Source organism: Plectropomus leopardus, chromosome 11 (genome assembly GCF_008729295.1).
Source record: "Plectropomus leopardus isolate mb chromosome 11, YSFRI_Pleo_2.0, whole genome shotgun sequence".
Lineage (NCBI taxonomy): Eukaryota > Metazoa > Chordata > Actinopteri > Perciformes > Serranidae > Plectropomus > Plectropomus leopardus.
In genome coordinates this window covers 27,194,838-27,339,016 of record NC_056473.1, presented here as the reverse complement: position 1 = coordinate 27,339,016, position 144,179 = coordinate 27,194,838, and the positions used below count along the sequence as shown (strand labels likewise).

The following is a 144,179-nucleotide window of genomic DNA, read 5'->3' as shown; positions in this document are numbered from 1 at the left end:
TACAAAAAACAAAATAACGTGGCAGCTGCCTGGAAGAGATCACCAGGGAGATGGCAGTTTTTGGAATAATAAATAAATAACCATCGCAAACAACAACTTAACATTAGGCCACTTACTGCTGGACATATTGTACGTCATTTCCAGTGTCACACTATAGATGTGTGTTTTATGTTTAAAAAGTAACATCACAAATGTAGGAAGACAGCAAGTAGACTACCTACCAATCTTTTAAGTAGTAATGTCTCCATTATGATCTCAAGTGCACAGCTAACAGCTACTTGGTCTGTTCACATGAAATGACAGAGTTACATATTTCATGGATTCAGTGTGAACAGTCCAGTGTCTGGCTTAATATCAAAGTAGTTTGAAAATTTTCACGCTGACCCAACCCTGGAGAATGCAAAATATGTGACATATGTGTCTTCGTACAATGTATATAGAAGAATATAATGACACATCATCAACATTGGGCCCTTTCTTACTGTATAAACTGAACTCCTGCAAAATGCAGCATTTCTGAAGCGTGTTATTCAAGCACGGTATTTCAAGGACGTTTTATTACTGCCGTTACAAGTGAATGTGTGTTACATTGAACATCATAACTAAATAAAAAGCAGGAAAAAATCTGAGTGAATGTGGGAGAAAGTTTTGTGTGAATAGCACAACAATTAAACTTTCAAACAAACACTGAGTCAAATATGTAATACAACTGTGAGGTATTCAGTTCCCCAGTCTACGGGCTGGTGTGGTTCGAACAAAAGCTGTGTGGGCCTACGGAGCCACATTGTCACCATGCAGGACGCTTGCTGTGTTTTCTCATCTGCCAGTCAGCTCCTGTTGATTACAGCTGGCTGCCAGGAAGAGGAGGATTAATCAGTGCTGTCAGATCACTATGCAGATCATCTGATCAGGCGCAGGAACACCCTCACTGACACACAATTTATGCCGAAAATGCACAGAAAAGCCATCTATTACAGCGCTAGATATGCCTCTTTGGGAAAGTTGCTTAACCTTCACAAAGTTGCCTTCTGTCGCCAAATGGTGTGTTGACTGAAGCTTAGACTGCAGAGCTATCTTTGTCTTGAAAGCACAGAACCATGTTTGCAGCAAAGAGTCCTTCTGGGACACGGTTCATTGTGAGTCAATTTAAATAATTTAAATGATTTGTGTTTAACTGAAGCGTTTGTTTTGTGTGTACAATTTTAAATGGTGATCCTAAAACCATGTGCAGTTATTATCTCAAACGCAAGGCTGGGTTACTGACAAAACAGGAAACCGCTGCACATCCCAAAGGGCCATAAAGGACCCCTGGAGGTCCAGAACTGTGTAGAAATGCTGTAGGGCTACTGATGTTTGACTGACACTGATTACTGGCTTATGAAACTGCTCTCTGGGATTTTAGCTGTTTGAGCTGGACCTGACAGCGTACAGAGAAATGCGTAACAGCCAAAAGGTCAGCCTGCATTGACTGATAACAGACATGATCTGCATCAACAACCCTGTCCACTAGAAATTACTTTATTTAATACAAATTTTGCTCAATACTTATTGAGGGGAACGAAGTCAATTGATGGTTCAGTGGCAATATTTTCTCATATGAGTAACAACACCTATTTTCAAGCTCATGGTGGCGCTTGAGGAAAAATCAGGGGATCATCAAAGTCAAAAGTATTTATTCTCTAGGGGACCACTAATGTCTATACGAAATGTCAACATATTTCAGCCTGGACCTCAGTGGTGGACCAACAGACAGACCGACCAACAAGCCATCCAACAGACCAACATCTCCATCTTTAGAACCATGCTGTTAATTTTACTGTCAGCCTATTCTTTTTTTCAACCAAACCCTCAAGGTAAAAAACAAAAAAAAACAAACTTCTTGCAACAACAGTTTGTTTTACACACATAATGTTATGACAATACTGCTCCCACCATTCCATTAATGTGTTATATCCCTCACGAAAACATTTCAATAACTATGGTCTGTGAAAAATGACATAATTGTTGTTTTCAGGCATCACAGAATAAAACCTCAAAAGCTATTTAGAGCAGCTACAAAAATGTAACAGCTGTAGATGACAATATTTGTCAATGGATGTTTTACAAGTCCCTTGCGTAAAATAATTTTTAATGCGTCCTGGCAATATGATCAAGCTATATGATTATACCATATTTTGTCACTCATTCATTCATTCATCAGCCATAACAGCTTATCCTCTCAAGGGTCACATGACCCAAGTCATGTGACCATTTTTCGGAAGAAAACACACTACACTAACCTGTATGTATCTATGAGCCTAGACTACATGGTGTTATTTCGACATGGCTGCTCCCCGTCCATAGATCTGTCTACAAATGAGGCGACCACCTAAGCAACGCTTCCTGCTATCACCGGCGCGCACATGCACAGGGTACCTGAATGGTCATGCAATATGCATTTTAAGGTGTATCAGTATGGATGGAGATTAGAGCTGCAACAGTGTTAAAATGCTCATATGGATGTGGATCATTTTTGTTTTAAGCCATCTTCAATTAAAACCTGCATGTCTTTGTCCTGTGGGAGAAGGGGGAGAACCCAGAGAAAACCCACATTGACACAAGCAGAACATGCAAACAGACAGTATTTAGTTAGATTAATATTGTTGCAGCGCTCCACTATGATCTGAAAGATGATTTTTCTTAATGGGTTATATTGGTCACACAAAATTAAGTGTATTATTTATCAGAGGATGCTAACACAAGGACCTCTGCTTCTCCAAACCACCATATCCATTATCCTGCCACATTTTCTCCCAACCCCTGCTAAATATGGAATATCATTTTTCTTGTTGAAGAAATGTCATGGGAGCATGCCTTTCCCATTCTCTGCCACTCCTGGCTTAATTAGAGTTCTGTAATTACTGGGACTGTAATTTCTGGGTTGAGGAGATGGGATGTGTAGTGTGGGTTGCAGAGGAAATCCTCTGAGTTTTCATGCAAAACAATACTAGATACTTTCTCCCCGATGCAATCATGTAGAAAGGCTCCCAGCAGTCTAATCTCTAAGTGAAGATAAATCGGGGTTGGTTTGTCCCATTATCTCGGCTTATTTTACCATTTTTAATCCATTTTAATCAATAAGGGTGCTGACATTTATAATAACTCAACAGTTTGACCTGCAGTACGCCTCCTGATCATAGAGTCAGGCCGTTATCTGCCAGAAACACAGGCACTTGGCCTGAATCCAGCCACGCAGCTGGGAACAGGTAGAACTATTTTTGATGCTTTATTTTAAGTGCCTAGAGAGGAGTAGGCCAACTCCGGCAAGATAAGCCGATTGTGTATTATGCTGTCGGGCTGACGATGATGCAATCTCAGGCAGTGAACTCTCCCTCTGTTTTTTTAATTTCCCTCCAGCATCTGTTTCTAAATGGGGGTTTTATCCTTTAAAGCTGAAGCTCGTTGTAACCTTCAGCTGTTTTATTCTTTTCTAAGTGCTAAGCAGGATAGCCAGAGGGAACAAACTGCTGCCAGGACACTGTACACTCTTCAATACAGGTAATTACCACTACAATCAGTTCAGCCCATTACTAACTCTGCACTTAATAGGAAGAGGGAGGAACTTCAGTGAAAACAACAGACTCACTATATCAAATGTCAGCTATTCAAACAAAGATGGTAGATGCATGTGGATTTACAAATCTGTGCCAATGCATGTTGCATGCATATCGTAATTACTGCTGGCATCGTATGTAGCAGACTCCATTTCAATCTAAATTATTCAAATCCAGCATTTTTTTCTTAGTAAGCTTGTGAATGCTTTCCACTAAGCTCTTTTCCCCACATCCCTTTTGCTGATTTAGATTTGAAAGCCCTCGCAGAAGTTGTCAATTTATAGTCAGATGCTTGAGTCCACTCGCTCTCTCACCCTCTCTGTCTGTCTCTCGCTCACTCGCTCTAAGTGTATTATGTGTTGACAGCTCTTTGAACTATAGGGTTTCATATTTGTGAGCTATTCAAGCAAGCTAAAAGTGATGTGGATCTACTTCACAGGGACAGAGAGAGAGAGAGAATGTGCTCTGACTGACTGGCTGACTGCGACTATGTCTGCAAATTGACAGGGGTTTTCCTATCCCTGCCATTAAGTTGTTTTTCTTTTCTTGTCTATTAATATGGGCAATTTGGAGTCCTCAAGTGTTTCCAAAGAAATTGAGCAAATTAACAGGGTGATTGCCAAACTGAGACCCACATATTTCAGATTTAAAAGGTTAATACTGTCTTTTTTAATTCCTTTTGCATTTTAGAATTCTTCAAAAGACTCTTCTACATTTTGACTGCTTATTATCCCCATCCATTTTGGCCCTTATGTTAAACATAAAACCCACAACGCTAATCACATTTTGCACATAGTTTAGCTTTGGTTATTGTTATAAAGGGGCAAAAAAAGTCATTGTGAATTCACATTCTTTATTTCCAGACTGGGTCCAAATCCAGATAAAACAAATGACAGTTCAGAAGATACTGCAATCACTTTTAAACAGAAAGCACATTTGTACTGAGCCATACATTTAGAAAGTGGATTGCTGTGGCCATTTGTCCATTTGGCAACTTCCCTCTGGCACTGGCTTCAAGGCTTGTCTGAAGTGTCAGGTAATCTCACTGTGTTCACTTCACCTCACTTTACTTGGAAGACATTTGTTTTGCCATATACTATAAGACAGACTGTAACTAGGACTGCACCATTATGATGCAGTTATTTTAAAAGATGTTGTGATTTGATTTGTTGCGGTTTAAGCGTGAATGCCAATTTTTGCATTCACTGTAAGAAATTGCTGCAAAAATACAGCGGAAATCTAACAATAAAATAAAGGGGTTTTTTTCCAAAGTACAATACAATACTGTAAATCTTGATAGTTATCATTAACAGCTTTGGTTAAAAAAAAATCAATATTGTGCATCCGTACTGTTAATGTTAAAGGCAGAGTACTACACTGTAAAGAATAACCAACTGTCACCAACTGCGATTGAGGTATGAAAATAAAATCCGAAACAATAACCTTTTGTGATGTGTAAAAAAGGTTGTCAAAATAAAGGGCTTTCACCACATAAATATTAATGGTAAATTTGTATTCCTGGGAATTGTGTAAAGGTGTTAGAAATATGAAGCTTTGTCCATGCAGAGATTCCCTCAAAGCCCCCCCTCCCGACTGTATGACGACATCTACAGTCAATGTCAGCAGTTCTCCTCCCATGCTGAGAACCTCAACAAGGCCCTGCCATGTCAAAATGTTCGAGGCAAACTCAGAGTCAGTCTTCTTCCAGCTTTTGAATTTTGCTTTTATAGGCACAGAAATCACACTCCTTGTGGTAAGAAGAACCTACATGTATTTAAAAAATGCATTTCCTGTCATCTAAACTTGTTGTGTTCCTTCTTTTAAAAAAACATAGGATACTAAGATCTTGCTGATGTTCTCAGATTTCTATGAGTTGCTTAAAGCGAGCAATGACTATAAAGCTGACTGGATTTACTGTAGACTCCACTCCACTCGACCCACAGCTACTATATGAGTCAGAGGACCGCTAACATTAATAAATGAGCATAGGGTCGACGAGCCATTAAAAAGTGCTTTGAAGCTCCATTTAAGAAAAGATGGTCCCATAACCTGCTCCATGTAATTTAAAAGAGAAATAGGCTGTGTCAGAGGACATTTATAGAAATTCATATAAATGTGGGTTTAGAAAATATTTGTCAGAATGAAGCAGTGGTTATTGTAATCACCGTCTCGAGCTATAATTTCACAAGAACACATGATCTATCCATCTATTTAATAGAGACAATAAGCAGAGAAGTGACAATGAACGCAGCACAGCGGACGTGAAAGTGGTAAGAAGTTTGTAAGAATCAGAGAAGTGGGAGCTGACGGCATTGTTTTTCTTGATGGCGTCTATTTATTTATTTATTTATTTATTTTCCCCTCACACACACTTTTGACAGATCTGACGCACTGAGACAGCACTCGGGAGAGGGATGGATGCTGACAAGGATATAGTTAATATATGCCGCATGGTGAAGTCAGAAGAAAAGAACAGTTAGGCCTCTAATCACACAGAAGTCAACACAAAGGCCCTTCACGGTGCAGCTCAAAGGGAAAATAAGGGAAACTCGGGTGGACGCAGAGAAGGGAGAGAAAAGACAAGAAAAGAAAAGAAAAGAAAAGCAGGGGATTGGAGAGCAGGGATAAAAGGAGAGGGGAGATGAAGTGATGTTCCATCTTTCAGGTCTTTGTCTCTAGCATCAGTGTCATCTACTTCCACAGCATGGCTCCAGGCTTTGCATATTTACATATTTATTTTATTTACATATCTATTTACATAATTACCATAATGAAAACCGTACTCTGCCAGCGCTTTGCGGTATACATATCTGCAATGAACCCATAGCTTCTGAACAGGCATTAAGTGCCTATAGGAGCATGTTTACATCTTCTTCTTTTTGTCCTCTCTCTGCCCCCACATAGCCTCACCTCCCGCAGCACCAGTATGAAAGGTGCAGGATGTATTACCACTGTGCACGTGTATGTGTGTGTGTAGATGACCTATTGTGCCCCTGCTGAAAGCCCCATACACCATAAGGACCACTCTGTCTGATCTCCCCCATCTGCTATCAAGACAGGTAATGTCTACACCTGAGGGAGAACTCTCTTTCTCCCTTTTTCTTTCTGTCTCCCTCAATCTGTCTCTCTCTAGTCTGTTTTACGAACACACAAACACACACACAGACGGACAACATGCACACAAGTGCTCACACATCACTGTGCCAGGATGCAGAGGGCTTGTTATTGAGACATCTGCCAGAGTACAGACTGACTGACATCAGTCATCCGGCTGTAACAGATGATGATGAGGAGCAAGGTCAACATTCCCTGTCCTGTCCTCTCGGACTCCGGACGGCCTTTGGCTCTACTTTGCTCTGATCTCTGAATTTACTCCAAAACAATGAAGTGCATGCTTGCTTGATACAGTGAGCTCAACTTTTTTTTTGTCTTGTCTTGGAGGTTAAATGGAGTTTTAAAATTGGTTACAGGGTGACTTGATTTTTTATTTGTGAGATTTTAACAAGCAGAGTACATGCTGACACATATGGCAGAGAGACAGCCGAGACCTTACCAAACAAAAAATAACAAAACTAGAATTACTGCTTTGTGGTTGTATACCGCGCTAACCTGTAAGGTCACAGTTACAGTTTTAAGATTATTTGTTGTGGCAATTTCCTTTTACTGACAGGACAGTTTAGAGATAAACAGAAAAGGTAGAAGAGAGAGAAGGGGAAATAACACACAGAAAAAGGCCACAGACCGGACTGGAACACGGGCCACTGCAGAGGCCTCAGCCATATGGGGCGCACACTCTACCAGATGAGCTAGAAGTCGCCCCGTGGTTACAGTTTGCATCCATATTTGTGAAAACACGGATGCTTCACACTAATCTTCCTTATGGCAGCAAATACGATCTATACAATCAACACACTTTCAAGTTGGGCATCCAAGATTAGTGTCCAATTCAAATTCAGTATCTTACCAAATATCTCCCTTTCTGTTCCTGAGATATGACGTTGACCTTTGACCTTTTGGATGTATAATGTCATCACTTAATCACTTTATTTTATTAGACATTTGTGTGAAATTTTGTCATAACTAAAGTATAAATTCTTGAATTATGGCCAAAACCATTTTAAACCACCAAATTCTAATGTGGACGTTTGTGCCAAATATGAAAAAAAAAATCTTGTGAAAAAAAATGTGTTCTTGAGATACTGCATTCATAAGAATAAAACCAGTGCAAGGACAGGGTGACCTTGACCTTTGACCACCAAAGTTTAATCAGTTTAACATTGAGACCAAGTGGAAATAGGTGCAAAATCTGAAGAAAAAATCTGAAGATATCACATTCACAAGATGGGATGGACCGGAAACAAAATGCCTCCAGCCACAGCTATCACCGGCACAGAGGCATAGGAACAGTGCAGTACTTCAGATAAACTATGGTCCATCGTCAGGCTATCTTAAAAATAAGTTAAAGTTTTGGTTGAGGGTTTAAGATGACTTGCAGGCCTTAAGATAATAGAAAATAGATTGTGTAATTGTTCTGAAAACACAAACAAACCGTTTTACCAGCAAATCAAAAGTAACAGACGCAAAGTCAAAGCAGCTTTTGTCACTTGTTGATGGAGCAATTATGACTCCATTGAAGCACTTCCAGAGCTGTGTTGTCTTGTTTTTGTGAGTACATGAGTGACATTCCTCTCTGGGAAGCGTGCCTCAAAGGGCATTTTTTAGAATCAAGTTAATACGGAGTTGAAATGTCATTTATCCAGCAAATTTCTCTTTGAGATCAGAAAATGCACTTAAAAAGCAGTCTCACGGCTTACATTTGAAAGAATGACTCTGCCTCTGGGAATGGGAAGTGGAGCTTTTTGATTATTAACGACATTCTGCTGTTAGTTACCGCGAGAACCAAGTTTCATTTGGATTTTCTACCTACGAGGCATGGCAACATTTTCTCCACAATCTTATCCGTCAAAGCAAATCAAATCTTAACAATAAATCCTTCTAAAAAGTGTAGCAGTTAGCGCAGGCACATAATGTGATTTCTGCTGTAGCATATAATCTCCAGGCAAACTCGGTGGACGTTCAAAGGTAAGGAGTGGTAAGCACTGTTTGTACCTGAGAATGTAAACAAAGCTTTCCGGTGTACACCGAGGTGGCTACAAATGTAAAGACATTGTCCTTGCGGTTGAAACTACTTGTTAAAGAAAAATTATTGAATGAAAGTGAAAATGTCAAGGTATCCCTTAGGAAAAGAATAATGTGTTGCATCACTGGTTCACATCTCAAATGCATTGAGAAGGAAACAAGAGAGCCTGAGGGGCAATGAGCACAGGAAGGGAGAAACATAATACACAACAGATTATAATTCAAAATGTGAAGGCATCTTTTTAACTGTTCAACAAGTGTCTGCGCCTCCATGCTCTCTCTCTCTCTCTCTCTCTCTCTCTCACTCTCTCTCTCTCTCTGCCCCTTTCTCTCTCTTTTTCCATCTCTCCATCCCTCCATCTCTGCCAAGGACACCATCCCTGCTGTTGTTACCATGGAGACAAGCCCAGAAGGGCTGTGGGCGAGACATGTGAGGGACTGTGGGTGACTGTGTGTGTGCGTGTGTGTGTGTGTGTGCGTGTGTGTGTGTGAGCATGTTTGTGCAAATCTTTGTCCTTGTTTGTTTTCTGGTGATTTTTTCAAGTTTCCCTCGTTTGTGTCCTTATTTGTTTTTTGTTTTGTTTTGTTTTTTATTAACGCAGTACACAGCATACGCTTGAGTGGTATTCGCACTACTTCCGTGACTACAAGTAAGGTACTGCAATATGTCGGTAGAGAGTAAGATGTCAGGGCTTATACTTCTATCCCAATCATATCATTAGCGTGATATAAATGGGTGAAAAAAAGGCTAATGAAATAAACTAAATCCACTTGGAATTGTGTGATATGTGCTGTTTGGTTAAGGCTCATATTTGCTGCTGTCCTTGGCATTCTGACGCACACAGTTGTGGATCAGCTTCATATTGTGCTGTAAGACTTCACACAATTTTGATTTATTTCCCAACAAGCAATGAAAGCCTCCAAGGGTATATATGTGTGTGTGATGTGAGGTGGGAGGTAATGCATGTGTTGACAGCAATAATTCACCCCATTTAGAGAATGAGAGAGTAGGAGAAAGTGTCATTTTCTTGCTCCAGCCACTCTCCCCACTAATGGTAATGTCTCACTTTCACCATTCTTGTCGAAAAAGCCTAATGGCCCAACATCAAAGTCCTCTTTCTCCTGCCAGAAAACAGAGGTCCATGGCAGTGATACATGTATTATGTGCGAGTTTGTGCGTAGCGTATTATCAGTTTCAACAGAATGTTGGATGAGGCCTAATTCAATGACAGATTTATGGAGCTGGCTGCAATGCATCATTTATTAATTTGCATGAGGTCTCCAGATTTCATTTAAGGTGCTGTGAACACAGGCAATCTGAAACCCAAGTATGTCAGTTAAAAGGAAACACAAAGGAAATTATTCTACTGATATAATCTAGCCCAACACAGCAAAACACAGCAGAGCAGAGCAACAAACATCTCTCCTCTTTTTGCCTCATTAATATTATAGAGAAAGTTGGTGCAGAAACGGGAGCCCCCTCCTCGCTGATGAATTGAGTGACGGTTGAAAGCTTAGAGCTCCGTCTCTACGTGAAATTAATTTAGTGAGGTGTCACTCAAACATCAAGAAACATGTGCCTCACACACAAACGCACATCACAACATCAGCAAAAGTCAGCGAATAAAACACAACATGATGAAATTCTTACAGTGGATGTAAGCTGAAGGTCTTCATGGACTTCATACTACAACACTGAAACACATTACATAAGAGGGGGCAGACTGGTGTGTTTACTTATAAATCTTACTATCAAGAACCTGCCTTCTGTCGTTCATATTGAGCCAAAAACCTGTTTATTATTGCACATCTAACACCTCCAGTTGGGGTCTTGTGAATGATGATTCACTGAAGCGGCTTGTATAAACATCTCATCACCTGTGATACAAACTAGTGGTGTAGCAGGCAATCAGCCCCACTGACTGATGTCTCTCCATTCCTTTCCACTTTATAAGCTTTGAATGACCTTGTTATTTCCCTCTCATTTCCTCCATCCTGCAATGAATAAAGTTTTCAAGGACCCCATGTTTACACTCTTGACATTATAATACCTGTTTTCCATTTAACTTTTGGGTTTCAGAATGTGCAAGAGACAGCAGGAATAGTCAGAAGGAGAGGGAGCAAAGTGCTAATAAGTGAGAAATAAAGACTAATATACTGTAGGTAATTACCCTCATTAAACAGCCATATATTCAGAAAGACGGGAGATCATTTTTATCGTGTGTGTTTGTGTGAGTGTGTGCACGCGCGTGTGTCTTTCTCCGTATGTGTATGCTTTATATTGCCTCAGCTCCAGCCCTCTGGCATTGATGGAGCATCATCATTATCACCTGGGCTGATGGTAAAGTGGCTCCTCGGCTAGACCCCGTCGACAGGCACTGTTTGGTGTCACACTCTGTGTGAATGTGTGTGTATGTGTGTGTGCCAGCGAATGTATTTTTGCTATTGCAGTTTCAGTAATTCCGCGGCCACACTAACATGGCTTTACTGGCAGGTCCCTTATGCAAACAAATGACCTCGGCTGGCAGGTTCAGTGAAGGGTGACGGTTGTATCTGGTTGCATCAGGTCGGGGAGTGATGGGCACGGCAGATTGAGTGGAGAAACGGTTTTCATTTCGCTTGCACTCAGACCCACCGCATGCCCCAATAAAAGCACACAGCGCCCAGGTCTGGCCTCAGACACTGTGACAACGGTTAGCTTGCTCAGTTCCTTTATACTTTTACTAATCAAGTATTAACTGTGTCCATGTGACTTTGGCTCAGGAACATTGTCGTCAACTTTTTGAAGGTCAGTTAAATAACAGGCTATTCTCTGCCTGTATCTAGGCAACAGTTCTGCATTGATAAAACAATCATAGTCAGGTTATCATGAGGACAGACAGAATAAAGGAAATTAATAGAATATTCACACTGATAAGGAAATATGTTTGTGATCTATAACATTAATATAGTGATAATCAATCCTTTATGAGTTTCTGCTATAACATGTAATATATTCAGTGAGGATAGTTCAATAGACGGAAAGGAACTGCCTGACATCGGAGAGAACCGTCAACTTGTTACACTCTGTTTCCATCTTCAGTCCGACATGGACTGACAGCATCCACTCTAACTGATTCCCGTAGAAGAGGGGGATTCCACTTTGCCTGATCAGTCACGATTGACCCATGTTTCTGCCTGAATCCAACATAATGTTAAATCCATATTTATGCGTATCCAAGTCAACATACCTGTTTTGCTTGAGTTTTAAGAGTGGAGCTGAGCAAAATAAAACAAACTATGATTTATATGTTAATTTGTAAAATTCAATCCCCGTTAGTTACTGAAAGGGTAGCAAATATTCTCACTGGGGTCCACACATAAATACACAAACATAACATACATAAACTCATTAACATTACCCTAAACCAAAACAATCATACGCAGCCAGCACACCCTAGATTACCCCTTACCCACCCCAAACCCTGTCAAATCTGATATGTTTTATCCAAGGGGTGATATCTGAAGCCAAATATAATAAAATAAAGAAAAGAAATATAAAAATAATAATAAAATTAAAACTAGAATTAAAGCTGCAAGCAGCAGTTAATGGGCCCTTGCACCTCCACGCACGCCAGGGGCTCTGGCGAGAAACCCATCCGTGCAGCAGTGAAACAGTATTTCCTACATGCAGTGCTGGAGCTGGAAATGTGTAAAGTTGCTTTATATAGTGTGTGTGTGTGTGTGTGTGTGTGTGTGTGTGACAGCCAGAGCAGAGCTACAGCAATGAGAGGTATCAAGAAGGGTAGGAGCCAGCCTGTGTGATGCTGTAAGTAGGGATGGGGATCAAGACCCAGTTCCAGTTGGTCCAATCCATCTGAATTGTTTGCCTCCATGCTTTCAATTCCTGTTATCAATGCTTGCATCTTTTTCTGACCTTTACACATTGCAAAAAAGGTACAGCACACTCGTGCTGCATGAAACTTGAAGGAGTCATGGTAGAGTGGAAGAAACAAACTAAACCATGGCTTCATTTACCAAAGACAGATAGTGCTGTTTATAATGTCTGTAAAAATGTAGTTTCATGTAAAGGTAGAAATACCAGCAATATGTGAAAAATGTTTCTACGTAACATGGACTTTAATTCCAGATATGTTTTGTAATTGAGACCCTACGAATAAATCCAACTGCTTCCCAATCGAGCAGGAGATCCGTTATCAGGGGTAAAAATCCGGTTATTATAACATTATAACATGTAGGCAGGCTCAGCAGATTTGTCTTTGACTAAGACAACCTAAATGAAAATGCATGCTTTAAAAATATTTTCTTTAAATGGCAGTTTAGATGATGATGATCTGAGTCACATGTATGCCTTTTTTTTTTTTTTTTTTTTTTTTTTTTTTTTTACTATTTCTACACTGTGTTCAGACTCCGAGACAATAAACATTAGCATTGACACTGAATGTATGTGTAAGCCTAATTTTTTCCACACAGAAAATTGATCAAGAATCAATAAGGGAATTGATGAAGAATCAGACAGATAAGCAGAGTCAACAGTGGCACTGGGATCATATAATCATATCAATTCCCATCCTTGTTGAGGTCATGTCAATAGCACTGTCTATCTTGTCTATAGCGCTAGCCATATTTCTTTTTTTTTTTTAACAAGAAACTGGGAAGAAATCGGTCAACTCAAACTCAGAGAGGAGAGATACAAAAATCTGAAACCAAACAAAAAAAGGAAGACATTTCTTTGTCACATTTCAACTTATTGCCTTCACTCTCAAATAATTTCCTCACGTCACAGAATGTGCGTATCCTGTGCTCTTGGTTTTACTGATATTGATTTTGTTTCAAAACACCAGCGCTCAAAACTCAGAAGTCAGTTCAAGATTGTAGAAAGTGAGTTTTGTTTTTAACTTAATGACAAGACATTCTGACATTATCAAACAGGATTTGTGAGGGTTTCATAAGCCCAAGAGGGTGGAGAATTTTCTCAACTCACTGAAGAGTAAAAAAATCCTTCATGTGAAGTAAAAACAGAAAACTCTGCACTGATATACAACTTCTTTTATACAGCACCATGAACACATACATTTGTAATGCGGAGTCGACCTTCTTTCTCTGGGTTACATCAGACTACAGTTCATCAGACAAGGTAAATAGCTTGGTAATCCTAGCCTTGTTTTGTTACAAACTAGAATTCATAACTCAATACCATACACCCACACATGAACACAAACATACAAAACCATCTCTCACACACACACACACACACACACACACACACACACACACACACACACAGAGTTTGTTCCATATTCACCATGAGCAACAGGTGTGACAACAGCCTGCGTGAACTCTGTGATTCTCCGCGTGGAGAGCGAGTAGGTGTTTGTGTTTTGATGATTAGTTGAGGATGAATACATGCCAACACATTAGGCCTCATGAAGCCAAAACACACACGCAGTTTTGCCAATGTCCCAAGAGGGGTTTAGCAACTTCTCACCTACACCCACCGCCGGTAAAGTAATTGCCTGAATAACATCTATCCACTGCCTCCCATTACACAATGAAGACAAGGCTGAGCCCTTTGATGAAAGTCTGTGTAAATAAAAAAGACACAACTTTGTGTTCTGAAAAATGCATTCTGTTGGCTGGAAAGTTTAATCACTGTACTCGGTTTAAGCAGATTAATGTCCACGGAAGCTTTAAAATTTTTTATAATTTTTTAGTTGTCAATAACAAAGATAGTTTTATACCAATGGTTGAAAAGGCGTACCCAAATTAGAAGACCTGACCCACTTGTGTCATGACAGTGGGCCTCATTCACAAACAGTGCACATGCACAAATCTGCGCTTAAATCTTGTGTGCAAATGTTTTGGTAAAAATCTGGGATTCAGCAATATTTTCTTACTTGTGTGCGTACAAATTTAGAACTGCCTCAGACCATGTGTACAAAAAAATTATAAAAGCCTGGCTGTCTTTGCAAATGTAAAATCAAACCCAAACTAAACTAAATTAAATTAAAGTTAATTCATAGCAAATTAAAGCTGCATTCATTAAAAAAAAGCTTTAACAGACAATATTTAGAACTGTTTATTTATTAATTTACTAATATGTGCACCTCAATCTTCTGTCTTTCATTCTCATCAATTGTTGTTATAATTAAAATATTCAACTGTAAAAAATGAGTGTCCCGGCCCTATCTTACGGTGGAGTAATTTGGGAATGTCCATGCTGACATTTAACAGTTTTGGTTTACATCATCTTTATTAAGTCTGCGTGTTTACTAATGATGGCTACCCCAAACAATTTGTAGTAACAAGATAACAAGATGTTAAACCAAGACAGTAGTAGATTGTAAAAGACGGACAGCAAAAATGGCTGAACGATGATGCCAAAGGCCAAGTGAACTGCATTCGTATTACTGACTCATTTAGTGGATTTGCAGTGGACACTAGAGAAATAGACCACAACAAGGGCCAAGAAAAGAGCTGAGAGTGAGAGAACAGTATTAGGTAGTAGGAGAGGAAAGAGCGAGTGACATACTGATGCCACTTGTTATTTGCAGGGCATGCTCATGTTCTAATGTCACTAAAAAAGAAGATTTAAGTTTAGGTCTGTTCATTAGCCTGCCTATCTGTTTTGCTGACAGTTTTTTGTATCACTGACATAACACTGATTTGACAAAGTTAAAAAAAAATTAGCAAGCTACTTTGCCCATTTTCTTGTAGCTTAGGTTGCTACATTTCTCCAGTGATAGCTTCAATGTAGTGAAACTTTGTTTTGATGAAGAGTAACTGTAATTTAGCTCACCCCAATACTGCTAAGAACCCCCATTCCAAGACATGCATATATATATATATATATATATACATACATATTTGTTACACTGTAGGGTTGCATCGGTAAGAATAATAAATAAATATAAATATTGCGGTTTCAGGGTGACGCAGAATAACTATTAGTAATCAGAATTACTCTTAAAGGAATGAAATCAGAAGGGTTAGTTTTGGTTTTATCCCTACAACTAACCATTTTTTAACAGAAGTATGTGTAAAACATCTCCCCTTTGAAAACAACTGGAATAAAGATGAGATTCTCTGTACAGTTGCTTTCTTTTTTATTATTGTAGATAAGGAAAGTAAAACGTATGATAATTGTCAGCTTTTATATTATGGTATACCTTGAAACAGGTACATCACTGCAACCCTATTACACTGTTTTCTTTTATACAAGGATAATTGAGAGACAGATGTGAGTTTCATTCATAGACTTCCTGGTAAAACCTGATGGATTTTTAGCATATAAACAATGAGTCAAGTAATGTATGGACAAGCTGTGCATCAATGGTAATTTCCCTATGTATTGACTATTTTAATGCCTCAGGTTTTGTTGTTTGATTTGACCTTTTTCTAACATATATGCATTTCCTTTTCCTTCCTGATTGGGTTTTGTTTAACCTACATGCAAAAAACTGGGTAGATAAATAGAAAAAAGGTCAATATAGTGACGTTTTTGCCAATTTAAAATCACATCAAAACCATAAGAATTAGTATTAAATTTCACAACAAAAAGAAAAACAAAACAGGTTTTACTGTGTTGTCCACCTTGTTTGCAAAAAACTAAGAAAGTACACATTGTCAATTGTCTCAATATATTAATTCACAAAATAGACATATAGTCGGGTTAAATTCGAAATCCCTGCTGTTAAAATAACTCTACAGAACCTGATGGGTTGTCTCTGAGGTATCCCATGTGGGTGCAGTGGGTCAGCGGAGCTGTCCCTTCAGCACCCACAGCCTGCCACTGTTCAGCACCATGGACAGCGATCCTGAGTGCCAAGCAATGCACATGACTGCAGAGAGCTTGGGAGCTGTTGAGTTCATTTCAAACTGACTCAGCGTCACCATTTCACAAAAATAAGCTCTGTAACACAGCATGTATAATGCATGTTGCCTGCTGAGGAAAGGGAACCGACACAGACAGACCTGACAGCCCCAGGGAGTCAAATGAGTGAAGGAGAAAAGTTGATTATAAGGCTCTTAACGACTCCGCTAATTACCATTGATGCTAATTAGCTGGAGCTCCAAGTTAACTGCACGGAGGGTAATCAGTGTCTGGAACGAGACAGAAGTTGGAGTCAAACTATCATCTCTCAACCCTTCATGGGGCACAGTAAGACGTTATGCACTATGCTGTTATGTCCCAGAAATGTTAGCGTGCTTTTCATGCTGGCATCTGACAGGCCCTCTAGATGACACTGAAAGTTTTAATTGTAAGACAGTCTTAGCAAAGCAGTGCAGCGACTTTGACAATTAGTGCAAAAGTTGTGCCATCTTCGTAATCAAGGATGCATATATAAAATGAATCGTCAACATCTGACCTTCATAGCAAAGGTTAGCGTGTTGGTTTCCTTCCCAATGTGCAATCATACTGATCAATGCACTATTTTTCCTTACACACAACAGCACACACGGACACACACACGTCCATTTAGCTTGACTTATTAGGTCTGTGACTGTTATTTTGTGCAGTAAATCCAGGTTTCTCCCGATGCTGAGATACCAGCTTAATCTTCTCCCAGGCTGTCAACACAACAACTGCTGGGTCTGATTTACTATGGTCAGCTTCAATTACCAACCCTGGGAGCCAAAGGTACTCCTCAGGGTCTGGATGGCCATACGTTTCAAGGACAATTATTTTTAATGAGACTCCCTCCAATCCATCTGCATGTGGGTCCAGGGACGCTTGACAAATCTGTCCTTCAGAGGGCCTCCTCCTCACTCTGATCTCTAGTTCCGCTTCATTTCCCCTGCCTGTCATGCTGTGTGTAGCGCGCTATCAGTATGTTTCACCTGGTGCGACGTCTCACCAGTGGGAAGATAGGCCGTGTGACTGATATGGTAGTATGGTATTTGTAGTTCTAAAAAATGAAGTCACTCTAATATAGTGTATAATGATGAATGAGGCTAAAAGAAGAAGACATATGGGGGGAAATGAAGGATTAACTTTTATCCGAGACATCTCCCAGTACGTGCAGAGTAAGTGCAGACATGAGTTACACAGGTGGCCCCAGTGCTTATTTCTGATCCCAGAAGTGTTACAAGGCTCTGATTTTAACAGATCAAAGATATTCTAAGCTCTCGGCATGGTGATGTTAAAAAGTGACACATCACAGGCCAAGACAGATTTTGACTTAAAATGGCTTTAATCGATATTTTTATTATTAACCGTGGATCAAACAGGGCACCCAGTAGCTCACCTGGTAAAGCAGGCGCCCATGTACAAAGGCTGTGTCCTTGCCAAAGCAGCCGCATGTCCACTTCCACCCTTGGACCTTGCTGCATGTCATCCCCTCTCTCTTTTCCCCTTTCACAATATAGCTGTATTGTTTAATACAGGCCAAAAAAGCCCCAAAATGAATCTTAAAACAGTGGATCAAAGGACTTCTTGCATGTGAGAGGGTTCACTTGATGAGGCCACAGACACCATTACCCAGATCTCTGACCGACAGGCAACGTAAGTGACTAACTGGTAAACATAGTGGAGCATTAAGCAGCCAAAGAGAAAGATATTTCCCCCACCTATTAGCAACCAAATCAGAGCTAAAAATAAAATACCAAATACTGGACTTGCATTTGCCAGGTCGCCAGAAACATGACTCCAAATTAATGCTAATGTTGCTCAGTAACTGTTAGAAGTGTGAATAAGCAACTCTTTAAAAAAGCGTTTGGGCTTCTGGCGTAACTCCACATACTACAAAGGTGTACTACGAGGGGAAATAACTCAAGAGGTCAAAGCTCTAGCAACACTTGTACTTTAAAACAGCTTTAATGTCCCAGCGGGTCCCGAAAAGCAGGTCAACTACAGGTCAACTTGGTTTGGGCCAAAAATGCACATCCATCGATCTGATCTGATCGATGGATGTAAACTTCACATATTGTTGCTGAGAAAGAAAAAAAAATAGAACTCATGAAGAGTGTCATCTGTTCTGTGTTCACGGACCTGCAAAAACCGCTTATTTCGATTAGAGAGAGGGTATTTGAGGGAATGATTTTTGTTAAAAAGGGAGACACATGCAGGATTAAAAAAAACACAAGGAGTTTGTTTGTTCACAGAATGTAGAAACAAAGAATGACTGTAACATTGCAAAATCTGTAGAGGAGCAGATTTAGCCATGCTGGTCACCATCCTTGTCTCTGAGCTGAAGAAACAGCTTGGCTTCATTAATCTGATCTATTTTCTCCACCAGGCTTTGATCCTCCGCTGTTACTGAGTGTAAATCTCCAAAGGGGCTTCAGCCCAAGGGGAGTAGCTCCCGCCGTGATTCCAAGCAGAGGTCCTGGTTGTGGGGTTATGGAAACGCAATGGGCCCGGTAGCCTGCTGCTTGTCCAGGCCTTTCATGTCCCATAGGGAACTAATGTCTACTGGAAGGCTATTCGATTTACCATCTTGACCTGCTGCAGGCAGTAATCATAATATGGGGTTCCTATGGGCGGTTGTGTGTTTGCATGCATAAGAGTTTGGGAGGGAAAAGTAAAAAGTGGGAAGCAAGAAGAGCAAGAGACAAAACAATAGCTATGATTTGTGGCATGTGCAACTGTGTGTGTCATATATGTGAGTGTTTGTGCTGACGACTTTCCGTCCTGAAGTCTTATCCATGTTTTATATCTATTGTTCTTGCTTCTATGACTCTGGCTGGAGGCTGTTGTGTGGCATTTGTTTACTGCCTCCACCTGTGTGTCTTGTGGTAATTAGATGCATTGCATGTGTCACACTGAGTTTTGTCTCCTGTTAAACTCTGTGACCAGATAGTGATTGAGTCGTAGCACTCTTTTATCTTCTCCTTGGTCCTCTGATGAAGAGTTCTCCCTGTGGGCCTAACACTCTGGCTTGATTCGTTGTGGTAAGAGGGCCTGTAATGTTGCTCTACACGGTAATCACTCAGAGCTGCTCCACATACACACCATCAGCACGCAGACACACAGCATTAATGGGAAGAATAGCAGCAGTAGGGGGGGAAAAAAATCAACTTTGCCAACATCCAAAGAACACAGCGTACAATGGATGAAAACCTCAATCTAAATAACAAATCAGCACTCACACTGCCCATGGCGATGATGGGGTCTGCCTTCTGCTGCCCTTTAAATTGCATAGATAGATCGAATATCGGAGCGAGTGAACTTGGTTACATAGAGTTTCTTTTTTTACCTCCAGCCATGCAGTGTGACTAACGCTGGCAAACAGGCAGACAGGCACAAGCTGAGTGTTTGATGCCCGTAAGAAGCAACGATGACTGTGAGGGCTGTAGGCAGCTGCACCTCACATACTGTTCATTTGGCCTACCGGCTCCAACGGTGTTGTTCTGTAACTGAACCTACACTGTGATCTCTCTAAAGGTGGGTGACGGCGATGCATCGATTTTGAAGTTCTGGGCTGATACTGATTCCGATGTTTAAAATAACAATTTGGCCAATAGCCGATACCAATGTTTTTATATTGTTGTTTATTCGTTTTTGTTGTTAGTTGTTCACCATTTTGTGCATGGAAACACAGAAATCTACATGATTAAAAATAACGGATCTATGTTAAAGTTATTAAGTCCTTTGTGAACACTGAACACATCATGAGAACATTATAATTTATCTTTGCCCAATGCTCATTTTTACTGAACAGAGCTTAAATGCATCATAATGTAACCGTTGCTACCTACAGTAAGCTGATAGTTGCAGCCACCGGAGTTTACGATTACTCGTTCTCCTACTGCCGATTTCAACATGGATTCAACATCATCAGGGATACAATAGAGTGCGCCCTCAAGCAAACGGTAATGACTTTAATGCGCCCATTTGTCCCAAAGGCGTCATGGGGAAGATCTCTCTTTGTCCCAAACACATTTTCTATTATCCCTTGAACGCCAGGACACCAGCTACTCCTAGCTATCTTATCAAACAACAGTGAGTGATCAGTGATTCTTGTTTCTACTCAGTATTTATGTTAGTGGCCATTAGTCTCGAGCCCTGCTTTTTAGCCTACGCCAAACTGATGTGACACAACAGTAAAAATATCCGCCATCAGCGATTGTTTTATTTGCAGATAGGCAGATGACAGTCGACAAGGTGAGTATCTGCCGACACCGATGTTCAGCCGATAAATCAGTGCACCCCTTGTGGGCGAGCTTACAGTGACCAGAGTTGAACAGAATAACTTTGTGCTGTGGATATATGCCTTAGAAGACGTGAATGCATAATGCAGGCCATACAGCATTGTGTGGGATTGCCCCACATACATTTTTAATGCCAACTCAAAAGATTGTTTTTCTCTTCTTTCTCTCTGTTTACTTAGATAACTGTGCTCTGCTCTCGCTTCATTCCTCAAGCATACATACAAAGAAACACAAATCACATTGGCAAAAAGGACAAATGCTAAAAAATTCTATACACTGGATGTCCCCTTAATCCAAATGCCATATTTGGCAAGCACAAATAATGTTTTTCAGTAAATATTTGGGCATAGTATGTCTGTAATCAGCAAGAAACACATAGAGCTTTAATATGAAGGGAATGAAAGAATTGCTTGCTAATTGTTTTAATTACTCATTTATCATTAGTGAGGCCAATTTTGTGCTTTTTCTTGTCCCGGCGGGTCTGCTGCTCCACTCTGCTAATACACAGCAGCTTGTTTGCCTGGTAGTGGATGAAAAATCCCTGTCCTCTGAGCATCTGTTCAGTACAGCAGGAATGTTGTATCTCCCCAATGCCCCAGACTACTTGTCTTCACAAAATACAACTTAGAGAGATGCGAGCAAAGCTACTGGCTAAAACCTCAACAGTGTAGTAGCCTGAGTGTAATGAATACAAACATTTAAATTGTTTACTCTATACAATGTATAAAAGCCACTTTCCAATTAAAGAAAGAACTCTTTTTGCACAGAGAAAATAATTTCTCTTTATCCTTCAGACTAAATGACAAATCTACTTATATAAACTCAGGTTTTAATAAATCCCATTATGTATTTTTATCTTTTTCTCCTGCATGGCTTGAGTCATTGCATATTGTGACTCAAGTTAATAAGCAGAGTATTTTAATCTCTCTGATACAGTCATTGTTGTTAAATAAAAACATGCACAGGGAGTAACATGCCCGCCATATTTTTTATCAAGAAAGGACAGTTTAATGGCCCCACTGTGACTGACAGAGCACACACCTGCAAACTGTCAGCATGGTTAAGGTGAGTGAGTTCAGCCCACAGAGCTCCATCAGAGGGCAAAAGCTGTGTGAAACTGTGCTTTGAGTGCTAAAGTGCCCTTTGTATCTGAAACCTTTATTCAGCCAGATTTGTCCTGTTTCATGGTTCACAGCCAAACACAAGGACTGACTGGTAAATTCTGGCCTCTCCTGTGGCCCAAATACACATATGATTAGATCAAGTGCTGCTCCTGTGTGCTGTGGGTAAATGTAACCGAGTACATTTATTCAAGTACTGCACTTAAGTACAAATTACAGGTGCTTCTACTATACTTGGTTATTTTCCATTTGTACTTGGACACCTCTACATCTTAAAAGGCAAATATTCTACTTTTAACTTCAGTTTATTTGTCTGACAACTAGGGATGCAAAATAATATCAACAAGTTGTCAGCAGATATTGGCTTCAAAATGAAATATCAGGATCGGCTAACACGCTGATTTCTGCTGGTATCACAAACAGGTATATTTTGAGGGGGTTTGGAGGTACATTTGTACATGTTCTCTTTGGTTACTGACAAAGAGAACATGTAAATATTAAATTTGTAGTCTTGAAGCAAACTGTTATCAAAAGTCTGACTTATCGAGACGAAACCAGGGACTGTTTCTGGTGAGCCTTCTTGCTCACTCCTAATTTTCTTCTTCTTCCAAACAAATGATTTGGTTGAACAAACAGCGATATAAACAAAATTGACATCTTCACACATACCCGGTGCAAACACACACATAAACTGTCTATGCCACAAGCACAGCTAAGATGTGGCCCACAGTCATGTGTCAATTATATAGTGACGTTATTACATAATTCTTAGCCAGTTTAATAGCAGGACATCTTCCCAGTACGCATCCCTAAGAACTGCGAGGAAATCCCTTTCAGCTGCAACTCCGTCCACCCCTCTCTGCTGCTCTCCACTCGTCTGCATATGGACAGTCTTACATGCTGACCTCACATTACACACTACAGCACACAGAAGCATCACTCCATTGAACTTGCCTGTTCGGGTTAGAAGCAGCAACCGTATCTAATTGTGTGTTCTCCTGTTGGTACAAAGCGAAGCCACTTTTGCTCCTGCTGCTCGTAGTGTGTGAAACCATTAGTGCTTCACTGACACAGGCGCAAAGTGTAGACCGGGCACCTCCACACTGACAACAAGCTCAGAGGCTGCAAAGTCCTGTGGTGCCAAGATATGTAGGCGTGCAACATCTGCTGTACATGAGACAATCCACAGTATTCAGCAATGTAATGTTAAGAATTGTGCCATTCACACATGCTGTTGCTCTCAGAAGCAATCCACTGATTTTTAGTGCCGTAACATAATAGACACACCTGGCTTGTGAATTCAGATCCAACCAGAGAATTCACCTGGAGTCGGTCCACCACTTTGGTCAGATTGTCATGATATTTTGTGCAGACATTGAAATAAGATTTCTCCCTTTCAAATAGGGAAAAACACTTATTATTAATGATCTGTCAACTAAGGTCATCTATCTGTCACAAAATAAAAAATATATATATTTCAATGTCTATATATATATATATATATATATATATATATATATCATCAACCATCACAACTTAATATGTAAGTGTATCAGTATTATAGAGCAAAGCATTTGTACAGTAGATTTCTCTTTATGAAGATTTAACATTGTGACATGTATTAAATAGTATTGTATCGGGGCCTACATTTATCATTTTGCCAATTTTCTGTATCTGCATTTTGTTTTTATGATCGCAGATAAAATTAATTAGTGATAAAGTGTGCGTATAACACTCTATCAACACCAGGGAAGGCAGTCCGCAATACATGCAAAGAAAGTGTCAGCATGGGAAGAAACTTTTACTTCTTAAAACCCCAGGGAGCTATTTTAATTGATTCATTTTTTATTTAAATCTTCACTTGACTTAATAAAACAAGGTTGCTGGGAACTTGCTGTACACGAAGTTGAAAGTTTCAGTTTTGATTAAACTTTGCTTAAGACATTTAAACAAAGTTTTGTTTTGGAATTTGTTATATTTCGAATTCTAAATTTTGACAGAAAGATTTTTATTGTAAATGCGTATCGGTTCCAAATTTTGCATAACGTTCTCATTAGGTACTAATAATAAGTATCGGTCCTGAAAAAGAAATATTGGTGTAGTATATCAAATAATATAATTTGCAATATTGTGCAGAGTTTTCATTTGTTATGGCATTTTAAAATATTTGATGAGATTTTTAAATATTTTTGTTTTAATATCTGACACGTTACTTTTCTATGTATCAGTGTTCCACTACTTTGACTAATCAAATGCAATTAAACACAAGTTATGCACAAGTCAATCTTGTATAAACTCTATGAAAATGCAATGTTATTAAGTTATTTTGATTTTCGTTTAAAAAGAAATGTTTTAGACAAGTCATTTAACTACCATTATCACGACTGATGTCTGATGACTTTGGCTCTTGATGCCCACACTTCAACAAAGATATAAAATAATAATTCTTTACATGGAGGCACTTTCCTGAAGAAGATTAATTATTGTCTTTCAAACAGCCAACACAATTCTTCAAGTTAAAGTGAGGGACGTTCACATTCTGTACAGACAAAAGATAAATACATCCAGTGTGTCATTTCCCAGACAAAACTGTTGACACACGTCCCCTGTGAAATGGCCCCTGAGAGTCTCTCTCTGTCAGTGTGTGCTATTGATAAGAGACTGCGTGTCCTGGCTGTCAATCATTCAATCAATTACAAGCAGGCTGGTTGCGTCAGGTCATAATTTAGCTGCAAGTTCATCAGCTGAAGAGATATCACATCATTTCATCACATCCTTTCATCAGCCAGGCAGCTTTTCAGATATACTGCTGCTGGGGATTCACCCCAGAAACCTCGGTTACACAGAGGGCCACCTGCTGAACACAAGTGGATCAAAGTCCAACGCTGCGGAGCAGATTGGAGATTTTTTTTTTTTCCAATCACATGGCAGCTAATCATGTATCAAAGGTACTGCAAAACAACTTTTTACAGCATCTGCTCAAAGTAATATAAAAAGTTATTTCTCCTTTCACCTCATTAAAATGTAACATTGACTACAAAACTACACAAGCAGAAAGTAAACTGTCATCTACAAATTAAAACCTGTTTAGAACCCAATTATGCTCCAAACAAAAAAAAATATTATAATGATAGATTTCTTCTCTAAATACACCCATAAATCATAAAACAAAACAATTAAATAAACTATAAGGATACTTTATGATGTATTTTTAAGAACCTAAAAAATCTTAGAGAATCTCAACACAGAAATCTCCTAAAGGTGAAAATGTCAATGAATGGTTTTAACAGACATTTTTTGGCCAAAGCAATGTGAAATTATTTATTTTCCATGAATAATTAACTCATATCAATGAATAAGTTGGTGCTTTAAAACACATTATACATTTTTTGTCTTCATTTGTCATTGTGACTCAATATATCATTTATTTCTGAATTATCTCCTGAAAATAGTACATGGAAAACCTCCAGGGATGACTTTCTGTATAAATAATTAATAATATAAAATAAAAGCATATTGTATCATTATAAACTCAAATCTGAGCAGTATGTCCCTATTTTAACAGTATTTATCCTATTCATTTTCCAGTGACATTCAGATCCAATGTCCATTCTGGACAGATATTTTGGAAAAATTCCTAAATAAAAGCTGTAAATATGTTATATGATATTTTGACATATATAAGCAATATCATATTTGATGTTTACTTTAAAAGCTGTTAAATCACAAATTATGAATTTTAACTGCATAAATAATAGACAGAAATGTGCCGTGCAACCCCTGCTTTCCACTCAGTCAGCAATGCTTGTTAAAAAAGGGGGCTTGGCTCCACTGCAGTCCACTTTAAATGATGTCAAACGCTGTGATTGGCTGACAGACATCCCATCAAATAAGTTGACAGTTATCATATATCAAGACACCCTAGAAAAGTCATATCCATTGGATTGCACGGATGATCTGAGCAGGTTAAGATAAAACATTAATGCATCTAAAAGAAGAGATTTTTACTTTCTTGCAGACACACACAAATCGGTAAATAAAGCTTATTTAGACTGAATAAGCAAATTGACAAGATGTGTGTCTGTATCCCGGTGGAGAGTGAGCTGGAGTCATCGAGCTGGATTAGCAGGTAAATATGTAAGTCATTGTTCGTCCTGAGGTTAGGGAGCGCTGGAGTCATATCAAGAGCTGTCACCAGCTGCCATAACATCACATTGAAATTCATGGAGACTGAGTCAGTCATAAATATGACACTGTAGGGATGCTCATGCATGCGCAGGCGAGCACATCAACAAACACACTAACAACACGCACTCGTAAACACACACACATCAGAGCAAACACCTACTTGCCTCCCAGTGGTCGGGATGTAAACGCATTAAGAACTCAGTGTGTGACGTGAGACAGAAGGAGAAGAGTGCCAGCTGACACAGGTGGCACAGAGCAGAGATACAAGTTATTACAGCCGATACAAAACCGCCGCTGAGGAGGGCTGCTAAGACAACAAATATGAGCGGCACGCTGGCACAGGGAACCAAAGACAGGAGGCGGAGATGGCTTGGAAGAGAGGGAGAGAGGGGAGCTAAACAATAAGCAAGAAGGGCATGAGAAAGGGATGAAGAAATAAACAAAGAGATGTGAAAGAGACTGTGCGTGTGTGTTTGTGTGTGTCTGTGTGTTTGTTTGTGATAGAGAGAGAGAGGGAGAGAGAAATCGAGGAGGGTGATGAGAAAAACAGTTTGGCTGGACTTAAAGGGGCGTGTTGGATTAGGACTGTCTACGAAGCCAGTTTTTAAAGGTTGCCCAGCATCACTTATTTTCTCACCTGCATCCAAATGATGGCACAGGCTCAAACATGCATCCACACATACACCTACAGGCACACACACACACACACACACACACTATGGACAGCACCCTCTGCAGCGAAAGTACGTGTATTCGTAAGAGAGACTTGTGCTCCACTGCACCTGTGGCAGGTTTCCAGTATTCAGAGGTAGATAAATGGTCTGCTCTTTTAGGCTGGCCTGCAATCTGACCACTCTGCTGTTTATGAGAGAGGGGAAGTGAGAAAGAGATGAGAGGGGTAGGGAGGTAAGAGAGGGGTGGAGGATGAATAGGGAAATGCACAGCGGATGATTTGTAACATGACTACCTTCTATTAATCTCCCCTAATGCACTTCTCCACTGCAGGGAGGGAGGAGCAGAGAGCAGTGGGAAAAGATGACAGAAGAGGAGAAAATTAGAGACAAGTCAGAAGCCTGATTTTACAGACAAACCCATGTAAAAACTGAGACAAACTGTATTTTCTATTCAGACAGGATGTGAAGTCACAGCCTCCCAGTTGGCAAATAAATGTGTCGACACATAAAGTGTTCAGCCGTGTTTTTCTGTCATCCATCTCACACAAGTCTGACCTTATAGATACTCGCCTATTTTAATCAATCCAGCTGTCTACACACAGGCTGTGCAACACTAAACACACACAAACGCAACAGGCCTACAAAGCGCATTTTTGTACTATAAGTCAGTTTTGCATGCAGAACTACAGTGACTGTGATTTGGATTACAATGTTCAGAGTTTTTTCACGACGGATTCATCAGTTATTACCACAGATTACTTCATCGGTGTGCTCTTACTTTGCGCTCACTTATATGTGCTCATCATCATTTAAGTTTCAAAGGTACACCGAGCAAAGCAGGGAAATATCAGATTTACCCCACAGGGACAAAAGGAAGTCTAAACCAGAAGGACATGGACACTGGGGTGTCAAACATGACTAACAACCTCAAACTACACTAATATTTAAAAAGGAAAAAAAAAAAAAGCAAACCCTCAATCAAAAAAAGTCCAGCTACAAAACATCAAAAACAAAGATGAACAGATGAACAGACCTCACCCAGCATTTAAGGCACATTTTCTTTGTACAACAATGTGTCTTAAGTAGAGCCCGACCGATATATCGCTTTAACTGATTTCTGATGTTTGATTTCTTCCAACATGTAAATATGCAGAGATCACAACAAAGCTGTTAGGCCTACTTAGGGACTGTTCTGTAGCTGTGGTGCTTCCTGAAATTTGGGGAATGTCCCACTGTATAGTTTAACTATAACTCAAAGAGAGTCCTCCTCCACTCTCCTCTGTCCCCACTGAGAGGAGTTTTAGCACAATAGGGAACATTTATGAGGACAAGAGGAGCTCCCTGGCAGGTGTAAATGCTGAGAAGCTGCTTCTTGTTTTACAACCTGCCCCTAATTGACTGGCAGTATTAAAATACTCAGCAATTGACTGATACTGAATAGTGCTGATGTTTATTTGATTGTAGTTGTTCTTTATTTAAATGGTAAGCAAAGACCATACAGGACTGATGTGTATTTAATTTCATAGTTGTTTGAATGGTCAGCAAAGACTGATGCTGAACACATACAGTACAGTTTATTTTAGTCTTATTTATTCTTTATTTTTGTTTGTGTGTAATGTTCAATGAGTAAATTGTTAAACAAAAGTCTGTTTAAGAAAGCAGCCTTCTGAGTACTTTTGCATAATCATATCTGTGCAAAAACAGTGGACAATCCACACAGAAATGATCTATTTTCCAAAATTCACTATATCAGTGGCCATATCGGTAATCAGTTATTTTTTCCACAATAAAATCGTTATCAGTCTCAAAATCCTGTATAGGTCAGGCTCTAGTCTTAAGAGACCATGTACTGAGTTTAGACCACAAAAATGGGGACTTTTCGGTTCGTTATTCAAGATAGCTACCAAGAAGGTTTAAAAGCGAAATTATGACAACCTGCTAACAAAAATAAGTGCATAACATTTAAATTACAGTGGGCAGGATTGAGAGGCATAACTCATAACTATGTTTTCATTGTCTTATCACCTTCAGTTAAAAAAAATAATACAATGCAATATATCACAATATGTTATCACAATACTCAGCATATCAAAAAATATTTAAAATCACATAAATATTGTATACCGACTTCACTATCATCATAATATTGTTTTGTATGTACCTCTTGTGATTTCCAACAGAGTATGCCACTAAATCCAACACCAAACCTTTAATTCAGCCTCATTATTATAACTATATCGTCTTTAAAATAAATGACCCCAGGAAAAGTTGTTTATAAAAATATAAACTCCTAATACTTATCTGGTAGTTTAGTTTAAATTTCTAAAGAGGCAAACTTTTTCCCCTAATACAATTACGAAGCCTTAACTCCACCCAGTAGGAAAATAAATGGGCCAAATATTAGTAATCTTATTGATTGGCAACAGGTCATGCAAAAAAAAACAAAAAACATCACATCTCAATCCCAAATCTCTGTCAATGTAATTTTCCTTCAACACTCACAGTTACACCTCGCAGTAGATTTTCTATTGTTTTAACTAAGGCACAAACTACTGACCTGAATTGCCTTGTCATTAAACCTCTGATGTACCTAAAATATCGCACAGAAATTTGATAAGAAACAGTGCAGGCCTGTATGTGACAGAAGTGTGGTGGGACAATACAGTCCTCCTCCCCCAAACAGTGTAAAGACAAACAAAAACATGACACTTACAGATCTGCTTCGGTCCTGCAGAGAAGGCCCGGTGCTTGAAGAAAAGGAGCAGGCAGCAAGGAGGGCTGGAAACTCAAAACTTTTTCGGTCACCACTGACGCTATCTGACTTTATAGCAGGTCAACAGTCCGACACATATGTCCATTAGATGTGTCCAGGCAGCTTTCTCTATCTGGCCTTGAATCCAGCTCGGGTCCACCTTCACTGTGGTTCAGTTTATCTGCTGCTCACACGAGCCAACTTCGCAAAAACCTCCGGCTGATACAGCAAATACACTCCATTAGCAGCGTAGCCAAACGCTTAGCATCGTTTATCCGCTTCCTTAGCGCCTAAAAGTCATTCACCGACGTCAGCTGGCCTACTACACACGCGCACACAAACGCACACAAACGCACGCACACGCACACGCAAGTTCAGCCTTATTAACTTATTTAAATTATGTAGGCAAAAGTGCGTGTTGGCGTCTTCAGCTGCGGCCAAGGTGTCATTTTGGATGGGCGTGGTCTTGCAGGACGCAGCAGTGCGTGCGTGCCTCCGTAGACATGTATACATAGACGCAAGCTTTCGCCGCTCCAGTCCGTGGGAACAATATTAGCGCTATGTTGTGTAAGTGGCAGTCGTGCCTACTCACTGCTTTACACTAATATCATCATAACTCATAGTTTTCATTTGATACAAATAGCAGACATGTATTTATAATACAAAATAACTGGTTAAATTAAAAATACAAGTTTCCTTTATCAAAATACTTAACCCAAAATGCTATATGAGTATATCTATCTATCTATCTATCTATATAAATAAATAAATAGATAGACAGATATAGCACTTTTCATACAAGCAAAAATGTAACACAAAGTGCTTCACACTATAAAACCAAAGGTCATTCCTTCATACATTAGTGTAACCAGTGTTATAGGATCATCTGTGTGCACCTTTATACATACCAGAAGTCCTGGATTATTTTGGTTTGAAAAAGAAGAAAAGTTGTGGCAAAGTATAGGCTAGTTTTATTCCTAAAGCCTGGTAAGACAAACTGAATGGACTGAATTATTTAATGCATGTCAAGTATGAAGGCAGAATATAAGCTACTAATAATGTTTTCCTCTAACTTGTATATTGATAGTAGGCCTTTTAAATCCATTTTGGGCTTGGCATCTATTCAAGATACTTGGCTACATTTTTATTTATTTATTTAACATTTATTTAATCAGGAAAAGCTCTTGAGATTAGAAATCTCTTTTTCAAGAGTGTCCATTGACACTGATGAGAGATCTTGCTGTAACAACTCACTAGCACACCAAATCCACGGTCAAACATAGGCTGCATTTAAATGGGGTTGTGTTCATTGTGTTAATGAGAAGAGTTCATATGAACATTCCCCTTTTTGAGGTATTCACGACCTCATAAGTGGAAATTTTCTGAGAGCTAAGAGTTCACAGCTTTCCACGTTGTAAACACAAGCTCATGAGTTCCATTTGAAGGCAGCAATAGTCCCCAGCAAATGCACTTTTCTGTCTTGTTCTGCAAAAAAACTACAACAGCTTGCTTTTTTTGGGAAATCCACTGAGCATTTTTGGAAAAAAAGGACTCGGGGCTTGGGGCTGGGAGCCACAGAAAGGGTAGGGAAGTCAGAAAGTATGATAAAGTATAATACCAATGCATAGGTTTCATGGGATTTTTTGACAATAACAAAAACAAAAAAAATACTATACAGCGAGACAAATTAAGATAAGAAAATTCTGTGTTTCTTCCCCTCCATGACTGTAGAAAACCACAGCCCTCATTTTGCTCATTTTTTTTCCCAGCTTTTGATCTTTTCTGTGTTTAATGTGCTCATGAAACTCTGACGAGCTAACTAACTGACAAGCCTGCCAACAAGCCTGTAGCAGCAAAACACTGCACTGAAGATGAAATTATTAATTTATTATAAATAGATCCAATATCTGAGAAGTTACATCATGTAGACAGCATATCTGAGGAGCAAATAATAAACCGTCTTTAGTCGAAATAAAGCTGCATCCTGTAGTGGCTTCACTGTACATAAATGTAACACTGATGATGGGAGGTAGGGGGACTGTGGGGCTGCCTACGTCAAAGCTATGATGGCGTTCCAAACAGTATTTCCCCGGAGACTCTGTTTCCAGGCCAGATACACATTGCTGATTAAGACACTGATCCCAGTATTGATGTGGCTATAAAATACGAGATACTTCAACACATATCGATCCAGCCCTTAACCTAACATAAGACACACACACACACAATGTGCACACTCTCAAGCAAAGACTATAAATGCACACATGTATATACATAAATACATACACTAAATAACTAAAAAAAACCATACGAGGTGAGTTGTACCAGCATGGGTCTCCAGATCGATGAGAGACAAGGCTGGAAGTGACAGTTGTGAGTGAGAGGCCTGAAGGCAAGCTGCATTATGGGGGAATCTCCTGTCACAGGGTATAGCCTTTACTGTCTATGCACTTATCATGTGGCCTGACATGCACATGTACATGTGAGGGAATATCTCTGCCCCCGAAGCCTGCGAGCAAGTGTATCTTATAATTCAATTGAAGTGCAGGTCGAGCGGTGGTCAGTGCGTATGTGCGCTTAAAGAGTTGATGTTCAGGTTTTAATCATGGCTGTGAGGTCTCTGACTGACTGGCGCTCTGCTCCGTCTTCCTTTCATCCTGTGATTCTGTAATTAGTTGATTGACCTCTGCTGTCAGGGCCTAATTAGACATGGTAATTAAGGATTAGATGAGTCAGGAGGGAGGTGTGTGTGTGTATGTGTGTTAGGGTTGGAGGGGAGGGCGGGGGTTAGTATGTGTGCGTGAAGAAGGCTGATAAGGGACATGAAGGTCGATATGTTGCGTTTAGTTTTAGGGGACAGGGAGTCGTCCGCTCTCTATGGCAAGTTGCTGCCTTGTTTGCAAGATCAATGCAAGATGGACGCAAGATGAATGTAAACACTGTTAATTAAAAACTATCACTGTACTAAACCTCCTCTGTTGACATCAATAAGCTGACTAATGCAATACAGTAAAGAACTGCACTGTGTTTCTCGAGTGGTAACACCCACTGTTTGGGAAGTGCTCAGCTGGCAAAATAAGCGCGGAAGGAATGATGTCCCTCTTAGGAAACGTTACTAAACCCTTTATGCTTGTCACCAGCACATTTAGGACAAGCAAATAGAAAAAGGGCTGCATATGTGATTGCTAAACACTGTTAAATTATAACTTGAAAGCTGCACTCGCCTATACTCTTGTACCATTCAAATCAAATTAATTAAACTACATTTTACACTAAAGAAGCAGGTCAGACAGACATTGGGGGAAAAACAGCGAGCACAATAGAGCAGCAAAGTGATTCAAGTAACAGCAATTACAAAACCACAATAGAATCCATAAAAAAGAGCTTCCCCTTGCATAATACAAAAATGAGGAGGTAATAAGAATAGCATTGTCCAAACAAAACACCTGACAATAGCGTCGCAGATGACAGTTTAAAACGAATCTAGAGGAGTGCATTGTGCTAAATGATGCATTTTCACTAAATTAAATAAGGTGCCGCTATCCCATTTAGTGCGAAGGAATCAGAGGATAGGACTGAGAGACAAACAAGACTCTGGAGCAAATTCTGCTACTGACACTAAGGCTGTCACACTGGGCACAGACAGTTTTGCAGCTTATGGAGTGCAAAGAGGGAGTGTGTTGGCGCCAGATAGGGTGCAGTGACAGGCAACCCCAGAACCTCGCTCAGAGGGGGGCGCCCATCGCTCACCGTGGGGGGTTGATACACTTTCTTCTCTTCTCTCTTTTTCTCTCTGCCTCTCAATGCTTTGCTATGTCTTTTTCTCAGAAGCGTGTTCTGTTGTCATTCGACACATGGCAGGAGGCTTTGGGAGAAAAAAGTGATACATGATGAACACAGATGTGCAGGCAAAAAAGAGAAGAGAGAGGGAATGTGCTTTTGAGCATACTATTGATCAATACAATTTAGGTGTATGGAGGAGATGAAGGGCAAAAGTCGGGGGGGGGGGGGGGGGGGGTAGCATGACAAAAGGAAAACAAAGAAAATAGATTTTTAGACTGAACTAGTACAAGGGCATCATAGAATGGATGTAGGAAAAATATTTGGAAAAAATAAGTCTAAATGTGGACTGTGGCAGATAAAAAGGGAGAGGAAGATGATGGGTGATTAGTATGCTGGTAAACCGCTACGTCTCTCAGTGTGCATCACATCGCTACTCACCACTGCTGATTTACTCTCACATAAGCCACAATGTGTTCTGAAGCTGCAGGAAACACAAAGTTGCAAAATACAGGCATTAAGTGTGAACCATGAAACACTGAGGAACAGCTCTTCCTGAGAAGCACAGCTGAGATGGAGATATGGAGATAGCTGGTGATATGACTTCAGTGTTTTGGAGTGAGGTGGGAATGGGATGACCTAGTTAGAGAAGAGTGACAGATAAAAACAGAGTGAGGGAGAACAGAGGAACAAAAAGGAATGTCAGAGAGAGAAAAAATGCTGTGTGGTTGTTACAGCTGTCGACTGGTTGCATGTTCATGTTATCAGACACACATGAAACAAAATCAGAGACAGCGCATTTTCCTAAATATAAGAGAAGGTTGTTGAGGGGGGGGGTTTCCTGGAAACTGAGGAGAGGACTTTCGGGGCTTTTCACATCGCAGCCCTGGTCCTGTATCTGAGTACACTTAACCCCATAGTTCAGATCATTTGATTTACATGAAAACTGTGTACCGTATTTGAGCATGGTTTACTTTAGTTTATTATATACAGAAAACAAGTTTTCATTTTGTTTTCTACTGCCCTTGTTATGTGGAACTGCGCAAAGTTTTTATTTAGTAACAGATATTGATTTAGTACATATGGATGGTGCAAAAAGATTAAGTTGGTTATTGAGATATGAAACATTTAGATTAGCTCATTATCTGGACAAAGCATGGGAGAATGAAATCATCAAGATAAGCTGTAGATTTGTAAAGTTTTTGTAAAACGTAATTTTAAATCATACGACACTAAGGAAAAGTATCAAAAAAACTATATTTGTAATTGTTTGTAATTGTTAGAATCCTATTTTTAAAATTAGTTTTTTATATATATATATATATATATATATATATATATATATATATATATATATATATATGAGGTAATTCTTGTTAAGTTACTATTTGCCTTTTTTTTCTATTTTTTTGTGAGAAATTAAGCCAGTTTGCTCAGTTTTAAAAGAGTTAAACAAAGGGTCATTTTGGAGGGCAGTATCACGCTATCTTGAATTCCGACTGTGGTCACTTTGTCATAGTCAGCCCCTAAAAGTAAATATTAATATATAATAGATACAGCTTACAAGAAATTCCCAGCGAATAGTTGCCAGTCCCGAAAAACAGTCCTGCAAGCATTCACACAGAAATGAGTCTCTCAGGAGAAATTCCATGTCAATGGAAGAATGCACCGTGGTGGCGCAGTGCTGCAACATAGCTCTGTCTATTTTGTCATGAAAGTCTGAGGTGAAATAAAGTTGAAATTAATTTTCTGAGGAGACACACCACAGAGATGTCAAAATACAACAGGCAGCCAATGAGTCACAAGGGGCCCGGAAAACCATCTTTATTCTTGCCTACTGTTTCATTGTAGACAATCACAGTTCCACTTTTTCTGGGTGCCTCTCCCTTTTCCTCCTGTGTTGACATGACCATTGCTTTCAATGCACCTTACACTATTCTGCATGAGCACTCAAACAAACTCATTCTATGTTCCCAGAATCATCTAGAGGCTAAAGTGTTTTTTTTAGTCTTTTCTCTGGATCACAGCTAAGAGTAGGAGGTAGAGTGCATTATTGTTACTGTCACGATATGAAACTTTAGTCTCTCAGCACATTTATGAATTTTTCAGTGTAGTATCACCCACAGAAATTTACTACAAGTCAGCTGAAGTTTTGTGTCACCACTGCAGGTGCAGTGTACAAGTAGTGCGGCAACTCAGTTTCCCTGTTTGTCTACGCAAAAGAAAAAATTAAATTTTCACTTCACAGTCAGACTTGGACAAGAAGTTGAAGTAAGGTGAAGGAGAAAAACACATGCCAACAAGAGTGAGGAGGAAAAGAGAATAAACTTTTTGTAAAATGAGACAGATGAAGACAGAGAGTGTCCTTGTGTTTGTGACAGTGTGCAGCTGAATTTCTTTTTGTGACAACTCTGTCATCCTTGGCCTTCCTGACACTAACTCTAAAAGACAACCTAACTCAAGAGACTAAGTTTGATAGCATGCTGTAGTGCACAGAGCAGTCAGGCCTGTCTCTAAAGTGAGCATATTTGATCCCACTGTGAATTTTTTGAGACTAGCTGCCATGAAAAGTCCCTTGACCCCGTTTCTTTTTTTACGTATTTGTCAATTCATCTATTTCAGCTTGAACACTCTGTTTGAAAAAGCAGTTGTTCCATGGGCTGGACTGAACTCATACATGTAAAATATATAGACAATCAAATTCAGTTTTTAGAGTGGTGCTTCCCGAACACTGTACATACTGTTCTATCTTAGGAGATAAGCACTGAAGCCGCTTTGTTTACGGGTGCACAGAGGACCCTAATGCATGCAAATAAGAGAGCTGCATGAGCATGGGTTCACCGGGGGAGAAGAAAAACAATATTTTACCACACACACACAAACACACACACGCGCAAAAAATGTACCCACACCCATACAGCACAAGGGAGGGCTTATAGTGGAGAGGAGAATAGTAATGAGGCGAAGCTTTGTAATATTCTAAACTTGGCTGCAGGTCTCCCGATGCAGGTAAGTGTTCACATTGCACCCTCTTTCCCCTGCGTTCCCTGCTGTGCATAGATTAGTGGAGCTGTCTTATGCTAGATATTTTCCCCCTTAAGGCTGTTTCCATTTGGGGTGCCGGGAATAATGTTACACACTCCATTATTTTTATAGGCCTTGGGCATCACACTCAAATCCATTCATGAATATATTGACTTTCACTTTGCTGCATGATTGAGGCTTGTTTGCCTTACTGTCGCGAGACGGCTCGGACAACCAGACTGTAAAGGATGAGTAAGGGGAAAACTCCAGCACACAGACACTTTCAGAGCAGTGAAGTTGCTACAGTGATGCTGTTGAAACTGCTGTGATTATCTCAGTCCCCTGCAGGATATTTTAAGCATCAGCGTCTCTCTCTCTCTGTAAAGAAATGGAGAAGACTGATGCTCCCATATGATTAAATTGATGGAGAAAACCACTAATGTGGACTGGTTCTCTTTTGTATAGAAGGGAACAGCGGTGAATCTTCCTATAGGCAGCATAGCTAGCTGCCTAAAAAATGTTATTTTTGTTTGTTTTTTTTTTGTTTTGTTAATGTCTCCGTGCCAACATGAGCCTTGGCTGGAGGCATTATGTTTTTGAGTTGTCCATCTGTCCATCTGTCCTGCTCTCTCACAATTGCAGCATCTCAAGAGGGGATTTTTTAAATAAGTTTGGTAGAAATGTCCACTCAGCAATAAACTGATTAGATTTTGGTGGTCAAAGGTCACCAAGATCTCAAAACACGTTTGTTTGTTTTTTTTTAGGCCAAATCTTGAGAATTCATATGTTAATTATGGCAAAATTTCAAAAAAATGTTTAACAGGCTGAAGTAATTAAGTAATGTCATTGTATTTCCAAAGGTTCAAAGGTCAACTTCACTGTGACGTCATTATCCACAGCAAAAATACATTTCTGGCCATGACTTAACTTCTTAACTCAGCAACAGAAGGAGAGACATTTGGTCAGTTCTGCAAGGTTGAAAATGTGTGTGTCTGTTGTTCTTATTTGTAACAAATAAGGTATTTTAAATATTTCTGCATGGTACTGTATACTGTCCCATGTTTTTTATTTTGGTTATCATTAGTTGTACCTTTTCTTATGCTGCTATCTTGGCCAGGATTCCCTTGAAGAAGAGTTTGCTGATGTCAACGGGACATACCCGGTTAGGTATGGGTTTAAATAAAAAATAAATGAAATATTTGTCTGTGTGCAGTGAATGGTGATATGGTTCATGGTGCTTGTTTAAAACCTAATTTTTTATCTTGAATTTTGACCTGCACACAATGTGTTTCTTTTTGCTCCCCTAGCTTCTGTCTTCTGCAGTATTGCTTAATTATATATATATATGTATTTATATATATATTTATATGGTATTTGCACTTTGTATGGATTCCTCCCACTACCCACCAAAAAATTCCAGAGAGAAAGACACCGATCACCCACACACACCCATAGTATTCTTCCACGTGTTGCTGCTTATATGGGTCCTGCAGTGGCAGCAAACTAAGCAGAGTGTAAACTCCTGCTTAGCCACATCTTCCAGCCCCTCCTGGGGAATCCCGAGGTACTCCATATGGGATATGTAATCCCACCAGCATGTTGTGGGTCTGTCTAGGGTTTCCTCCCAGTTGTACGTGCCAAGAAAATCTCCACACAGAGGTGTCCGGAGGCATCCTGATCAGATGCGTGACTACCACCTCTTGATGCAAAGATGCAGCATTTTAACATCCAGCTCCTTTCAGGTTTACTGTACAAGCTTGTCTGTCCTTAAGGGAGAGACACAGCGTAGGAAGCTTATTTCAGCAGCTTGTATCGTCAATATAATGCTTCATAAGTTTCTAACCTATGCTCTCTCATGCTCTGTTCTCATGTATACCTTCAAAAAGTAATGCACAACAATTCAAATGTAACTCACATAACCATGAGCCAGTAATTGGTGTATAATCCACATAATCAGGGTCACAAGTGGTCACATGTGTGAGCTGACAGGAGTAAAGAAGCAAAGCAAAAGTGTGTTACTTTTTCATTATGTATGAAACATGATGACGCTATTTGGGGATGTAATTCATAGGATAAACTGCTGTATGAGGACACTGTGTTGAACCTTAGGTAAGGGAGCCCTTTCTCCATTTCTTCAGTTTACCATCATTCCCAGTAGTCTCCTAGCATTAGTTTCCCTGTCGGAGTCCTCTTACCACAATAATCCCATTCAGAGACTCCAATTAGGCCAGGTACTCCAAACTAACTATTGGAAAGCACGCTCCAAATCAAAGTCAGAGAGGCACACTTGTTTCTTAATTAGTATAAGCTCCATAGCACACTCTAGTCTGCTCTCATGTCCCTGGATGCAGATGTGTGTGTTTACAAGCACACTTAACATGCTTTTGCATATGTTTGTATATGCAGCAGTGTCTGTTATTCATTAAAGCCCATGCTCTTAATTATGGGGTGTTAACAAGCCCAATGCCCCTGCTGGTGAGCTATTGTCCCTGGACACTCATTTTCTTATGGGAGCCAAACACAAATATGTCTCTGCTCGTGTACTGTGACACTGTCATCATTAGTCACATTTATTCAATGTGACACCGAAACCTCTGTTACATCAACGGCTGTGGCCCTAATACCCCTGGGTAATGAGTAATTCTGCTAATGATGAGCGAAAGACACAGACACAGTAAAGTTAATGTGCCTGAAAGTGACACCTTGAATGTAAACTAAGCAACTGTAAGGTAGAGGAAGCTCTGATGTTTTCAGATATCGGAAGAATAATATGTATACATGCATTGATAGATTACTGAACTACCGAGCACAGGGGCCCAAAGTTTCAGGGGCCCATCTGGCTTTGCACCTTATCTGCAAAATGTCACTTAAATTAGCATGTGCCAACCAGGGAAAGATTCGAAATGATCACAACTAGATGCAAAGGACACTACAAAAGGGGGGAGACCACACAAAGAGACACTAAATGAGAAAAAAATACATCAAATTACCTAAAAGAGACAAAAAATTACCTCAAGGGGACACAAAATTACTACAAAGCAATGTCTAGCAACTACAAACAAAAATTACCACAAAGTAGTACACATAAGAACTGCTGTGAGACACAAAATAATTTTAAAAAGCAGCATAAACGTCGAAAAACAACAGACACAAAATTACCTTCAAGAGACACAAAACAGCCAAAAGGGGACAAATCGACAACACCCAGTGTCAACACAAGAGACACAAAAACCACAAGCATGCATGCATAACTACTACTATTGAGAGAGCCAAAACATGAAAAAAAAGAGGCAAAATCACCACAAGTGTGGTGTTATGTCTATGTGTCTTGCACCTATGTAGGCGAGGTGGTGCAGCTCATTGTCTCACAATCTGTCTATGTCAACGTGCAACTATGGAGTAACTACTTCTCACTTACATGTTTTCATCGGGACCTTTTCTGCTGAAGGTGAGAGAAACCCAAGGCATTTTTCCTTGTTTAGTAGTTCTCACGCACACTAGCACATAAGCTTGTGATATGTGATATCCATTTTCCAGCTGGTTATCCAGGTCAGAGGGATAACAGAATGAGCCGCATGAGCTCTCAGGCCACCTGACAGATGCATTCCCACCACAGACCTGGGTCAGCTCCATGGCCTCCTCGCAGTATGTAACAAAAACACCTTCCAGGGAGAACGGCCCATAAATATTCTTACCAATCCCTCTTAACAGCCTCTCTTAATTTGAAGAAGCAGCAGCGCAACACAAAGCTCCTCTTGAATCAGAATCAAAGCACAAAGAAGTGGGAGATTATAACCCAAATGTTGCCTACCTGGCTAATTGCACTTAATTACTTTAATTAATGGGATTTGAAGACATCTTTTTTAGCTCACATCCCACATTGTTTTAGAACACATGATGAGAGAAAATATCAATGAAAACTCATTAAAAGAGGAAATTGCTACTTAGCATTTGTAACTTATCTTGATTCACTCAAAGGGCGCATTTTCACTTTTCTCTCTGCCTATCTCTGCTCTTTCCTAAGAATCCTTCTTGTTGATACTTTTATACTTTACTTTATAATTTATATACCACTGACTGAAAAATGATGGGCATGTTATTAAATAATTTTATTTTTTATGACCACATTAATGCTAGCTCTGTTAAAAGAGTGAAATCCATAGGATCAGAATTAATCCCAATTTATGGCAGTTACATTTTCTTGATTCATATGATCACATTCAAACATCTTTGGGTCATATTCTTGAGCAAAACAGTGGATGCATTTCCATCCACCTGTGTTTCAGTGGCTTGTTTCTACCCTTTCTCAAATCGCCAGGCAGAGCGGAAACAGGGGGAGTTCAGACGCACGTTCCAGTTTCAAATAAAATTTTTACTTGTGTTGTTTAACAAAAAAAGGCTAGGAACAACTGCCTTGATAACTTCCAACTAAAAAACACAGCACTGAACTTTGCAATAGATGTGTGTGAGAATCAGTACAAGTGTGTTCACATTAATCATAGTCAAAAAAACTGCTTGTCACCCTCTCCACAGGCATAAATTAAACTAAATAAAAATACTAAGGGTGCTTTCACACCTCTCTGGAGCAAGGTCCAAACCATGGTTCGTGTTTTGTGTTACATTGCAATACATTTGGTCCAGTTGTTTTTGGTGACACACTGCAATTAATGTGAACGGACTAATGGACTTATATCGTCATTAACCACATGGGCTGCATGTCTCTATACTTTACATTTAGGACTTCAGCCTCGCCGAACTGCAGTGTGTTTCATGCTTGTGGTGTTTCACACATGCGTTGTTGCAGACTTGGTATGTAAGGACTGATCCATGTGATCTACCTCTCAGGGGATGGCTGAGTGAAATTAGAATTCTCTTAATGGGAATCAGTATTGACGAAATTGTAACCTCGCCACCGTTTTAACCATAATATTGAGAATCCAATTTATAATGGAATTATCAGCTCTCAAGAACATTTCAAATAGGTAGGATACTGTGTGTCTTTCATTTCAAACTTTATTTGTAGAGCACATTTAGAAAAAATCAAAAACGCAGTTGACCAAAGTGCTAAACAGACACACTATAATGAGAAAACAATAGAAAACTCGATACAGAGAACAGATTGGCGTACAAAGGAGCATGAAATTGATCGAGGTATCATTCTCAGATCAATCATATGCCAAAGAGAGGAGGTGGGTTTTCAGCAGTTTCTGTGTTCTGAGCAGTTTTTATGTGAATAGGTAAGCTGTTCCAAAGCTTGGGGCAGCTACTGCAAACGCTCGGTCGCCACTATTTTTATGTCTACTTCAAAGAAGTACTGTTTCCTTCAAAAATAGGAAGACAGAGTTCAGTTTTATCAAAAGCAATTTCCATCACTGCTTGAAACTGTTACAAGACAGCAAATACATGCAAGGCCACTGGTTACATGCCAGGCACACAAACTACAGTGTTACTCTAAGTGCACCCTGTTGGAAGCATTTAAAGGGTTGTAGTTACTGTCTGAAAGATCTAATATCAAGTGAAATTCAAACAAATTGATGTGACATGCAAACACACTGTACAATAAGACACATCCACAGGTCTCGTATAAACAGGTTTGAGGCGGGGGGTGGGAGTGTTGGCAGGCGATAGCCTTTGTGTTATTGCACATTAGCACTTGTGTTTTGATGCAGCGCTCACAGGCAGTCAAAGGAGGACAAAGATGTTCAGATGGACTGACACAAGGAGATTCTCTTTTAATTTGTCTATTTTATTCTTCTGTTTTAGCTTGTATTTTATCTACCTTGTTTTTTTTCATCTTGTTTTTTATTCTGCCTTGACCATGTTTAATTCTATTATTAGTACTATTATATCTGTGTTTACTGCCAATATTCCTCAAACAGCATTTCCTCTTATTGGTATGGCTTGTTGTTATTTTTGTTTTGTAATTGTTTCTCTCTTTTGTCTGGCCTTTGTTCGATTTTATTGTTTGGCTCTTATTGTTGTGTTACCTCCGCAGGAAACTCCTCTTGCTTCTGCTTTGCCTTGTTTGTCAAAACACTTAATAAAGTCTGTTTTTAAAGGTATATATAAATAAAAGTTCTTATTGTTGTGATGGCCATGTCTTTAAAGAAATCAAGCAATTTTGCTCAGGTTTCAATGGGTTTTAGGCATGAAAGGGAGCTTCGGAGAGCTTTATTTTTTTAAAATACAAAGTTCAGTATTCTAATCTATGTATTCCAATTTTTACTTAGTCATAACACTGAATAAATTAGAAATTAAAAAAAAATGCTAACATAACCTCACCCTTCACTCCAGGCTTTTTCAAGGGCCCCCCGTCCCATTTGGAGCTCTGGGTAATCAGTCTCACTTTTACCTCCACTGCAATGCCCTGTCACAGCATACAAATACAGTTAATTAATGGAGCAAAACAAATTGGTCATTGAACCCATCAACTATACTGGTCACCTGCGTCTATGAAAAGTAAACTTTGTGGCCCTTTAATGCTCCAACACCTTTTACAAAGTCTGTTAGATCGTGTGATAAATTGATTGCTCCTTTTTATATCCCACATTATACAAAAACAAATCATCTCGCTATTAACACGTCTCACCTTGAGACTGGACCAGGATGAGTTGATGTGTGTAACCGTAATGTAATACAGCCTCCTTCCTTACTGCAGGGCCTCTTATTCAGAGCAGCCACCTCCTGAGAATAACAGGCAAACGGAGCATGAAGGGAAGGCGAGGTCTGGACAGGGGAAGATAGCATGACTGTCTGACAGGATGTGCTTAGTTACACACTCTCTGTTCCTACTAGAGCCAAGACAGCCCACCAAGGCCACACATGGGAGAAGGGAGCAGAGAGGAGGCTACAGGGTGTGTGTGTGTGTGTGTGTGTGTGTGTGTGTGTGTGTGTGTGTGTGTTCATGTGCGTGTTGTGTGTGGTGTGAGAGATTGTGTGGGGTTCTGATGTGTCAAGAAGAGATATATTGTCCCCTTCTTTTTGCCTGGAGAGACTCTGGGACGCATCCAAGATGCCAACAGCAGTGACAGCATCATCAACAAAATGTAGCTGTGGCAAACACATACACACACACATACACACACGTACACAGATTGCTGCTGAGCCACTTGAGAGAAAACACTCCAAATGTGTTTAGGAAACTGCTCTGCCCCGGAGGGAAAATCACTTTTTTTTTTCTTTTGGTCCCAATCAAACAAACAGCTACACACTTTCCATCCCCACCCCACCAAGTGAAGACTCCCTCTCGCAAGAGCAGCAGGCCCAGCATGAACAAGTCTGTTTTAGGAGGAAACTTTTCCCCTTCGTCATGTCTACTGGCCATTAAGCCAATTACAGCCAAATGAAACTAAGTGGGGCAGGCTTAACAGAGTGTCAGATCGCTCCTGAAGGTCAAACAACACTCGGATGTGAATGGCTTCTGTCTATAAATCCCTCAGGTCGGATGTGTTGCTTGTTGGCATACTATATCAGCGCACCTGTTTATCTGATGAAGCTATTTCCCTATAAAGGAATACTTTAAATGTCTGGCTGTTTGCCCAGTTTACCTTTATGGGCCATCTCTTGCTCTCATCTCTCTTTCTCTCTCTCTCTCATCTTTTTTTTTTCATTTCCCCAAAGTGGGTGATTCAGTACCCCGCAGCAGCAGCAGACATTTTTTCACTCTTGGATCCACCTGAAAATAATAAGCCCGCGTGGATAAGGACCTAATAAAAGACCGAAGATGTAAGGACAGGAGAAGACATGCTGACGGGAGGAAACGGTGATGAAAGATCTAATGAAGTTGTTACACAAAACCAATTTTAAAAAGTCTGTTTGGTCCAGCTTGTAGCAATTAGTCAACTAATTTTACTTTATCTGGTTTTGGGTTGTTAATATTTTTAGCTATCAAGTACCTTAAAAATTCTGTCTGTTTTTTCAATGAAGCAAAGTAATCAGGTGCACGTATTAAAAATACATGCAAACACGTTAATGCTGGTGAGTGGGTGGTATCACTGAAATGGGACGAATTGCTTAATAGATCTCAGGTGAATAAGGCCACTCATGTAAACAAAACACTCTGTAAGAGGCATAGAGGGTTCTTTTAAGGTGTGTGACCTATTTTTTGGTTTGCAATGAATGGGTGAAATGAATGAATGAAGTCTGAATGGAAAGAACTTTGACATCACAAGTGGGAGGAATAGTAACAGAGGAAGCAGCTGAAGTAGAAAAAGAGAAAGTGAAGCAGAGATGAGAGCAACATATGCTGATGATGAGGACTTCCCAAGAAGGATTTTAATATTTCATGTGTCCTACTGTGTTCCCATTTTTTAAATCGTTCTTTCTCTCCTTCCCACCCACTTTTCCCCCCGGGACCAAAAAATGACTGAGGAGCCAGGGACAGAGAGATGGAGGGAAGGAGAGAAAGAACGATTTAAAAAATGGGAACACAGACACACAGTTGGTGTGAGTTGGACCGTACCCTCAGAGGATCAAAGTAACATTACACTAGGTCATTTGTTTTGTAACACCAATGGGAGCGTATGTGGCACTGAGCGCTGAGCTCATGCTGTGTGGCCATAGAGACGAGAAGGTGAGTGTTTATGTTTGGACTTTACATTAGGGTGGCCTTGGAAGTGTTTACCAGAGGGGCTCTTTACTTTCACGTATATACTTTGAGTGTTTTTTCTCCATCTGTATAACCCGCAACTCCCTCCCATCTGACTACATTCATCAGAAATGTTAGGAAACACTCTTATTCCCTGTTTTGTAGAGAGTTAGATTAAATAGCACGGTCCTATCTGCAAGGGAAATGTAAAGCTAGATGGTTAATTTATCTGAATTTGAATCTTTTGTATGTGATAGGGACAAAACAATTTAAAATAGTTCTAATACAGAGCATGAGACTGATGTTTTGCACAGAGTTTGTGAGGCGTAATATCTGTTCACGGGGCAGTAACAAAATATGAACACAACTGATCACCCTGATGTTTGTTAAAGTGTTTATGACAAGTTTGGTTTTAATGAGTTATTCAATTATACAAAAGGGGACTTTTCTGCCATGATTGACAGCTTTGACAGCCAGTCCGTGCACTCGCATTCAATGGAGCTGCTGGTGATTGGTCGGTTGGGTGTTTTGGCAGAAACTCCCCCACCACGAATATTGCTACTGCGTAGACCCTGGCTCTCAATGACATCACCCTCGCAAGATTGCAATACCCTTATCTCAGATATTTTAACCTCACTTCAGCATAGCGGAGGTCCATCTTTATGTACAGTCTGTTGTAACAACATGCTGTGTCCGTGTCAACAAGATTCCAGGGCGTACCCGCGCCGGCCCAAGAAACAGTCCAGCACATAACTATCTGTAAAACCACAAGCTGCAGTTTACAAAATATAACATGTTACTTAATGAGTTTTGGGAGTGCTGGTGTGCAGATTTTGTTACCATAAGGTATTGCTTGTTTTCAGGCTTTATGCTAAGCTAAGTGGCTGCTTCTTGTGTTCATACAATTAATATACATCTTCCCATCCGACTTAATCCAAAATTTTCCCTTTAATCCCTTTAATAGTAATAAAAGAAATGATAAAGGTGCCTTCAAACTTAAGATGAGTTGGGAGGTGGGAAGAAGAATATAATAGAAGAGAAATTCTATTCCTGACTGACCTTGACTTTGTTGTTCAAAGACATTGATAAAACTGCGCCGAGAACAAAAAGCATCAGCATTTCCCGCAGCACACAAAACATCATTAGTTGTTTAAAGCAGTATTCTTCTCTCCACAGTGCACCCCATATTGTGATTCACCAAGAATGAGCCACCAGTAGCCACCTATATTTGTCTCTGCCACTTGATCAGACAGCTAATTAGCATGAAAAGTAATGTCTGTGCCACTCTCTCTGAGTATTTATGTATCTGTCAACCTGTCCATCCACACACCTGTCTGCCTGTGTTAGTGTCTCTATTTGTCTGTCTCTCTTCACAACCATGACTGTGTGTGGTTGCTGCATTTTGTGCCTTGCTGATCTGCTGCTTTGCTAACAGTGCCTAGTTCAGTAGAGCAGGGGTGCCTGAGGCCTGTGACCCTGCTAATCAGCTCAAACCACAATAACCCTGCAACTGGCATCTTAATTAATCATGTTACGGTGGCTGGATGTAGCCTTGCATCTCAATGCTCAGTGTTTCAATAACATGGAACTTTCAAGATAATCAGAATTGCCTCTACCTATTGTCTTGTTAGTTGCTTGCATGCATGGGCGAGCTGGAGACTGTGTGTGTTAGCGTGGGTGCTCCAGTGGTGTTCACCTGCAGCTCGAGTAACACAACCGTAAAAAATGATTTAAAGGTGATGAGAAGCAGAGCACCTCTCTGCTGGCTGCCACTCGGTGTTATCTTTAGGATTGCCCTGCAACTCACTTCACAATTTCATATATTTTAGAGATAACATTTTCCGCAAGTACAGACGCACATTGAGGCAAGCACACACACACACACACACACACTCACACACAAAGACGCACACAATGACATTCATTATCTGAAAGCTCACCCTTACTGTAACTGGAATCATGACGAAATCATTGTTGAATGCTATGACACTGAAACCAAATAATGAACACTAAATGTGTCTCCTGTTAGACAAGCTGTCTCCTGTTTCTGTGAATGTCTCTCTCTGTGTGTGTGTGTGTGTGTGTGTGTGGTTCAAAATGTGTTTTTAACTGCGACATACAGCTGAAACATCTATATCCAGACACATTTTGGATTGTACAGTAGATTCTATGTTTGTCAATTTCAGATTAAATATGGCACAAGCCACCACAAAATTATTATTCCCCTCATGGAGCTCTGTCTGCTAAATCTGCATGTTTTATACTGTGCTGTCATCCCTTTATGGAACAGCATAATGATGAAGATACTGTTTAGATATTCCCATATTATCTCCCAGGCTCAGCTTGCAGACAAGTTAAGGCTTCCTGTACTAACCAGAAAACTGGAAATATCTCTGGCTACCTTTCTCTTTCTATCACTGGACAATTACAATATTTATGAGAGGGACCCTGTGGTGGAAAAGCACAGTTTTATTCTCTAGCTATTTCTTTCCCCCCCTTGTACTGTAGATTTTTTTCTCTTTTTTTTTAATGAAACACCGCCAAGAAAATCACTCAAGCATTTGTCAGTGTAATTGTACAACACAATGCCATGAATGGATATGAGCCTGCCGTTTCAAACTGCTGACAGGCACAGAATAAAACACCTCGCACTGAACAGGGGATTAGGGCAGAGAAATAGAGTTAGAACGACAGCAAAGGAGAGATGATGAGAGTGTGTGTGTGTGTGTGTGTGCGCGTGTTTTTTTTCACCTCTATTATTCCCTTCAAGCCCTTAGAAAAAATAATTCTATTTTAATTGAGTGGGAATAAAACGATGATTACGCTGACCTTTTATACATGTCTAAAAGCATTTAGAAGAAGAGCAACAGCTGTTCTGTAACAGACGTTCAGTCTAATGGGGAACTTGGAAGTGTGGGCTCACCATCCTTGGTGGAATGATGTCACTTGGTCATCTAGACACCAGCATTTTGGCTAATTTTACATCAAGGATGACAGTGGAAATATCTTTATCCTTTGCTTTTTCATAGCTGCATGTGATTTTATGTTCACTAAAGGTCACGGTGGAATTTTTTAGTCAGTGACCTGTTGCCTCAGGTCTAACAGTGACTACATGCATTGTAGTGCTGACTGAGCATTGTGGTGAGGCCATTTTTGCTGTGGTGCTCATTGGTAATACATCTGTCCAGCCCGTTCATATCCGAACTCATCAAATACGTCCGCTCTGTCAGTACTTTTGTCGTACAAGCATGATGGCAAAAGCCACCTTCTGCGTCCACCTGGAACAGTTGTGTTGTTATTATATGCTGGCGGATGGCTGGACAGTATTAGGCAAATCCACATGATATGCATATGAGCAGTATCTCTTGAGAACCAGTCAGATGGAACAAGATGGATGGGTCACATACACATGAAACAAGGAAGAATGGTGTCAGGTTGTAACGCTGCCCCAAAATCTGGAAGCCTTATTAGCCGAAAAATGTGCCGTTGGACCAAAAGTCCATTTCTACAGCAGCCTGTTGTCCCCAAAACAAATGCCCATAACTCCGAGGTCATTTTTCCCCCCAAAATACAACTTTTAAAAGCCAAACTTTTTAAAGTAAGAACAACTGAGACTGTGGGAACGCGGAGATATGTGACTACTACATGAGAGTTTCAAACTGGAAGTCTATCCCAGGTGTTTTTCAAAGACCCACCCCTGCTTTTCCAGCCACCTCTGTATCACCAAATTTGGGTATTTTAAGCCTAAATATTATCATTATTATTATTATTATTATCATTTTTCATTATCATCCTTGTTTTGTCCAACTGCAGGTAATATATATTTATGGAGGAATGTGACTTTGGAGCAAGGGGTGTTTGTTTTGGGGATTGTCAGGCTGTCAGGGCTTTCACTCAGACAGGACATTTTCAAGCCAACCTTCAGAATATTGGGCCGTTGGATCAGTTGGCAGTCCCCGTAGACACAGTATAGCTATAGTCATATCCTTAGCCCCATAGAAACAACCATAACTGCAGTTGTGGCTCTAGCAACAATAACCACATCCACAGCCACAGCTTCAACCCTAGCGCAACCCACTGTCTGGCAGAGCAGCTGCAACTGTGTTCACAGCCACAGTGACTGTACTGTCAGAGCACGGCCTTTGGAAAGGTTTAATGAGCAATAAATGCATAATGTATAATAGTGTCAGATCATTTCTCCTCTGCAGAGCATAACCCTAAACTGGCAGTGTATTATACCTCTCAAGGAATGGACCAATACACTAACTGTTACTATGGATCAGGGAGAAAAGCCAAAAATATACTGCAAGTTAACTCTGTAGCTGCAAGGGAACACAAAAGTAGTTTGGACAAAACAACAAAAGAACCTGGGGGTTTTCATAGATGTCCTCCCTCTTGTAATGTGAAATAATAAGCTAAACTTACCAAGAACAGCATCACTGTCAAATATACAGCAGTGGACAAATTACAAAACTCTATTACTTGAGTCAAAGCATAGATACTCCTGATCAAATATTACTCCATTATATGTAAATAATGCTGAGTTAAATTGTAACTTGAGTTAAAGTATTAAATATAATTAAGTATTTAAAGTATTCTTTTTATATCAATGCATTGTTGTATATTGCCACAATGCATTTACAGATCCTAATGTCTCTAAAACAATCCACTAACTTGCTTGTAGAAAATGTATAATGAAAAGCTTGTTGAACACGCTGCAAAGCCTGAAGAAATGACCAGAGAAACACTAACTGACACCACCACTGTCGATTTTATTTTCTTATAGATAAATAAACAAACCTAATGTCACAGTTTCACACTTGTAGATTTATAATTGTTAAACAGCAACTCAACTACATCTAAGAAAAATGTTATTATAAATTTTATGAATTCACAACCAAAAGTACATTTCTTTGATGATCTCTTCTCTCTACCTGTCTCTAGTGATGAGCCACCTAATCTGAATAGCGAATGCCCGAGGTAGAGGAACGGAAACACCACTCAGACAGACAAACCACACACAGAACTGCATGCCCACAGTTTATGGACTTTTGAAAAGTTTTGAAAAGTTGCATGAATGTTGGTGATAATTCCAGGACTAGAATCGCAATGGTTATGTATGATTCATGCAGTGGACTGGCGTTATCTTCACTAATAGGAATCACAAAAGCTTGTAGACTGAAGTCACTTAAAAGTGCAATCGATGAGTCTAATCCAATACACCTCTTATCGAAAAAGTTCACAAATATTTCCTCACGGTCTGCTAGCTGTCCGTTCTGTGTGTGCCCTGAAAATAAATCTGGTGTTTATACACAGCCCTGGCTCAGTAAGTGGGAATCAAAAAAGCAAAACACCATTCCAGCCAATTAGCAACACATTCATGCTTGTGCACAGGACAGGGGAAAGGCCAAGAGCAAGGCGTTTGGAGTGTCGGAGCTTCTGAAGGAGCACTGACAGGCGGTGCACATTTGTTTGGGTGCTGAGTTCAAATATCTCCAATTTTTCTCCAGAATTGCTGACGCCACCTTTAAATCCAAGCTCCAGCATCCTCTTTTTCTCTCTCTTTCTATTTCTTTCTCTCATACACACTCTGTAGTCTTCCAAACTGATGGAAAGTAGCTAGCAGATGTAGAAAAACTTGGTCAATCTTTATTTTGATGAATAATAAAAAAAACTTGATGAGCCTCAGTTGATCTTACTTGAATATGTGTTTCTTACAACACAAATCTAAATAGATATTATTGTCGTATCAAAAACTTAAAAGTGAACAGAACAATCATCCAGACTTTTACAGTGTATCTCCCACATCACTTAGAAGCACCTGTAATAACACCGCATTGGAGGAATCAAAACAATTTTGTGTAATCCTTGATCCAATCTGTTTAATACTGGAGTCTGGACATCTACAAGGTCCTCATCTTACATCCTCATAACCTTCAGACACCCTGGAGCCTCCGTGCACGCCTGCACGCACACAGTGAAAGACCCCGAGGCCTCCAAAAATATCTAAAGCATTACCATGGATGAATCACGCAGTTATTATTGCACATGATGACATTCACATACTTTCACATTTACTTATTTTCCACACTATCTGAGAACATGTTCTAGTAGGACACTTAACTACAATTTTGAGGTACTTTTGAGGTACTAATCCTTTTTATGCTATTTTATATGAATATTTCTACATTTCAGAATGAAATATTGTACTTTCACGTGGGTTTGGTAAACCCCTGGATAAAAACATCTACTGTATACAGTACTTTAAGCTATCTCCACTTCTATATACTACAACAGTTAAATGCTGCTCAGTGACTGATGCATCAGTATTGATCTAATAATGCCAAGTAACATATCAGTCACAGGGTCCATTTTTCTGAAGAGCAATTACTTCTAATTTTGATACATTTAATACATTTTGCTGATCATTTTTTATCTGCTTTTACTTGAGTTTGTTTTTGTTTTTTAAATTAGGATTTTTACTCATGGAATATTTCTACATTATTGAATTTGTGCTTAAGTCTTCTTTCACCACTGCAGATGATTCTGTTTCCTCTCAGTCGTCATATTTTCCTCCGTTCCAAACAGTAACTAGTCATTCCTTGGGAAATTCTGTGAGTTTCATATAATTCAGTCCGTGCTGACAGATGTTCTGGCTCCTCGGGGATTTGGGAGGCTGGAGAGCCATCGGCCATCTATAGAGAACTGGAACATGGAGCGGCTGTAAATCAGACCTCAAATGGCTGCTTCACAACAATGCCTTACTGAAGCCTTGTTTTAACTCCAGGGATATTTTGCACTCCTGCACTGACATTTTCTCACACCTCATTGCTCTAGTTTTGGCATATATTGGGAAAAGAGTCGGTTTACTGTGTAATTTGTGTGTTTAATCTATTTCACTCTGCACATCCAGTCTTATGTGGGAAGACAGAGAATTCAGCATCACCTGCCCGGGAGCTTATTGCTCTTGATTCATATTTGCATTGGAAAACACGAGGGATCACAACACATTAGCAGACACTAAGATGGGGAAAGCATTCTCAGAGAGAGTTGTATATGTGCAGGGTAACTGAATATAAATGTGCCCTTTTTTCATGAAAGCATGTTTCACAGCTAGACTGGGGATTGAATTTAATCAAGTGAGACTTTCTCTACTCTACTCGATAACTCTGGGATTGAACAGACTGTAACCTGGACTACATGCTACACATCAAATGTCCATGTTATCTCGACCCACTAGGTTCTGCATGTATCCTGTGGTGAGTCTTAAAATCTATGTACACGTGAGTAATAGCCATTTACTTTGTGTAAATGGATGTGTCGCAATGAATTAAGCACCTTCTTTAATTTCATCCCCTTCCCATCAGGGTTCCCAAAGCACACTGCAATTTCCTTTTGATCATTTGCCTGTGACACTGCAGATCAGTGTGTGTGTGTGTGTGTGTGTGTGTGTGTATGAGCATACTGTACTTGCATTTGTGTGTGTGTGTATGCTTTCATGTATTCATTTTGCACAGACTTTACTCGTCAGGGACCAGTTCTGACAGCGCCCTGTAGTCTGTCTCCATCATTATCCCATAAAAACAAAGGCACATCACACACAATTCACATTCACTCATCTGTACCTGAGTGAATGATGGATTGCAGTCATGTTTAAAGTGTAAAGTGAGCACGAGGCCTGTTCTCTTTGACCTCACCTGCCTCTTGTACAAGCACAAGCACCACTTACCTAAGCCTGCCACCCGGAAAATCTAATTTTGCATCTGTCAACAGCAGCCATAAGCAGATGGATTCATTGCTTGAGAGACATTTCGTGTTTTAATGTATACATAAATATTTCAGTGACATATACTTGAATTACAATATTTGAGCCAGTCTGTAAATAACTTATCCATTCACCTTTTTCCCCAAGGTGCTAACCTCTTGCCAGACTGTCCTTGTAAATATGACTTTTTTTGTGACCTGCCTTGAAAATAAAATCTTAATACTGGTGGCTGTAACAGCTGAAATGGGGCGAGGGCTGAGGCTGACAGTATGTTCAGTTTTTTTAACCTTGACATCAATCGTCCACCCATAAAGAAGTCATCCTTAGCGATACTTTTTATGACATGAGATACATTTTATTGGCCTCGCAAAGCCAGACCACTTGCCTCAATCATTGTGTTCTGGCAATAGGCATTTCCCTTGGACAGACAATTGAGAGAGTCACATTCACTGGATCGGGAAAGTTTTTTACTGCAGTAGCGGATAATGGACAAGCTCAACAGTCAACACTTTGAGTGATAGCTTCAGCCACAGAATTGTTATATTTGACAGCAGTTTTTGAAGATTATGAGGCAAATGTTAGAAGTACCTATTACTGATAACAAGGTAGGTATGCTGCATGACTGACAGTATCTCCCTTCACTAAGACATCAAATCTGTTTTACTTCTAGTTACATTAACACAAATTTCAAAATTAACTTCCGAATGTAGGTAAACAACATTGCTTTTAGGTGTACTTCCTTAGGTTTATAAAACAAAAGCTCATAGTTAAGGTTATAAAAAAAGCACTTCATACTGCCATCAAAGGGTACTTTGGTGCCTCAGTATCTGATGCCAAGGGGCACTGACTAAGCACCAGTATTTGATGAGTTGAGAGTGAGACCAGGTAGCTGGTGAGGATCAAATATCTCCTAAAATCTCCAACAAATCTTTGGAATTTGTTTTGGAATCAGTATAGGCCATGACTCCCTGTAGATTACTAAAGCCTCACTCCCACTGAACAAAAAACTTGCTAACACCACTAAAATCTAACTTTTAACAACATCTGGCTTTTTAATGCAATGGAAATGCATATGATCAACATTCACACCCAGTTCAAATAACTCTGCAGTACTAACAGGTATCCATTCCAGCTCAGATCGGCATTGATGGTAACACAACACCCAGGTGAACGCGATAATTTCAGCTCCTAAACCAGCAATATTAAATGACGTCAGTAATTACCATCCATCTCCTCCTAAGCAATGCTAAAATATCGATCATTATTAGTCTGCCCCAAGTTTGAAAGAGAATCACACAGACACATCAACAAAACAACACACACACACACACACACACACACACACACACACAAGTTGACAGAAAGGCAGACTCATTTGCTGCGGTGCTGTATTGACACGTCTGCTACTGGCAAACCCGTGCATCCGCGAATTTTGGTGGGAAAGGGGTATATTTGGTCCAGTTTCCAGCTGCTAGGCTCTATGGTCCCTTAGTGGATGTTTCTCAGACTATATTCTGCATTTGAAATTTCAAGTTGCTGTCTTTACGTGACAAAGTTGTTGCTGTATTACCATTTATCATATTTTACATTCAGAGTGAAGCGATCCGTGGTTCTGTAAAGGTAAACTGGCTGCAGCACTCTGGCAGTTTCCGTAGAGGTATCTTTTGAGAGGAAATGACACTGATACTGTTTGGATTTCTGCTAAGTGGTGCATACAATTCTCCCAGGCATGAGAGCTGTAAGTGAGAGGTTAATTCTCTATACATGAATCATGACACTGAATGCCACCGCACGTGTGCGTAAAATGGGGATTGGAGCTGTGAAAATTAAAATGCCACGGTGAATTAATCTATGTGTTTCCAGGGCTAAAGCATCCATTGCACATCTGACACAGCTGCCTTTAATCACAGTCCTTATCTCCAACTTGGCAAAAGTAGGAATCATGTTAATTATATTTGATGAAGATGCTATCCCTTCGGAGTGTTCTTCTTAGTAATCCCTCACAGTTAAGTCTCTTGCTGTCAACAATAATGGGTTGCCATCTTGAATCCCAAGGCTCTAAGCACAAGTTAGACTGCTGATGACAGGGACTGGGCTTTCATGGGATTTCAAGGGGAAGCTGGTAAGCCACTTAACATCCCACAAGTCAGAACACGAGGCGGGCCGCCAGTGGCTCACCATTTAGATTTCTAAGAGCTGATTGCTGAGCTGTGTGGTGTCACACATTACAGTTGAAAAGTGCTATATACACACATGTGACACACCCACCCACACACACACACACACACACACACACACACACAGAGAGAGAGTAACAAACAAATACAAACCATCTGGCAAACTTCCACTTCCACAATGTAATTGCATGGTTATGTGACTTTTGCATCATGCAAACCAACTGGAGGTTTTTTGCTTTTTGTGTTTATGGGCTGTCACAGTGGTTAGCAAAGGTTTCTCCGGGAGTAAATATGTAGCGATGCAGCAGCCTATTGAAATCCAATGTAATCCTATTTATGTTTGCTTCAAGAATCTTGTCAGTATTGCAGTAGGTTGCTTCATTTGAAGGACACAGAACAAAAGAAAAACAGCTTCACAAACAAAATATAATAGTGTGTGGTCAGCTTTCTCTTGAACAATAGGACGTTAATGCAGAGGACTTTTTCTCATGTCCCAGTAGAAGACTCACTGACTTATAAATAGGTGTAAATAATAAAATTTATGATGGTTGAATTCCATTGAGCTGCTGCAGTTTCAGGGTCCTGCTATTATGCATAGTGGCGCATGACTTTCTGTGACATTGGGGAGTGAGGCAATGTTAATGTTATTAGTAACACCTGTGCTTCCCCTACTGTGACAAGACAAAATGTCTGCTGTGGAAAAAAGGGCCTATAGACCGTTCAAGGCATCTTTCAGTTTGCTAGGAACAAACATCGTTGCACAAAAACAGCATCTGAAATGCTGAACTTTATTCCTCTCAAACTGAAATACACAATGTGGGGAATGATGAAATCAGTTTTAGGACATTGCAGTTTAATTAATTGTTCCTTTCGAAAAGGTACAGACTTGATGTCAGAAATAAAAGTCTACCACTTCCCTGAAGAAACTAATCAGAGAAAAGCATAGACTGCAGAGGCCAAACAAAAGAACAGGACACCATCTAAAGTGCTCATTTTTATAACTGCTAAGTTTTGCAATTTTTGGAAGTATAAAAATGACAAGACAGACACACAAACAAGAATGCTCCTCTCACCCTCTGTAGACTGTTGGCTAATTGTTGCTTGAATACATTAATGCTGCTGGCTAGTGATCATTGGTTTAAACAACTTATTTACCAGTAATGAAGAGTGTTACAGATCCTGGTAACTTTCTCACCACTTTCCCAGTGGTGTCTTTTTTTTTTTTACCCCTGAAATCCATGTTTTGTGCTGGTTTGTTTCTCTAGGGAAGCAATGGAGTTTTATTTATAACATTAAGTTTGTATCTTATTAAAGGGAATAACTTTTAACTGAGCAGTAAGGTCCTAAAACTAATCATTTATTTTAGTTAAGGAGGACTTAAGTTCAGAGTTTTATATTCTGTTTTCGTGCAGTAAACTGGACCAGAAGTCTAAGTGGAACAATCGTAGCAACCTAAACGCACCTTTAAATTTGAGAGGTTGAACCAGTTAAACCAGTGAAAGATAATAGAGTGCTGCAAAAATGAGTCCTAAAACCCGGAAATGAATTAATATTTTAGCACATTCCCTTGTCTTGAAGGCAGTGGGGTTTTTGAATGGGTTTTTGGTTAGATTCTTGAAATAAAGTCTGTGGTTAGGACAACCTTGAGAGACTTTGACATTTTGTTCTATGACTAAATTTGTCATGAAACATCCCACTCAAGAATTTAAAGCTTTTGTGTGTCTTAAAAAAGATAACTGCTTACAAGTGGCTAAAAATTATGAGTGGTATTCATTTGTGATGATTATCTTGCTGAACAAAATTTGTAAGTTTCATAAATGTTTGCCACAGACTTTATTTCTGCAATAATCTAAAACCTAATGGAAAAATCCCATAGGCTTTTTGATGAGAAAACCAGGGTGATGCTTACATCTGCATCAGCCCACAGAAAAAACTAATCCCTGGAGCACTCTATAGAGGTGAAGAAACAGGTAATGAGGCTAAAACACAGTGATAGAATGTGAGTATAGATGTGTTTAGATCATGTGTTGGCTGGATTGGGCCCCTTTAGTAAGCCACAGGACAACAAGATGCCCTCTGTGCACTGGAGTCATTAATCAGCCACTCATTATTGAGCTGCGCTGTGAGATTTACACACTACACACACGGGCATTCAAGTCATGCACACACACATGCACAAAACTGCACCACTTAGTTCCATTCTATTTGAGCCTCTGACCTCCACAAGCCCCTCCACAAACACATAAAGCATTAGTCAGCATCCAGGACAGTGGGAGATGAGGACACAGAGGGCAGAGGTAAATAACGAAAAAAGTATGGATACCCTTTAACGATCACCAAAAGGCAGATCTCATTATTTCCCACACACCACCTTGGCTGTTGAGTGAATTTTCAGCGGACCTTGAGTGGACCACTTAATGTTGCTTCATGAATCTATTTATGAGAATACTGAGCCAGCAACCCAATGAGTTTCACTGTTAAAACATTTGCCGCTTCCGCTTTAGTTAATTAGCATGCCGCATATTTAGCATATCCAAATTACCATTTAATATTTATAATTTTAGTGTCAACTGTCAAGGCTGCAGGTGTTCTTGATTACATGCCCTCAATTTGTGTGTTCACGCGCGTGTGTGGTCAAAATGCATCATTATGCACCACCTGTTGGGGCAAGAGGTAGTAACGTGTGGCCTGTCACTCATCACGAAGGCCGCTTGGCCGAAGAGAATGCACTAAAATGAAGTGAAAATGTCTCGACAGTCAATCATTCTGTGATAAGTGCTTGAAGAATTGCTTAGCGTGTGAATGATTTTACAGAACGGCTTCCAGTCTGCCCATCACATGAGGACACTCGTATTCTGTGGTTCTTTCCCTTTCCTTCTCAAGGACAGAATCATATTTATCCTTTAAGCGTAGTTTCAGGAAGGAGAGTGTTTCATGCCCACTCGGTCTTGCTTCAGTGCATCCCTAACCCGATTTCCAATTCTTAAAGCAAAATATTACCATCAATCAACCGCACACACATCTGTCCCCACTGTCTTACAAAGGTGTCACAAACAGCCTTCGTGGTGTGGGATGGAATGTCTTTGTTCCATACAAGACAAAGATTTATAACAATTCCTGGTCCGTCACCACCTACTCCTCCTCCCTGTCCACATACTTTATACACCATCGCCATCTGTGTCACTTTGGAATGAAGAGACTTGACTAGTCTGTGATGTACTGTGTCCAGTCTAAATCTGTGTCCAGCATGTTGGCCCCAGTAAGCATCTCAGTGTGCACATATGTGTGTGCGCATGCTTTCATTATGTGTGTCAGTGCTGCGGCAGTGCCAGTCATCACCCGTGTTATCATGGAGGAACGGAGGGCTGTATCTCTGCTGCCTCATGCAGGACAAAGGTTGAAACTGCAGGCGGAGTCTCATCACATCTCTAACACATGTAGAATGAATCTTACACAAGCAGTTCTCCAGTGTCCTTCCCTCGTCCCTCAGGAGGCCTGATAACTGTGGTAGGACTCCAGCTGCTTCTTCACTTACGCGCGCCATGCATGAATACTCAGAGAGGCACCCATCCATGCACACATATACACATGCGCACAGACATACACACACACACACACACTCTTCATGAGTTTTACTCAGCAACACACACACACACACACACACACACACACACACATCCCTCAGACTCCCTGCTGTGAAGGTGGAGAACAAGTGGATCACACTGACATTTTCTCTCCAGGCAGTCCCAGCCAGGTGACTGCTGTATTGTTAAGTGTGTGTGTGTTTGTGTATGCGCGTGTGCATGCGTGCGTGCATGCATGTGTGCGTGTGTGTGTGTGAGCCAAAAAGAAAAGCTAAGTAAATGTAATAAAAGAGCATGAAAGGTATATACAATGGAATAAAGCAACACGTGGAGCAGGGTTATACAAGGTGTTAGAGCATTTTTCAACTCTTGGATGGACATGAAACTCTCTTGAATCATGAGTACACTCCATCAACAACGGCGTTAAAAAAGTGTGGTTTATTGATATAACGTCAAAGGTATAAACACCTGCAGATGAAATCTTAAAGAGGGAAGACAACTTTGTGTCCCAAGGAGCACTGCGGTAAGAAACATCCAATCATCAGGTATACTGTAAAAATCTGTTGCCCCATGCAGCCAGTGTTGAGCTGACAGGAGACGTTGAGCTTTCTATGTTAATAAATACTTTCAGCTTGAATCAGTTTGGAATTTTGAATTCATTTTGGATCTATTTAGCAACTACGGTGCTGTGTTTTGTCCTCCATTGTTGGTTGCAAAAAAACGTTGCAATTCCAGGCTTCTAGCTGGTCTTCTCTCCAGCGCAACAACTGCTAAGACAACAGCTCCTTTGTCATGTAACGCTATATAGAAGCCTTAGAGGTGCCCTATAGCACTGTATCTTTTGCATTTTTAGCCTGTCGGCCCTTGAATGATGCAAGATCATACCATGAATAAGTGATATTTGAATGATTATTAATAATTTCTTGGGAAATGTTGGCTTTAAAGATTCAGAACCCTGTACTGTAGAAACACACAGTCTTTTCAAACCTGCCATATTTCTGTGCCCATGGAGGCAAAAGGATTGAGAGCCTCTGATGTTATCCACTGTTTGTACACTATTTTAGGTCAAGTGTGTACAATTTAGGGGTATCTATTGGCATAAATGGAATACCATTTTCATAACTATGTTCTCCTTAGTTTATAATAAATATTAGAAATAAAAAGAATTGTGTTCTTGTTATCTTAGAAGGAGTGGTTTATATGTACATACAAAGGAGGTCTTCTCTCACAGAGTCTGCCATGTTGTTCTGCAGTAGCCCAGACCAGACAAATCAAACACTAGATGCATTTGCACTGCCTGTTCAAGGCCAAAATACTGTTATGCTGCCTCAGAGCCAGGAACAGATGTGAATGTGGGCCGCACAGGTGTGATGTTTTGATCATGTATTATGTTGGTGACCACACTGCGGGAGATTTAAAAAGGAGTTTTTAGCAATTAGTGGCTAAATCAAAAAAGAACAGTTGTCGTAAATGTTTGCAAACTGGGAAAATGATGCTATATGTCACACAACGACATTTACATTCACATCAAAAATTGATGCAGAAAACTCTATTAATGGATAAAAATTTACTGGATTGCAGGAAATAAAGTGTTTGATGCTCAAAATTCTGTGGTGGAGGACCTCCACATCCCTCTTTTCATATGCGTCCCATCCCCCAAAATATTGAAACGAAACCTACGCACTTGCTGCTATGTATATGTCACTAATTCCCAAACACTAGACCTTTGATGTAATGCTTTTATTTTTACCCAGTAAACTAAACTTCACTAAACTGAGCTGAAAAAACAGAGGGCCTCTAAATAACAAAACAAGGGGTTAAAATGTTCTCTACTGGTTCTTCAGCATTGTTTAGTTTTGTTAGAAAAAAACTAGTAGAGAACCTTTAAAGAGACATATGGAAGATATAGGCCCCAACTCACAAAGAAATGCTGAGGAAACAACATTTTTAATTGTCAAACCAAACTTCTCAGTCCGAGCTTCTTTTGCTCCAGCAGCCATTATGGGTTTTACTGCCTTTGCTTATTGACTGCCTTTGGCCATTGTAACCTCACCTGCTCTATCCTGGAGTTCTGCTTTTGAGTTTTAACATCTACTATTACAACCATTGCAACCATTTCAAAAATCATGCTATTGTGTTTTAGAATTTCAATACATGCCTTCTACTCTTTCAATCCATTTCCGTACGGAAACCAAAACCAACCAAAATTTATAACACTGACAATCAAGTCTGCATTTTTTTTAAAAGTTAGATTACAATTTTGAAATAACACAGTGCAGACTTTTCACATAAATCTGCACTCAAACTGCCTGTATTAAAAATCATTGCCGACTCAATTTTGCCTTACAGACTACAGAGCTAAAGCTAGTTTAATGACTGTGCTTTAAACTCATTTTCATACCATATGGAAATAAACTGAAAACGCTGGCTGTCTGGAACAGAAAACATAGGCTGTGTTTACTCAAGAAAATAAAAATAAAAAATCTGTATGCAAAAATGTTAAAAATCATTTGTAAAGAGCTAAAATGGATACACATTAATTTATTCCTTTGAATTACATGACAATTTTAGTATTTCTAAGTTTAGAAACACATCAAAACTATATACCCAAATGTCAATTTTCATTTGGCGAAAGAAACTTCCCAACCTTGCAACGCTGTGCCAACCATGCATCTAATTGGGACGTATTCCTCACAGAGTTGAGTGGTATATATGATGTGCTCACTCCAGCGTATTGATAGCAATATTACATATACCAAAGCGAGAACAAATGCGTACAAATATTTGAACTTCACATAAATAAAACACAAAGGCATGGTTTCTGGGGAGCAATACTGCTGACAGATGTCTTCAAGAAAAAAATAGCTCATATAGAGTTTTCCCTCTATTAATATGTGTGGGCATATTCTCAATAGATTCACAGAAAAACAAACAAACTCTGTTGATAGAATATCAATCTCCTTTTTCCTTCTCCAGTGACTGTCCTTTGGGTATTCCAGCCGAGTTTGCTGTTTTGTTTTGTTTGTTCACTTTTGGTTTTTAGGCCAGCATTTCATCATCCATCACACTGCAAGGCAGAGTATAAAATCATTCCATCCGCTGCCTGACAAAGAGCTTCATTTTTTTTACTCTGAATGATGCAACTTTATCAATATTTGCCAAACAGCGGGACACTGAACGCGTATACAAGAGATGATATATGATATTGCTTTAATATTGCTGAGAAGTGAATTGCGCTCCCTCAGTGAGTCCTGTTTTCCCATCCGACTCAGCAGGTAAGCAATGCAAATAATTCAGGTGGAACTCAGCAGACAAACCCTGACTGTAGCTTTCTCTCACTTTTACCATCCTGTAGCTCGTGTCTAGTAATTACTGGAGTGATCCTGTTAGATGTCCACATTCTGCACCAGTCAATAGCTTTTCTGCTAATTCACTCCCAAAACAATCAACTCATTTAGACTCCTCTCTAAAGGTAATTAATGGAACTTGGCGCCGATATGGTTTCTCCTGGGCTGACCCGCTGATAGGTTTCATAGGTGCGGTATTGTTGCATCAAAATCGTGAAAACCAAACAACAGCGTGTCACACATAACTCTCAAGATGTGAAATCAGCAGGATTTTTTTTTGCTTTGTTTGTTTGTTTTTTACAAAGTCTGGCAAACAGAAATGTTAAAATTGAAACAACACTCACAAATTATAGGATAACTTATAACTTACAGTAATAGTTCACAGCCATGCTAGTAGTTCTGTGAAGTCCGGTGGCGCTTGGAGCTAAATGCTTATGACACTGTGTTGCCAGATTGGAAATGTTAAACTATCGTTCCAGAGGCTAAAAATGATCGTATTTTGAGAAAAATGATCATACACCAGTCACAATCACAAGAATAGTTTAAATGTATAACTTGGCTATTAACTTGGCTAACTTAGCTATTTCTCAGTCCACACAGCTTAGCCCACAGCTGACGTCAGGTGTTTTTTTCCAGCACGCTGACATATTTTATGCGTGTGACCGGGTCCATGTCATCATGTCCTACAACAAACGTCATTGGCTATAAGGAGATCATGTGAGAAGTCATGCATGGACGCAGATGTAGGAGCCAGGAAATGAAAAAAATGAGTGCTTATTTTAAGTGTCACAATGGTCAAATTATTGTACATTGCGACAATTTTGGAAATTTTTGATCATACATCACACAAAGGGCAAAATTGTTGTACAAATATGATAATTATTGTACATTTGGCAACAGTGAACCCCAGCCACTATCTTGAATAAGCACACACAGCACAGCAGGTACTACTCCACTCATTTAACACAATGACTCTCTATTAATACTTCAGCTGATTTTCCTCTATGTGCTCTATATGGCAATCTCAACACAATGCTATCAACAGGCACATCACTGACACAAACAAAAAGTACCATTTGTCCTTTAGAACATGAAACAGCAAACTTAACAGCAACCTACAAACTTCTGAGTCCAGCACTAGGTATGATGGGAGCTGTGGGCGTGGCTACAATATAATAATTGTGAGTAATAACTTGGCTGACAGGCTGAAGTTGAGGGAGCCCTTACCTGTTACCTCGCTGTCCCGGCCCTGAGCCATCGGCTGTCACTTGGTCAGCTCGCTCTCTGTAATCCACTGTTGCTTTGTTTCAGCACTCTGTTGACAGTTCATTTCATAAAACATGCAAACAATTACAAAAAAAAAAACAAAAAAGGAGGAATCTCCACTGTCCATCTTCCTCACAGCACTCAGAAAACATCTCTTCTCCACTGGTGCTGCACACCTGGCCTGAATTATCTTTCTGAATTACTTTTGCCCGCCCCTTTCAGACTCCCCTCAGGTAAGCCCAACCCACCTTGCTGACAGTCATGCAGGACAGCCAAAATAAGGACAGTGTGCCATAACACATATGGATGTCATTCCAAACACCCGGTCTTTCTTTTCACGTTTAGGGGCCGCTGGATTCAGTGCTACAGAGGCTCATTCGTTGTTTATGGGGCAAGCTTTGAAGGACAAGGAATAAAACTACATCAGCAAAGTCTCAGTGGCTGTCTCCATTTCTTATCTTACTACTTGACCAGAGGGACATTCAATTCTTTATACGGCTCAGAGGCATTCCCATCTGGACGACAGAACTACATTAGTTACACATGCACAAGTATAATACATGGAACAAGATACTACAAGAGATTACTAAGAATCATATAGATAATTGAAGAGGCATGAATTATGCATTAAAGATGTATGAATTATACACAGTGCGTGAGGGGCATATGCAGGAAAGTGAGCCTTGAAATGCTTTAATCCACTCAGTCAAACTCAGGCTGGAGTTATGTTCACTGAATCAGCTGATCCCTGATCAGTGATGGAATGTAACTAAGTATATTTACTTGAGTACTGTACTTATGTTTAAATTTAAGTTACTGGTACTTTATTCATCTTCTTTTTATGTCACTTCATACTTTTACTTCATTATATTTCAGAGGGAAATATTGTACTTTTTACTTCACTAAATTTATCTAAACACTTTGGTTACTTTACAGGTTAAGATTTTTGCATAAAAATTTGATTTTGGAAGTTTCGTCAGAAATTAAATCACCAAACAGTTTGTAGAAGTGCCGCTGCAATGATTAGTTGATTAATCAATCATTCAGTTGAAAGAAATCAATTGCTAACTATTTTGATTTTTTTTTTTTTTTCATAATTTTGAGCTTTGTGGGTGTTTTCTTCTTTTTTAAACAATTTTGAGATTTATATAATTTTTATAATTTTATATATATATATATATATTTTTTGTGTTTGAGTTGATTTTATTTTTTGTTTGTTTTATATATATATATATATATCATTTTTGTTTTGTTGTGTTTTTCTATTGTTTTTAAATCATTTTGTTTTGTTTTGGGGGTGTTTTGTGTGCTTGTTTTCTCTGATTTTTCTTCAGTGGGTACATTTACTTTAAATACTTTTAGTACTGTTTTTCTGAATATACTTACTTTTAATTAAGTACTATCTTCAATGTAGGATTTTTACTTGTAATAGAGTATTTTCACACTGTGGTATTAGCACTTTTACTTAACAAAGGGATCTCAATACCTCTTCCATCACTGTCTCTAACCAAACGGGCAACAAGAACATTACATTTTTGCAAGGCAGCTCATGAAAACTGCCGTCTTCTCGTTGTCCCCTGCAGCTGCTGTTACTCCGTCCACCATCCCAGCGAACTCCTTGTTAATCATGTTAGGATTGTCAGGCTCGACAGGGTTGCCTGTTGAATTTAATGTATTCAGTATCTCATATATAAGTCTGCTGGGTGGTCTCCTATGTATGCTGGAGGTGTCTGATGTTGCTCCCCATGGAATCTGAAGCAAGCTGCCTGGAAATCTGCAGGGAGCATCTCAGTGAGCAAAAACATGAACCACCAAATCCAACTGTGGAGCCACTTTGCCCATAAATGGCTGTGACTGCATGAAAAGTGTGTCCCTAACTGAACATACATTGGGGAATGGTGCCACAATCTGGGCAAGTGTGTTTGTGTGTGTGTGTGTGTGTGTGTGTTAACATCTGTGTACACAATGCAGGCTCAGCAGATTCCGGCCTTCACAGACTATTGGCTTGTACAACAGCATTACTCTCCTCTTTAATATCTTCAGTTAATGCGAGTCTCTGGCTAATTGAAAATGAACTACTCTATGTCTCCCCGCAGTGCCTTTATAAAGCTGTTAAAGACACACACACACACCCTTCTCATGCAGGACAAACATCAGAAACCTCCTACTGTATGCAAAGAATAGCTCACTGTGGCAAATAAATCAATAAATTCTTTAGTGCAGAGGCGCTACCCCAGGTGAAGTCGTGGTACTTTTATTCCGTGCCAAAAAGGAACAGCTGATAAATCAGGAATATGTGGAGATAAAACCACACATAAAGCCAGTGCAGAGCGCACGTCTCCAGTGGCAGTGATTTACAGCAGGCTGAGCTAAACTGCTTACCGTCAGGAGCTGTAATGGATGCCAGCGTCTGCTCTTAATTTCTGTGGCTGGGGATAGATATTGCTGCTGTTATTTTCTCCCAAGGGGATATCACTGATGTCTCCCAAGGTACCCTACTGTGTTATATTTTAACCATATGGGCGCAAAATGGTGCAATTAAAAACACACTGAAAGCCTCTGAAATTGATCACTAAGACGGGCAATTTTTGGTTTCAATAGGCAGTGTAATATACAAAATGTCTACTGTTTCTCCTGCTGTGGAGCTCATGATGAGTCCCGAGAGCTGGGATAAGAAGATAGAGAGACATTAGTGAGAGATGAGCTGCATAATTAAGAGTAAAAAAATAACTGATCTTGTATGCACAAATATGCAGAGTAAATGAGTAAGGAAAAACCACCCTCTCTGCTTAACAAAATTAGCATTGTCTATGCAAAGAAATATATATATATATATATATATATATATATATATATATATATATAAGAGCCCCTGCAAGACATCCTCTTGTGGCTCATGCCTTGAATATGTGAATGTAAGTATCAATGTTAGTGTGCATATTCAACAAGAGTTATTTACAACTTGCAGAGGCTCATGCTTTGGCTGCTCATCAGAAAAAAAAGGCTTACATAAGCTGCACTATACTTTATGGATGTGCTGCAACAGGTTTGCCTCCAGATAGTGTTCCCTCCTGCCACCTGCTGTTTGTGGAGCCCACTTGCAGCTTCTTTGCTGTCACTTATCCCCAACCCCACTCAGCTCCTCCCTGCTCTCATTGTGTGCAGATATTTGCTTGTCAGAAGAAATCCAACATTCATCTGTCTGCACAAGAAGATAATACATGTAAATTGGAAAAAAAGAAAAAGGTCAGGGTGTCCATTAATCAATTCCCAATTTCCAGTGAGGGAGAGAGAAAGAAAGCAGATTATGTCTCCACCCCACTGTGTCCAATAAACCAATGTAATACCAAACTGCACCACCAGGTTAGGGAGTGACAAAGGCTTCTTACCTGAGCTGTTTCAAGGATGATGCAACAGAGTTTCTATCATATGCAGGTCTCTTAAATAACCAGTAGATGGCATCAGCAGTTTAAGATTAACACTTGCAGCCACAAAGCTCACTATCAACATAGAGTATAATAATAGCTGTTAGATTACACATTGCCGTTGTGAAATAATGCAAAGCTAAAAAGTGTTGCCTCTGGCTTGCCATTTGAGCATTAATGACTGTGAGAAAAGTTTTTATATCAATTTAATGCATGATTTAATTGTGTGGTTTTTTTTGTTTGTTTTTTTTTTTAAAAAAGTGCCCCCATATGGCACATGAGCTTGAAAACAATGATAAACACATCCCTCTGTAGCAACTGCAGTGAGATAATGACACTAAAGCTACACTGATAAATAGATTGCATTGACAAATCACTGGAAAAACAGCCCATGTGAGTAGTTTTGTGTCACCTGTGCTCTAAGAGGGCTTCAAGGGACAAACAAACTGCAGTTTCAGCGGCCAGCTGGCATTTTTTAGGTCGTGGTAGAGGCTAAAACGTGGCCTTGCGGTGAAATCTCTGGTGTTGAGCTCAGTGAAAAGCTCTTTCTTGATTACAATGAATGAATGGATGAATGAATGATCGGCTGTGTGCTTTTATAAAATGAATGAATGGCTACAGAGGCCACCTCTGACAGGTCGGTCCACTGTGGATGGCCGTTAACTAGGTTTAGGGTCTTGCCTCTCCTCCCACACCCCCACTGCTGGCTGGGCTGGGTGACCGCTCTCTTTTTGCTATTTTTATCCCCGTGGTGCTGTTTCTGTTTCTCAGCCAGCCAGCAGAGAGGAGAGCAGAGGTGCGGGCGTCTCTCATCACACCCACCACTCTCTCCCTTTCTCTCTCTTTCTCTCTCTCTCTCTCTCTGTGCCGCTCTCTTTTTCCAAAAATAGCCGTGAGTCGTGATCAGCTCGTCCTTGAGAGAGAGAGAGAGAGAGAGAGAGAGAGAGAGAGAGAGAGAGAGAGGACTGTATTATTGCTTAGAATCAGATGAGGGGTTATGGATTGATACAAATAGTCACCCCCGCCAAGCCAACCCCAGCGCAGGCTGAATTAATGTGTTGCTATTTTTGGGAGCCCCGTGTTTCCAGGGGAGACCTAATGACGCAATGACGTCAATGCGGGTCAATCGCAGACTGGAGGAATTGAGTGGCTTCCATTTGGGGCTTTTGCAGTATTTCCTACAGAAAGGGATGGAAACGAGTACAAAATGGAAGTGTATTTCCTCAAAAAATGCATCGAAAATAGAGGTGAATCAAAATGCAGAAGTGAAAGTGATCACAGTGGCATCACGTCGCCCCAACCCTTCGAGCACCAGCGATAGTAAGGGAGGTGTGTATATAAGGATGCTTTTTTTCCTCCTCATCCACAGCGCATCTGTGGGATGATACCTGCCAGTGACTAGCCTTGTGGAATAACATTTTCGAGAACATTTTTTGTTGTTGTTGTTGTTGTTGTGTTGATTTGATTTGATGTGCACAGCCTCGGCTGTTTGTTCTTTCGTATGATCTTTGTGTGTACGTATTGTGTCGTTTTCCCTGCGTAACGCGATGTGCTGTCCATCTCTTTTGCCATCAGCTACATGTGATTATACTCTGCTTTATTTGCATTTTTTCTGATTCTTTCTTTCTCCCAAGGGCTTTACACAATCCCGACCTATTCCAAGCGCTCGCATCTAGACGCACAGAGGTAACGAGCACCTTCTCCCTCATCTCACATCTCATAAATTAATACAGCTACTGGCCATTTGTTCTTGCATTTTACGCGGTGTTGCTCGCGTGCCAGCCTTTTGTGTTTAAATTGCTGATCGGGGTTTGTGTTGTAGTAACAGGGGCTATCAGTTATTGTGGCTCAAGATTGTGCGCGTCATGGTTGCTCGCAGCTCGGCGACCTGCCGACGCGCACAGCCAAACGTTGGTGATGCGTGGAGATTTCGTCTTTTCCAAAACTTTGAATTCGCCTGTGGATCATCTCTCCACAGTGGAAGTTCAAAGTGTTTGTCAAGTGTGTGTGTCATATCTATGTGTGTTTATATCCCACTGATTGCGACCACATCCATAATTAGAGGAGGGCTATTTTTTTTTCCAATGGGTAGTAAGTAGGCTGCTGGCCAGGTGACGTGGGTGAAGGCAGGATGAATTGACAGTGCAACCCCTTGCTACAAGAAAACCCCCAAGAGGGATGCATGTTGCATGCAGCAAGAAGAACCTGCTTAAACACACACAAACACACACACTCACACACATTGTCGGACACATTCAGACAGACAGACGCACAAACAGACACACACACTTGCACACATGCACAGTGTCGTGAGAGGAGGTGGGGGGGATTTTAGGGCGTTTACCGGCAGGGCTGGTGTGAGGCTTTCAGAACCATGGACAGCTCACATGAAGCTCATCCAGTGTGGTCTACTCTCTTGTGTCCGCACAGGCTGCAGCATCTTTGTTTGGCAATGGCACTTCATTAAACAGCTCAGAAAACTCAGTTTTTAAAAGACCATATTTACGAGAACAATAATCCAGATATTTTTATTTTACGATCAAAGCAAGGCCTCACACCTGACATATTTCACCTTTTCATGCAGCCATCAAGTTTTGACTATTTAGCACCTGTGTGAAATGATGTCAGCTGTCCACTATTTGGGTAGAAGGTGGATGGTGGATTCACATAACCACCTGAAACACATGTTTTCCTTTTCTGGCTTTGTTCTGGATTATAATTTGATACACGTCACATAAAATGTACTCCTAGCTTCACCTTTTTAGACTTGTTTCCCCACTCTTTTCTGATTTACAAACAATACGTCATTCTTATCTCCTGTTAGAAACTCAAAGTGCTCCAGCATGCTCTGGGACATTTCAGTGTTATTCACAGGTACTCCACTTTTATTGGTTTCTCTTCGTTCATAAAGAGTGGCAAAATATATCTCAAATGCTTTTTTTAATTAACATTGTGCCAATTCACATTACACCCCATCCCAAGTTACTGGCTGTCTGAGGTGTGAGGTGTGATGAGGGTAAATCACAAAGGAAGCTGTGTAAAAAAACACTATTTCACAAATATTGCAACTATAATTTCTTGCATTTAGGTATGTTTACTTCATTAGGATTCCTAATTTGTTTATTGATAGGCTTTATGATGATACACTTGTGTATCGGGTTAGGTATATGTGATCAGTCTTTTCATTCTTGTTTCCCATTCAGTTTTTGCTGTTTTTGCTCAAATCAAAGATCATCAGTACTGATGAGTGCACATACAATGATCTGTGACTGCATTTTTGCATGTCAGTGTCAGACTATGATCAAACATGACTGATGTATACTCTCTTTAAACTAAAAATCTGCCAGCAACTCAAAATGGAGTTGAAACACAAGACCAGTACATCAATGTGTAGTTTATTTCAAATGTAGAATCTGTCTGCTTGTTTATTTAAAAAGCATTTATGACTTAAAACACAAGAAACATGAAATGTTCAAACATTAAGATGATGTCAGAGCAAGCTGTTGACTTTTAACAAAAACCTTTTACATGTAAAAGGATATTCAGAGATCATTCAAACATCCGAATGCCTCTAAAAATGTATTAGCTTTTTTTTTTTTACACTTATCCTATTGTGACTTATAGTTAAATGCACAGCTAACTATAGAGACACTGAAGTTTATGGGACTGAGGGTTATTTGTATAGGTCACATTGAAAATGTCTGCACTTTTGATTTTGTTGCCTCATTCATTTAGTTATTTTTTTCTGCTTTAGTGGAACATTTTTCCATTTTAGGTTGAAACAGACTAAACTGGCTGCGGCAGTGGATAAAAAAAAGGGAAAAAAAGAGTTGTATGTCATTGCTATTCTTCAAGCTTGAACATTTAGGAATCAAATTTAGACTATCTGAGCTGTTTAGGAGGCAAAGAAAAAATTTAATTCAAAGTAGATTTTTAATTACATATGACTGCTTTTATTCCTAATTTATGTTCAGTCTCATGGATCTTTAACTGTGTTTTTCAGATGCTGGACCAACCACGTATGATCGTGGCCATGATATCAGCCGAGCTGATCTTGTTCTTTTCAGGTCTTTTTGCGGTCTGGGCTTGCTGTCAAATGACTATCCAGGAAGCCCTTACCCCAAAAAGCATCTGCAAGGGACCTTTACGTCAGGGAAGGTTTGCATAGAGCTTTCTCTTGACACCCAAAGCTTGTTATATTATATATATATTCTGAAGTCCTACTTTCACAATTTGTACATCAGTCAAATATGAGCGCATACAATTATGAAAAAGGTGTATTTGACTTTTTCATTCAACACAAAAAGTGTGTGTGGTTTAAGTCGTCAAATCATACCTGCTGTTTACTGGTTTATTTACTGGTTATTACTTGATTAAGTTGTATCAGCTGAAAACCAGCAGGTTTCTGTTATTCATATCCAAGATCAGCTAATCCATCTTACATTTGTGACAGTTATTCAAAACAGCACTGAAATGGATCACGATGCTCCAGATACAAGATACACTTTTCAAGATGACCAAATCCGGATAACCGGTGCTCTAAACAGGACTACATATCACATGTACTCGCTATGTAAAGAATAAAAGGTAGAATAGACAGCGTAGGATCACTTTAAGTGTTTGAACAGACAAAACAGAATGGAGGATCCATTGTTAGAAATTACATTTTCTTCTGTCATTGTAATAAATATAAAGCACTAAATTTAAGTTCAAATTATGTAATTTTTGTTTGATCTTGACACCAATTAGATGATTACTTTAAGACATTAAAATCCTTTATTTTACTTAAAGGCTTGATGGGGAGCCTAGTGTCTTCTTTATTGACAAACGATTAAACAAATCAAGTGCAAAATATATATTAATGTGTACAAATTTCAAAGTTTTATTGCATTTTATTCCTGAAATCTTCTGTGAAGCCATCTTACTGCTTTGGTCAGGATATTTCTGATTTTTTTTTCTTTAAATTAAAGTTATCTCAATCTTACTTAAAAGCTTAAAACTGGATATTCAAAATTTGATCCAATCCAATCCAAGTTAAATCCAATCAGATTATTCCTGAATAACTGGGCCCCGGGGACCAGAATTGACACCCTTTACTCCAATTATGAATACGTCTGAAGCACCACAAAACTCCTCCAGGAGGTGGCAGCATTGCTCAGGTTTTTGACTGTAAAGAAATCTGATTTCAATACCAACATTAGCAATACACGCATGATAAATTCCTGGGCACACAAGCAGTTAGGATGATGACCATGATCTTGATGATTTTGTCCTTGTGTGTAGCAGATGCCGTAAGTAAATGATTCACTGTATTTATTTGTGATTACAATCATCACTATCATCACACCAGTGTTTGTTCAAGGAAAATTGACTGAGCATTAATCACAATATTATTAATCACAATAATATGATAAATTAATAATAGTAAAAATAAATAGCTTGCAGGACTGCCAGTCAAAAGTTCTAAATAGCAATAAAAACAGTAAAAGGATGAAAATGTTCAATAGCAAACAAATCTGCCTTGATTGAAATAATGCACAACAGAAAAAAACAGTAAAATGTTGAAATTAAAAATGGGATGTACAGTAATCATGTTATCTAACATACACACATGAGCTGCAGACGCATACTTATTTAATTTTCATACCACTTGTAAGTTGTTTCATTTATTTGGTGCCAAAAATTAAAAGCAAGTGTATCCAGCTTAACACTGATCTGAGTAGTTTCAAAGGATGAAAATTCCTGTGAGCGCCTGTGATGAGAAATAGAGTTAACTTTTAAAAGAGATGTTATATATATATTTTTTAAATCTGGAGGCATTCGCTTGCCCATAAAGTGAATGAAAAGCTCTTGTCCAGCACTTAAGCAGCCTACACATAATTGCATTAGTAAAGGAAATGAATTATGAGCTCCTGTGCACTTGTTTCAACTCAATAAACCCTCTCTGTAGAAATTTGTCATTTCCTATTTATCACTCATTTCTGCTGAAATTGGCATTTCCTGTGTCCAGATGTTTTTTTGGTAAACAGGATAAAAACACAATCAGGTGCATACCAATTGATTCACCATTTCTGCACAGCAGTGATGCAATTTTGCTTCCAGTTAAACACACACAAACAGATTATTACACCATTCTTCATCAAGTGAATCTAAAACTATCCCACACAGCTCGATGAAAGAAATCCAGCTTTCTGAATTCTGGTGTGGAATAACTTTTTTTTTTTTTTTACCTTTTAACTCTTGCTGTTTTGTTTGATTCACTTTTTCTCCCCAAAAGAACAAGAATCAATCATTTTTTAATATTCTCATTTTGACAAAAACATTGGTGTGTTTACTTAAAATATGATGTTGGAGGGTTTATGTGAAATTGTTGAAGTCTCCTTCCACTAAAAAAATGTGTTGTTACTTCACTTGAATGTTTGACCTTCATTGTGTGAACTGATGTACATGTGTGCAGGGTTATATTCTGGATTTTTACATTCATCAGTTTAGGACATGTGATTTGTGACATAAGAACTTTAAAAGCCAGTCATGGAGCAATAGAGAGCCCCAGGGGTGACGTTTTTCTGTAGGCCAACCTGGAAGCTAATGTCACCCTGGTTTCCTTGTCAAAAAGCCTGTGGGATTCTTCAATGGGATTTTGGATCATGGCAGAAAATACACTCTGTGTTGAACAAACATTTGTGACACTTGCACGTTTTGTTCAGCAAGGTCATCTTCACAAATGAAGACCTTTTTCAGGATTTTTGAAGCCAAAATTCAGCCGGCAAAAGTAAAAAGCTGAGGCTAGGCTAAAACGAACTGTACTGATGTTTTTTATGTTGTAGAACAAAACATGACAGTCTCTTATGCCTGTGCTAACCACAGACATTATTCCAGGCTTCTCACCAAAAACCCTTTAAAAAAACATTGACATTGAAATGAGGAAACCGGAGGTGCTGATTGCAAAAGGAGTTCAAGGTTTCAGGACTCGTTACTGGGGTTCTCTATATGTGTCATGTAATGCAGAGCAGATGGCCAAAATGCAGGAGACAGCAGGCAACAGGAACTCAAAAAGATCACTCATTAACCCAAAGAAAAAGCAACTTAACATCACACAGATAAATCCCAAAGACTGAACTGAAAACCAGGACTTAGATACAAACTAGTCTGATGAGGGGATGAAGTGCAGGCGGAGAAAAAGGGCGGAGAAGCTCAAGCGAGGGGAATAAGGTGATGAGGCAGGAGAACAGAAAGAAAAGAAAAGAAAAATTTTCCAGTCAAAGTAATACATTTGAAAAAAAAGTAATACTCAAGTAAAATACAGATACAAACTGTAAACAAACAGCAGTTAATAAAGGAAGATGGACATACTTTTAAAAGAGTGTTTTTAAAAGCGCTAATGTCAACAGCCTCAACAAAATCCCTATTTGACATTTAGTTTTTGACATTTAAATACGATTTGATGCTTAAGTTAAACGTAAAAGAGTATTTAAACATTAAATAGTGCAACAAGTGTCTCATGACAAAATAGCAATAATCAAACAGAAATATGTGCAGAGAACATCAACACAAAACAGCATATGAAAGGCAATGTCTGGGTGACTCAGAGCATGTCCAAAAACGTTTAAAAACACAATGGGTTTTCAAGCGCTTTAAGCATTTTAAGCAGTGGGTGTGGTTTTCCCAGCATGCCCTGGGGTGCTGGGAAAACCCCACCCACATAATCCCCAACATGCTACAATACTCTACTATGCCACTGCTCTGTTTTCCTGCTGCCCCCCTCTGCTGGCCTCTTCGTGCTTGGCTACCAGATTAACAAGAATGCCATTCCTCAGATGCAGACCATTATATCAATGTTACCAAAATAAATTGACCAAAAACGCTTGTAAATAGGCTAACTGAGTTTCTCAAATCTCCTTGTCACTAATAAATGACATATTAAAACTAGCTAGCATCAGTTTCATATCCTACATTCTTTGCAAAATGAACAAGATACTGGCAAAAAAAAAAAAAAACAAACTCTAATTCCCATCAATGATGATGAAGTCGGTTTGTTAATGTGTAACATTTCTACCATTTCTGTCGAAAATACTGGAGCGCGCAGTATTTAACCAGGTCTCTGAACACTTGTGGAACAACAACCTACTTGACTCCTTTCAGTCTGGCTTCAGGTGTGACCGTTCCACTGAGACTGCACTCCTGTCAGTCACTGAGTCACTGAGACTGGCTCGAGCTGCTGGTCAATCCTCTGTCCTACTGCTGCTGGACCTGTCTGCTGCCTTTGACACGGTGAACCATCAAATCCTCCTCTCCACACTCTCTGAGCTCGGCGTCTCAGGTTCTGTCCTATGGTGGTTCAAGTCCTACCTCACAGGCAGATCCTTCAGAGTGTCATGGCGAGGAGAGGTGTCGCGGTCACATGGCCTATTGACAGGGGTTCCTCAGGGGTCGGTGCTTGGTCCCCTACTCTTCTCTCTGTACACCACCTCACTCAGTGCAGTGATCCGCTCCCATGGTTTTCTCCTACCACTGCTATGCTGATGACACTCAGCTCTTCCTCTCCTTTCCACCTGATGACAGAACGGTCTCAGCTCGGATATCAGCGTGTCTGGCTGATATCTCCACATGGGTGACGAAATGTCACCTTCAGCTTAAATGTCTAAGACCGAACTCATGGTCTTTCCAGCTTGTCCATCTGTTCAGCCTCGGATCAGTGTCCAACTAGACTCGAGCCTACTTTTGCCCACAAACTCAGCCAGAAACCTGGGTGTCATGATTGATGACCAGCTGACCTTTAAGGTTCATGTGGCCTCAGTTTCTCGGTCTTGTCGTTATGCCCTCTACAACATCAGGAAGATCAGACCCTTCCTGACCCAACAGGCCACACAGCTTCTAGTTCAGGCTCTGGTGATCTCACACATTGACTACTGCAACTTTCTTCTGGCAGGCCTCCCTGCATGCCCATTCAAACCTCTTCAGATGATCCAGAATGCAGCAGCACGTCTGGTCTTCAACCAGCCCAAAAGAGCACATGTCACCCCGCTGCTAATTTCTCTTCACTGGCTTCCAGTGGCAGCCAGAATCAAATTCAAAGCACTTCTCTTGGCTTACAAAACAATCACAAGAACTGCTCCAGCCTACCTGGAATCCCTGATCCAGGTCTACTCTCCTTCTCGCCCACTACGCTCTGCATGCGAAAGACGCCTGGTGCTTCCAGCCCAGCACGGCTCTAAAATCTCTAGCCAGACTCTTCTCTTCTGTTGTTCCCAAATGGTGGAACAAACTTCCAAACTCTGTGCGTTCTGCTGAGTCTCTTTCTACTTTTAAGAGACAATTGAAAACTCAATTGTTCCGAGAACACCTAGGCACTTAACCTGACTCTTCTCCTCTTTGCCCTTTGGGATAGATTAAGTCAGATGGTCCAAAACCCAGCACCTAATGATTATCTAGCACTGACAAAGTTGTGTGATGTTGTATGTTGATTGTCATCGTAAGTAGTGATACTGAGATTGTTGAATCTCAGATGCTGAGATCGCTACTGGTTATTACTTTGGTTTCCAAAAAAAAAAGGGGGGGGGGGGGCTATGCGGCACTTCTTCTTCTGCCACTAGACAGCAATACCTGTGACCAATCAAACCTGAAGCACTTTTGCACTTAGTAAGGGTTTTTTCCTTAAGTCTAAATTCTTGCTTGTGTTGTACGTCGCTTTGGATAAAAGCGTCTGCTAAATGAAATTGTAGAATTGTAGAATTGTAGAACACACATCCTCTGAATTGGCCGTCCTCTTCGGGAAAAACTGCTGTCCAAATGACAGTTTCTGAAGTTCCTTGGAAGTTGAGGGCAAGTTTTTTTTATTTTTCTAAAAGAAAATTGACTGAGAAAAACAAGTCAAATGTTAAAATTACAAAAGTACAGCAACAAACCGTTTAACACAAATAGGCCTACAGTATTTTACTGTTGAATCTCCAGTTAAGTTGGGGTGAAAGACGTAGGTCAGCTTTTAACTCTGCCTGCTTTTTGAAACTGCATCAACTGAAGACTTAAATACAAACTAGTCTGATGAGGGGATGAAGTGCAGGTGGAGAAAAAGGGCGGAGAAGCTCAAGCGAGGGGAATAAGGTGATGAGGCAGGAGAACAGAAAGAAAAGAAAAGAAAAATTTTCCAGTCAAAGTAATACATTTGAAAAAAAAGTAATACTCAAGTAAAATACAGATACAAACTGTAAACAAACAGCAGTTAATAAAGGAAGATGGACATACTTTTAAAAGAGTGTTTTAAAAGCGCTAATGTCAACAGCCTCAACAAAATCCTCATCTGACATTTAGTTTTTGACATTTAAATACGATTGATGCTTAAGTTAAACGTAAAAGAGTATTTAAACATTAAATAGTGCAACAAGTGTCTCATGACAAAATAGCAATAATCAAACAGAAATATGTGCAGAGAACATCAACACAAAACAGCATATGAAAGGCAATGTCTGGGTGACTCAGAGCATGTCCAAAAACGTTTAAAAACACAATGGGTTTTCAAGCGCTTTAAGCATTTTAAGCAGTGGGTGTGGTTTTCCCAGCATGCCCTGGGGTGCTGGGAAAACCCCACCCACATAATCCCCAACATGCTACAATACTCTACTATGCCACTGCTCTGTTTTCCTGCTGCCCCCCTCTGCTGGCCTCTTCGTGCTTGGCTACCAGATTAACAAGAATGCCATTCCTCAGATGCAGACCATTATATCAATGTTACCAAAATAAATTGACCAAAAACGCTTGTAAATAGGCTAACTGAGTTTCTCAAATCTCCTTGTCACTAATAAATGACATATTAAAACTAGCTAGCATCAGTTTCATATCCTACATTCTTTGCAAAATGAACAAGATACTGGCAAAAAAAACAAACTCTAATTCCCATCAATGATGATGAAGTTGGTTTGTTAATGTGTAACACACATCCTCTGAATTGGCCGTCCTCTTTGGGAAAAACTGCTGTCCAAATGACAGTTTCTGAAGTTCCTTGGAAGTTGAGGGCAAGTTTTTTTTTATTTTTCTAAAAGAAAATTGACTGAGAAAAACAAGTCAAATGTTTAAATTACAAAAGTACAGCAACAAACCGTTTAACACAAATAGGCCTACTGTATTTTACTGTTGAATCTCCAGTTAAGTTGGGGTGAAAGACGTAGCTCAGCTTTTAACTCTGCTTTCTGCCATCATTATCTGCACTCCACTGAGGATGGCCTTTTTGTGCTCACCATGAACGCACTTCCAGCAGAACCTGTTCAGAGTTGACTGAAATCATTGTGAGCTGTTATTCTGATTCTCAGAGAGTCCCAGCTCAGGCTTAATTAACTCGGAGGTTGGGATTAGGCTCAGAGTTTGTTGAGCCTGCTTTTTGAAACTGCATCAACTGAAGACTTAAATACAAACTAGTCTGATGAGGGGATGTGCAGGTGGAGAAAAAGGGTGGAGATGTTCAGGTGAGGGGAATAAGGTGATGAGGCAGGAGAACAGAAAGGGAGCTGATTGGCTGGGAGAAACTGAGGAGCAGGGAGGGGGGACTAACGAGGCTGATGTAAGACAGGCGTGACAGAAAACAGGCAGGAAGTAACACGAGACATGACACATGAGGAGATAACCTACAAAATAAATCAGGAAACAGACTAACCATGATTAATACATGAAACATGGAAAAACAAACAGAAAACCCTAAAACAAAGTCCAAAAGACACCGACATATTAACAAAAACCCAAGACCATGACAAATACATTCAAAATCCTGAAAGAGGGAGGGAAGGATAGATAGATGGATGGATGGACCATTTGCATCCAAAACATTACCTACACACTAATCCCATCCTGCACAAAGAGTCATACTTTCTGGTTGTTCAGAAGTTTTTATTGTAAACATTTTTTAGCACTGTGAGATTCAATAACTGGTTGTTATTGCAGCATTCCCTCTTTCTTTTGTTTTAATCTTTTAATGAACCCACTGAAACTTGTAATTTCTTTCCAAAACATGGAAAGCAGGCAATGAGTAACTTTTAAAAATGACCAAAAACTTTAACACGGAGCACTTTTAAAGTAAAAGAACTATAACAGGAAATGACCAATTTCATGACCTAGTAAAAAGTTCCAAGAAAATTACCCAAAAGAAGTAAAACAGGAAATTACTTAAAAATTGCTAAAATGTAACAATAATTTCTGATAACTGTAATAATCATAAATATAGGTGTGTTTTTTTTGGAATTTTTACTTAGTTATTTGAAAATGTTCTAATGCTTCTCTCTCTCTCGTTTTTTTTTTTTTTTTTTTAGCTAATTTTATTGCCTTTCTTTATAACCGATGTTTTTGTCAGAAATCCCACAACTTTGCTCAATGTTTCAAAGCACAAGATGGGAAAGGCACAAGAAAAACTGATGACAATACAGGTTTCAAGGGGTTAAAGGGAAAAAAGAAGCATAATTCCGATAAACGTTTTTCATTTATTTTTCAATGTCCCTGCAGTTCCCTCCCACCCCATCACCCATCCTCACAAAAGCTGGAACAATATTAACAGTCCTGAGCACGGCCCTCAAACTCTCCCTTTCAAGTTTTATCATTAAGCTATAAAACAAGACAACAGAAATACACAAAGGTAACCTCTCCAGTGCTTCCTGAATAACCTGCATTGCACTGTGCTGCTCCAGCACATTCACAATGGAAATGTGTCTCACTGTTCTTTGGGGAAAAAAGAGAAAAAAAACTAATATAACATAGGTTAATTTTGTGAACTGTCAATAAGTTTAAATTGAGGGTTTTTTTTTTAATTCTTTTTGATTTTTTTTAAATTATGTTTACATTCACAGTCTTACAAAATGTTCAGTATTGGACATTGGTCCAAGTGATTATGCAAAAGTGCCTACTTAACTGTTTTGACGTCAGATCTTAACTTTCACTATGAATCAGCTTGTTTTGACTCAGACCTGTTTATGTGTTTTGGCACAGTGTGTTTCCAGGTGTCGGACTGCATTGATTGTAGAACAAAGAAACTGTACAGAACAATCTGTTAGCATGAACTCAAGATTTCAAAATTTGAGAATGAAACACCTTGGTCTTGGTCTCCTGTCAATGAGTTTTGGAATATTAGTTTTGTGATGATACATCAACTTCTCTAAAATTAAAAATCCAAAGACACAGAGGACTGATTTACAGTAAGTCTGTTTTCATGACTCGGCTAAAACTTTTATGCTGCAGGGATTTGGCTGACTGGAACAGGCATTTATTGTAAGTGTCTATTATTCAACATTCACAGCAATGGTGGGAAGGGCTTAAGCAAGATGAACCCAAAAATTTTTTGGACGTTGCACAACATGTCACTAGTTATAGTCCTCATGAATTCATTCAGGTGTTGTAACACTTTTAGCCCCTTAATCTTTTGTAAATAGGTTGCATTGGTAGGCTTTAGAATTATAAAACCAGTGTTGCTTAATAATCTGAAACCTGAGCAAATTAGTTTGATTTCTTTGAAAAACATGAAGAGAAGACAATTAGCATTTTAACAAGACATGGCCCAAAATTAGCCCAAAAATTAGAACGAAATTTACAAAAATCAAGAAAGCATATATTTTTTCTTTTACACATTTTATAATATTTTTCTCTGTAACATGATTATGATGCTAAAATTACTATAATAGCAAATATACTTTTCTAAACTATTTTTTTTAGGTAATTTCTTATCACCTTTGAACAATTCCTTGCAATTTGTGGGACATTTCTTGCCATTGCCTTTATCCCATGGTTTTGTGCTGTAACGCAGCACAAGAAAACTGATGTCGAACCAGTGTTTTAAAGGGTTAACATGTTATTTTGTTAAAGATATTGCTTGCTGTGACTGGACTTTTTACACAGCTCCGACTCATTCTGCAATACCCCCTCAAAGAAAAGCTGATTCAGGTCTTTTCGGAGCAGTTTTATGGTGTTAACGTCACACAAGTGTCTGGGGGTGAAAACACACACACCGTCCTGAATGGCAGCACATGCAGGATCACTGAATCTGAATTCCCGTCATTCCTGTGACTCACCCAGGCAGGTCCTGCTGAGTGGAATTCCTGGTTTTCATGCTGCATCTGGACAAGTAATCTGATACTATGTAAGGCGCCTTGCCATGGCTCAGCCAGCGCTAATGAGGGAGCAGGCCAGAAACATGTTGTTAACCTTTTGGTCTGTATATTACTTTACGTCATTCACTGTTAAATACATACAGCCATTCTCTCAGCCTAAAAGGGTTACTACACCCTGCAGTATTACTGTGAGTGCACAGTATATAGTTTTTATTAAGAGGGACACACACTTCCTCCAAGAATGTGACTCATATTCTCCCATAAGTCACATGACACAAAGTCCCTTATGAATTATTAATGATGCCTTGTAGTGTCCTGTCATACTCCAGGAGGAGACTTCTTGTCCTGCAGGAATGCAGTCTGAATGATCGACTATGATCAGGGACGAGGGACATCCAAACACAACTCAAAGCTTTTGCTTACAGATGGTGGTTTGAAATGCAGCCACAAATGTGGTATCTTTGCCGTTTGGAACTAATTAGAGCAAATTGAGAACGGAGGGCAAAACAAGCGCATTCATAAAATAACAACTCTTTCTGGCAAAGAGGAAATAGATTTGAGTCACCCTTTTTATGAGACTTTTTTTTCTGAAACAAAAGTAGCCATAACATTTTTATTAACCTTTGAGGTCAAATCAGTTACACCACAGATCTATCCCAAATATAAAAATGACAGCCCCCTTTTGTTTACAGATTAGCAGCCAGATATAATGAATGTGTATTCTACTGTTGGTTGAAATGTAAAAACACCAATAAATGCTACTCATAAGTGAGTCAAGTGACCATCAATTATGGTAAAATGTTTCCTGTGTACAGACACGTCACGACACAGAGGCAGGCAAAATTCTGGTGTAAAAATAGCTCACGGAAGCCAGATGCCGGATGAAAGTGTTTGTTTTTTTTTGCGTGCGATGAAACCTGCTCTGTTGCTGGCAAGAGAGCACCCCCCCCCCCCCCCCCCCCCCCCCCCCACACACACACACACACACACAACACACACACCACACACACACACACAAAGCCTCCCAGTGGATGGCTTAGAAGACACTTTAAACAATATTTGGAAGATATCCATCCAATTATATCATTCTCCTCATTCCTTAGTGGTTTTCCTTGTGAATGATACATTATTCCAGTTGAAAATACAAGTGAGATACTGTCACCTATTTACTTTCCTTCCCAGAAACATGTCCTTTAGTGTGTTTTTTTCCCAAAAATGTTCAGATCTTATCAAAGTTTTGTTTATTCAGCTCATCAGTTGGTAATGACCGCGTGTTAATAGTTTCATGAGACTTGTGTGTGTGTGTGTGTGTGTGTGTGTGTGTGTGTGTGTGTGTGAGTGCACGCACACAGCATGAGGCATTTAACAGTATGTTGGATTTACTGTAAATTATCAAAAAAACTCAAATAACCATTATGGTTTTGTTCCCTGCAGACCGCCCCCTAACACACAAAGAGTCTTGGCCGCTCTGACCTCTTTTTGTTTCAGAGGAACAGAGACGTCTTCAGCACAGCCACTCCCCTCCACGAAGCAACAACACACATCTGCTCCCAAAAGTATCCACTTTCTTTGGTAAATACATTGATTTGAAAACACATTTTCCACAGATGCATTGGATATGAGCTGATTTAGAAGAAAGAAATCTAGTGGTGGAGAAATGTGTACGTGAAATGTGGCTTTATGGAGACATCTATAAAGACATGAGGCCTGCATTAGAAACATCTGGCATCCATCTTGATATGAAATCACAGCGCTGTTGTTGTGACTTGGAAGACTTCCTCAGTTTAGCAGAACTTCATTGCGTACATTCTAATAACCTCTCAGTGTGTGATGGAAATTGTCATTGCTTACATGCACTTCTTTGTAAGTGAAACTGCAGATATGACTGCTGAAACAGTGTGGACAACAGTGATATTCATTTCATTCTTCTGTTATTGAGAAAAGTAATTTAAGGTGTTTTTTACCTTAACATGTTTCGACTGCTGTCTTCCTCAGACGAGTCACGTGATGTTATTGTGACGTGTCCTGTCAGTTGATTTGTACAGCCTTGGTCTTCCTGTCAGGTTTGAGACAATGAAAGTTTTAGTGATATTCATTGAATTTGGTAGTGTGCATTCACACTGTTTATATGTGACCTCTAAACTGTGTGTATTACCAGGTATTTATCACAATCATTTTCTGGAAACGGATCACCTAAACATTAGCTTCTGTGCAATTATGTACTGCTGTCTGACTTTGCTCAATATGTTTGGACAAAATGTAACGTTGCCTGAACTACATTCAGAACAGTACACATGGGCCGACAAGACCAAATACCCTACACCCCCCCCCCCCCCCCCCCACCCGCCCACACAAACAAAAATTTACATAAGGAGAAACATGATGCAGCTTGAGAAATTATTCAAATTCAAAAACACATTCCAAAATTCAAAAGAAATACATTATAAATGTGCTACAAATAAATACAAATAAACAAATAAAACACAAATTTGCTGCAGAAAGCCAAAACAAATCCACGCAAACATAATGCAACGTCAGAAACACACAAACCCCCAAAGCGCAACAGAAAAATGCAGCACATGCAGTAAACACAATGGAAGTTTTCCAGGCCTCTGAGTGGAACAGCACACACTCGTGCTAGTTATATTAATCTGTTGCTCTTTTGTGAGACTGTAAAAGACTTAAGTCCTTTAGACGGTCACACAGTAACAAGCTGATGAGGAATCATACAAAGAAAATGTTTGAATCTTTTGTCTCCCTGTGGGTGTCCCCTCATGGCTACTGATATTTTTCCAAATTGTAGTGTCGAAAAGTGACTACTACAGGATGGTTCTCCAAACAAAAAATGCCAGATGTGCACGGACAGTCGAAAACTTGCTGCATGGTACATCCATGAAGGGAGGTGTCTGTATCAGGCAAAATGCAAAAAAGATTATTTGCCTTGTTACGTCACCTCTTTACTCCATTTTTTTCCAGTTTCCTGCCAAAAATCAAGTTGTTCCATTTAGAACTCCTTCTCGAGGTCAGAATGGAGAACTTCAGTTTTGTTGACTGGATACACAGCTCTTTTTTTGTATCTTTTTTGGGTTTGAGTATTTTTGACTTTGTAGGATGTTTCATGTATTTGGTTTGGCTTTCTGCCACATTGTTTTTTTTTTTCATTTGCAGCACATTTCTGTTGTATTCGTTTTGGATTTACATGTGTTTTTGAATTAGCAATGTGTCTGAAGCGACAGCATGTTGATCTAACGAAAATGATTTAGGCCATTGTTAACGTTTCTGCTATTGTCGGCCACTGTAGTCAAACCGAAGTGGATAAGATCATGCAGGATGATTAATTTCAGTTAAAAATGCTCAGACACACCTCATCTTGTGTCTATTCTGTACTGAAGATGTGGCATTGGAATGTATGAAATGTAACCAGAACCTCAACAATGTTTTTCCTTCTTTGGTGACATAAAACCTAAAATGTAATACACTGGAAAAATATTAATCATATGTGAGAAGAGTAGATGACTCAGATAGAATATGTGGTTGTAAGGCAATAAAAACACATTATTTCACAATGCATCTATTTTTTCTCTCTGACATCTGACACCAAGTGATATAATCATACTGAAAAATCAACTGAACTACTGATTGAATGCACTGAAATGGAAATGAGTAATGCAGTTATTAAAAAATGTAAAATGAATAAAAGAATCGACAAGATATTAAGTCACGAAAGCAATATTTTTACATTTAAACTCAGCCACAAAACCAAACACGCAAGGACGAAAAGACCCAATGAAGACGGCAATCTAAATTTATGAGACACAGCTTATTTATAATTCCAAGAAAAAACGCAAGATCAGTCAGGAGAAGAGCTGCATCATACGTTGTCATATCACTGGTGTTATGCTTTTGTTGTTTTGGGTCTTTACTTCCTGCGACTGTGAATACGTGCTGCATAGACACACTGTGTGACGGAACATCCTAAATAAATACTGAGGTAACTGGCAGCATTAGGCAATGTTTAGAGAGAGAGAGGGATAGAGAGAGAAAGAAAGCGAAAGAGAGAGAGAGGAAAAAAAGTGTCAGGACAGGATATAACATATATGGCATATTGATTAGTCAACTGTTTGCTCTGCAGTCACAAATTTAAAAACAGTGTTATAATTATCTGTAAACTGCAATATGTAAATAAAATAAAGTTCAATGAAGTTTACACATGGGTGTGTTGTGCACTTCTTAATTTGGATATAAAAGTGTAAATTTCTGCCAGGTGACTCAAATATGTCCCAAGGGAGTCTCCAACAATGTACTTCACATTTAAACTCGCCTCCCGCCTCCTGCAGCACCACCAGGGGAGGCTGGGGTATGAGATGGGAAGAGGTATAAGCGGGGGGGGGTGGGGGGGGGGAAGGGGGGATAAGGGGGGAACAGGGGGTCGGTGAGACGTGAGTAAGAGATGAGTCAACAGCCCTCCACTATAAGATGTCCTGATGGAGCCCAACAGTGGCATACACACAGACATCCAGCTGAGGTAAGGTCAACTCTCCTCTCCATCTCGCTCACCATCTCCTTTCACTCATTCAGCACTTTCATCTCTGTTTACATTTAATTACATTCAATTACATGCATGTTTGTTTAGCAGTTCTTAAAGTGTGTGTGGATGCTGGATTTATTTTAATGCTGCATATTTGTAATAGTGTGACAGCAGAGGTTTTCTTTTAAGATAATTTTCTTTTTTGTATAGATTTTGTATCTTGTAGCTGAGGTTTTTATGAGCTTCCCCCTTCTGTCTATTCTCCACAGAGCATGTAGCAGAGGTCGAGAGTAATAGTGTCAGCCAAAGTCAGTGGTCTTTGTACCGGTTACTCAGTCAGAAATTCACAGGTGTCTCTATCACAAATATTTGCTGCCATAATCAAACATATTGTGTAAAGCAAGGATGTGTTTATGTATAAAATGACACGGCGATATAAACTTTTGCCTGCTGTCTCAGTGAGGTGACACAGAAGAAACAGCGAGTGAAAACTAAATAATAAAGAAAAGATTAACTTGCATAATCATCTTCTTTTAGGAATAACAGAAGCATTCTGAATTTCAAGAGAAATTCGACAAATATGGACTACACTCTGGCCCTCCTGTTTTCTCTGATGCACGTTTTAAGCGTGGGTACAGCTGCTCCTCTGCCGGTGGAAGTGGTGAAGATGAAATCAAAAGTGAAATGGATGGCCGAGCAGCTGGTGGTTAGGCTCAACAAAGACTTTCAGGTATGGTTTTGTTTGCGGTTACACCAAATCTAGAGTTTTTTTTACAAAAGTTGGCGTTTTTTTGACTGAATCGTGTTGTCGCAGGTCCCTCCTGGTCTGACACTAAGTCCATCTGCCGATGTTCTGGATGGACCATCCTCCATAGTGTCTGTCTTGGACGGTTATAACAGCCTGATCTCTGACACCTTCACTGGAGTCTCCCAGGTCAAGTTTGACATCTCTTCTCTGACGGGTTACATCAATCAGTGGAGGCAGGGACACTGCAGTGAGCAGCGGCCGAAGCCTTCAGTGCCGGGGCCCCTGCAGGAGCTGCAGAGTCGGAAGGAGTTCATTCACACTGTGAGCATCGAGGCTCTGATGAGGGTCAAGGAGTTCCTCAATCTGCTGCTGAAAAATCTGGACCATCTTCAGACTTGCTGAATGACAGACATTAGAATTCATATTTGTTGATTGAGGGCCTCACTTTTTGGACATGATTTGTCAAATCTGCATGTCTAACTTCCCATCTGGCCATGTTGAACTTTTGCAATATGTTTTGCACTTATTTATATACATATGTATATATTTTTTATACTTTATTTAGAAAATCTGTGTTTTATTACATGGTCTTGCTATACAAACTGATCTATACACAGATAAATCAGCTGCTCATAGGCTTGTTTTATGTCAGCGGTGTTGAATCAACAAGGCGCTCTAAGTGAAAAACATCCAATATATTAATTCAGTCATAAAGCTGAATCAGCTGTGTGAGGTTTGCTGCAGCAAGAGGAAACATCCCGATGTCCTGTGACGTCATGAGTGGAAATTCCTGAAAACCATGTTGAAACAGGTGTGTTTGTATGAGACCTACAAGGACAGGAAGGGTAAAGGGCAACTTCCTTTTTTGTGCAATATCATTATCTCTTCCAAAATGGTTATTTATAGCTATAGATGGCATCATGTATATTTTTGTAAAGTATTTTTTAGACTACAGGAATAAAACCATTAAAAAATATTTATCACGATATACAAGTTTGTCACTGTTGTGTTTTGGGGAAGGAGAGAATGAAGTGAAAATGACACGTAAACTAGGTTAATACACAATGTCATCTGTGGGTGTTCATCTCTTGCTATCAAGTGTATTCAAGGTTCATGAGTGGGAAGTGTTTATCCAGAGCTATCGGCTTATGATTAACTCCTGTTTAAAACTAGAGGTAAACGCAGTAAATGTAATGGAAATTGTCATCTTGAAGAGAGATATGTGAATCCTACAAATATAGATTTCTTATGAAGCCATAAAGATTCATAATAAAACAAAAATTTAAGGGGTTTTAAATATATTTCTTCATAAAAGACAAGCACATTAAAAAAAATATCCTGACATTATTCTGTTTGTTTTAGTAGTAAAAAAACAAACCATAAACATGAATATCAGATATGCAGGAACGATATAAATGAAGTTAGGTGACAGTAAAGTTTCACACATGGACATCAAATACTGTATAGTTATAAAACAAAATTAATTCATGGGAACCAAAGTACTTATTTATAAGCCTCAGGATGTCTAATGTGGAGCACTTCTGCTGTGGTAGCCTTAATGACGTCAAATTCAAGAACATGTTCTCTCTCACACTCACAAACATACACACACATACACACAGGCACCATTAACTATCAAACCACTTGTTTCTTTTGCCGCTGATGTTCCTGTCACTGTTTCCCATCAGTTTCTTCTTGTACTGCTCCACCAGGCTGTCAAAACGGTCCCCATCCTTTCTCTTGAAATGTTTCTTTGCTGTTTTAATCTTCTGGAAAACAACACAAATAAAGGACAGTCAGGTGGTGTTAACAGGACAACTCTGATAAAGTATCACCACACACACACACACACACACACACACACACACACACACACACACGCACACACACACGCACACACACACGCACGCATGCACAAGCATGCACAAGCATGCACACACAAGCACACACGCACACACTCGTTTCAAAACCTAAAAGGTAAGCAGTACTGCTGATTGGCGTCCTCAGTAAGATGTGTGATTGTGATGGTCAAGCTTTAAATTGCTTATTATTTGTCAAACATGTCTCATTTCATCAAATTCAAGATTACTTTTAATTTTTCAGAATCAGAATCAGAATTAGAAATACTTTATCGATCCCCGAGGGGAAACTGCCTTTAGTTACAGACGCTCCCATTCAAAAGTCTTATAAGAAGTAGGAAGTGTAGAATAAATCAATAAAATTTTTAACATAAGTACTAATATAAAATAAATATATCTAAACACTAAAGTATAAATACAAATGTACATTTTGTTCTAGTTTCTACCATGTGATAAATAAAACAACAGATTACCAACAGTTGAATATAGCATATTACACATGGATGTAGTTATTTTAATGTTATTCTTTAAGTTTTACTTTTACTGAAAGATACCCCCCCCCCCCCCAAATAATGAAAAGACTCATGCAGAAGTAATCCCTCTCCGTCATCACTTATGAGCCACTAGAAGTGTGTGGAGATGTATTTGTCTGCCCTCTGCCTTGATTGTTCTTATTTTCCTCTCATTTTCTATGTTCAGGGCGTTTATGGGCGTGAAGTCCCACAGCACTCAGGTGAGTTCGGGGCTTTATCAAAAGGTAGCGACCGGGTGCCAGACCGTAAGCAGCATAGAAGAGACACACTGCCAAAAAAAACCACACGTACAGCAAGGGGAAATGCCAAATGAGGGTGATTATGGGGTTGACTGATCACACAGCAATGCAAAAAAAAAAAACTGTCCTGCAAAGCACTTGTTTTATTTCCTGGTGGGTTTTTTCCACAACTTTTCTGTTAGCTACTGTTCATAGCTGTTTTTGGGAAACCAGTGCCTCAGCAGCTATTCCTCATAAGATGTTCTGCGAACATGACCGACAGATATAAACACAACAGACTCTGTATGAACCTGGTTTCTGGGATGTGTGGGCTTTTCCATCTGTTGTCTCTGACGATCATTCCTGTTGAATCCAGGCCTCGCTTTCTTGGGAGGCGGAGCCTGTTGCTTTCCTTTGTCACGCATTCTGTCAAAGAAAAAGCTCACGATCAGTAACTTAAGCCTGATGCTCACAGCTGAGTCACAGCCAGTTTCATCACAAGTTTACTGTTTTACATTGACTGTTCAAGACTCTTTTTTTTAAAGTCAGGAGACTAATAAAGTTAAAATAAGTTCTGTACCTGTTTTTAGGTCCCCGATGGGAAGGAAAGGGTAGAACTTTCTTTCGTTTCTTCCCATTCTCCAAATCTACGTGCTCAACCTCAGGGTTGGTTTGGAAGCCCATAAAGCGTCTGTCCTGCTTTTGGCTTTGAAGAGGAGCTAATATACACAGAAAAGTGGACGCAGAGATAAAAAAAATGTTAAAACTGGTTTCCTGCAGCTTACAGCAGGTGGAATTTAGGACTTCATAAGACTTTTTCAGTGCTACTCAGAATTAAATTTAAGACTGATTTCACAATAATCAACACGAGATGGGAAATGGGAAAAAAAAAATAAGAATCCACAGGGAAAAAAAAAGTCTAATTTAGTGTAACAGCCAGTCAGATATAACATGGTTTCTCCACAGCAATAGTGTGCTGAGTCAGGAGAAACGCAGCACACGATCGCATCTACAATCGAACCTCATGTCCAGCTCTTTAGTATGCTCATTCAACTGGAAAAGGGTGAGTGGGACACCAATACAGAAATAATGTCTTCATACCTCTCTCATTTCCTGACGACTCTGATGAGGACTTTGCTTTATTCCCACCTTTCCAGGGTCCTCCAGGGTTCGCTCCTCCTTTAGAAAGCCGATTTCGGAAAAACTCCTGCAAAGACATCCACACAGGGTAACTTTCCATTTAAAAAAGAGCTTTGTTTTTAATTTTAAGATGTAACTATTACTCAAATGAGTCCAAACACACCTTGTTTTTTTGCTGTCTCACTTCTTTTATTTTGAGTTTCCTCGAATCCTCCAGAGAGAACTCAACAATAGGTCTCTGCAGGATGACATACAATAAAAAACACAAGTTGTTTTTGTACCAGAAAAAGGTAAATGTTTGCTATATAATCCTGTGTGCCAAACAAAATAATCACCGCAATGTGAAGTCTTAAGGGAGCTATTTGGAAGTTCCAGCCACCCAGTCTAACCGAATAGGGGGGACAGTATTTCACCCTTTAAATGTCGGTCTACTACTGTGTCCATACAACCGCAATTTACAGCCATCAGTCATAAATAAAGGCAACTCATAACTGACAGCAGAGCAAAACACAGCCAGTCAAAATAAGGCTGCTTTCTTATGATATTCATGCGTGGCGTTAAGTGTATAGTTTACTTCACAGGATATTTAGCTCAGTTTTAGCAACGCCGCAGTAACAAGACAACAATCACATCACGCCGTTTGAAAACTTTAGCTCAAACTGTAGGCCGATGGTTTGTGTTGTCATTAGTTACACAAAAGATATGCGACCTTCTGCTACCATTATTATGCGTCATGCGCCCACTATCGCATGGGACTCTTATCAACAGCCACAATATTTGCACGTAACATCACCGGAGTGCATTTAGTTATTTTACACGTATCACTATTGTTCTATGACATGTTATTGTTACCATTATGGCTGTGCTTCTTCTCCCTCTCTCTTTCTCTTCCTTTTTGTCATTATTGTAATTTTATTGTTAAATTACAATAATGACCCGGTTACAGGGTTTTTTTGGGGGGAGTTTTTTCTTCGGCGATGTGAGGGTCTAAGGACAGAGGGCTGTCGTATCCTGTAAAGCCCTCTGAGGTAAACTGGGTTTTGTGATAATGGGCTTTATAAATAACACTGAATTGAAGCCAACATTAAATTTTTCTCTTAGACTTACCAGGCTAAGAGAAACATTGTGAGTTCAGCATCAAACTGCACCTTTTTTACTCTCCAGGAGCTGTCTCCAGTGTTGGAAAGCCACACCAATATTTACTCTGGTTTTGCTCCTTCTTACATCGCTTCTTTTCTTTGCCGCAGAACATCGCTTTGTCTTAGAGAGCTGCTTGTGATGGGGATAATGATCTTGCTCCTGGTGCTTCTGCCATCGCTGTGTTCCTTTCACACAAACTTATTCTCTGAGACTCTAACTTCTACACTGTATCCTTTGACTCTGGTGTTATGTCAAGGACCGTTTCCCTGACAGTATGTGTTTCCTCTCAACTTAAACCTGATCCCAAACCCTCAGCCCTAACCCTGACCACCAACGGGGGCGAACACATCAACAGTATGAAAACACTATTTGACAGGGCAACACACTTCAATACAACACCGGCCAGCTCAACTTCTTCATCCTCTCCTTCTGCACACATGAGGCTACAGTGACTCACTGTCGCCTCTCAGGCCAGGATGTATTATTACAGAAGGGACATCCTTTTAAATTGTATTTAATTTTATCTTTTAATTAAAATTATTTCCAGATCTTACATAATGCACCTTTAAAGTAAATCTAAAGTGGCAAGAATGCAAAAACAAAACTCCTTAAAACCCACTGATAATGATTTCAGCCCTCGAGTTCTCCGTTGCAAAAACATACCTTGTGTGGGCCGAAGACGTCAGGGTTGTTGTTCAGGTAACGAAGTGTGCTGAGAGCATGTTCATGGTCCTGGAACTGGACAAAGCCATAACCTAATGATTGTCCCATCACCTGACCCTTCTCTGGCTTCTTGTCATACATCACCCGACACTAAAGGAGAAATAGGAGGTACACACACATACACACCATGAATAAAAATGACAACAACACCCCCTACTGGGCACATAGACACAATGCATTTTATGGCAGCCTTACATTCATAAATACTACTGTAAAACTATTTTTACAAGGATGCATTTAAATGATAACTGCTAAAATAACTCTGCTATGGTTAATAAAATGTCTACCAGTGTGCCATACTGTTCCTCACCTCTGTGATGCGTACTTTCTTGCTTCCTTTTACTGCTTGGAGGCAAAGACCTTTGAGTTTTTTATTGTCCACTGACTTGGGCAGGTTGTGGACACACAGACGAGTCTTTGACACAAACACATTTATGGCCCGAAGCTTGGCTCTCTTAATCTCTTCAAACTAGGGGAAACAGACAACATCAAGTATACGCGTCAACACATGAGTCGGTTCAGACATGATGCACGTAACATAAACGATTATGTACTGAAAATGATCCTCAGAGTAGAAACGTCTTAAATGACTGATGAAAAATGAACTCACTCTGGTTCTTTTGATCATGTCTGCTTCAGGCACGCCCTCTGCGGCCTTGGTTCCAGCACGGATCACTGGGTGTGGAGGTCAGAGGAGAAAGTCATGAAGTATAAGAATAGATTTTGAGTAAGTGTGAATAAACTTATGCCAATGCTTTAATAAGGACCTAACAAGACAGATGCGGCTTTGATAAGTTACCGCTAACCTCGGTAACAGTTTTCATACTGTTAAAGTCTAGGCCTGCCCTTTGAAAGTCAGAGATTCAAATCATCACTTGGAGCTTTTTACTTTATCACATTGAAAATTGTACCAGTATTATTGTAAACGATATGACATGGCACACCCCTATTGTGAAACATACAATATTTCTGCTATGATGGGATTTTAGATAGATAGGGAAAAGAAACTGCAGAATCTGGTTTACATCCAAAAACTGCACACTCTACCACGTTTGCTGTCAAAACTTTCACTATGCTAGTCCGCACTGCACTGGGGGTGTCTTTGTCTTTGCTGTGTCAATGTCCCCCATTGATATCTTTCCCATTTTAGACAGCTATTGGCTTTTGTATTAGTGCCTTTTTGGCTTGCTTGGCGTACGTTTGAATATAGCATTTTTACAGAAGTGGACAGACATCGCCCCTTTTAGTGGAAGAATGTGAGAACACCTCTCCAGTAACAAACTGCACAGACATAAGTCAGCATAGTCGAGGTCATTCACTTCAGGGGACATAAGAAAAACACATTTATGAGTGGAGGGGGACTGTGAATCAAGTATGTCTGTGTAAGGTGACAGGGAAAGCTAGTAGCGCTGAGTAAGAGACCAGATCTGTGGCAAAGAAGAAGAAAAGCATGAAATGGGTTTACTCACATCCCTCTCTGGCCAGGTACAGGTTCCTGGTGCCTGTTTCTACTTTCACAGTCTTCACTTTCAGCTTGGCAGCATCCTCTCGGGTCACCGCTGCCACAATCAACAGCTTTCTGCCATCTACACGGATACCACCATTCTGCATAAAAAACAAACAAAAACACAAAACAATGTTACAACAAAGGTAGCTGCATCAACTCATTAACACAAAAAGATAAGATTAGATTAGATAAGATAATCCTTTATTGATCCCCAGAAGGGAAATTCAAGTTTTGCTGCAGTACAAGAGTACAAGTTGCATGCATGAAAGGTCAAATAAAATAACATATAATAGATAAATGATCATTGTACTGTACAAAAAATACAAATCGAATAAAAAATAGAGGTACATACAATTTTAAAAAGAGGAGTAAATAAATAAATAAATAAATAAATAAATAAATACAATAGATAGTTCCATGACATAAAAAATGCAGACAAAGGGAATATTTACAGGTGATTATTCAGAATGTATTACCTCTGCCTCATCCTGTGCTGCAGCCATGCATTTGTCTGCAGCCTCTTTAGTCTTAAACTGAGCAAATGCACAACCTGGTGACACAACAAACCCAAAATAAGTCAATCAAACTGTTTCTTTAAACAACAGAGTGAAGAGTGTTTCATTCAAGCACCACTGGCTGACCTTTTGAATGTCCTGTGTCTTGGTGGAGAACAATCTTTATGTAATTAAGCTCTCCGTACTTAAGGAGAACTTCCTCAAGACCCTCTTCATCCGTGTCAAAGGACAGGTTCCTAAATCAGCCAGGAGTGAGACAACAGGGGTGTTGACGAGTTGATAAGCAGGTATGACTGTATGGATGATCTTAGGATGAGAAAAAAATGGAGTAGAAAAAGATGAATAAAAGTTTGTTTAAAATGAAGTCACATGAGGAATTGCAAACCTGATGAAAAGTGTTCTGCCCTCGTTGACATCTGAAGGCAGAAGTTTCTTGGGGGTTTTCTTTTTAGCTAGGGGGAAAAAAAGCAAAAAAAAATGGTTTAAATCCTTTAATAACAATTTTTATTTATATTACATGCAGTGATCATGTTTTTTTTGGGGGTTTTTTTGCTGAGTCATTTAAATATTGATTATGTGCCAACACCAAGTTCCGATCCGATAGTTTTATTTTTGTAGATAATGTAACTCTGCACACTTTAAGCGGTTTACAATTATTAAAATCAATCCAAATTGTTACATTTTTTTTGTTTCTCCTCTATTCCTCCAGTGTTTGTTGCTTCCATGCAGCCTTTACCTGAGCTACCTGAATAAACTGTAGGGCTCAGCTGCAGCGTGAATGAACCTCTGAGATCATATCAGGACATCCCCAAATACACGAAAACATAAGCAGAGAAGTGATACCTGATTCATCGTCTTCGTCCTCATCCTCCTCATCTTCCTCATCATCCTCGCTCTCATCTTGATCATCATTTGAATCAAGGCTACTCTTATCATCGTCATCTTCGTCTTCTGCCTCTTGGGACACATCATCATCCTCTTTTTCATCTTCATCATCATCATCATCCTCCTCTTCCTCCTCTTCCTCCTGACTGCTTTGTTCCTCGCTATCATCTTCATCATCTGACTGGGATTCTTCCACGTGCTGCACGGCTGGTTTTGAAATGGCTCTGTGGAAAAATGAAAATTAACCATTTAAACTGACCAGTTTTTAGCAGCTGGTAGTGTATTAACACAGATATCCATTTTTTGGTTTCACACTTTTTCTTCCCAGCTGCTGCTCGTGGCTCTTCTTCGTCCTCGTCTTCTGTGTCACTCTCTGCTTCAGGCTGTTTTGCAGCCGCCTTTTCTGTATTGTTATTTCCTATTCAGTGAACAAAATCATGTAAATAATCACTGTCTTTATTTTGATGCAGACATATCTTAGAGTGACTATTGGGAGATGCAACCTTTTTTTATATCTTTAATGTGTAGTGCATAATAATACAACAAATATTACTTTATCATTATTATTATTAATAGTGGTTTAACCTCGCAGATGAAAAACAGAGAATATTACCTGTACTTGAGGACTGCTGTGTAGCGATGAACTTGTCCTTAGGCACAGCCCAGTCAATTGCTACCTGCCGACCTGTGAAGGAAATAATAATGAAATTTTTTTTTAAAAAAGTCTGATAATAGAAACTCGAAAAAATTGTTAATTCCCCAAATCTACAAGTCAACGCTGAACAGCGTTTCTCACAAAACAGCAATGTGTCTTACTCACTAACCTTTAATCTCCTTCAAATTCATAGAATTAAGCGCCTTCGCTGCTTCAGAGACATTTTTAAAAAGCACAAAGGCAAATCCTCGCATCTTCCCATCTATACAAAGAACAACAAGAACAAAATATGAGAATCTAACAAATCAATTTACTCAAGTGTTGTCTGACTTATTTGTCCATCCAGTGAGAATTAAAACCTTCTTTTACCAGGTTTGAGGGGAATTTTGGACTCAAGAACTGTTCCAAACTTGGAGAAAACTTGCTTGAGATCATCTTCTGAACACTGCCACACAAAACATGTTACATACGTCATATGTTACAGGTCAAGCGACAAAAAACACTTTTTTAAAAACCTTTTTTTGTCATCATATAATTTAATGTATCTTAAGTACTGATGACATTTCTTTTTTAAATAAAAATTGCATGAATAAGTGTGTCACCCAGTGGTACATGAGAATAGCAAATAATGTATGTGTAATGATAAATAAAAATACATAAAGATAGATACAGTACAGGTTAAAAATCTTTTAAGTGTTATTATCATTTTTATAATTGTAGAAAAATATCTTTGATCCCATTTTATATGTAAGATTGTGCCTGCATTTGAATAATTTCATATTTTTTTCCTCTATCAGGATTTCAACCTGAACTGCAAAAAAGGGGTCAACAGATTATCAGCCTGGCTATTTTGGCATGATGCCAACTATCTGTATCTGTGTTATAATTTAATGATTGCCAATAAAGTTAATTAATCAGTATCAGCATGGGAGGAATTTTTACTTTGAAAAACCTCAGGGAGCTATTTTTATTTATTTATTTATTTTTTCACTTGAGTTTGCTATATTCCAAATTCTAAGTTTCTGCAGGTATTTTCATTTTTATTGTAAATGCATATCTGTGTCATATCTGTTATTGGTCTCATTAAGTACTAATAATCCGTATTGGCCCTGATAAAACAAATATCGGTTGACCCCTTGAAAAAAACAAAACAAACCAAAGCAAGCAAACAAAAAATAATAAAATAAAATGAAAATTACAAAATACAAAATACAATAGGAGGAGTACAAGTACCATTTTAACAGCAGATATGTAATTCAAGTTAAGAGAGTGAATAAAAGTGTGCTCGTCAGTTGCTGCATTTCACATGTAGCACACAGTACCTTAAAGCTGAGGTTCCTTATGATGAGTCTGGCCTTCAGGAGGGTTTTCCTGAAGCCTTTGGGTTTCTGTGGATTTTCCTCTGATTCTGCAGCTGGCTCTTCAGGTGCTGCCGCTGTTTTTTTAGGTGCTAAGTAAAATACACGAACGAGGTTATCAGGTACACGAGGCAGTGTGACAGTGAAGCTTCTCAGAATTGGTGGGTTTGGGACATGTCTTCACACACACACACACACACACCTGTTTTCCTTTTGTCTTTTACTTTCCTCTTTGCCACTGATATAGAAAGCCTGTGTCCGTCGTATTCTTTTATTTCTTTTATGGCTCGGTCTGCATCTTCCTGCATGGAGTATGTGACATAGCCAAAACCCCGACATTTTTCTGTGCCTGTTTAGCAAATAAGAACATGTTATTAATGTTTGCATTTATGTTTTAATTGTACTGCGACTACAAGACTATAGTATCTCCACATCTTCAGGTCCAAACTTCAGGCTGGAGGATCCAGTTTGAGCAATTTTGTCGTTATTTTGTGAAAAAATAAAAACAATAAAAGAAATCACGACAGTAAAAACATCACCTTTCTCTCTGACCACGAAGCATTGCTTTATTGGACCAATTTCAGAGAATATTTCCGTTAGTCGATCATTTGAAGCTGAAGCTGGTAAAGAGCCCACGAATATGGTCTGCGCTGGCATGGCTCTGCGCTGCCTGGCTAACGTTAGCCGTTAGCTCGCCAACGATAGCTTTTCTGGCTCGATATTAACTTACAAATTGATGTCTACTTTGTTAACAATCCCGCATATGCTGTTTATATCAAATTATTCGATATCACACGAATGAGCGACGTGTATACATACTACTGAACTGTTAAATTTGAACGCCACTAGCTTCTAGTTTAGGTCGCATGTTTACATACGCGGGCAGCCATGTTGGATGCTAAATGAAAATCGCGTGGAGGTTACACTTCTCGCGTTAACTTGCAAAAAAAAAAAAAAGGCTGATCAGTGTCGCCGCCTACCGTCTTGGAGGTTTTATGCATGTATGCATCATGGATCTATTATAAATCTATATGTATGCATGCAGACAGTGGTGGAAGAGGTACTCAAATACTGTACTCCAGTAAAAGTATTACTACCACACTGTGCAAATACTAATTTAAAATGTAGAAGTCCTGCATTTAAAATGGTACTTGAGTAAAAGTAAATATAATCAGTGAAATGTACTCAAAGGATTAGAAAAAAAAGTACCCAATGCAGAAAAATCCTTACAAAAAATGCAATGCAAAAAAACCCTCTCAAACTGCATTAAACATAGACAAAACATTAAAATAGAGAAAACACACAAAAGTCAAAATTATAAAAAAAAAATCCCAAAGCACACAAAAAATAGAAAACACCCCAAACATCCAATATAAAAACAAAACATAAATATTATATATATTATTAATATTTAAAAAACACCCAAAAATAATCTAAAAAAGAAAAGAAAAACTTTTTTTTTTAAAACCCAACCCTTAAAAATATAAACAAAATAACAGCCAACTCAAAATTATTTAAAAAAATTAAAAACAGACAGCCTTAAAATGTTTTTCAAAATAGTAGGCAATTCATTTTCTGTGAATCAACGGATCAATTAATCAATTAATATTTTCAACTGTATAAACAATTTAGTAATTTTTTCATTTATAACAAACATATTTTCCAGACACTTCTTATGTTTTAGTGAAAAATAATCTTTATTTGTAAAGTAACAAAAGCTGTCAGATAAATGCAGTGAATTAAAATGTATGGTATTTCCCTCTGTAATGGATATGAGTAAAAGCATAAAGTAACATGAAAATATATAATACTCATGTACAAATACATCAAATTGAAAGTCAACTACAGTACTTGAGTAAATGTACTTTTACATTACATTCAGCCACTGCATGTACAGAGTGGTAGTAGAGTACTTAGTATTTTCACATAAAGGAAAATTGCACTGTAACAGATTAGACATGTAAGCAATGACTAAACAATGATGAAATATGCCTGTGCAATAAGTTACCATTTACTGTGTAATAATATTTACACGCTATATTTCTATATCTTTACAGTAAAAATACAACACTGTGTATTTCAGTTATCCTGTGCAGCTACCAATCATAGACATACGGTATCTGCATAAGTGAAAGATATTGATGGATTTTGTGTCATTTTATTTAATGTGTATTTTTTAATCATTTTATCATTTTATACCTTTTAATAAATCACTTTTTTTATTTTTGGTTTTTTTTTTTGCTTTTCTCTTGCTTCTGACTCTTGAGCTGCTGTAATGTGTGAACTCCCCCAGAGTGGGATCAATAGTGTAATCTTAATCTTTGTCGTCCATGTATTCATTAGTATTACTCCTTACTGGTATCCAGTTTTTAAAAAAATCTATTTTGCACTGTTATGTTATTTTAGTCTTTTACATCTTTGCACTCGTCTGATCTACACTATTTCCACTTTAAATTGTAACTGCTCTCCAGCGATTTCCCTTGTCAATAAAGTTTTATCTCAAACTATCGTAAACCATGAAAACAAATGAGGTTGTTGAGGAAAAAGCACAAAGTAGGAGGACAAATGTTATGCAATAACTACAAAAGAACTGAAAAAGAAAACGTTCAAAGAATGTATTTTTTAATGTACAAACCAGAAACATAAAAAAAGTTAGTTATATCAAGTAATAAGGCAACCTTCAACAGACATTTCATTCATTTGTAAAACGTTAAAACAAGACAAACTTGTTACTCGCTGCTTTGGTAGTTTGTGAGAGCACCATGACTTATACAGGTTATCACTGAGGCTCATTACGCCATCTCTGTCTCAAGAGGCAATATGAACTACAGGGACGGTGCTATATGGAATTTCATAAAGCATTGTCAACAAACAAATAAAAAGAAACATTCTTCTTTACAGTTGTGGACCATCAAATATCAAGTCCCTGGAGTTGCTTGTGTAAATATAAAAGGTTATGACAGCAATGACGTTATGTTTTGGCTTAAAGGAAGTAGAAAAACAGTACAATGCACAACGGCTTCTGGAAACAACTTCTACTTTTCCTTCACAATATAAATCCACTATTATTATTATTATATTCAAAAGCAGGAACCATTAATCTCGCCACTGACTTTTGTTGTTGGCTCTCTCAGTGAACAAAACTCCTCCACCTTTCTCAGCCATCATGGCAGGCGTAATCTCCCTGTGTTCACAGTCAAAGTGCCAACGTGAGAAATGTAACTGTACAACTTTAAAACATAACATCTTCGAAGCCACAATTCGTGAGGTTACTGAATCGTGGTCTGGTCCTGGTTGTGCCAATGCCGTGATCTTGCCTTTGGAGACCTCCTTATCAATATACGCATGAGACTTTTATCATCACCCTCAACATCATCATAGAGTGCATGTAATAATTTAATGCACCTGTTTCTATTATTGCTGTGCCTCTCTCCCCCTCTCTCCCCCTCTCCTCTCCCCTCTCTTGTCTTTTTGCCGTGCAGTATTTCATTTGTTATTTACGACATCTATTGCACGCCTGTCCGTGCTGGAAGAGGGATCCCATCGTCCTCTACCAGTCTTCCTAAAGTTTCTTTTTCTTAGTTAATCCTCAGTGCTGTAGTAACACATTATAGTCTAACAAACATTTTACAGAAAAACAGAAAACAAGCAAAGTCAAGTTAATAGGACTGTTTTTTGGTCTTACATTTTAGCCTTCAGCGGGGCAAAATGGAGAGAGTGGAGGAACATGTTTAGGGTGCTCAGGTACTCCTCTGGGTGCCTCTTTATGTGACCTGCATGTGTTGAATCCTCCCATTTCTTTGTTGTGACTTCCACCCCGCGTTTCAGCCAATGATCAATCACTTCCTCCATCACTCGTGGGTTGCTCAACAAATCATTCTCGCAAAAAAAGAAGAGCGCGGGAGCAGTGATGGGACTGTTCCAAAACACGTCAATGCCTTTGTTAAAGTAGTCCACTGTCTGCCGTTTGAAGATGTTAAAGTAGAACAGGCTCACATGTTTTATCAGGGTCTCCCAACGTGGCAATACAGTCTTAGCTAGACCTGGGCAGAGAGGAGGAAACAAACACACTTCATTTATTTGACTGGGCATTAAGGATACTTATAAAACTGCACTGATGAATGAGATTGTTTCATTGATTGATTGATTGATTGATTGATTGATTGATTGATACAAACTGACCTGTGGACATCTGCTCCACAGAGCCCACCACCAGGCTATCATAGACTTGGCCTCTGATCCTCTGTGTGAGCGCCTGATATCTCTGTGTGTCCTGGGACACATGTATCAGCAGATTAGCAAATGTGTAGCCACCGATAGAGAAGGCATGGACAAACAGTGGGCGGGACACAAAGGGCTCACTATGGAGCAGGTCGAGCAACCTCTTTCCATGATCCAGACCCCAACGAGGCCACAGGAACTCTTGCACCTTGTGTAAAACAAACAGAAAGAAAAACAAAACCAGGTAAAACATCAGCTGGCTTTTGAAAGTTTGGCTTAACCTCTGTAGGTTTTGATTTAATTATCGTTTTATCTTTGGACCTTTGTCTTAAGAAATTTTAGAACGTCCACTACAATATAAAATAAAATCTGTGGGCTGAAACAATGTTTTCTTGCAAAAATGTGTAATGACCAAACCACTGACGAGACCAGCAGAGTTTAAGGGGCCAATGTGACTCCATCTAAAGACTGTTGATAAAAATTAAAACTTTGCCAAAACTGATCCAGAGTTAAAGTGATCCCACAGTTTTCCTCAACTCAGCTCTCACTTATTTTTTTCTTAAAAGTTTGAGAGAAAATTGAAATCTGCAGTGCTAAAGGCTGTGACACACCAAGTCAACAGTCAGCTGTCGGCTTGAGCGGCCACAGTCCTTGTCACCGCCGTTGGTCCTCGTCAGCTTTCTTTCTGCTGATTCAGCATGTTGAATCCGCGGTGGGGGCCATGGAGTCTGCCAGTGAATGAAATCACTCTGATTGGCCTTTCAGCTCAGCGCACAAAAAGAGAAATGGAAGTGAATACTGTAAACAAAGAGCTGAAACTCAGAAGGAGTGAGGTCGAAACAAACTTGTTATACACACTAAGATTATTTTTCTTCTGCCACTGAGCTCTTAACAGCAACGTTTCCTGGTGGTTTGTGCTGTTGTTCACTGGTCCGCAGTAAATCTGCTTTGTTCTTTTCAGTATTGGGTTGCGGTGTTATTGTGCTAACTGGCTTTCTTCGGTTTCCCGTTTTAAAAAACTGTTAAAGATGACCATCGTCTGCTGGTATGGAGGGGAATCTCCTCTCACACTGGTGCAGAACAGACATGCTGGTTGGCTGTAAGTTAAGCATGTGACTGTTGAGTTTAATAAAAAATGACTTAAAACATTCCTTTTTATCAGAACTTGTGAGTTTTGAGTATTTTTTTTAGCTGGTTGCTTTATTTGCTTTGATATTTTTTCAAAATTGTAAGTGCACTACAAATAAAATCTATTATTATTATTATTATTATTATTATTATTATTATTATTATTATTATTATATTGATATTATTATATATTTTTTAGTTTTGGCCGAGACACGGCGAAATGAGGCAACGCAGCAGGGAGCTTTTTTTCACTGCTAATTCTTGGACGTCAGCTTGGTGTGTCACGGCCTTTACACGCACCTTTACAAGCTAGCACCCCTCTGCTTACCTTCCTTTGTTGGCACACTTATTTCAGCACATTACTTCCACATGTACCAGAGGAAGACATGGATGCAAACCTGAATGCATCGCATAGCCATGTGACCATATTTAAGGTCCGGACTGCTTTACAACATCCACAGAATCTTTGAAATGAACCTTTGCACCGCTGCACGCATACACCTTATTTGTTGTTGTAAGTGTGTGCATGGGGTTGTTTCAGGTCAGATGACTGTTCACACTGGGTGGATATGGGCGACATATAAACATTAGTGTAAACAATCATGACTGAAAGATAAGATCTGAGCAATAAAAACTGAGTATCACAGAAAAAGTAGCATTTTAAGCTCAAGAGGTGTTCCATATACCGCACTCTTGCTTAACGTACACATCTCTTAAGGTAATTGTTAACCGTTTATCTTGGATACACATAAATGGGCATTTAATGGTACTTTTTTACTTAGGTGTTGGAAAGGCAAGAGACAAACCATTATGCATGGATGATAAGCATCTGTATTCCTGTGTATAATGCCAAATATTATGCATATTCAAAACAGTAGTCCCCTTTATCTAAGAATATGGCTAATGCTAATAGCTAACTTGGTGAAAGAGCATTCAAAGCTACGATGTTAACATTTCAAGGACAAAAGTAACCATGAAGTTGAAGGTTAATTTTAACATAACCAATTTATGTGGCTGTGATAAAAGGAACTATGTTCAAAATCATGTTTTTGTTGTAGTCATATCTCTGTTGTGCTTATCTCACCTCACTCTCTATTACAAGCACATCAAAGCCGGTGCGAAAGTAGATCTCACAATATTTCACCAGGGCTTGAGGACGCGCACCCAGCCACGGCAGCATCAGCATGAGGGGTTTATGGTCTTCCAGAACTTTGGTCTGACATCCTGAGACTGGAGGTGCTAATTCGTTCACATAGAAAGTGACGTTCTTACTAAGCGCTGGGCAGTGACGCCTCTGCTCAGGACCGTCCTGCCCAACATAGCAGCTGCTGTCAGGCTTCCCATTCAATGAAATGTGACAACGGTCTGCAAAAAAGAGGACACAAGGGGACAAAGAGACATAAAATTAGAATGAGAAAGCTACTAACATCACCAACAGTTTGCTCATATATAAAACACACAATGCACTGTATTGCTCCCACAGTCCAAAGACATGCTGCTCAGGTTGATTGGTGACTCTAAATTGCCCTTAGGTGTGACTGTGAGCGTGTATGGTTGTCTGTCTATGTGTCGGCCCTGCGATAGTCTGGCGAACTGTCCAGGGTGTACCCCGCCTTCTGCCAAATGACAGCTGGGATTGGCTCCAGCCACCCCCCCCCCACCCCCCACCCCACCCCCCCGCGACCCTTACGAGGACAAGCGGTTACAGAAAATGACTGACTGACAACGTACTGTATAACTCCTTAAACCGAGTGTCTAACACTCTGAGCCAATAGACTGACACTTGGACTTAATTCCCCCATCTTAAATTATAATTTTATAATTTATTTCATACTTCATATTTCATTTCATATTACAACTGTGCAATATTTAAGGTGCAATATTCCTTTATACACTGTCTTAACTGCAATAATTGGTGTGATAATTCAACTACAGCAATCCTCTGTGCAACTAATCAGATTTAACATGTTACACATATTGTATGTATTCTTATTGTTCTTCTTGCTGATGTACATAACTATTGTATATTGAAGCATCATACACATTTTATACTTCTACTTTTACATACTAGTTTTATACATTGTAATGTAGCATAAGGAACATACTAGTTTAATATCTTTACACATTAAGTAAATTATACATTTTAATAATTTTGAATATTCATATACTAGATATACTTACCATGATTCTATTTTATATTTTTACACACTTTACACAGCCAGCACAAAATTGATTTTTATCATTTTAAATATTCCCATGCTAGTGCTAATTGTTGCCTATTATTACTGTATCTATATTTTATATTTTTACACACTTTATACATTCAATACATAATACATTTTTTTATAATTTAAGTATTCACATAATAGAGCTTATTGTTACTTATTAATACTGTATTTATATTTTTACACACTTTACACACTTAGCACATTACACATATTAATAATATACACATATATATACATATACATTTTTATATTTACAGTCATGCTAATTGTTACTAATTGTTACTGTGTTTACATTTTTACAGTTTACACACAGCACATTATACGTTATTAATAATTTTAAATATCCACATACTAATGCCAATTGTTACTTATTTCTTCTGTATTTCTATTTTATATTTGTGCATACTTTGTGCTAGTACTTATTTCTACTTTCTGTAGTTCTCTATGCTAAATATCAAAGCGACTGTAACGAACAATTTATCAATAAAGTGATTCTGATGAGGCACAGACCAGGCAATGCTTATGAGTTAAAGTGGCCCTATTATATATATTTTAAGAAATAAACAAAACACTTTCTGTCGGTATCTAAATGAATATTTGAGTCTCTTGTGTTCCTGCTAACACAAACTGTGAAATAAGACTGAAATTATGCTGGAGAATTAACCATCAGCTACCTATAAACTCCCTACCATTAACGTTAGCATTGTCACAAACAAACATAAGGTTAGCTTGTGTGTTTTCACATAAATGATGTAACGTTAATCAACCGTCAGCCCGTTTCCTGAGATAATGTTAAAAACACAATGCAGAGGAACTCACCTTAGCTTAGAGAGCTAACTAACGTAACTCCACGTCAAACCGGTTTAATGTCGATAAACTTTAGTCTCACTTACATATGTCTTCTAGCCTGTTCAGTGTGTGTCAGTGATGCAATAGCTAATGAAAAGGTAGCTCAGGGCTCCTCCGAAGCACATCATTGCCTGTAGGGTAAAATTAGCTGACTGGAAACATATCCTCTGTAACACAGTATGTCCCGATGCGTTATTTACTGACTATATGTCCTCACAATACCTCTCCAGGCTTCCTTTCCGTCTTCTTCATCGCATGATGTGTCTTCAGTTGGCTAAGCTGTTCTGCTGCCCTCACCCGGAAATGAAGCGCTCCGAAAGCAAGCAACTAAAACAAGTCTGACCGGCCACTATTTAATTACTGTCTCATGCCTCCTTCATCACGTACACGAGGTCCATCAAAGTGAGGCAGGGTTATTTCGGACACATTTTAGTGGAAAACTAGGCTACCTAAACCTCTGAATACTACCTCAAATGTTGTAAAATAACAACCATTGCAAAAAAAAATTACACGATTATAGACCGTATAATATGTTGATAAAATGCATCAATTTATTAAAAAAAACATATTCCTAGTATAATGCATTATAAAAAGTGCAAAAGTCAAAAAGTCAAACATATAGAAATAAATAGATGCAAATAAAAATGAATCTAATAAAAAAAAAAAATTAATGGTAAAAAAAAATAAGTCAAATGTTATATAATAAAAATGAAAATAATTTAATGTTTATAAAATATACAAACAAAATAAATAAAATTAATTAAGTGAGTTAAGTAAGTTAAGTTAAGAATTAAGTGAAAATAATCTGTACAGGATTTATGGTATAAAAAAAGCAAATTGCCAATGTTAAATAAAATAACTTAATACAATAAACAAAAGGAATAAATATTAAAAAAAATAAACATATAGAAAAATACATATAATAATTAATCTAGTAACAAAATATGTTTAAAATGTATGGTAGAAAAAACAAATAGTCAATTTTATATTATAAAAATAGAACTACAGTATAATCAAAATATAAAAATGCATTTTATTAAAACATCTGTATAAAATTAAATTGTGAGCTTTTAGTAAAGAAATTTGATAGAAAAAAGTCTACAGTGGTATTACAATGCCTGTTAAGGGGTTTTAAGAACATCTATTTATTGTAAAATTAAAAAAAAATAGATATGATGTCATATTGACATTATTTAGAGCAAAATAATGGAAAGAGAGGCGATTTGATTTTGCTTTTTTAAAATGTTCTTTCATTTTTATTTGATAAATATTACAATTTTTATTTATTTTTTATTATTATTTTTTTAATTAACTGGCCCCTGGGCTCTTGCCATTTTGCAAAATGCAGAATTGAATTGCAGTTTAAGTCAGGAAGATGGAGGTTGCCAGGCAGAAGGCTGTATCAGCCTCAGCTGTTTTGACCTGTATTTACTTTCAGGTAGGCTAGGTGAGGGAGGAAACTTGTAAAATATATTGGATTCATGTTAATGTGGATTTTCAGACATATATTTAGGTTTGAGAAAAGAAAAGAAATTATACATATATATATATATATATATATATACTGTACTGTATATCAAACAATAATTTGGAGGCCCCCTGCACTAACTCTGTGGAGCCCCTAGGGGTTCCACACTCCCTGTTGAAGACCAAGACCCAGAATTTAGGATGTAGCCTGTATTACATAGATAAACATGTCAGGGGAGGCCATGGCAATGAAAGGCCTTACTAAAATCTAGCAAAAGACTGGGTTCCTGGCACAAAAAACAGAATTTCTGGATAGATCAACACTAAAGATGTGAACCGGAGCATCATTTTAATGTCATTCTGACTATGCTGTCACTTTCTGCTTTATTAGTACAACATAGCACATTAAAAACTAACTAAAGATAGCCCAAAGCAAGTTAATATGGGTTGCATTAAAGTCACCACCTTGTGCCCATCTTGATTGAGAACGTTTTTTAACAATCTAATAGGCCTCTGGTTGATAAGAGTCATATAAATCTAACTGGGACATGGTTGAGAAACAAGACACAGCTCAACAGATTTTTTTTCTTTTCAGATGCATAAGAAGCAGAGAAAACGTTTAGGCAGGCAAACACAGTGTTGTCTTGTCATGTTTCTCCTGTTTTTATATGTAATTATACAAATATTGTATTTGTACTTGACAATCTTGGCTGGCATCTTTATTGTGTAATTTAATCTTGGACATTTGCAGATAGTGTATGCAAATGAAGCAGTTTTATGTGTATCTTATGATAATAAATCCATCAACCTACATAAAGACTAAAGCAGAGTTACAGAGTGGCCACACTAAGTGGTTGTATTCTCTATGGTGACATTACTTTTTATTTTTTGTCATTAATTTTTTTTTATTCATTTTGGCATTATTCAAAACATACTGACGTCCATACTTCATACACAAATACAAACCATTTAAATATAAATGGATCCATAGTCAGACAAAAGAAACAAGTTTTTATTAGCATTTGTGTTTCTCACTCTGCATGTGGGATTCCACTGTTTTGATTCCCATTATGAAAAGTTTAAGAAGAGGGATTCAATAAATTATGGAAATATATATATATATATATATATATATATATATATATATATATATATATATTTCCTTTTGCCCTGATCACTACAGCTTAGAGGTCAAGTCATGTAGAGGGCTTTCTATACTTGCATAGACATACTTAGTAGGACTCAATTTACAGCATATAACTTTATTTTATCTACAGTCAGACAGAGAGCCATGGTGTGTTTTTACCCTCTTCTTTGCTTGTGCAGCTTTGTTTCTGTGTCTTGTCCTCACTGTCCACATTCCCAGCTGGACCCCAGTCCCTGCTGACTTTGTCTTGTCGGAGGATGACTTGTCTAAACAGAGACCAGTTGCCCAATGAATTAGGATAGCAAGTGTGAGGCGGCAATAATTTGGCCATGTCCCTCTCTGAGCTCATGTGTTTGGCCTGTCATTGTTCCTTTCCAGTCCCTTTAGTTACGGCTGGGTTGGTGCTTTCCTGTGTCCTCATCAGACAGCGTGTTACTCACACCCCTCGGGAAGTTCCTGTCTTCACTGACTGTCAAAATGATCTGAAACAGCCTTCACTGTCTGTCATTCTGTATTTATGGGAATCTAAATCTCATTGTTATAAGCAGGAGCTTGTGCAGAGGCAAGGTGAAAATTGCTCTCTTCATTATTGGCTCTGGTATTTACTGTCACAGCCAACATCATTCTTGGCATGCAGGATCAGCCTTTATGTCTGTGTTTTGTGCTAAATATGTGTTTGGCAGATTTGTTTGGGATGCAGTTTGATTTGTATTTGGATAGAAGAAAAATCTATCCAAAACACACGCAACAACTTTTTCAGATCCTTACATCTGGGTACTTGTACTTTAATTGAGTGTTTTCTTATCAAATAACCTTGTTTTTTTTACTCCACCACTTTTTAGAAGGAAATATTGAACTTTTTACTTCACCACATTTATTTGATAGCTTTAGGTACCTAAAAAATTTAGATTTTTGCATTAAAAAACATAAGAGTTAATAAAATATGATGTTTTGTTATGATTTAAATTACCAAAGAGTTTATACAGGTACAGCTGCAATAATTGTTGATTAATCAATCAGTTGATTCACAGCAAACTATAATTATTATAATTATTTAGGTAAACATTAAAGTCTTTTTATGTTTATTAAATGATTTTTGGTTTCAGGTGGTTCTATTTTCAGTTTTGTTCATGAATTTTGGTGTGTTTTTTCTATTTAACAAAAATAATTTGGACTTTTGGGTTTTATTGTTTGTTTTTTTAAGTTTTGTATACAGTTACAGATTCAATTTCACAATTTTATATTATATACTATTTTTTCATTCTTTTAAAAAATAATTTTGAGTTTTTTGGATATGTGTTTAAATATTTTTTGCATTGGGTACTTTTACTTTTAATACTTTTAAGTCCTTTTTCCTGATAATACTTACTTTTACTAAAGTAAAGATTTCAACGCAGGACTTTTACTTGTAGCAGAGTATTTTTGCAGGGTGGTAGTAGTACTTTTACTCAAGTGAATACTTGTACAAAATGAATCCATTGTCGATACTGCTTACATCAGCCAGACAGAGACAACATATTCGTGTGACTATGCTTTAAATTCTCTGACTCTAAATGTATCCAAAGGTATGTGGATCAGTGTCTATTTTAGAACCATCCTTGGGAATTGAATTAGGCCACGAGGCTACTGGATTTCCCCCATTGGGTAGAAACAGCACACATGAACGAGAAAACAAAGACAGCAATATGGCACCATCAGAGAGAGATCATTCACATCAGTATTGACAAGGCAACAAGGTCGCTACAGATTTAAGGTTAGCAGGTCTTTGTTAAAAAGTGCATCCACTTAGTTCAGATGTGCTGTATGTATAGCACATACAAGTAACCACTATCATGCATTATGCATGTATGCTATTCAAAGAAAAAATCCTGCTTCATCTGTTTGTGACACAAACTGAGTAGTCCATGTGATGGGTTCTTTAAGAGGAAGGGCACAGCATCAGTTGTAAATTAAACTCAATAGCATGTATTGATCTGTGGCACTGGTTTACTTAGTGCAGGGTACTGACTACTGAGTGTGTTTTGGCCCCCATGACATATTTATGCCTTTTTTTTCTTTCCTTCCCTGTCCTCTCCTCTTCTCATACTAAACATCACATACAGTGCATCCTACACACCGGAGGGAGTGCGGTGTGGAGGATGCCTGAGATTTAGGAGAAGAGGATTGTGCAAACAGTCAAACTGCCTGTCAGATCAGCGCAGCGGCAGAGAGTGGGACCGCGGGGGTTGTCTCGAGGAGGTGGGGTCTGTCCCATGTGTCGACTGTATGATGGAAAGAAGAGGGGCACAGCACAGTGAGTATGAAAGGACACAGAGTGCTACGCAGAGAGAAACTGCAGGCATGCAGCGACACGGAGGAGCATATATGTTTAAAGAGGCTGCAGCAGAGTGGGCTACTGATGAGGTAAGAGGGCTGAACTGAAATCGGCTACAAGGAGGCAGTTAATGTCCCTTCATGAGCTGTTATTGTGAATGAATGTTTACTCTCGTGTGTACGTCACAGGACTTTGTTGGAGAAAGGGTATAAGGTTTTGGAACGCTTATCATATACTGTATTTGCATTTTAGTACTCACCCCACGTGCAGAAATTCAAGCACATATCCTTGCAGTATGCAGTGTTTGATGATTGGTTGCACTAACTGGGTCTTTACCTTACTTTTTTCCCTCAGTTGTGTCAAGAGTGAGATCTCCAGAGACCTCAAGGTAAAGATCCGTCAAGCATGTGATTGGACAATACCTCCCAAAACCTACAGCATGTGACTTTGCGGTGGAGTTTGACGACCGTCGCCATGCTCTCTCGGTGGAATCTTTATCTTCTCCTGCTCTTCTTGCTTCTCTCACTTCATGTCATAGCCTTCACAGGAGAAAATGTCAAGGATACACAAGAGCCAGACACTGACTCAACAGTGTTGAGCCTCACACAGCCCCCACAGAGACTTCAGGGACCTGGTTTAGCACTGGGGAATCCCATGTTTGGGACTGAGAATGTTGGCTTCCTGGGTCTACCTGTGGCTTCACCCTTATCGTCATCAGAGGAATCAGATAGACAAGGTGTGATTGGTGAATACGATGATTCACAGGAGAGCACTGAGACATCTCTTTTGTATCCTCAAGAGAAGGGACTTATCATATCCAGACCCAGCGACACAGAGGATACCACTAAGGAGAGTATATCACCATCATCAGGAGGACCTCGATCTACCCAGGAACAAACATTAAAGTATCAGCCAGCTGACACAAGAACAGGATCTGTTTTGAATTCTGCACAGACTGGAGAGAATCAGCAAACTTTCCAAGCCTCTCACAATGAGACGACTGACAGCCAGTTACCTTTCCTTCTGTTTGGCGCACTTCCATCAGACCAGGACTCCACTGCACCGGTGTCTGCTGGTCCTGGGCCCAGTCCTGAGAGCCCCACTCTGTCAGCAGCCAGTTGGGGATGGACCGCAGGCCCTTCTGTTATCCCACAAGAGGTGACTGTCCCGGTGAAAGAAACTGGGGGTGGATTGAACGATATTACGAATCGTATTTTGCACAGAGGAGCTGTCAGCATGGATGCCGATAAAGGTTAGAGTGCTGCCTCGAATAAGATTTACTAAACCTGACACCAATCGCACTGGTCTATCGAGAATGACAGGATTTATAGCATTGCCCCCATTAACCCTTTGAAATAATGATCGACATCAGTTTTGTTGTGCTGCATTCAGACACCTTTCACAAGTATTGAAACCTTAGAAATTATTATTATGCTTTCTTTTGAAAAGATTGTAAAAAGGTAATGAGCAACTGTTCCACAAATTACAAGAAATTAGTAGATATTGAATGTTTTTAAAAATTATTTTACAGAATTGTATTGTTTCTTAGCATTCTTTTTGGGTCATGTCTTTCCATGTTATTTTCTTTTACTTTTTACTTTTTTTTTGCATTTCTTTTGAAGTTGCTCATTGCATTTTTCCCATGTTTTTGAAAGAAATGAATCCAATTTGCTTGGGGTTCAAAGGGTTAAAATCCTAAAAATAAATCTACAACACCCCAAGTCTGTGTGCGACTGCAGCGTTTGTGATATGTATTCTGCTGGCAGACACAATTGTTTTACATTCACACAACGGTTTGCATCACTTCACTCTCCCCAGCTTACACTCTCCTCCCTAACTCTTCCCCAGCCCTCTGTCCTCTCTTTCCCTCATTTTGTCACAGATTCTCCCATTCAGTCCTCCACTATCGTGTTGATGTGGAAACATTTCATTCTCTTTGCAGCCAGTGTCCATTACTCACACCCAGAGGTTAATGTGGTGCACACCTGCACATACAGTATTTGCTGTACACACACACACACACAAACAAACACATGATGGCACTCACTTGTCAAAGTAAATGATGTTTAGTGTACACAAGCAAAGGGGAAGCAGAGCTTTGACAGAACTGTGTGAGAAGTTACCCGTATCCACAAGCTGCCTATGCAATGAAAACCAGACACAATTTTCAGCCAAAAAGCCAGTTTGATGAGTAAATGTACCATATTGCAGTTACAACCCATTGTTTAAAATGTATCTCACTGTTTGCTGCTTCTGCATTGACACAATCCCTTCACTGCTAAACTGAGGACCAGATATAGGACATGTTCCAGTTATAACCAGCAAGTTCCCTGATTCTGGTAGCTCCATATAGCTTACTCCGAACATTATTTCAGCAAGAGAATGAGATGCTTAAATTATTTATTGGTTACACAATCAAGATCAGATGTAAAAGTTAAATATCTCTGTACGTTCTTGGGGAAAGGATGCAACATTAACGGTAGCTAAACACCTCTTGACCACCATGCATAATAATAGCCACTCAGAATGAGAGCAGCAATCAGGTCAATACTGGCTAATCAACACACACATCTCTCGCCCTCTTACACACACACGCACACACAGCTTCCTCATGCTCCCACTCTCTGTGACCCAGTTAGAGATTCCCAGTTACAAGCCTGCTCTGTTTTATTATGGATTAACTTCACACACAGCAGAATCTCCCCTGCTCTCTTTTTGTACAATGACGTGGATACAATTTACTTTACTGTAATCATTGGTTAGATTAATTTGATGGTTTTTTTCTGCAAATTAATGTAATAAATATCACAATTACTGATTAATAATTCAATTCCAAAAAATATAACAACAAGAGTAGCTAGCAGCACAGTGAAAATGAAAAAAAAATGAAAAAAAAAATAAATAAATAAAAATCTGTATTTTTCCAATGTTCATGTCACAGCGGGGGATGCTTACCACTGTGGCTGATGCAAAAGTAAGAATGGCCCTATCTAGAACCAGTGTTTTGTTTGTCTGCTCTGGTGATCGCTGTAGACAAGAAGTTGCACCCTGTGTAGATATAAACTCATTCTAGGGTGACAAAAAACACAAACATTCTTATTTTCAGGTGATTATACACTAAAATATATATTTATTCTATAATACTTAATTTTTGCCAATACATGCCCCTGAATCCTACACACTGGAATTTTAAAATTTCTACCCTTTCGTTCTGTGCTGACATAACAAATAGAGAGCCCCAGGGATGACGTTTTTGTGTTAATCTTCACAAATGAACACCACTTTCAGGATTTTTGAAGCCTAAAAGTAATTGCCAGAAGTGAAAAGATATTTCTAGGTTGAAATTAACTAACCCACGGTTGCATCCCATCTGCTACAAGGCTGTAAAGCCATGTTTGGCGTGGCTTGGTGTGATGCCGGTATGTAGTCTCATTTAGCCACTTGTTAGCAACCGTCTTTTTTAAGACACATAAATGCTTCACAGTTCAAGAGTGGGATATTTACTGACAGATTTTTATGTCGTAGAACATAGCATGAAATGTTTAATGTGAAAGTCTTTTTTCCCTTTTGTAACCACAGACCTTATTTCAGGCTACTAACCAAACAAACTTTCAAAAACCCATTGACTTTGAAATGAGGAAACCAGAGGTGCTGAAATGCAAACAGATTTCCAGATTTCAGGACTCGTTACTGGGGTTCTTTATGTGTCATGTAGGCAGGATGAGGCAATGAGGCAGGAGAACAGGCAGGAAGCTGACTGGCTGGGAGTAACTAAGGAGCAGGGAGGGACAAACAAGGCTGATGAGGAGATAACCTGCAAAATAAAACAGGAAACAGATTGATGAATAAATGAATGCAGAAGAAAACACAATGAGAAAACCCCAAAACAAAGTCCAAAAGACAACAGAAAATTTACAAAAACCCAGGATCATGACAATATGCAACTTGAATGTGCAACAGAATATAATAATCATAACTATGTTTTCTTTAGTGTGTAATCACCGGAAAATAAAATTGCTTTCATTAGAATGAGCTGTTAATATCTACATATCCTATTCAGTTCACATTTTTGCTCTACAGTAGCCAAGAATGGACAAACCAAACACTGGCTCATTTAGGTCATTCACATTTTGCACTGGCCACCGTAACTTTCCTATGGCACTCAGCAGGTTTTAGTTCTGCAATGTCTCTGCTACATGCCACTAAATCCTTCAAACTGGAATCTCATTTAGCTTCTTTTTAGCAAATGTCTTTTAATTCAGGCTTCTCACCAAAAACCCGTTCAAAAAACCCTTTGACTTTGAGACGAGGGCACTAAAGGTGCTGAAATTCTAACAGGTTTCTGGGTATGAGGACTCATTACTGGAGTCCTCTATAAGTTCATAATGTTTCACCTTATTGTACTTGCCTTACAGATGACTCCAAGGATGATGGCCTGCAACTCTCAAAGACCAGTGCCACACTCTTGCTTGATGGCGTCACAAACACATCTGCCACAACCTGCAAAGCATCAAACCAGTCCTGGACCCCCACCTACCCAAATGATTATACCCCAAATGAGTCCCTGCGCCCTTCTCTGGCTCTCAGCGCTGCCCTTTTTGTCCCCCTGTACTCGGACTGGAACTCTGCCCTCGCCACATGGGGATTTGCATGGGAAGCACATGTCTATGGCCTGGGGTCTGTCTTTACTGTATTTGGCCTAATCTCTGTGGTCTGCCTTCTAGGCCTGCCCCTGCGCTGTCCCCCAGGAAGCCCGTACTTCACCCTGCTGCACTTGTTCCTCCTAGCATTTGCAGGGATCCAAGCTTTCTGTTTGCTCTATGACGCTTACAATTACCAAGATCTTCTTCCCCCTCTGGGCTCTCTGCTGCTCTCTGAGCTACCCTTCCCCTGTTTGATCTCAGCCTTCTCCCTCGCCTTCCTCCTTCTCTCCTTGCGTTCACGCATGCATCTTTCACTCCCACTTGCCAAATCCACCTTGTTCTCAGCCTTACCCAAGCCTTGCCTGTTACTGTGTTTGTCCCTGTTGTATTCTGGCGTCTCTCTTGGGTGTGTTGGCATGCTCCAGCTCTTCCACAGCCTCCCCTCCGTGATCCTGCTATTCCCTCAGGGTGTGTTTGTGTGTCTCACCATCTTTCTCTCATGCTCCTACCTCATCTTCTACTGCTTAATGCAATTCAACACAAAACACATCTACAGGCTGAATGACAATGGAGAGAGTGGAGGATCACCTGAGGTGATGCGAGCTGCAAGATGCCCCTTTGCTAAAGTGGAGGACTGGGGTAGGGCAGCAGGAGCTGGAGTAGGAGCTTCATTGTGTTTGTTAGGATGTGGAGGCCTTCAGCTTTATGGGATCCTGCATGCCCTTGGTTTGGGTGGGGTGGATGGCTATGGGTTCCAGCCCTGGCCCTGGTGGGGTTTCCAGGTAGGCTGCAGGCTCTGTGAGGTTGGTGTGTGTCTAGGTTTGTCTCTCATTGGTACACACCCTTTATGCTGTCAAAACAACTCCTCTATCAAGACCATAACTCATCCTCGGCCTGGATCTTGGTCCCGCCTCTCCTGTAGCTCCCCTTCACGAGGGCTCACCCTGCCCTCTCAGGGAGGTGCAGAGTCTTCTGTCCTCTCTTCTCATGATTCTTGGTCCCAGGGTAAGCAGGAAAAGCTGGTGGTCTGTGATGTTACTATGAAGGGGCAATCGGAGGCCCTTCCTCTTTTCTCAATGGTGGATCCTCCTGGAAATGGGAAAGACTGTGTCCCCAAGGCAAGCCAAACCCAGAGCACTGTACTACCTCTACCTACACCCCCAAGTCCACCACACAAGCCTAAAAATGCAGCAGAGTCTCAGCTATCATCACTAGACAGCCTAGGCCTGGAGACTGACTCTACTGTGGATCTGCGGCCCCCATCTCCAATAGACTTGTCACGCAGCATTGACCAGGCTCTTTTCAATGAGTCCCTATTCTCTCACAGTATCTTTGGTTTGCCTAGACTCTTCCATGCTTCCTCCAGCCACTCTTTGAGCTCTCCTAACCAAGATGCATCAAAGCAAGGGCCCAGCTCTGTGGAAAATGCCCTATACCGTACCTCTTCCTGTGGTGATGTGGATCAAGAGAACGCCTTGTCCAGTTCAAGACCTTCCCAACCACATAGTTCTTTGACATCTTACAACAAGCAACCAATGTCACCAGAGCAGTGGGATTGGAAAGAGAGCGTCTCTGGTTCAACCCAGGGTCTTTGCAGCAATCCCAAGGAAACAGGAAAGTTGCGCTCACATTCTTGGGCTAACAGAGGTCAAAACTTTGCACAGAGTAGCCTCCCACGAGCAATCCCTCACCTGTCTTACCACAGGCGCTACCGAACCCTGAGCTTAGCCTCCCAGGACAGTCATGGATCCAGCCGGCTGGCAGGGACGAAACACCTGAGTGAAAGCAAACAGCTGGAATGGGATATGGCCGTACAGGCAGAGTTTGTCAATGTGTGCAGACAAATTGACACTCTGAGTGTTTGCAGTGACACCATTGAATTGTAGGAATTATAAAATTCCATATGTGATTAAAATGCACATGATGTTGTACAGATATAGTAGACACTGGCAACCTAATGTCACTTCCAACTCGTCAAATACCAATGCTTCGACAGTGACCCTCAGGGACAGAGACGGATGCACCAAGGCATAGTTTAGCGACAGTATAAGACCCCGGGGCAGTTGGCATTTATTGACACTCCTGGTCTTGTATAAAGATGAGAAAGTCAACATAGGGTGTTTGGATTGGTCAAACAAACGTCATTTCATTGGGAGACTACTGATCATGCCCCATATCAAACCAAAAGTCAGCTGAGTTGTTTTAATAATGATGTAATATGCTAGTTCATTTAGCATTCTTTATTTTAAGCCAAACCATATTTTTTTAGAAATCTAACAATGTGCTTTTGTTGTCTGAATGAAAGTAAACCTAAAAACTTTGTTTTTTAATCTATGTCTTTAAGTTTATTTTGAAAAGAGACAAGCAGAAACTGTTCTTGACACACGTTCCTGAGCATCAAAAAGTGACGCAGAAGGCATACCAGAGCATCAGTTTAATATATAGGGCCATTGACCAAGCGTCTGTATTTGACGAGTTAGAAGTAAGAATGTGTCGACTCTGATCAGGTTAGCTGGAGAAATTCAGTTGTACATCATTAAAGTAATACAGATGAAAATAATTATCAGAACTAAGGAAAGGGGAATGGACATTTTAGATACAATATGTAGACCCAATTTATTTTCTATAAATACTGTAGGCCTACTGTTGATATTATATATATTAAAAACCTGACTTTAAAGGCTGTCTTCATCACACTGTTTTCAGCCAAGCTCATCTCTGTGCGGTAATGCTTTTTTTTAAAAAAAACAAACAAAACAAAACTGAGGCAGTATTCTTATTTAAATGCTCTTTCCAGTTAAACATTAATGGATGTCAAGGGTTAGATATCTGCTGATAAAGAGTGCATTTGCTTTCAAGACGTTAACTTAAGCGGGAGTTTTAATGTTTGTATAACTGACATGTCAAGGGTTTTTTTTAATATATTTAAAGCTGTCCAGCAGAGAGAATTACAAATAGTCTATGAAAGGAAGAGGAGCCTTTTTCAAGTGAGTAGACAACAAATGTGGGCACAAGCACAGTTTAATTTTACACCACTAATGTAGTGTTGTTTCAATAGTGGAAAAATAAGAAGTGCTCAAGGGGACTATTAGAGTCTATTAAGTTGTGCACAGACTTGGTAAATTTATCCCTCACCGTAGGAGCAAACAAAGACTGAGTTTGCCTGCCGTGGTTTGCATTAGCAAACCATTTGAGTGTGTATCTTTGAAATTTTAGTACTATGTTAAAGTTATAATTATATGAGACTTAAAACTACTGGTGGGTGGCAAACTGTGGCATTGTCTGTTGCCAGGGACGTAACTTTTGGGCACACACAGTGGTTAAATTAAGATTATATTTCCCTCTAGTGGCAAAGAGAAAAACAACACTTTTTGCTTCATATATTTAGATATGATAAAAATGTGAAAACAATAACAAAATGCCCTCATCAAAATTATTATGCAACACCAGTTACAGTAAATCTAATTTTGAAGCCTAAGGGTGGGTGATAGGTAAAAAATATTCTCTGCATTTTCTGTAACCCTCAAGTAAGAAACTGTCAAATAATTTGGTTGCATGTTATTACAAAATTAAAATCCATAGTTTTTTCATAGAGCAACATGTGCAATATCAAAGATGCTGAGTACTTTCCAGAAAATTAGTTACACATTTAAAATCTGATTAATCAACTTGAAAGAACTTTTTGCCTGAATTATCTATAAAGAAATGTGTATAAGATGGGCAACTGCGTCTTTTACTGCCCTTCTCCTCTGACTACATAGCTCTATTTCTCTGACTCATGATTTATTTATTATTTTTATACTGAGCCTGAAAAATGAAGTAACTATTATGTATTATGTACAGTCAACAGTCATTTAATTATTAATGTTTTTACAAAATGAAACTATGGAAGATCACAACATGTGAAGCCAACATGTGTGACTTGGACTCATTTGTATTAAAGATATAAAAGTGTGAATAATGTATGGGATTATAATCAGAAAACTGAAATGTTAAGTGTTCTGTCTTATAAACATATTGTTATCCAATATTTTCTGTGCCAAATGTGGTCAACAGAGGGAAATCTAGAGTGAGATTACATATGATCACTCCCTTTTTCAAATATATATACATATGTGTGAATTAAGGCTGCTAATCTTCGCTCCCTTCTCCAACAGCAGCAGCACATTTGAAGAGCTCACCAGCTCTGAGGTGAGATTACCATGACCAGGGCAGGGCATCCATTATGTAACAGCCACATTTTCACCTGTCAGAGAGGTTACATTGAAACAAACAAAAAAAAGGTGTAGCAAGAAGATGATAGCACAATTTTGCTATGTTTCCCCCTGGCTCAGTAAACTTTATACACAAATTATCAGCAAAGAGCTGATATTAACGCTATTTGACTTTTGTGTTTTTGCGCCCTTTTATGAAATAAAAATTCTGAACATGTGAAACGTTATGCCAAAGACATGCTGCTTTTTTGTTATGCGTCATTTATTCTTTAAATACAATATCACACTGGCTGCTTTCCTACAAAAAAAAGAAAAAAAATATCTTGTGTGATATATCGAATTAGTATGGAAATACGGGGCTGCACTTCTGGGATATTTGTTGTATAAAGTGAGCTGTGTTGTTTCATCTATCTTTGAAGCAATCAGAGATGGGACAGAAAAGAAAAAGAGGGGAGGATACAGAAAAAATAGATTTCTGAGTGTGTATGTTATACAGCATCTTTGTGCTTGTAGTTTAATCACATGCGGCCTGTGCATCTGCTCATAGCTGCTGGCGCTGGGACATCAGGTCCTGATCGAGTGCTTCCTCTTCCTCCCACCTCAGTAAAGTCGTTTCTCGTAACTGAGTGTGATAAAGAAAAGGAAGAGCGTGAGTGTTTCCTGTATTGCAATAACGAAATCACTGCAATTAAAGCAATCTTGGGTGGAGATGAATGAATGAAAGAAGAAGATGGAGGTGTGATAACCACATAGAAGTACTTACATGGCACAAAAGAATATCTAATGTGATAGCATGGGTAAGAAAAGAGGAAGAGAGAAGACAAATGTTGATGCTGCTAAGCACAGGTAAATTCCATTTGACAGTAAAAGGTTTCTGACAAAGGGTGAAGCTCAGACATGCATGGTTAGTGTCACCAAAATATCTAGACAGTAGGAGACTACAGAAAAGAAACACATGGGAGCTCTTCTCATTTTTCTATTTTGTGGCTGCTCATCTTCGCTCTCCTCCATCTGAGAATGTCTCAATTACTCAAATGCATCTTGAAAAGAGAGGAGAGAGAAGATAGAGGAGGCTTGCTGGAGGAGCTATGAGCGAGGATACAAAGGTGTATTGTTTGTGGAAGTCTTGTCAGCACACGTGACATATAATGAGGCATGACACACAGCTGGTCTATAAGTCTGTAAATAGAAATGTATGATATGTGTACATTCTTGTCACATCATGCCATGCCGTGCATTGACTTAAAAGTAAATTCGTCAGTTGTCATGAACACTGCTATGTTCATCTAAAGGGCAGATCATTAAATTCACCAATTAGCTATAAACAAACAAGGAAGAGATGGTGCAGCTGTGCCACACGTCATATTTAGGGGAGACTGGGGTTGGTTGACACAAAGCTATTTTCTGGTCCTTTAAAGGTCACAGAAACAAAAATGTAACATCATTTACTTTCTTGACCTGCACTCACATACTAAGTTAAAACATCTGAAAGTTACTAACGCTTTTGCAGAGAGTTACGTTTTATAGTATTGAAAGTATAAAAAAGGTGGTCTATGGACTAAATGAAGGAATGGAGTAAAAAGGAGTTGAAGAAGAGGGATAAAGGTCAGAGGCCGGGGGATCAGGGGTCCTAGGTCAGACTTACGAGTGGAGTCCGTGGACTCCTCCCTCCATCTGAGCAGACATGGTCCTCTTCTCAAACTTCAGCTCTCCAGAGTACATCATCGACCTGATGCAAAGACACACAGCTCACACTAGCCAAAAGCTCTTACACAACAAAAACAAACACATTTACACTCTTCCTATTTCACGCTTACCGTAAAATGGACAAACTCTTGGCCCCTATGTCCTGACAGCCGTGTTGGATACCAGCAATGAGGTAAGGAACAAACTTATGGATGGAGCCTTTATCTTGTACTGATCCTGAGACACCTTGAGCCACCTTTACCTTATCTCCCTCGCTGGAAACACAAACATAATTCACACACAGTAAGAGATTGTATGTCACCAAGATATCCGCTGTATGTATTTTTCAAAGCACCTCTGCAGCTCACCCACCTGAAGTAGCGTTTCTGACTGTTATTTTTCTCCATGGCATCCAAGGAGCCCATTCCTCTGTACTTTTTCAGACGCACACCATCTGAAAAGAAATATTCTCCTGGTGCTTCAGTGGTTGCCGCAAGCAAGGACCCCATCATCACTGAGGGCAGAGATATGAGTGGACAAAAAATGGGATGAAGTTATGATGATTGCAAAGGACAACAGCCAAGATAAAAAAAAAAATGTCTAAGAATGGCACTGTGAAAGTGAGGTAAGGTAACACTCATTGTGTCAATATTCTATAGCCATTACATTGTGCAATCAACATTTACTTCATAATGATAAGTTAAAACAAAGTGTATTAGAAATGCCGATCAACAGTTATGCACTCTCCTGACTCCTGCCCAGTATGTCATTACATAGAGGTGTCCACTGACTGATCCAAATATAAATCACGTAGCCCTTGTTGCCGTTACCGTTAGCCCTTATCTACCCTCGTCGGCCTTTATTGGCCGATTTAGCATGTTGAATTGGTGGCTGTGGAGCCCATCAGTGAATGAAATCACTCTGATTGGCTGTTCAGCTCAGCGCACAAGAGGAGAAACGCAAGTGAATAATGCAACAAACAGCTTAAGTTAAGAGGAAGTGAGGTTAAAACAAACTTGTTATATAAGGTAAGATTTGCTTCTGCCATTGTGCTCTTAACAGAAATGTTTCCTGGTGGTTTGTGTTGTTGTTCACTGGCACACAGCAAATCTGCTTTGTTCTTTCAATATTGGGTTGCGTTGTTAATGTGCTAACTGGTTAACTACATTAGCTGGCTGGCACAGAATGAACGTGCTTGTTGGACATTGATTTGGTGTGTTTCTGTGCATTGTTTTTGGCCAAGACACGCAACATGAGGGGACGCTACATGGGGCTTTCGTCAACACTACATCTTGGTTGTCGTTTTTGTGTGTCACAGCCTTAAGACTCAAGGAAACAGGAGAAAATGTTTCTACCTGTAGATGCTCCCAGGGCCAGAGCCTTTACCACATGTCCAACAGTCTGAATGCCTCCATCAGCGATTACTGGAACTCCAAAACGACGGGCATACTCTGCAACCTTGTACACTGATGTACCTTGGGGTCGTCCACATGCCATAACTGAGGAACAAGAGCATATAGCATAAACCACTTTATCACATGTAAACTAATTTGTAATTTTGCTGACTTTTTTAAATACACAAGGTTGTATCTCAAACCAGCTGTAACAGCATTGCAGTCTTTATCATACCTTCCTGGGTGATACAGATAGAGCCACACCCCATGCCCACCCTCAGGGCATCCACACCAGCATCTATAAGGTTTTTGGCCTGAGCAGCTGTCACCACTAGAGGGAGTTGGATGCATAGAAAAGAGCTTCATGAGGTGGATATGGGTAAAAGGAAGTGTTCAAAGCACAAATACAGAAGGAAGCCCTGAGACGAGAGGAGCACTTACCATTTCCACCAACTACCTGTAGTTCAGGATATTTCTGTTTGATGTAGTTTATCATGCTGATTTGATACACCGAGTTTCCTTGGGAGGAATCCTGTTAATCAAAAAAAGTGAAATAATTTCAATCAGAGGCGAAGCATTAACTACTGTGCTCCAACTACTGTACTGTAAGATTTAGGGCAATTTAGAGGCATCTAGCTGTGAATATTGCACATTGCAACCAGCTGAAGCTTTTCCCAATTAGGATTTCTCCAGTGTTCATTTTTCAGGAGGTTTTCATCTTCTTTTCTCTAAAAACTTTTTTAACATGAGAGGAAATACCCACAGAGGTTGCTTACTCTCCAACAACAACTGTACCTGGGGATTAAAACCAACAAAAACACTAAAAATAAAGCATGTTTCATGTTACAAATCAGGGTTCCCCCAAAGCTGTTTTGCATGTCAAAGATGGGCTGCTAGCCTAGCACCTACTAATGGGAGCTCCACAGAGATCTCCTCCTCTCAAAAACAAATTATAACAGTGAATAAAAACAGTAAAACAGTTTTATTTTTAGGGCTTAGGGTTTTTAGGGCTACTGTAGAAACATGGCGGTGCAACAAGACAGACCCCATGGACAAGGACCCAGTCCATTTGTAGATATAAACAGCATGTTCTTGCGAAACAAAAACACAAAGATTCTAATACTCAGAAAGCATATATTAAAATTATAAACAATTTCTGCCAATATATCCACCTAAATCCTACACAGACCTTTAATTCACTGTTTTTTAATTGAATCAAGTCACATTTACATTTAGCTAAATTTTTCCTTGTTGATGATTTGTCTGCCATGTGCTATTACAGTAGAATCAAATCACAAATGAACTAAAATCATAATCATACCACAGTCAAAACCTACCAGAACTACCACATCCACCCCAGCCTGCATGAGGAGGTCAAGTCTGTACTTGTCGTCCTCCCTCGTACCAATAGCAGCTCCACACAGCAGCTGTTTGCGAGAGTCCTTGGAAGCCAGAGGATAATCTCTATTCTTCTTCAAGTCAGTCCTAGCAATTATGGCAACCAGCTCATCACTGTCATTCACTATGGGAAGCTTACCTAGGAGAGTCAGAGTGGAAAATAAGTGAAATTATTTTTTTAAGTGTGTATCTGATTCCAAGCACTGGTTACTTTTGCTCCTGTGTAGCATGACCTACTTCACAAAGATTTACCTTTTTTGCTTCGTTGCAGTATATCATTAGCCTCTTTCAGCGTGACTCCAGCTGGTGCAACAACTAAATCTTCTCTTTTTGTCATTGCCTGAATCAAAAGAGGTTGAATTGATTTAAACTGTTGACTACATGTATATCGCAGCACCACTCACTTATAATATGATTACTGCATAAACACATTGGTTATACACCTACCTCTTCCAGTGGTCTGTCGTGGTCCTTCTCAGACAGAAAGTCTATGTCTCTTGAGGTGACGATGCCAACCAGCTTGCTGCCCATCTTGCCAGTCTCTGTAACAGGGATCCCAGAGAAACCATGGTGTGTCTTGGCCTCAAAAACGTCCCCCACTGTGTGTCGCGGACTCATCACCACTGGGTCTGTTATGAAGCCCTGCTCAAATTTCTGCAAGAACAAATACACAGGTGTTGACTTATAAGAGGCCATTCATTTTATATTGTTTTGAAAATAACATCTTATTGTGAACTGTCCTGGGTGCTGCACTTTCACACATGGCTTCCTTTGCTGATCGTAAGTTCATATCTTTGTTGACTTGATCCATCTTACCTTGACTTTGCGCACCTCATTGGCCTGGAACTCAGCAGTACAGTTATGGTGAATTATTCCAATCCCACCCATCAACTGAAAAAGCCAATTAGAGACATGAGAGTTAAGAATTTATTGATGAAATAACACTGAGAAGGTAACCAAGGCCTTCAATGTTATTGTGCACTGTCTTGGCAGAGTCTGTGGAGCAGGATGATGCTAAGTGAATAATGAGGGAGTAAGGTGGTGCAATGTTTGTACTCACTGCCATGGCGATGGCCATGGATGACTCTGTGACTGTATCCATGGGAGACGAAATAAGAGGTGTCTTCAGAGTTATCTTCCTCGTCAATGCAGAGGTTAGATCCTAAAAATTGGTTGCATTTGGAAAGAGAAACTGTATGATCCTAGAACACTTAAAAGTAAATCTGAAATGAAAAGATACTTCCTTTTTGCAAACAATGTTACACTGTTGCAGCTGCACATTTGTTAACCAAATGTTAAGACTTGTTTTTATTTTTGCAGTGTAATGAGCCTCAAAGCCAGTTTGGGCACATTAGACTTGTTGAATTCACCTGCTGAGTGCTGGATGACGCAGGTGTGTGTCTGTTTTGAACACCTGCTATCCAGCAATAACCCATGTGACTGAGGCATGAAATTAATTTAATGTCCCAGCAGAGCTTGCAAAGATGAAAACAAAGCAAGCCAAATAAACAACCCTGTGTTCAAAGGAACATAACAAAGAGCTAAAAAAGAATTTCAAGGATTACAGCCAAACCTGCATGTGAATTATTTTCAAGAAAAATCAGCGAAAAAACACGATTTTAGTTTTTTTAAATGAGGTTAGCAAAAAGACCTGGCCTAAAGGAATAGCGTAAAAAGAAAAATGGAACTTGTCATGTTTGTCTAAAGAAATAGTTTTCAGAGAACAGCTTACTTCGGAGCAGTGTACTAAGGATATGCTGGACAGTGTTAGGACACTCACCACTTCATCAGAAGTAAAATCTATGAAACCAGGGAGGATCAAGAAGTCACTGAGATGAGAGACAAAACAGACACACGTGAACATCTGCCATTGGAGCTGGAAAAGTAGCGCATAATTTAAATGATAATCAATATTAACAACAACTAACAATCACCATAAACAAGGATAATGTGTCATTAGTTGTGTATGTGAACTGTACAGCACATAGCCTACAAAGCAGCAGTTTTTTAAACTTAGCCGACAGTGAGTAGACATAATCTGTCAGCCTTTCAACCCGCTGAAATATTCTGCATTTATCCTCTACACACTGATAAACCCTGCATACAGCCTCCATTAAGGAAACTACACTGCCACCCATTAACACACTGATATGTGTGCATGCACACACACACACACACACACACACACACACACACACACACACACACACACACACACACACACACACACACACACACACAAAGTGCTTTGAATGTCTGTGACACCACTCAGAGTCATCCTTGAAAGTAGTATTACTCATTATAATCCCCCATATAAAACCCAAGCAAATGTGTCATCCCTGATATTACTAAACATTTAATGGAAGACATTACATAACTCTAATGTGTATGTCTGTATGTGCACATGCATGCATACCATGTGTGCACATACATCTGTCAGTGTGTTAAGTGTGTGATACAATAAAACGAGCCAGCAAGATGATATTTCTTACTTGTATGTGAGTCCATCGCCGATAGAAAAGAGCTGTTGTGCTGTTAATCCATCTTCAGGAACATAACCCGTGCCTCCACTGATCAAGTAGTCTGCCATGCTGAAATATAAAAACATACAGGATATAACTGAAATTTGTGCCAGATCTGAGTATTGGCAAAAAGATAAAACATTGACTAAATCAGACTTATCATCTATTATGCGCATCACAGTGCCAAAGAGCTTATTCTAGATCTGAGTTGACACTGAGTATTGTTTCAGTTTTAATACACATTTTATTGATTAACTTGAAGGCCAAGTGGGCAATATTTAGGAGGATTTAGTGGCATCTAACAGTGTGGACTGCAGATTGCAAACAGCTGATGCTTCTCCTGGTTAGAATTCCTTCAGTGTTCATTGATCAGGATGTTTTTACCAGGAGCCGAATTATCCACAGTGGCCCCCTCCTCTCCAAAACAAATAGACCCAGTTATTTAAACCAGTAACAAACTATGAATAAAAATGATTCTTATTTTCAGGTATTTATACACCAGATGACATACTTATCATATTATATTGAAATTTTGCCAATAAATACCTCTAAATCCTACACACAGGACCTTTTGACACAATCCATCCATACCTGATTGCTAGCAGTGTGCATGAATCTATTGTCACAACAAAAATAAAAAATAAAGTTTTTTTAGTCTGGGTGTATTTACCCTTTGTGTAAAAAATGCATATTTTTTGTTAGCCTCTTTTCGTGACCCCTGTTTCACATCCCGTCACCAGATCCCATTACAAATTAGGAGTTGAGACAGGAAATGCTAATAAAAGGTATCCGTCCTTGTCTATAAACTCTTTATACACACCTATGACGGCGGTACAGTAGGTAAGAGGATTTGGTTGGCTGCCCAGGTAGCTGATAGACAGGTTTGTAAAAATGCACAACCAATGCTGCTGGAGGGTGAAAAAAATTCAGATGCTGATGGAGATAAGTTTACAAGTTATGAGGCTTCGACAACCTTGTCTACAAACCAGAGAAGGGCATGACCTTACAGTGTATGCAGTGTGGTGGTAAACCAAGCAAAAGTGCGGGACTGACCTCTCCGGTTCATATCCAGCTTGGATGCGTGTAGCACTGTATCGCTGGGCTGCAGTCTCATGCCCATGTCCATGTGGCATTGGGTGGGCATAGACCCCGTAGGTGTGAGGTTGTTCCCCGTCTCTGTTTGAGATACGTGGCCTTGCTGGTTCCATGTCCCCTACAATCCTGCGGTAGTCGATTTGGTAGGTGTCCCTCTCACCATCTCCAAAGCGGTCATAACCATGACCCTCCATCTCTAAGAAATCCAGGGCTACGACGTCCACAGTTCCCAACCACCTGGCACACTCACTTCAAGCACTTCTGAATTGTTTCCTACACTCAAACACAGTCACACCTTCAGACTCCGAGCAATCAGTGGCCTCAGCAGCTCCACCTCACAACAACACACTCAAAATGTTGTGCAGTTATAAGCACTCATAAACATCCAGTGCTTTGCATGTTCACAAAAATACCTTTCAGACACACTTGATGTGGGAGGAAACAGTCTTGCCATCTGATTTTTGACCAGCGCTGCACTTTAAAATACAATATTTCACAAATTTAACATTCAGGAGTAAAAAACAAAAATGGCAGAAGCAGCAGCAACAAAAGTCCCTTAAAGTGATGTTGTTTGTCCACAGAAGAGTTTGTATTCCAGTTTATCGGCTGTCATTCCTGTCATGGAGTTTTAGGCCAATTTCAGGCCCTTAAGCAGGGACACAGAGGTGATGACTAACCTGTTGATGAAGTTGCACATCAAATTTAGAAATCCATGAACATCCCCCAGCTGGAGGCATGAGCAGCCGCTGGGGAGGAGAGCCAGGTATTGCTTAGGTGGCAGAGATTCGTCCCCCTGGAGGCCCAGAATGCAGTGCTGCTTGGTTATCTGTGGAGCTTCTCTCCACTCCGTTCTCCTGGTGCTGAGCTTAACTCTGTTTCTGACAGTAGCAGACGTCACTCTCCCACAAAGAGGATTGGGAGCATTAATACAGAATGGGGTGGGGTGAGATGGGTGTGTAGGGCGGAGTGAGGCAGTAGGACTGAGGAGGAGAAGGATGGGTCAAGATGACACTTGAACACACTTTCCCCTCAGAGGATTACCATGGTGTAGAGGTGTGCGTGTGTTTTTTTTTTGCAGAGCTCAAGGAGACAGAGCTGTGAATGAGACAAAGGTCAAATCCCAGAATGCTGTTATGCTGCAGGCTTTGCTCCTTTGAGACACAGAGAGGCAAGACAGACAGAGAGACACACAGTAGAACGTAGACGTAGAAAAGTGCACGATAAAAGGCAGAACTTTAAAGGACAACATGTTGCAATCGGTTTTTATAGTCAAAGTTAAGCATGGTTTGTATTCCAAGGCCTATCGTTTTTTATTACTGTAGTGTAAAGAAATAGTCCCATAGAGAACACTGATGGTTACATCTGATATTATATTTTACCACCAGTGTTCTTGAAACAAGGTTAATGAATGCGAGGAAATGTAAATTTTAATGTCTTTACATAAGTCTGTTCTTCTTTAGCTTTCTTGTCCTTTTTGTCACTATTTGGAACAATATTCAGCGTGAGGGTGGTGAACAACAAACCCGTACATTAAACCGAGACAGCAGAGTAACTTTGTTGCCTGGGATGCCCTCGACACCATCATCTGCAGGTGACTGACTGACTGCTTGTGACAGTTACTGAGGGATTGAACCGGAAAAGCCTCTTACCCAGTCTCTCTCTCTCTCGCTCTCTCTCTCTCTCTCTCTCTCTCTCTCTCCCATCCACTGGGGAAAACAAGCAAAACAAGCAACCCCCCCTCTCCCCTTATCATTTTAACAATGGCCAACAACAGTGAAGCCACAACCCTTTCACAACACACCATGTTACTTTGACTAAAAAATGAGAAGGCATGGACACAGAATTTCATTTCTTTTTGAAAAAATAAGTTTATTAAGAAAACTTTCTTTAAAAGTTAATTAAAAAAATCTTTAAAAGGTCATTATACATATGACTTACTGTCAAATAAATTAAAAAATTTTAGTAAAAAACATGTAGGTTTCCAATGAATGACACATTGACACTTTGTCGATTCCTCTCATCCAAATCCACACCCAAAAATCAAAAAGCACCACTCAGTACAGTTTAGAATTGTTTAAAAAAGTGGTAGGGAACTAAAGTCCATTTCCAAAACCATTAAATTCAAGCTAGAATCTTTAAATACAGAGGGGGGTAAAAAAAACTGTGGTTCTGCTTTCCACTCTCCCAAGAGTATCAAAAGGCAATATTCAGTGCACAATACTAGGATACAACAATTATAGTAACATATTCAAAACACTACAGGTGTAATATAAATGAGATTTCAAGCATTTTAAACTACCAACGAACATTTTGTGAAAGGAAGCAAATTATTAACGGTAAATTCTGCATACAAGTGCAGAAGATGTAAGGAAACTCTTTGACACCTCTGTGCAGAAAATGCAGAAAATGTGCAGGAATGCCACAATTTCTTTAGAGTGAGCCACCTGAGGAAAAGAAAATGAAATTTAAAAAAAAATGAGTAACATGTCATTGATTAAACTTATATGTTTGATCTTTTTTAAGAGGAGGAAATCCTACCGAGCCTCTTCACCAGTTCGGGCTCATTCATTTTGAGGGCGTCGTAAAAGGCTACCATGACCACTGTGCCTCCTGAATGAAATGTCCTGTTGTAAAGCAATCTCATTTTACCCTGGTTCGTCACTTGAGCGTCAATCTTTGAGTAGGTTTCACGATGGACCAAGTCTCCAAGCTCCTCTACTATTGCCATGACCTCCGAAACACCTTGAATTAACTTTGCCCTGTTGTCTTTGACAAACTTTTATGTTTCAAAAAAGAGAAATGAAAGCATAAAAAAGCATACTTTGTTTAAAAAAGTGTCTTCATGTATTTGAAATAATTCAACGCAACAGAGAATATCAGCACAGTGACAAAATACTCACCTTTATCTGAATCACTCATTGTTTTAGTAGGAATACTGACAGACTCCTGTCGGCAAAAACAAAAAGCACTTTCAGTCTATGCTGTGTTATTTATTTTACCAGTGCACTGATAAATGTATGCTCCACTAGTTTCAAAATCTAAATAAGCAAGATTGTTTGTGTCCTTTTTTACCAGATAATGATAAACCAAGAGAATGTGATGTCCATTACCATAAAAATAATATTCATTTAAATGAATGATACCAATAATATAAATATAGTTCAAATTAAACAGTCTGTCCTTTGCATATCTCTGTTGGGTGTGACTGTACACTAAATGATTTTGTTCTGAAATAAAGTCACTTAAAGGTCCAGTGTGCAGGATTTCTGGGGGTATATTGGCAGAAATGTAATACTATCTAATAAGTATGTAATTGTTGTGTTTTTGTTACACAAAAATATTTTTTAGATAGGACCATACACATTTTCACATTGGCCACCATAGTAAGCACTGTTTTCTAAATGTTAAACTGCTATCTGTTACATTGAGCACCTATGCAGATAAGCTGGCTCATGTAAAAAAATCTCCTGAACAATGAAAATTGAAAGACTTACCAGAAGTTTCATCTTATTGTGATCTGCACTCCTTGCCACTAGATGCCACCAAATCCCCCTAAATCTTGCACACCATTCCTTTAATTACTTACACCATGTAAGGTCAAAGTGCATTTGGCATACCTTTACTGAGGACCTCTCAGTTCTGGTAAATCTGCCGAAATCCACAGTATCGTTTGATTTTGGCTGTTCTAAAAAAAAAACAAATAAATAATATTAATAATAAATATCATGTTTTATTGTAGAAAGTTAGGAAAAAGTTATGAGATTAATCTCATCAGACCTCACAAACAGTACTGAAAAATCTACCTGGTGTCTGAGGAGAAGCAATGAATGCCTCACTTGCTTTTGAATGTTGATGACTGTTGATGACTGTTGGTGACTTCTACAATATAACAGGGAGAAAAAAAATTACATATCAGCGAAATAATTCAACCAGGTATAAGTGAATGTAGTATATTATGAATCAGGATTAATCTGCAATATATTTTATTTTTGGTAATTAAGTTTATGAGTTGTACCAGTCTTGCAGAGACTTGTTGGACTGCCTCAGGAAATCCGTTTTCATGCTTTAAAAACAAAGGCTCAGTGTCTTTAAGACACGCTGCAACAAGAGCAAAGTTTCTTTTTAATTCGTTCAGATTCCCCATCCATTCCAACCATTATGACATTTCTTGGTTATGTCCATTTCCAAATTACACAGACTTGTTAGATGGAAGTCTGTAAGCCAATCAGTGTTCCACTTTATCGAAAGTGGACTTCAATGGAGCCACACCTCCCTTATTTTGACAAGATCATGATCAACTGTGAGGAACTGTGTGTATAGGTACACACTGTTCAGATCTTATTTTCTAAAAATACAATCATTCTATAATGCCTCTTATTGATAATGCTCACAGAATAGCTATCTCTGGAGGTTTTCCACATACTGTTTCACAGTATTTCAGAGAAAACATTTCACAAATGAAGTATATTTTGAGTCAAGATAAAAAAAAAATGAAAATCTATAATTATGTTATGTATAATATAGCATTACTTTATTCATTGATAAAATTTATTGTCATTTTTACTTTTAGGTGATTTCTGTGTTGAGATTCTTCATCCATTGAAATAGAAAAAAAATCTAATGATTTATGAGTGTCAATAAGTATGACAATACTTTTTCTGTAACATAATAACACATAGTGCATCTGTGAAGCTAGTCCACTAAAGGTTTCTAAGCTCATTTGAATTAATTAGTATTAGAGTAGACAATGTTCGAATATAGTGACAATGAAAATAAATATTTACCTTTAAAGGTACCCCTTTTGGAGGGAGTGCCATCCCAGCACCTCTTCATGAGGTCAACCAGTTCTTTCAACCCTTCGAACCTCTGCTGGTCAAGTTCCTCAAGGGAGGGTCTTTGTCCATCACTGATCGCCTCTTCGACATGTTCATAACTAGCCGCTGCATGTGATACAATCAAACATCAAAACATACAAACGCAACTGAGTGTGTGAACCGTACATTTATTGTTTAGACAGTTCTTAGTTAAGTTGATAAACTATAAGGAAAATAATGGGAGATGGCAGTAGATGTGTGTATGTGATTTCACTAAATAAAACAGTGATGGAACAATTAAAAAAAGTGAACCTACTTCCATAAGGCTCTTTACCACTAACAATGGACCACAGCAGGATACCATAGCTGATCAAGAGTGAGAAAGAGTGTTATTTACACAGTAATGTTGTTTTTATCATACTGCATTCTTTGTTAAAGTTATGTCTTACCTGTATACGTCAAAATCACGGACAGGCTCATATGGTTCTTTAAAAGCTTCAGGAGGCATGTATTTGTATGAGCCTGCAATTATTTTGGGGCCCTCTTCTCTTGATTCTTTGTTGTTGTTCATAGCGCTGGTTGAGACTCTGCACAAACCAAAGTCTGCTATCTGCAGAAAGAATGGAAACGTTATATCAACTACACAATTATACCACACTGTAAAATTTGAAAAGTTGATTTTACTTTAAAAAAATCTGTTCCAATTGCCTTGAAAGGTGTTATAACTATTAGTCAGTTATGTTTACTTTATATCTAATTGTTAAATTTACTGAACATTTAGTTACATTTACTTCATTTTGTGAAGTTGTTGCAACTTTAAAATGACAAATATAATTAAATCAGTCTTTCTAAGTTTTAGCAACTTGAGTCAACCAAGTTTATGGTGTAATATATATAAATTATGCTGGGTGCTAGTCAATCATATTTTCTAAAACATGTTAATAAAACAGAACTTGCAAAATCTTTGACATGATCAAGTTAAGTCACACTAACCTGGTTTACTGGAGTTTCTAACGCTAGAATTCATCATCAAGTTGCAACAACTTAAAAAAGTTAAATAAATACAGCTATATTTCAAGTAAACTTAACACTTACATATAAAGTAGACATATATTAAGATTTGTAGTTATATTTACTTCACAGTTTCCACAATTTTTTAAGATCAACATGGCAGATTTTACAGTGCAGCTTTCCACATAATGCAAACCTAAGAGTTTTGGTTGATGGCACTCTACCTTGGCATTGAGGTCAATACTCAGCAGTACATTGCTTGGTTTTAGGTCGTGGTGCATAAGGCCGTGTAGATGGAGGAAGTTCATGCCTAGAGCCACTTGATGGGCGAAGCGGAAGACCAGGGGCCACGGTGGCGGGCCAGAGAGGGCCCTCTGCAGGAACTCTAAAGATCCTCCCCCCATGAACTCCATCACTATTCCATTCTGCATGGATTTTGCACCAAGTGGATATCCCTGATAAATTCCATAACGTCTGAGCACAAACTCGCAGGAAGCTTTATCCATGTGAGTCGCCTCTTCATTCAGTGACATGAAGGGGCTGGAATAAGGTTGCAGGTTATTGGAAGGAGTAGAGAGAAAGCAGAGGAGCCAGAGCTTCTTGTTACTATTTAACATTTGCAAGGATAAATAAATTAAACCAAGTACTTCAAATTGCAGGAAAAATTGCAGATATTTATACATTTACCATACACCATGATGTAGTGTCTTAATGGCCACATCAAATCCCAAGTCCTTATGCCGGGCCTTATAGACATGACCAAATCCACCAGTACCAATTATATCCCATCTCTCCAAGCTGTCATCTCCAATAGTCTTGTAGCTAAAGGCTGCCATCTCCTGCTAAACTCAGGTAGAACAACTGCAGCCTCAAATCTGTTGAAAAAAAACAAACGAACCAAAATATAGTAATGATGCATTCAGGCAAAGTACATCCTGGACAGGTCGCCAGATTACCGCAGGGCCGACAAATATAATCAGACAACCTTTCACGCTCACAGTCACACCTAAGGGCAATTTAGAGTCACCATGTCTTTGCATGTCTTTGGAAAGTGGGCGGAAGCCGGAAACCCCATGTTCTCCCCGTGCCACGTACAGAAGGACCTCCGCCCAAGGACCGAACCCTGTTCCGACCCGGGATCGAACCGAGGACCCTCTTGCTGTGAGGCAATAGTGCCAACTACGACACCATCGTGCCGTACATAGAAATAGTCAGGAAATAAAAGCTGCTAAGAATAAATCAAGTGTTTCAGTTTCTGCATAGATAGGCTTTTTGTTTGTATACACTATGCTGTAATTACTGCTCAAACTAAGTCTCTGCTTATAAACACTAACGTAAGAGCAAGAGCTTGTAAAGAAACTGACAAACACTTCTCTCATATTTTGTTCTTGTTACTCCAAGAAACTGCGTTCCACTCACCATTTATCCTTAGAGTGCTGTCCGAGTGTCTTGAGATTCAAAAGTCATACCAAAAATGTGCCTGAACAGGTACTAGTTTCAGTTTGCTGCGCTGCTCTCTCTGAGCAGCCTGCAGCTGCAGCTGGGGGAGGAGTTAAACTGCACAACATGGGCTGGGGCAACATCTGCACAGACTGTATGCAAGTGTTGAAAATAGTGTGGGCCACATTTCCTGTTATGGTGACACAGAATAATACGTTCAAAATAAACAAAATTGAGTTAATGCTGAACTGAAAATGCATTTAGCCACAAGTCTGGCTTTTGTATTTTAGGAAACAGCAAAAATGTGCTGCTCACATCACAGCCAGAAAAAAAAATATATATATAAAGAGACTTAGTTTGAGCAGTAATTACAGCATATATATATATATATATATAACATAATATCATATTTAAAGGATTCAAATTACATACAGCAGCATGAAAACATGAATCATTACATTTTTTTTCTGCAGTGGATTACGGACTTTAATATTGTTCCATTATGCCATTTTGTTACTATTATAAATGCTGTCAGACATCTTTAACTTCCTTAAAATATATGAGTGGTAAGCATGTGCTCTTAGAGGAAGTTATGACGGGCACACAGTTGGATTTTTTTTTTTATGTGTTGTCTGAATCAGGAGGTGTTAGAAAATTGCAGTGATTGCAAATCTGGAAATCTCTTATTTGTAACAGGAGTATATCTTTCTGTGTAATGTATGGGGTGGAAGATGAGACTGTATAATTTATATTAGTCACTTAGTGAGCCTTAATATAAGTGAATAAACACTTGATCTCTTATCAAGCCAGTATCTTCAATCTTGTGATTAAATGTGAATTATTCTTCCTCCATTTCTCATAGTTTTGCACCCTGAATACATTTAATTAATTAATTAACTATTATTATTGGATGTCTGCATTCTCTTTAATATAATGAAATTAGATGGCACTCAGCTTGTGGTGCTCAAAGCACAAAAAAACATTAATAAACTCAACAGCAATGTCTCTTTCCAGAAATCATGAACTGGTTTCTTAAGATAATTTTCCATATTTTGCTGCATTGAGCACCACAAGCCAAATGCTATCTAGTTCAATTATATTTGAGAGAAGGCAGGCATGTCCAAAGTCTTCAACGTCAAGTTAGAACAATTTAGATTGATAAACAACACTACAAGAATGTGGACAAATACGTGTTTTTGATTTTAGGGTGATGTGTCCTTTAAATCTGCTGGTCCTTTTAGGGATAAAAAAAAAAAGAATAATAAAACTAAAAAGATCTTGAACTAATAAAATTCATTATTTCAGCATAATTATGTCCCAACTCCACACCCACTCACAAAAACATGTACATCTGCTCACAATATAAATGATTACATTTCTCAATATTTAGAGCTTAGCTGGCATTCCTTGATTGCCCTGAGTCTTCAGCCCTTTTTCCAGCTACAGCATTCATCATTCAGATGATTATATGATTTCTGACCTTTTCTCTTCTATCTCTCTGTCATTACTTCCCTTTATCTCTTTATCATGCTGGCTCTATCATGCACACACGAGACAAAAGCCACGCTGAGACTGTTTTCAGTCTAAATTATTAATGCCAAACACTGTTAAAAAAAAGATACAGTCAGGAGCACAAGTGTCTATGAACATGAAATGGGATCTAAATCCGATGTGCACAATCACACAAACAGGTTCATTAAGTGAGCTGAGGTGTACTTAGCCACCTCCCATGCTGCCTTGCTGTTTCAGCCGGCATCGATAGGCGCGGTCTGCTTTCTGCATTTTCAGCGCTCTCTCCCCTCCCTCTTCTCCTCCCACCCTCGTTTACGCTCAGCACAGCGTGGACCTCTCTCACCAGTGGCTGCTCTCTCTACTACATCCCTCTCCTCCTGGCTGCCTTTTACCTCATCCTCTGTCCTTTTCAAACTGTCTGTCATACTCTCCTTTATTTGCTTCCCTCTCTGCCCTTGTCTCATGTTGATGATATATGAGGCAGGGGATCAGCCTAAAGGGGGTCTCTCTACGCTGGATCTCTGAGTGGAGGGGAGAGGTGAGCGCTTGTCTTTCCCACCACAGTGGAGGAGTGCTTTAGACTGGGGAACATCACTGATGCAGGTTACATCCTGTGGAGCAGCGACAGGACAGCCTTCAGGAGAAAGAGAATACACTCAAGTGCACGCCTGGATGTGCTTTGTGGTGTGAGGAGAGTAGGCTGAAAAGGGGAGGCAGAAGATTGCAACAGAAGGAGGTGAGCATTTAGCAAGAGGCGCCCGAGTCACAGGGGTTTGGGGAGGTGGGTGTGGGGTCTGCAGAGAGTGTTTTAAAAGTGAGGGGAGGAGTTGGGGGGTGGGTGAGTCTGCTCTGCTCTCAGATCAAAGAACTGGAAGAAGGAGGATTGCTTTTTCGCTCAGTCTGAAGAGTCGCAGAGAGACTGGGGAGTCACAGGCTCTCCAGGGACTGTGGCACTACAATTAGAGAACAGAGGCTGTCTGCAGCACTGACTCAGAGACAGAGGGAGGTGGGTAAGGACACAGAGTGGGAGGGCCAGTCAAAGGACTTGATCTGGACAGAGGTGATCTTGAGTGAAGACTTAGAATAAGAGGAACGAGGAAGAGGATAACGAAGAGAATCCTTCAAGGAAATTGGCGGTGTTCCCTTTTCACCAGAATCTTTAGCAGGATCCCATCATGGCTGTCCAACTCATGCCGGAATCAGCCGTGTGTTTGCTCATGGTAAGTCTCAGGAGGTTATAGTATTGCCAGCGTTGTCTACTGTCTGTCTTTGTTTCTTTTCTTTCTCTGCTGTGGCTTTTTCTCATCACTCTCTCTCCTCAAATGCTCGTGCAGACACCAATGCAGGAGGTGAGCTGTCATCTCATTAAATGGGATGTTGCTTGTTTGCTCCTCCCCTTTACTACCATCTACAAGCCTGAAATCCTCTGATAACTTACTAAGTGAGGCTCCAAAGCCGCTTCCTGTATTAAAAAAATGTCTGTCTTTGCATCCAACTCGGAAAACTCTAGCTTTTGTCTAACTCCTCCACGTGTTCAACTACTGCAGTGGTGAAGAGTGCGAGAAATCCCTCACAGAATACTGCAGGCATCGGGACGAGGTGCTGAACATGGTGTCTGTGCATGTCTGAGACAATTGTCATTTAATATTATTATTAAATGGGTATGAATATTACATGTATGTAGCACATGTAAGTAAGTCTCTATGTGAGTGTGTGTGTGAGATCAGCGATTTTCAAGACTGAATAGATTCAAATGCACACTACAGACCTAGCAGTTTTTCTGCAGCTCTCGGTGAATGATATGTAGGATCTTGTTAGTGTGGAATCCCGTCCCTCACTGACATGAAACAGATTGTCTTGGCTTGGCCTGGTTCAGATTTGGCCATAGAGAGCGATGAAATAGAAACACTCAACATGCGTGAATCCACTGAACTCCTCTCTCCCCTCTGTCCGGTCGCCCAGTGAAACAATGGCAGTGTGGCTTTGCTGCATGTGTAGAATACAGATAAGGCACGGACTCGTCTTATGATAGGATTCAATGGATTGAAAGTACACCTTGTATGCAGGGCGACTTTGTATGGGAGAGCTCGTTCTGCTCATTCTCATTCTATAGTGTTGGCATTCTGCAGTCCCAGGGGGAGTCATGCATCGCCGCACTACCTGCTATCTCCACCTGTCATGGCTGTCTGTTACTATGGCGATAGGCCATGCACCCCACTCGGGGGAGAGGCAGCAGTAAAAGAAGCAGGGTGGGAGAAGAGTGCATGATGGACAGGGCAAAGGGAGGATGGAGAAAAAGGAAGTGTGAGTGACGAGGTAGTAAAAGTGGGTTTATATTCCCACAGAAAGTAGCACACAAGTATCATAACCTTTACAATTTTCCACTCCAAAAAAGACTCATACTTAAGGGATTATTCTGACCTTGTATGGCATGAAGACATGAATGGGTGCATCTGTTGGCATACAGTTAGTGTCACTGGCTCTGCATATGTGAACATTAGCATAGAAGGCGTTCCCTTACAAGTGTTCTTACTGTCATCACTGACAGCTCGTGCTGTCATCCCAGATTTTGTGTCAGTCACAGCAGCTCACATGGTGAAACTGGCTTAGTGTCACAACTTTTTACCATCACTTTTACCCTTTATGATAATAGAGTGCCCCAGGGATGACATTTTTCTGTAGGTCAGCCAGGAATCTAATGTCACTGTGGTTCCCTTGTACGAAAGCCTATGGGATTTTTCCATTGGATTTGGGATCATTGTAGAAAATAAGCTCTGTGGTAAACAGATGTTTATGATACTCAGACTTTTTGTTCAGCTAGATAATCTTCTCCAGTGAATACCACTTTTAGGATATTTGAAGCCTAATTCAAAAATTCAGCCCATTCAAAAAAAATCATTAACTTTGAGACAAGGGAACAGGAGAGATGCTAAAAAACTCATTTAATTGCAGGTTTTAGGGCTCATTGCTGGGGTTCTCTATAGCAACACATCTGCAATTTTCACAACATTCAGAGTTACTATCCTCTTGGCAATGAGCAACACTTCAATATGGACATCAGTGGCTCTTTCAGTGTTTTCTCTGGCTGAGATTTATTTGTGGCTGTTGACCTCACCAAGGCTAAGAAATAACACAACTTAAATCTGATCAGTACTGACTTTTCCTTTAAATACAGGCAGAACAAGATTGACTTTTTGGATAACCAATTTCAGAGCTCAGCAGTTTGTTCACAAAATACACAGTATTTGTATTCACGCTGACAAGTTCAGAGCTTGAACCTATTTTAATTATTAATGGGAGTTTATGCAGTTCATGTTTGTGTGTGTGTGTGTGTGTCAGTGTGTGTGTGTTTTGGTGAGCCAAGATTAATATTGATCATGCTTCCTGCCTCTGTGTGTATAAATATTTTAGGTGAATAAGTGATTATCTCCTGCAGTAATTACAGGAGCTGCTTTAATGAGCATAATTCACAGTGACAGCACAACAAATATCCTGCATCACCCACATCAAACATTTCACACAAATCATTTTCATAGATAGACTCCACTCACCCAGCTTGAGAAACATTTGGTAGGAAGTGACCTCATTCAGTTACCACAAAGAGGACAAATAATGTTTTCTGCCATGCACCCGTTATGGCTGATACAAAAGAATACATGCAGTAAATTGTGTTTTAGTTCTCCTCTTGGGTTTATTGGTCTGGAACTAATGTGATTGGCCCAGACTTTTACTGGCTCAGCTATGAAACTGAATGCTCTCACGTCTGTCATAGAGACTGGGCCAAGAGGGGGAGACTATTTTATGAGAAGTATGGCTAATATTTTAATACTGTCATGAATTGGTTAGATCAATAAAATACTATGACCGGGAGGAGAAACTGATGAATTAATCTTCGTAGAATGATTTTAAAACCCACTTAACCTGCACAGATTAATTAAATATGAGCACATTTTATAAATAACAGGGGGGTTCATGCCAATTCTATTTAAATGGACAAACATAGCATCTTTCTCTCTGTCTGCCTGCCCTGATGGGTTTCTGTTTAAGCGAGGGATGAAGAGATCGATAACAAGTCTGTCTCCAGCTAAGACACACAGAGACATGCTGTCATCTGATATTGGGGCAGATCACAAACTAAGATGCTATCACTTGACCTCAATGGGATGTGTTATAGCTTTACTGCTGAGATCTCTATCACAAGGATTCTGCAGGTGTCCAAGCTTTATCCCTCACCTAAACTGGAATGTGTGACTACTGCAGGAGATTGGTGTCTATTTTGAACCTGGACTGGTGTGATTACATACATCCATTTGTGGTTTCACAGTGTGCGCTCGTGATTAGACGATTCATTTTGTAGGTTTAATCAGAACTGGAGCAGCTATAGTCTTTACAACCATACTCATCAATGAGCTGATTAGCTCCGCTCCTCAGAGCAGCTATCTCCAAGATGGATATACCTTGGGGGGGGGTGCCCTGATGTATGAAATAAAATTTCAAGAAAGCCAAATTATAAAGAGGTTCCTTCAAACCTGTACCTTTTGAATGATGACAGACTAAAGCCAATCACATCTCACAGGCTTCAGTCAGAGTTTTCTGATAAGGCAAACCCAGGATTTACCATAAACTGAACACATGCTGATAAAGTGTCACATGGAATTATAATGAGGCAGAAATGAGGCTGTCAAAAAAAAGGGGGAACACAGTTTACCTCAGTGTTCGGCTCTAGCTCATTTTTGCAGATCTCTTATTCTTTTCCATGTGCAGGGGCAGCTGATCAATATGCATTTTGCTATCTGTTACACTGAGTCCGGCAGATACAGCCGTAAGAAAGCAGGGCAAGTTGGTATCTTGACACACACAGAAGCTAAGTGGATTATCTTCATATTGCTGGAGGGTTCTGCTCTGCATAGAGCGAAGGAACAGCAGCTCACAGCTTCACTGTTCTTCAGCGATACTGCAATGGGCAGCTCCTCGTACTGTAAAATCTGAGAAGTTGATCTTACTTAAAATAATCTCGGAAACTGACTGCCTTGAAAAGGAAAGCAAACATAACTATGAATCTTAATTCATGTCTACTTTATGCGTTTAGATTACTTGAAATTTAGTTGTATTGACCTAATTTTGTGAAGTTGTTGCAACTTAAAAATGACAAGTGCAATTGCCTTGTTCTTTTTTGAGTGTTAGCAGCTTCAGTAGTTAGTCTGAGTTAAGTCTGACTTAACTTGATTATGACAAAGAGGATTTTGCCAATTATAAAGTTAGATGATCTGTTAGTTCTGTTTTCTTAACATGTTTAGGAACATACAAATATGATTGACTAGTTTGCAACCAATAGAATACAGATATATAGTGCAGTAAACTTGGTTTACTGAAGTTACTAAAACGAAGAAAGACTGTCATTTTAAGTCACAACAACTTCACAAAATTAAGTAAACAGAATTACATTTTAAGTAAACTTAACAATTAGGTTTAAAGTTAACACAAATTAAGATTAATAGTTATATTTACCTACATTTGTCAAGGCAATCGGTTTCCTAGATGTTTTTAAGTCAAATCAACTTGTCAGATTTTACATTGCGTCTCTTTCCTGCATGAGAAAACACCAGTGTGAGGACGATGACGTCATCGCATGCCTGCTAAAGCAATTACTGACACAAGTGCATGGCTTGGACTTTGCCCATTGTAAAATCATGTTGATAACCGGGCAATGACAGTGTTATTTATACTTGGGCAATCATCCAGCTACAAGTCATTTTGAAAGTGAAGCAACCCAAAAACAAAGACCTTATGCTGCCCTTCATGTTGCCGTCCATGTCTCTTCATTACTGTCCCTCATTCAATTATCCTGTCAGTGAGGATGGCGACCAGATGACTCAGTGTGATCACGCCAGAGGATTCATTCAGCAGTAATCAAATCACTGCTCCATGACATGATGTACTCACTGTGTGTATACATGTGACTTAATTGCAACTGGCAACAAGCTTGTGTCAAAATGAGTGTTTTTCTCTGTAAAAACTTGGCACAATCAGATCAATGTTTGGGGGGAATTTTTTTCCCAATATAAGAAGATTATTGCAATTTTCATTTCGGAGCTGATGCACTCTACGATAGAGCAGCCTGTGTACACATGGAGGAGGGTTGAACTGTATGGGGGAGGGTTAGCAGAATGACATCATACTGAGATAATTGATTACTGCCTGGTAACAATAGCAGAGGGGGAGAAACAGATAACATTTTGTCTAAGTGTGTACATCTGTATGTAACTATGGAAATTTCGGTAGTTTTGGTGCGTCCTGTTGGAGCACGCTCATGGGGTATAGTAATTCAGTAATTCAAAATCTGTTAGACCTGCTGTCAAATGCTGTGAGGCAAAGTGTCACTTTTACAAGCCACACCTAGACGTACACAAAAGAAAAAAATAACACTGAAACACACACATATCACTGGCAGAACCAAAAGTAATCTTGAGGTTATCCTGCTGAGCCAGTCTTTAGATCACTACCTCTTATGGGTGATTAGTATGAATGAAAAGCAGAGGCACAGATGGTACTTTATTATTGCTTTTTTTTTCACTGATTGTCTCATTATCTGCCACTTTATCTTCTTGTCCCACTACAGAAGTCTTGTGCCTCTTCCTTCTCTCCATTTCCTCTTTTGCTTATTTTTATGGTATAGTTTCTCTTTCACAAATAAAAAAAAAAATCAGAATAATTTCCCAGTTAATCATTTCCTAAAGCTGCAGTCTGACTGCGGAACAGTCATGCTTGAGTGATGTTAGGAGGTGGTTCTGCTGATGTCAGCGAACAAAAGCTCTGTAGTTGCTGCAGGGGCAAAGAAACACTTATGCTTTACAACAGGAAAAATAGTGCCCTCTGCACACCACAACACACTGTTGTTTCTGGACACTGAAATTGACAGGGTTATTAAATAAACTTGATTTTACAGGTAAAATAGTAAACCTGATGATGTAAGGAATTTTGACTCTTTCTACAAATATTTTCTAAGGACAGATTCATCAAATTGATGTTTCTGTTATTGTTTTTGCTTTGTTGTCACTGTTTAGGGCAATGTGTGTGAGTGTATTTTACTGACCTGCATGTAACTCTTGATGCCCTAAAAAATACAACATTTTAATAACTATTTAACATTGTAAATATTTTAAATACTATTTTAATTAGGCTACTTTATAAAAGCAGGGTAATGATCACATTTGATTCAGCCTACTTTTTGATTACTCTTCTAATACATTTCTTAAACTAGGCCAAAAATATGAAAAATGTCCGGAAATAACAAATAAAGGTATTCCTGCTTGGTGAAGAGATGCAAAGCAACAGAATGCATAAATGGAAATTAATGAAACATTTTGATTTGAAGCTTTTATTTAATTGTATTTTTTAATCAATAACTGTAACAGAATAGCCCACAATAGCAATATTTGTTTAATTTAATAACATTTAGGCTAACTACTAACTTGCCACAACCGCAGGTGACACTGAGCTAAGATCAGGTGGAGATGTGGAAGTTGTTGAATTTACATTGGTCTCAGTAGGCTATGGCCTGAAAAGGATTTAGACATGAGCCGTTGTATAGTCACTTGAAATAATATATTTTTTACGTCTCAAACACAAAATCAGCAGAGGGCCGGAAAAAAAGCAGCAACGTTTTACTTTTATCACACCGATTTTATAACAGTCACACAGACTGCCCAGGCTGCTGACACCTCATAGAAAGTTGTTATGGCTGACGTGTTAGCTAACCCTCGGCAGAAATGGAGCAGCGCTATAATCATCACACAGCCACAGGGGTGCGACTACTGGCCGCCTGAAAAATGTAAGTGTGATATTTATTCTTCTTTTGGCTCCGTTTTTGTCTCTTCCAACTCCAGAGGACAACATGTGTCTCAATTTTTCTCGCCAGCTAACGGCAGCTAACATTAACATTGGCTAGCAGCTAACGTTGGCTAGCAGCTAATGATGATTAGCAGCTAATGTTGGCTAACGTTAACATTGGTTTGCAGCTACCGTTGGCTAACAGCTCATGATGGGTAACAGCTAATGTTGGTTAGCAGCATGGATCTGTGGTTAGCAGCTGATGATGGGTAGTAGCTAATGTTGGCTAACGTCAACGATGGCTAGCAGCCAGTGTTGGCTAACAGCTGTCATTTGATGCTGAGCAGGTATGGTCGATGGAAAATTCAAAATAAGACCTCCTCTTGTTCAGCCTAACATGACATTTTGACTGAGTTCTGAAATTCATCTCCTGACAAATAAGATAAGATAAGATAAGACAACATAATTTGAGTTATTTGAGTGCAAAGCAAGGATAAAAAATAGTACAAAATACAAACAAGATAAGATGAAAATAAAAATCTAGTATAAAATATTTATACACTATTTACACTTTTACTTATACAGATAATGTATGTTAATGATTGATATACAGACATGCATGTGCTATATTTAATGTAGAAATATAACCTATATACTGTATATTATTGCATCGCAAGTGGTAAGATATTGCACAGTAGGAAATTACGCAGCATGTGTATAAAGATGTGTGTGTTCTGGGAATAGAATATGGTGATATTGGAAAAAATAGATAATGGAAAAATAGGAAAATATCTCTATCTATCT

The 144,179-nt window shown here is 39.3% G+C and overlaps 6 protein-coding genes across 6 annotated transcripts; 2 read left to right on the top strand and 4 right to left on the bottom strand.

The window, feature by feature from the left end:
* Positions 1-85,098: 85,098 nt before the first annotated feature.
* LOC121950358 (leptin-like) lies at positions 85,099-86,379 on the top strand. The gene is made up of 3 exons (XM_042496323.1): positions 85,099-85,178; positions 85,719-85,911; positions 85,996-86,379. The coding sequence occupies exons 1-3, from the start codon at positions 85,138-85,140 to the stop codon at positions 86,329-86,331; spliced, it is 570 nt and encodes a 189-aa protein (XP_042352257.1). The 5' UTR covers positions 85,099-85,137; the 3' UTR covers positions 86,332-86,379.
* An 892-nt stretch (positions 86,380-87,271) lies between these two features.
* Positions 87,272-97,358, bottom strand: rbm28 (RNA binding motif protein 28). Its single transcript, XM_042496322.1, has 20 exons — positions 97,002-97,358; positions 96,665-96,811; positions 96,427-96,554; positions 95,474-95,549; positions 95,274-95,366; positions 95,063-95,134; positions 94,765-94,867; positions 94,408-94,673; positions 93,950-94,016; positions 93,691-93,800; positions 93,526-93,599; positions 93,012-93,147; positions 92,153-92,217; positions 91,853-92,011; positions 91,483-91,632; positions 89,843-89,917; positions 89,641-89,746; positions 89,120-89,258; positions 88,851-88,965; positions 87,272-87,698 (listed from the first exon to the last, which is right to left on the bottom strand). Exons 1-20 carry the CDS (start codon positions 97,117-97,119, stop codon positions 87,558-87,560), a joined length of 2,340 nt encoding a protein of 779 aa, XP_042352256.1. The 5' UTR covers positions 97,120-97,358; the 3' UTR covers positions 87,272-87,557.
* A 2,570-nt stretch (positions 97,359-99,928) lies between these two features.
* Positions 99,929-105,102, bottom strand: si:dkey-5i3.5 (uncharacterized protein LOC565091 homolog). Its single transcript, XM_042496420.1, is given in 5 exon segments — positions 99,929-100,505; positions 100,645-100,891; positions 102,896-103,086; positions 103,089-103,176; positions 104,859-105,102. Coding segments are annotated over 4 exon segments (867 nt in total). The 5' UTR covers positions 103,156-103,176; positions 104,859-105,102; the 3' UTR covers positions 99,929-100,143.
* A 5,188-nt stretch (positions 105,103-110,290) lies between these two features.
* Positions 110,291-116,345, top strand: prrt4a (proline rich transmembrane protein 4a). The gene is made up of 2 exons (XM_042495447.1): positions 110,291-111,068; positions 114,232-116,345. Exons 1-2 carry the CDS (start codon positions 110,291-110,293, stop codon positions 116,343-116,345), a joined length of 2,892 nt encoding a protein of 963 aa, XP_042351381.1.
* A 2,846-nt stretch (positions 116,346-119,191) lies between these two features.
* Positions 119,192-126,962, bottom strand: impdh1a (IMP (inosine 5'-monophosphate) dehydrogenase 1a). The gene is made up of 16 exons (XM_042496583.1): positions 126,727-126,962; positions 125,644-125,742; positions 124,932-124,980; positions 124,212-124,313; positions 123,968-124,042; positions 123,599-123,805; positions 123,404-123,491; positions 123,091-123,290; positions 122,195-122,285; positions 121,989-122,084; positions 121,715-121,858; positions 120,732-120,873; positions 120,491-120,634; positions 120,319-120,402; positions 119,437-119,453; positions 119,192-119,295 (listed from the first exon to the last, which is right to left on the bottom strand). The coding sequence occupies exons 1-16, from the start codon at positions 126,960-126,962 to the stop codon at positions 119,192-119,194; spliced, it is 1,878 nt and encodes a 625-aa protein (XP_042352517.1).
* Positions 126,963-128,663: 1,701 nt separating this feature from the next.
* On the bottom strand, positions 128,664-134,101 carry LOC121950386 (receptor-interacting serine/threonine-protein kinase 4-like). Its single transcript, XM_042496369.1, has 12 exons — positions 134,013-134,101; positions 133,281-133,468; positions 132,818-133,133; positions 132,032-132,192; positions 131,899-131,948; positions 131,553-131,708; positions 130,784-130,866; positions 130,572-130,647; positions 130,386-130,453; positions 129,669-129,714; positions 129,307-129,549; positions 128,664-129,212 (listed from the first exon to the last, which is right to left on the bottom strand). The coding sequence occupies exons 2-12, from the start codon at positions 133,427-133,429 to the stop codon at positions 129,199-129,201; spliced, it is 1,362 nt and encodes a 453-aa protein (XP_042352303.1). The 5' UTR covers positions 133,430-133,468; positions 134,013-134,101; the 3' UTR covers positions 128,664-129,198.
* Between the last annotated feature and the right edge of the window lie 10,078 nt (positions 134,102-144,179).

Coding starts and splice junctions, on each gene's coding strand:
- LOC121950386 (XM_042496369.1), bottom strand. CDS start 133,429: ATGGCAGCCTTTAGCTACAAGACTATTGGAGATGACAGCTTGGAGAGA. Junction 132,193..132,817: donor GTATTGACCTCAATGCCAAG/GTAGAGTGCCAT, acceptor TTCTTTCTGCAG/ATAGCAGACTTTGGTTTGTG. Junction 131,949..132,031: donor CGTGATTTTGACGTATACAG/GTAAGACATAAC, acceptor ACTCTTGATCAG/CTATGGTATCCTGCTGTGGT.
- impdh1a (XM_042496583.1), bottom strand. CDS start 126,962: ATGGAGGGTCATGGTTATGACCGCTTTGGAGATGGTGAGAGGGACACC. Junction 125,743..126,726: donor GCTGGATATGAACCGGAGAG/GTCAGTCCCGCA, acceptor TTTATATTTCAG/CATGGCAGACTACTTGATCA. Junction 124,981..125,643: donor GGCGATGGACTCACATACAA/GTAAGAAATATC, acceptor CTCTCATCTCAG/TGACTTCTTGATCCTCCCTG.
- LOC121950358 (XM_042496323.1), top strand. CDS start 85,138: ATGGAGCCCAACAGTGGCATACACACAGACATCCAGCTGAG. Junction 85,179..85,718: donor CACACAGACATCCAGCTGAG/GTAAGGTCAACT, acceptor ATCTTCTTTTAG/GAATAACAGAAGCATTCTGA. Junction 85,912..85,995: donor GGCTCAACAAAGACTTTCAG/GTATGGTTTTGT, acceptor GTGTTGTCGCAG/GTCCCTCCTGGTCTGACACT.
- rbm28 (XM_042496322.1), bottom strand. CDS start 97,119: ATGCCAGCGCAGACCATATTCGTGGGCTCTTTACCAGCTTCAGCTTCA. Junction 96,555..96,664: donor AAAAGACAAAAGGAAAACAG/GTGTGTGTGTGT, acceptor TATTTTACTTAG/CACCTAAAAAAACAGCGGCA. Junction 93,148..93,525: donor CAGCACAGGATGAGGCAGAG/GTAATACATTCT, acceptor TTTTTTATGCAG/AATGGTGGTATCCGTGTAGA.
- prrt4a (XM_042495447.1), top strand. CDS start 110,291: ATGCTCTCTCGGTGGAATCTTTATCTTCTCCTGCTCTTCTTGCTTCTC. Junction 111,069..114,231: donor CAGCATGGATGCCGATAAAG/GTTAGAGTGCTG, acceptor CTTGCCTTACAG/ATGACTCCAAGGATGATGGC.